Source organism: Passer domesticus, chromosome 6 (assembly GCF_036417665.1).
Source record: "Passer domesticus isolate bPasDom1 chromosome 6, bPasDom1.hap1, whole genome shotgun sequence".
In the NCBI taxonomy this organism is placed as follows: domain Eukaryota; kingdom Metazoa; phylum Chordata; class Aves; order Passeriformes; family Passeridae; genus Passer; species Passer domesticus.
Window position 1 is genome coordinate 57,563,238 of NC_087479.1, and position 144,179 is coordinate 57,707,416.

At 39.7% G+C, this 144,179-nt stretch overlaps 1 protein-coding gene and 3 long non-coding RNA genes across 12 annotated transcripts in view; 2 read left to right on the top strand and 2 right to left on the bottom strand.

Annotated features, from left to right (window-relative positions):
- Window positions 1–23,505: 23,505 nt before the first annotated feature.
- On the bottom strand, window positions 23,506–35,775 carry LOC135303851 (uncharacterized). The gene is made up of 4 exons (XR_010365243.1): window positions 34,882–35,775; window positions 30,815–30,944; window positions 24,279–24,420; window positions 23,506–23,617 (listed from the first exon to the last, which is right to left on the bottom strand). It is a non-coding gene; the product is annotated as an uncharacterized LOC135303851 (long non-coding RNA).
- On the top strand, window positions 34,906–92,299 carry LOC135303850 (uncharacterized). The gene is made up of 17 exons (XR_010365242.1): window positions 34,906–35,742; window positions 36,875–37,049; window positions 38,438–38,604; window positions 39,448–39,836; window positions 41,472–41,583; window positions 49,894–50,011; window positions 52,173–52,321; window positions 68,822–68,958; window positions 69,921–70,002; window positions 76,201–76,283; window positions 77,456–77,558; window positions 79,852–79,939; window positions 83,293–83,338; window positions 83,871–84,006; window positions 85,422–85,536; window positions 90,604–90,774; window positions 91,171–92,299. It is a non-coding gene; the product is annotated as an uncharacterized LOC135303850 (long non-coding RNA).
- LOC135303852 (uncharacterized) lies at window positions 68,451–69,286 on the bottom strand. Of its 2 annotated transcripts, none has more exons than XR_010365244.1 (3): window positions 69,146–69,286; window positions 68,742–68,882; window positions 68,451–68,615 (listed from the first exon to the last, which is right to left on the bottom strand). It is a non-coding gene; the product is annotated as an uncharacterized LOC135303852 (long non-coding RNA). The 2 variants fall into 2 exon arrangements; XR_010365245.1 differs by having other exon boundaries at window positions 68,451–68,648.
- Window positions 92,300–102,362: 10,063 nt separating the features above from the next.
- KIF18A (kinesin family member 18A) overlaps window positions 102,363–144,179 on the top strand; it is a 50,643-nt gene continuing 8,826 nt past the window's right edge. The window contains exons 1-17 of one of the 8 annotated variants that reach the window (XM_064426044.1): window positions 102,363–102,542; window positions 111,781–111,889; window positions 113,235–113,345; window positions 114,976–116,159; window positions 116,610–116,692; window positions 122,184–122,551; window positions 123,486–123,643; window positions 124,939–125,043; window positions 125,990–126,100; window positions 128,998–129,195; window positions 130,450–130,623; window positions 131,518–131,592; window positions 131,843–131,952; window positions 135,168–135,333; window positions 135,862–136,026; window positions 136,460–136,581; window positions 136,764–137,002. In XM_064426044.1, coding sequence (XP_064282114.1) covers window positions 116,610–116,692; window positions 122,184–122,551; window positions 123,486–123,643; window positions 124,939–125,043; window positions 125,990–126,100; window positions 128,998–129,195; window positions 130,450–130,623; window positions 131,518–131,592; window positions 131,843–131,952; window positions 135,168–135,333; window positions 135,862–136,026; window positions 136,460–136,581; window positions 136,764–137,002 — 2,074 coding nt within the window. In that variant the 5' untranslated portion in view covers window positions 102,363–102,542; window positions 111,781–111,889; window positions 113,235–113,345; window positions 114,976–116,159. Of the gene's footprint in view, window positions 102,543–111,780; window positions 111,890–113,234; window positions 113,346–114,975; window positions 116,160–116,364; window positions 116,693–121,327; window positions 121,448–122,183; window positions 122,552–122,968; window positions 123,240–123,485; window positions 123,644–124,938; window positions 125,044–125,989; window positions 126,101–128,997; window positions 129,196–130,449; window positions 130,624–131,517; window positions 131,593–131,842; window positions 131,953–135,167; window positions 135,334–135,861; window positions 136,027–136,459; window positions 136,582–136,763; window positions 137,003–144,179 lie in introns of those variants that run through there. The other 7 variants (XM_064426045.1, XM_064426043.1, XM_064426046.1 and 4 more) reach the window with 7 other exon arrangements.

The window sequence follows — 144,179 nt, forward strand, 5'->3', positions numbered from 1 at the left end:
AAAATCATTCTGGGATGGATTTGGAAGGTGTCTGCACTGCATTGGGCATGGGTAGATGGTACAGGGAATTCCTGACCATGATTGCATGTAGCACTGATACAGGACGTAGAGAACACCAATAACCAAGGCTGTCTTTCCACAGTAGAACACAGCCACTCTGGGAGATTTACCTCTGTGTAACACAACATAGTTGCATTTACGTTTTTAATATGATTTACTGGCAGTTCAGAATTATCAAGATGTAATTATTGTGCTAGAAAAAAATTTTTTGCCTACCTAAATATGGCTGGGTTTGCTTTTTGGTCATTTTTTTGGTTGGTTGGTTTTGTCTTAGTGGCATGTACTTTTTCAAACTAGATGAGTTGCAGACATGCGTGTCTATGCAAATATAGCATATAATACAGTGCAAAAAACCCCAGAGCACCAGAGTGAGTCTAAAATACATTGTAACTCTTGCAAAATAGATGTTGTCTTTACTTTGCAGAAGGGTTTTATCGTGCTCACAAATATATATAGCTGTGAGTATGTCAAAAGCAGCTAGCACAGGATTGCTTGGCTGAGTGGGAGGTGATGCAGGACTGTGCTATTAGTGAGCAGGAGGTGGGAGGTGACTGGGGCTGATGGGCAGGTTGGATACAGTATTTATACACATATGTTTACAGGTATATTTAGATGCCATATGAATATACAAATGTTAAATCCATGCAATAGCTTGCCTCAAGTGTAGATGGGATGATGTAATAACTCAGAGTGAGGCAGCATAGTAGAGTGGACTGAGCATGCAAAGCCACACTTTTTATCTTGGTACCTGCACAGTTGTGCCTTCTCACGTGTTCTTCCCCGTGTGTTCTATACTGGCTTTGGCTGGACATGCATAGGGGATATGTGTTATAATTCATCTTTACTTGTAGCTTAATGTGGCATGATTGAGGGAAAAACAATGATGGCATCTGTAATGGTGAGGGATCTGTAATGTAGAGATGTGGGAACAGCAGTGGAGTAAAAAACCCTTTCTATAAGGATTTCATACTCTTTGCCTCATCTTGGCTTTTTTCCCTATTCTCTTGGTCATGTTGATGGTCCAGTTATTAATTTCTGTTATTGGGTGCACTCATACAGTCTTCAGCGACTTTCTCACATACTGTTTGTTAATTAAATTAGACCTAAGGTTATTTTAATAATAATATTATTTTTATTTTCTTTTTAGAGTGTGTACAAATTTTCCTCCAAATTGACCTGCACAAACATCAATATCTCTCCAAATTATCTCTCTATTAGTCATGGTGCAATTTTGATAGGCCAGATTATGTTTCCTAATCCTGACGAAGAACAGTAATTTGAACAGCTAATTTTCCATCCCTGTCTGGGTTCCTTAATGCTTATTCCTGTCCTTTTTGTTTCTGATCCTTGCATATATTCTGTATGTCTAGGCTGGAAATACCTAATTGCCTCTTTAGCATCCATCCAATATGACTGATGCAGCTTTCTTGTCCATCTCTATTCCAGCTGCTCAGGAGAAATTCCAGTGTAACCCAGCTGGTAAACTGAGATGTCTCACTAAATTCACCTTGCCTCTATTTTCAATTTGATAAACAAAGACCAGGATAAATATGTGGGTGTCCCTGATTTTCCTGATGTTTGGTAGTGGTAACTGAGAATTTGTTTGGATTTTTTCCGGAGGAAGTATCCTGCTCCATGTTTGGCTGAAAATACAGATTCCACTGAGAAGATTGAGGCCTGTGAGAGAGATGCACTAAAACATAACTGGGTCAAAGGACCCAGAACTGTTATTGGTATGAGGGTACAGTGTCCATCCCTGAAAGGTTGTAGAGAAGGCTGGGAACCTGTAATTCACACTGTCCAGCAGTTTTGGTGTGTTTTGGTGCTTTAGGAATGGTATTCCTTGCTTCACTGGAGCACCCCAGACCTCACATCACTCGCTCAGTCCTCTCTCTGTGGTGGGATGGAGAGGAGAATTGGAGGCATAGAAAGGTCAAGCTCACAGTTTGAGATAAGAACAATTTACCAGAAACAGCAGAAAAGTAAGGAAATGCCCAGTAGGAAGAGCAGAGTGTAGAAGGGAGTGCTCACCTCACAGAACCCAGAACCACTGACCCCGTAGCCTGCAGAACCAGACAGAACTCTGGTCCCAGTCCAACCCCTGCCATGGTGGGGGGTGGTATTGTACAGCCCCTGGCTGCTGCAAAAAACAGCTCTGTCACGGCCAGAACCAGGAGAATTGTGCATTGTGGCATTATGACATATTAAAGGAAAAAATTCCAGCCATTTAAGCTCAGTTTAGGCTTCTGAGCTAGTGTAAAGTTGATACATACTGATTGTTATAATATGCACTGCATTGAGTAACTGTTGTCTTATCATAGTAACCCCTTGGCATCACTCTTGGATTTTATCTCTAAAAAACTCCAGAGAAGGAGGGAAATGCTGTTATCAATCAGTACAGATAGATTCAGGTTGTGCCCTGGACAGACCACATTTCTTGCCAAGGCTTTATGGCAGCCCAGAAATCTAGCTGAGTTTTCCCAAGTGCAATCCATCACGTCCAGACAAACACTTGATTTGGCAGATTTTAATTGACCTGTTTAATTGGCTTCTCACCAGTAACTGGAGCAGCACACTTGGTGTCTGTACTGTTACATCAGAAAGTGGAGTTTCTAGCAGCTCAGCTTCAACACTCAGAAAAGCCCTCAGAAGTAAAATATCCAAGTAAGATCTAGCCACCAGCCCAGCCTTGAGGTTGCAAGGCTGAGAAAGACTTAGATGAGGTACTCTTCTTCTTTCTAACAGTTGCACTGCCCTGACAAGGGGCTTGTCTTAATCAGACTTAATCACAGAAACTAGGTGTCTAACATCAGACTTGGCCCCAACCCTTTCCCATCCCACGAAGATGGTTTTATAGTCCTTGTGTTGGAAATGACAGAACTTTTACATTTTTTCAGTAACTTTAGTTAGTAGTAGTAGTTTCCAGTAACTTTAGTCATGGGTTTGTTTGCCTTTGTCAGGAAGGGGAGAATTAAGGTTTCTCTTCATAAGATCCTGATCACTGAGGTTTTCAGTTTCACTGAGTGAGGCCTGATGGGCTTCAATCTACAAAGAAAAGATTCTGGAAGTTTGATGTGGACAGGTTGGGAGTAGCCAGAAGGTAGGGAGGAGATAAATGGACGTGAACAGACATCACTCCCTGGTGCAGTTGGAGGTCTGGGAAAAGAGTGATAAGAGAACCAAAGAATCAGAGCCCAATCAGCATCAAAGGCAAAGGGATCAATAACCAATAAGAGCTGTGTAATTAGAACCAATGAATGAGAATTTCTCTGGTTTTCTATGTATAAATATGTGGCAAGCCTGGTGAAGAACCACACGTGACAGAATGATTTTCACTCTACAGCCTGGGCACGTGTGATGGAATGATCTCCACTGCCATGGGTGGATGAAACCATTTCCATTGCACATCCTGGCTGGAACAGCATCCTGGCCAGAATGAAGCAGTGCCTGATTCTCTCACACTTCAAGGATGGTGTTGGAGAGCTTCTTTTATTCCCACAGTTTTGGTGACACTTGTGTAATTGCGTTGCTGGGGCTTAAACCCACGCTCTTCACTCACAGAGCATGAGGGAAGAGAAGTGCACTGGAGAGACAGAGTGCAGCCACTCAGAGTAGGTAGATTTTGCCTCCTAGTCAAGATTCAGAATAGCCATGTACACGTCTAATTGTTTCAGATTTGCTCTGCACCTTTTGCCTTGTATATATTACAAAAAGTACTTTAGAATGTGTTCAAAACCTCTTTCCATCTTCTCCCCACCAGTTCCTACTAAAATCTGGATCTGTTGATTGACACTGTGTGGTGTCTCATGTGTCATCTTAGATGGGGATGCTTTTAAAAATAAATGTGGCAATTAAATCCCCAGGCCACTTCAGACTGTGCATGGCTTTTTTTAAAAGGGGCTGAGGAAGACTATGCAAAGTTTTCAATGAAGTTGCCAGTGCCTCTGCAGGGTCCTCCTTCATTTGCATGGTCTTTGGCACAGAGAGTTTGCTTGTGCCTATAGAAAGGGATTGTTTTCATGTGTTCTGTGATGACTAGGCTTTTCAGAAAACTCACTGGTGTTCCTGAATGGGAAAAACATGGTTTTCAGCTCATCCCTGGCCTCCTGTAACTGCTAGGAGTTATACTGCAAGAGCTAAGGCTTCATGCTTCCTTGGCTCAATAAGATCTACCATTTGTATGGCATGCATTTTCCTAAATTCCTCATTTGTGGTGAGAAGGGTGACAGGGTGGAGCCAGCCTGAGCTGCAGTGGGGCTGTGACCCAGCCCTCAGTAGTACCAGGACATGTTTGCTGGGAGACTGGTTGTGATCAGTGCTGTGCCAGGGAAACCAGCATGGGGAGAGTGTCTTTGGTTTTACCAGGAGCTGAGGGCCACAGGGAAACAGCTGAAGCCCATGTGTTAACAAAAGCCATGCTGACTTTGCTCTCGCTGGGGGTGGGTCAGCTGCTTCCTCTGCTGCAGGGTTCCAGAGGCCAGGCAGCACCTGCTGCCCGGGTGGCGGGTGTGTTTGACCCAAATGACACACTGGGACAGGGAATCCCACAAGCTGCATTTCAGCTTCTCTTCCAGGGACCCTGGCTCTCCTTGTAGCTTTGTGCCAGAGGGGAGCACTGAGGGTGCAGGTCTGGGTAACCAGCTGCTTTATGCTGCTGGAACACCAGAGAAAGGTTTCATTGCTGCCTTCCAGAACTGTTTTAGCAAATGGCTGGGGAGAAGTGAATTAAAATCCTTCTTGCACACCAGTTTGGGAGGAAACAGGTGGCACGTGGTCGTTACAATGCACAGAGAACAACTCTTGGCATACAGCTGGAAACCATTCAAAAGACAACAGTGAGTCCATTGTAAATAAAAAACAGGGTGTGATGTCACTGGCTTGTGACAAGCAGGGTAACCAGTGGGCAGCCACAGGCATAATGTTTTGTCCTTGTGCATTAATCACTGACTAATGGTGTGGAAGCCAATGGCAGCAGCTTGAGTGAGTGGCTCCATGTCTCTGCTGTGTTGCTCTCCACTTTTCCTTCTCTCCCTGGTTTTAAGGGGGAGCCTCCAACTGTGTTTGCTGGAAGAGATCAATGAGACTCTCACAAATATTGGGGAAGGTCACTGGCAGTCCAACACAAGAGTTTCCCTGACATTAATGAGTGGTCACTCTGTTATGGGAAAAAAATTAAAAAGTAGACATAATCCTGAAGTGACAGAAATAAACATTGGTCTTCCTGGTATTTTTAGATATTGTCAGCTGACAGGGCAGATTGTGAGGGACTGAAAAATGACGAACATAACTATGACTCTCTTCCTCCCCCCCCCCCCCCCCCCCCCCCAAAAAAAAGGGGGGTAGGGAAGAGAGAGAAGAAAGAAGGCTCTGCTGGCAGCCTCAGGATAGTTAGTTTCAAAAGCATGTGTGGGGGAAAATATGAGAAACAATCTTGTGGGATTCAGTGAGGAAACACTTCAAAAATATAATTTGATTAGGACACAGCCTGTATGATTCAACGAGGGGGAGGAGGTATTGCCTGGAATATGCATCTGACAAACTTTTACATCAAGAATTACTAAATTACTGTCATGCAGCCACGAAGTAGGGGCCAAAACTCTTTCTTTTTTTTATTTTACAAACTCATGAACTGCAACTTTTTGAGTTGTTGGCATCTATGACGTGAATCAGCACCATGAGGTTACTTTTGCTTCTGGTTCCATTGATGTATTCTACTTTGTTATTTTTATCACAGTACCATGCGCTGCCTGCCCTTCCTAAGTTCTCTGTTGGACTGGAGAGCAGGTAAAGAAAAGTAATTCTTCATTCTAGTGGCAAGAGAATGTCACATTTAATATGAGGATGATTCAGGCTTTGTGCCTGATATGGGGAACTTTGGTATCATTGTAGAACATCATTCAGTCACTGTCAATAGTTTATTATTATTATTGTTTATTATTTGTTATTTTGTTATCTGTATTGCAGCTGTGCCTATAAATGCATTGCTATGCACATGTAGTGCTGATCAATACCAAGGAAAATAACCACGTGGAATGAAAACAGATGTAGAATATAGGAAAGACACAATTATTCAGAGAAGTATTTAAGCATTCAGAGGCTGCCACCTGTAACTTGGAACTGTGAATGGAAGGTAGAGTGCTGTATTTTGCATCATAACACAAGGAGATGAGAATCACAGTGTGGGACCTGCTCCACTGGCAAAGGGAATAGAAAGGAGAGAGTAGGTTCTGAAATCTTTTTAATAACTTTTCTGTCAGGGCTCCAAGGAGGATTGTGCTGTGTACAATTGGTACAAACAGTGCAATGCCAGTCATGTTCTTTGAAAGAACTGAGCTCTTTTTTAGCTGGTGCTCCTGAGGTCCGGTTTTTGGCGCGCTCATTCACGCAGGAAGTTGTAGAGTGTCATTTTTGCCACAGATCTAATTCTGTTATTTTGCTACACACCTTGGCTCTTAGTGCTCTCCAGCACCTTGGTAACAACCTGCAGGGGAAGATCTGCTTTGTTTCGAGGGAAAATGAGAGTAAGTCAATACTCAAAAGGAAGATGATCTCCTCAGTGCAGTGTCTGGAGAACGGAACTCACTTGGAGAAAACTTGTGTGTCCCATCTCTGCTTTTATCCACTTATCCCGAGGAATTTTGGTATGGAAGCTTTAGGAATGCACCTGGGAAGGGAAAGAGAACACTTCATTTCTAGGAGTTGCTGTCAACAGAGGAAAATTTCAGAGGGGACAATAAATGCCGTGTCCTTCATGAGCATGTTAATATAATATGCTGTGATTCAGGAATAATCTTTTATCTTAGCAGTGATTTAACTCATTAAAAAGGAAAGGCATTTTTTTAATATCTGTTGGCAAGATGGTATCTTTTGTCCCCAAGATATTTAGGAAACCTAGAACTTGTGCAGAGCCAATGAAGCATTGGAAGAGATGCTTATTTGCACCTCATCAATTACAAGATTATTAGCACCAAATGAAAATAGAAAATTGACATCAGTACAACATTCTGTTCTGAGGTCTATTCTACATAACAAATTGTTTTTTATTAGGTGTTAAATAGTTATTTAGTTGAAGTACATTATTTTGACCGTTTTCCTGGAAAGTACCATCTTAGAGAGAATTGGACAGAGCTATTAATATTTGCTGTATGTTTGTGTCAGCAATATCTGGTTAATCATATTTCATTCCTTTCCTGAAAGTCCACTGTAATGTACTGAAACTCATGGGACACTAACTACAGGCATAGATTAACTGAACTAGGGAAAAACTGGTAATATTCTGTCTTGCCACTTAAAATCATTGGAGTTTTTTGGAAATGCTTAGCATTTGCCTTAGCATTCATCTGATTCCAGTGAAAACCCTGAGAGGATGCACAGTTCCTTGCAAAGCCTTTCCCTAGGGTCGTACAAAACAGTGAATTGTGACCCACTCCTTTTTCCACCACGCTGCTAAGGCAGGGCATTTTGGGGTATAATAATCCTTATGCTAAAGAATGGATGAGTATGAAGTGTTTGAGAAGTCTCCAGACTAGAAATTGAAATCAGTGTTGCCTTGGAAAAAAGGAGGGTGTAAGTTGGTGTTTTAGTTTGGTGCTGGCTCTGTAAATAGGTTGTGGATTGTTGGCTTGTTAATTTAGCATTATTAAAAAAAAAAAAAAACAAACAAAAAGACCTGTGAATGTATGTGGTAATTAGATGGTTCATTTAACTGGGCCTGGGCTTTTCAAAAGGGGTGTTTCACCTGCTGAGGAATTCATTAAAACATGTAGCAAAAATGAAAACTACCACCCTCGTAATAATTTTCAAGATCAGAATTGTTAAGTTTGGACTCAAAAGGTCAGAATAAGAAACTTGCAGGTATACCGAGAGCTCAAAGTATGAAATGGGAGGGCCACTGTATATTTTCTCATTTTGTTTCTAGAAGTTATTATTTTGACCCTCTCAAAGCAACAAACTGATTTTTGTAGATTTGATCAAATTTACTAATTTGTAAATTTTCCTTCATTCTTAAATATTAAAAAAAATTTAAAAATTATCATTCCAGATAAACTGTTGTTCAGTTCCTTGAGAAAACAAAACCCTACAAAAACCAGTGATTCTCTGCAAAAATATATGTTCATGGACTTTATACCCGGGGGAAAAAAAATGGCTTGTTTTATGATATTGCCTCTTTTACCATGTCTGGCTAAGGAAATTATTTAGTTATTTCTAACCTCTGTTTAGGAAATGTTTCTTTTGTCAAAAATATCAGGAAGTTCATATCCTATTTTAAATCTATCTGGAAATAAATTACAGTGACCAACTTTATTAGTGGAAGTTGCAAATGTAATTGTATATATTACAGGCAACTGCAGACTCTTTTAGGCGAGGATAACCTGTAGCTGCTTCTCCTTTACCAGCAGTGGGGAAAAGAACAATTCTGAATAATTCACAAACTTTCTATCAAAAAGCAGGAGAACTAGAACTGTCTAGTTAAAGACAAGAGCTCATGAGCTTACCGGGAGAAGTAGAAATTCTATTAGAGAGCCACTATGGTGTTTCTTACAAAAAATAAGCGATGCTTTTCTCTCATTTTCCAATTATCTTCTATTTTCTCCAAGTGTGACTCCTCACATCTATATATAAACCCTTAGAAGTGGTTGTATAATCTAAATAAGCTGTATAGAAAGTGACGAGGAGAATGACGTCTGCAGGATGTGGCTCATCCCACATATTTAAATCACTATTGACAAGCTCCTGACAACTTTTTAAACAGAAACGCTCCATATTTAATTTGTTCAGCCATCCCTCCTGCTCGGTTTCTCTCCTTATCAGCTGCAGATAGTCCCAGGTTGTTGCAGGGCTGGCAGGGGCACTGCAGCAAGCAGCATTTGTGGGGCAGGGAACGTGTTCACTCTGCAAGAACTATTGTATTTGCAGGGTGCCCTCGTGGCAGGAAGGAATGATGAATCTGACTCCATGTTCTCAGAATTCTAATTTATTATTTTATGATACTATATTTTATTAAAGAACACTAAACTATACTATACTAAAGAATAGAGAAAGGATACTCACAAAAAGCTAAAAAAATTATAATAAAACTCATAACTCTCTCTTCAGATTTTTAACACAGCTTAACCCTGATTAGCTAATAAGTGAAAGCAATTTACAACAAAAACCTAATGACACAACCACCTGTTAATAAACAATCCCCAACCACATTCCAAAGCAGCAAAACACAGGAGAAACAGTGAGATAATAGTTGTTTTCCTTTTCCTCTGAGGCTTCTCAGCTTCCCAAGAGAAAAATCCTAGACAAAGAGATTTTTCAGAAAATATAAATGTAACAAGGAACAGGGACAGGTTCAGCTCCTTCTCCTGGCCACAGAGCACAGCTCAGGTGTGGGGAGAGTCCCTTCCCAGCTGCACCCAAACTGTTCTCCAATTAACCTTCAAAACAAGTTCTTAATGGGTTTCATCATATTTAAAATTTTAATCTTTTTAAGCATTATTACAATTGCCTTTGGCAAAAATCAGAAGTATACCGAGCTCCACATGACTCAGACCCAAACCAGGTTTTGTGTATTCAATTCCTTGTGAATCACCACTTCTTTAGACAGGACTTTAATTTTTGGTGTGTTTTTACACCTTTAATTACATTATTGTGTATGTGATTAAAGAGAATATCTAAGAAATGTTCGTGACTCTTACAGAGTTATTCACCATCTAGTCAGGATGGAATTGAAATGTATCCTTTCTCTTTCTTTCTCTTCCTTTCTCTCTACAAGCTGACATAAAAGATGAGTGGGTTTCAGGGGCTCTTTCTTGAGGGTATCTGTCTATTCTCACTGGGTCACATAATTAGAGTTGGAGATTGTGGCTTATTATATCTCAAATAATAGCTTTTTTGAATCTCAAAGGTCTTTCCTTAGCTTCACACCTACAAATAACACGATACTTTTTGATTTTGAGATCATCTTTTGTAGATCTGCGATGGTGTATTTTATTCTCTCTTCCTTGCACATTCCTCGCATAGACCTGTGTGAAGTTTGAAAGAGATTCTGCAAACCTTAGTCATGGGGAAGAATACTGTACTGAACAATAATGCCCCTTTTAAATGCAGTTTCTCCATTCTGGAAAGCAAGCCTGCAAAAATTAATCCCTCAATCAGCGTGGCTCTAGAGCACGGCAAAGGTACAGAGAGACGAAATAATTCATAGAAAACACCATTCTTCTTTTTATAAACCTCATCAGATGTTTATTATAAGGAGCAACATTTCAGCATCAGTTGAAAGTGGATCCTGAATTAATACAAGTTTCTCTTTGTTTCTGACACATGAATTATGAATAAATCCTGAAAAAGAAGGTGTGTGAACCATAATGAATTTGCATTTTGGTTTGTTTCCCATATTTCCCCAAAACCAAAAATGTCCTTGAGAAATATGAAAGAGCTCCTGACATCTTACTGATTTTTGGTGTGAGGTAGAATAATGACAGCTTAAACAAGAAATAGTAACAATTAATAACAGCTAATTGTTTCAAGGTTCAAATTGCCAAGCAATGTGCACGTACCCATGCCGCTTCTGTTTCTTATTCCATATGGTGCCTGCATTGTTTCCAGAATGGCTGGGAGCTCCAGCTAGATCTCTGGTAGGATCTACATTGTGACACTGGGAAAACCCCTCCTGAAGAGCTATGCTTAAATCCACATCTTCCCTTGGTGCTTGCTTGCCCCTCTAAGGCCCAGCTGAATTTCAGGCAGCAGCTTAAGCCACGTTTACTGTGTTGCATTGTGCAATGTGGCATGTATGTGTCTTCACATGGAGATTTTATCTCAGCCAGTGTCCCTCATTTACCCATGGGTAAGTATCAGTTACAATTACAAGGACTGTTCAATTTAAGGGTGTTACTGCGCAGCATCAGTCTTGTAAAACCTTTAGAAATTCCTTCAGTGGGCTGTTTCTGATGATTTAGAGTGAAAAAAGATCAGATTATAATGACACTGCACTTTGCAATTTAAAATTTCAGCAGGACATGCTATAAGTTTTCAGAAGCATGCATATAAAAATCACATCAAACTAAGATGTTTGGTCCTATGACCGTGAATTTGAAACTCCTCTTTTTGGTTATTCTTTTCTGGAATTACAGATCAACTGCTCCCTTTCTCTTTTTGCATAGTTCTTTTTACATATTTCTTTTCCTTCCTGTTATAATTATGGCTACTTCTTGTAGAGTAATATAAGATAATCTAGTAATTCAAAAGTAGTGCACTTTCCACATTAAAAACACCACCACCTGCTATGAAAGTGCACATTTAACAGAAATTCATGTTAGATATGTGCAAACCCTCAGGCTAGAAAATTTTAAAAGGCAAAAGTTTTTGACTGTACAGCCAGTTTGGTTTGTATGGATATTGGTATTGGTGACCTGTAATCTCTGTTGCTTAATCATTTTACTTTACTGGAATGATGTTTTTACTGTGACTGTCTGGTAAACTGGTATGATAGCTAAAAAATTTGGCAATGTACAAGTAATGCACGATGGGAAGCAGAGTATTCTGGTTTGCCTGATATTGAGAATTGACTGTGTAACAATATCCAGACCAAAGAGAAGCTATGTCCTTACAGAAAAGATATTAGAAGCTGTAATTTCAAAATGGCACTCTGCACCTCTGAGGACTGTAATCTGCTTTCCTGAGGGCAGCCAGTATACAGGTTTGGTTCAGAAGACAGACTGGGAATTTATTCAAGTACTCTTATTTTGGTTCTTGCTTCTTCTGTGTTCCAAGAGAAGCTACTGTCTCTAGTTCTTTTCCTCCTGTTTATTTTTCATTTTCAGTAGTATTCCGAGAATTGTAATATTCATTGTAAATCTGCTGACCAGATCTCCTGACAGTGTGATATTTACATTATAAAATTGCATTCTTAATAAGATCCATCTCTGTCTAGACCACTGCTAAATCAAGACGCATTTTCAGATACCCATTGGTCACTTTCTTGCCCATGTGCAACAATTTGGACATGAAAATATCAGTATTCCTTTGTAATGCCTTGAGCTACTGTATGTATCTAAATAAACCCTTGTGAGAGATCCATAAAGCAATATCTGAAGACACTTACTGCTGTAATAAGGAAACAAGGCTCTTGGAGTGTAATCAAGTTTAAATTATGTGCAGATAAACAAATGGCATAATTATTTTATTAAATGTGTAAATCACTTTTTGATTTCTAGAACAGTTTCTTTTAGCAAGTCATGAAATATCTAACATGAAAGATAACAGACTTCCTTACACGGAAAGTTTTTCAGCCTTTCATAGATGAGAAAGGCTGTCATTATGCTCTCTAGAAAAAATGGATTCTAAACCAGTTGAGTCAGGCTTATTTGACATTGCTCACAGTGCAGACTGTTGTTGGTATTTGAAGGCAGTCCAGCTCTGAGCTGTAATTATGGTGACAGATCTATTCCTGTTTGTTGGTGCTGAGGATAGACAGCTGTTTTCACTTGCTGCCTCGCAGTTTGACAACTGCAGTCCCAACAAACGCTTTGGATGTTCGTACATGACAGAAATAAAAAGATCAGAAATCACGCAGAAAATGCCCCATCCTCCTGCTCTGTATCAGCTTTCTGAATCCACAGAACTGTAGGTCTTGCAGGGTCCTTGGGGCACGTACCAAGTCAGATCTAAGGCAGTCACAGCTGCCCAGAACCCATCAGTGGGTGTTGGTTTGTCTCTGCTCACAAAAGGTGTGGCTTTCCAGGTGAGGTCTGGATTGGTTTTTCAAGAGGTAGGTTCTTTTCCTGGATTTGCTCCAGGATTTCATTGGCCTAGGTTAGACCAGGTGCTGTATTCTCCCTTCCCAATCTGCCCTGATTGTAGGCTTCTCCCTCTTTCAAACTATTCATGTCTGCAGCAGCCTCTGTGGGGAGGGTCTGACCTCAGATGGAGAGCTTGAGATGTTGCTCAGCTCAGGCTTTCTCTCTGCTCACCTTGCTCCTCCAACATGTCTGCAGCTCTTCAGTCTTATTTTACCTTGCCCATCCTACCACCTGATTAAACCAGAACTGTTACTCTGTACAGAGCTAGGCATTAAATGGAGATGGATAAGAGCATAAGCTGTAACTTCTTGGCCTTCCACAGAGCCACCCTGTGAATTTGTTTCACTCAGCATAAGTAACAGCTGTATTTTCCTTTCATTTGTAGTCAGATATTTCACTCAGTTCCTTCTCTGTGCATTTTGTAGGCTCACAATAAAAGATATATGCCTATTTATATGGTTGGGAATCTAACCTAGTTTCTGTGAAAAATGGTTTGCTATTCTTTCATACAAATGAAATTAAGAAATCAGTATATATGATTTTCCTAGAAACGCATCTGTTGGGTATTTGCTTTGGCTAGGGCACTGCCATCAGGCTATTATTACCACATGTATTCAAATGGCATTTTATTTCCTACTCTGCATTTCTGGCAGCAGGCTGCTGTAGCTACTGCAGCGTCACATCTACAGAAAAGGGACAGACGTTCCACATTTTTCTTTGTGAAACTGCAGAACCTTTCAAATCCACTAGCTAAAATGCCACCTAAGACTCACTGCACAATAGATGACGTTGTCCTAGAGAGATGAAGAGAATTTGCTGTTGAAGTTCCCAGTGGAACTCACAGGGCACACCTGATATAATTAGCAGTGGTGTGCTCAATGGGCACACGTAGTAAAAGATACTCAGTTCCTTCCCACTATTCCACTAATGGGAGATTGCACATAGGTGTCTGCTCAAAAGAGAGGCTACAAGACTGCTGCTAGCAACTGGAAGAGAGGATGAGAAAGTTTAATTAACAAGTACTACCCAGAGAGGTATTTAGAAGAAAGAATGACTCATAGAATAATAACGCAACTTTGCCAGTGGCCAGGATAGGGAGAAAGAATACAAAGGAGCAGCTTGCTTCTAATGAAGCAGATTTAGTTGCTGTATCTTTAGGAAGTTGAAAACATACTTTTGTTGCCCACTTATTTATTTCCCTGCTGGATGTTCCAGTTTAAGTTACAAAAAAAAAAAAAAGGATGGGGGTGGGGGGAGGCTGTTTTATTTATTATTCTCCAGTAAGGTCAAAGGGTCTGAGATATATCTTTTGCAAAAGAAAGAACTCTTTGTGCCAAAAATAGTGTCAGGAAAAATAAAGAAGTCAGAATAAAATGTAACATTTTGCCAAAGATTACCTCTCAGTCCAAAGTTTTGCGTGTTTCTCTAGAGGTACAATATTCCCTGAAACTAAGAGTTTTCAGAGGTCTCTTATGGTACCTCTAATACTTCTGGAATGGACTGGATCTGTTATCACCTCACCAGGATAAGGTGGGTACTGTAGCCATTAAGAATCACTGTTTTTATTAATCCTCTCATTTCAGTAGAAAGAATTTAATTTAAATCTCAGAAGAATTTTCTTGGAGTATCCTGATATCCTGGAGTATCCAGGCACAGGCAGGAATGGATCAGAAACGTATCTGTTTCAAGTCACCGTTCACTGTGTTGACTTGGGAATTTCTCATAAAAGAGAAGTAATTTCTCAACAGAATTGTGCCAACCCATTTTCATTATGGCATCCTCAGATGCATGACAATTCCAGCTTCCTTTGGCAAAAGGAATTAGAGATGGAGTAATCTGGCACCAAATGAAGTTGTTCATTGTACTGCCTGAAGAAGGAACTGGATTTTGCCTAATGAGGCTGGGTGTAGAGCTTCATTTGGCAAACTGTGATCACATGAGGAACACTGTTTGCTCAAGATGAACAAAATTGTTTGTGGCACGTGTAAACAAATGCTATTCTGTTTCCATGGCAAAATTCCCCATTTTAGGGAGCAGGTGTCTATCCCAAGTTCTTAGTAAATACTTGTACAGTGAAATATTTCAGACACAGCTGATGGGCACTGAAAGGAGGGAGTCTTCAACGAGGATATCCTTGCAAGTGAAATCTGTGGTGCACTATTGTTCAGAACAGGATCATTTTTGCTAGACACATAAGTGCTTTCTCTGAGTTTTGGTTCTGTGACGACCCAGCACCTCAGTAACGTCTTCAATTTCTGTGTGAACCTCATGTCCAGCTTAGACCCAGACTGAAGGTGGTTCAGGAGTGAGAGGTAATGCAAGAGCACTACTGAGTGAGGGGGTCAAGTGGCTGACTGTGGTACAGAGCTGGAGCCATCAGGCTTCATGTCATCTTTTCTGTTTCACAGGAAATATTTCCATGCTCTTGTATCAGTCCTGTTCAACAGCTCCACTGTGAAGTTGTTTTAGTGGCAAAAAGCCACCATGTCTGTTGAGGTGTCAGTTTGGTGATGTGAGTCAAGCTGTCCCAGTTGATCAGTTCCTGCTGTGTCACAGCACAGCTTCTCTGATGTCACCCTGAGACGTGTCCAGTGTGTTCTTCTGGGGAAGAAAAATGTCACAGAGTCTGTTTCTTTAGAGTAGATCTCGTGATGCATTAACACAAATTTTCAGCCCTTGCAAAAATGCAAAATGTTAAAATATTCTTATAGCTATGAGAAATAATTTAAGATACTTCCTATAGCATATTATATATTGGAGTTATATGTTCATAATTTTTTTTTCTGTGCTGAATTCTATTTATATGTCTAACTGTTGCTTTTTCAATTTTCAAAACAGTTTAATGTAAGTTGTGCTAATGTGACATATGCAGATGCTCTGCTTTTTGTGCGGAAAGAGGTTTACAAAATTCCACATCTTCATTATAGAGCAATTCTCTGTCATTATTTCTGTTTTCAGCTTAGGAAACGAAAAAAACTGAAATTCATTAGTTAGTTAATCTGTATGGAGCAGACTTGGCTCATTTAATCTCAGCAACACTTAGAAGGCTGAAAGACATAACTGGGGTTGTGGGTCTGAGCTTTTATAGATCCAACATAATATCCTGAAGAGAAGGCTTTTACTCAAAGCTCTACTAGGATGTATGAATTTACAGATGGGAGTGAAGTGAATGAAGCTAGACTGGTGAAGTATGATATTTTGATGTCTTGGGACTTTGGTTTTGGTTTTAAGAAACCATGTTGTGGTCAATATGCTTCAAGAAGCAGAAGAGTGCACACCAGTCCATAGGGATGGTCTGTACTGCCCATCAAGCTGCAGTTTCTGGTGATGAACATTTCTGACTTAGAACTACTTAGGTTTTGATTTGTTAGAGTCACTTGAAGGGGCAGGCAATTTACTACTTAGCTTTGTTCGTTCAGTGTTAAGTCTGATCCACTGATGTTCTTTATATAAAACCCATAAATTTTGCCATGTGAAAACGAAGTCTTAGGGAAGCCTGTGTCCTGTGTTGTGTTCAGCTTTGTCACATCCCAGGGTCTGCAGTATTCTCAGTGTGCAAGCTCCCTGACAGCTCTCCTGTTTCTTCCAGGAGCTTTAGGAACATTTCTTAAGAATTTTTTCAAATTTAAATTTAAAAAAAAAACCTAAATTCTGTTTAAGAAATGTTAAGCAGATTTCAGAATTTCTGATAGAATTCTAATTCTGGTTTATGACCTATTTTGCAGTTTCAGCCTAATTTATCAAAAACCATGAGTACATAGTGGGCAGGTGTCTTTTCTCGGGGCCTTTTTGGTTGCATTGATTCTTACTTTAATCAAGAGATGCAGAAAGGCTTTGTCTTGCAGTCTCACCTTTGTGTTGCACAGACCCCCAGAAAGCACAGCATACAAGTGACTGAACTTAGGTTTTGGCTCCCCCACCTACCCTAGCCTTTGTAGAAACACTAAAAAATTATTTACAGCCTTCTTTGGCTGCAAGCTCAGCATTCAAGGTGTATCAGAGTGAATTTTAATTTTGCAGTTGAAATACAAAGCATGGTTCTTGTATGAACTAGTGAACCTGCTACAGGAGCACTAAAATATAAAATCAAATTGAAACAAATCCTTGAAACCACTCCAGGCAGTTGTGGGGTATCAGTACAGCCAGGATGGGAATCATTTAGTATGCCTGTAAGGTTTTAATAAGACAACCTATTACTCAGTGAAGATTGAAACAGGTAATGAAATAAAGTAACATCTGGTTTCCCTATGCATTCAATTAGCTGGGAGGAAGATTTTGGTTTAAAACTATATTAGAAGGGAGAAAATTAAACACACTAACATTTTTCTATCCTATAACTACACTGCCCATAGCTGCTCATACCTGGACTGGCCTGTGGATACACAGCCATGAAAAGCTATGTTTCATGATATAATAATTTGATTTTGCACAATATTTGAGGAGAGCATGTTAGCGACAGAATAATGAGACGTCAGCCATGTCTAATTTTTTGTATTGTAATAACAATTATTAAAAAGTTAGTGGCCTCAAATTGCTCAATTTCAAATAGGCTTTAATTTAATTAGTCAAAGAGATTGGACTTGTTGAGCTTAAATTAATTTTGAGGTTCTGTATGTAGAGATCAAGAAGGTATTAAACCCCATAATCCATTAGGATATTGGGGCCACTTATAAAAACTAACCCTAATGCAGGTAAATGTGACACATGCTCCACAGGAGGAGTTGTGTTGCTGCCACATCTTCAGCGTGGCTGCTGCAAAGTTTGAAGTAGCAGGTAAAAGTACACTTCGGCATGGGGTAAGTGAGGAGCAGGCACACAAACACAAAGGGAAAATGTGTATTTTCAGTGAAGGGAAGCATGAGCAAACAAGGCAGGGAAAGCATACAGGAAATAGCTTTGCAGGGTATGTGGAACAGCTAATCAAACTCCCCTGAAGGATGACTAAAATTTGTGTAGAAGCACCAAAACCAAATTTTGTCTTACTAGTAATGAACATCTGGTGCTGGGGCCTGTTGGTTACCCAGAATTTGTTGAACAGTCCAGCTAAAAATCTAAAGGACTTGTAGCTAGCAGGAAAGGTTATGCAGAATGAAATGTGCTTTGTATTATTGCTTTGTGCTAAAGGCTTTTCCCCATTCCCTGCAAAGGACTTTTTTTTTTTTTCCTGATCTTTGATTCCTCCCATGCACCAGGATATGGGAATACATGTATATGTAAACATATATGGATAAATGCAGGTGAATATTCACATAGGTATTTCAATTAATATAGCTGTTTAATAATACATATATGGAGCATAGAAATATGTCTGTGTGTATGGAGTATATATATATATAGGGAGAAGAATAATTGAATTTTGGTCAAAAAGCTATCCCTGCTTCCTGGAAAAAAAGATTGTCCTTGGAAGGAAATGGCTTTAGAACTGTCATGGTCAGCTGCAGAAATTAAAAGTAGAAGTGAAGCTCGAAAAAGCATCATCTGATGTTATGAAGTTTCCATCGGTCTGGCTAGCAAACATTTTCATGGGCATCCTCATTCCTGTTTCTGGAGCCTTCTCTGTCTTGGCTTCACCAGGGTTGCAGACAACATCAGTGGAATATAAAATAATAGTACATGGGCATAAAGATGCTGAACCCAAGGCAGTGTGCAAATACAGAAAACAGAGATCTGAATTAAACTGAAGGCTGTGTCTTAAAAGTGTGGAATATCTACTTGATATCCATGACTCCTGCAGTGTCTCAACACTTTCCTGTGTTCCAGAGAGACTTTAGTGTAAGCAACACTGAAACCTTGTTCTTCTGACTCCTGCAGCGACTGTTCTCTCCTTGGCTCAGCTGTAAATGAATTTTTTGGGAGCAGTGGAGGAGGTGGAGCTCAGGAGCAGGAGGGAGGGCTGGGAGGAAAGGTGTTTTTAAGATTTATTTCTCATTATCCTGCATTGGTTTTGTTACTAATAAGTTCAATTCATGTCCCCAAGTCTGCTCTGCCTGTGACAGCATTTGGAGAATGATCTGTTCTGGTCCTTAACCTGTGAACCTTTGGTTATACATTTTCTCCCACTCATGGAGGAGTGATAGAGCAGCTTTGGAGGGTGCCTGGCATCCAGCCAGAGTCAGCCCACTGCACCTTGGGAGGGAAGGATCAAATACAGGGACTTCTGAACAGAGAGGTGACCTGGTGGGATGTACTTGTGTGGTGAGGGAGGAGGTTGATGGCCAGGCCATTGTCTTGGAATGCTTGTTGCGGCTGGAAGAAAATCCTGAGTGCTGGAGAGATTTCCCAGACCAGGTGTCGACCTTAAAGATCTCTTGTTAAGTTGTTAGGAAAAAATCATGGAATCATTAAAGTTGGAAAAGACCTGCAAGATGAAGTCCAACCTATGACCATGTACCACCATGCCCACTAAATCATACTGTGGGGTGTCATGTCCACTCCTTTTCTGTGGGCTTCCTGGGACTGGCTGTACCAGGGTAACCTTTTCCAGTGCCTAATCACTCTTTCAGTGAAGAAATTTTCCCAGCTATCCAACCTGAACCTCCCCTGGCACACCTTGAGGCCATTTCCCCTTGTCCCATTGCTGGTTTCCTGGGAGAAGAGCAGACTCCCACCTCAGCACCACCTCCTTGCAGCAATAAAGTGTCCTCTGAGCCTTCTTTCCTTCAGACTGTAAGGCATAATCACTTGGAATATTAAAAAATTCTACTTTTTTTTTTGGTGAAGAAAGCTGTTTCTAAAAACCTGAACTATGTCTTGTGTTATATTTGAACTAGCACGTGAATAGGCAGTAATGTAAAGTAACAGAATAGGTCATCCTAAAGGGTAGAGGTAAGATTGTATTTATAACCTTCACATTAACATAGTCTGAGTTTCTTCAATGAGCTTGTGTCCTTAAGATTCCATCTCTAGTACTTTGCATGTAGAAGAAAAAAAATTTAATTTTTATTAGTATTTTATTAAAGAAAATCTCTCAGCTGTGATATTTTATCATAGAGGAAATACCAGTAAATACAACAACAGAAATCAGGGGTATAATTCTGGTTTTTTTCTCATTGTATTTATTGCTTTATGTCTAGTACCTGCAAAACTTTAAACACATTAACAGATGCTATTCTAATGTGACTTTTTCCTGTTTTCTTGATACAAGATTGGATGACGGAAGATCTCACGGTGATAAATGGGACAAGCTGCCTTGTTGCACATCTTAAGATGGAAAGAATTAAACAAACTTAAATAACAAATGTTCAAAATGTTCTTGCTAATTTGAACTGATGCCAGGAATTTTTTTTTTTTTTCAGTGTTGCATATGTGTTTGTTCTTAGTTTTGCTGAAATTTAGACTGTGAATAACGAGGTGCTGAATAAGTAAGCTGACCAGAAAATGACTTACAATTAAATAGCCCTGTGTGCAGTGTTCAAAGATTGTAGCATTATACAAAAAGGTATAATTGCAGTTCTGGGATTTGACTGTCCTTAAGAAATACTGTTGCCCTGAAGGGTGAATTTATTTCTGAAAAGAACATTGATTTTGTTTTTTAATGGATGACGAAAAAGAAGTACCTCTGCTTTGCAGGGTGAGGAGAATTTGCACAGTTCAGAAATGCTTAATCTGTTGTTAGTGAGATGTGAGATTGTCCAAAGGTGACTGGCTAACAGCTTTTGACACACTGCCCCTGCAGTTTGCCCAGCATCTCCGTGCACATACTGATCCTTTCAAGTGCCTAATTTTCTGTACAGCAGTGAGTTACTGCTTCTAGAGGAAAATGAAGTAATTGCAGCAAATGGGCTGGGACAGACCTGTCTGCTGGCTGGTTAATTCCATCCCAGAAATCTGGCAGGCACAGACTATACTTGCCGTGTACAGTGCTGCCAATCCTCATAATGAATCTTGTGTTTTGGGTCTTTTTCTCTTGTAGTGCTTTTGAACTTTTTCTGTTCAGGAAACTTGGTATCTCAACAATTCAGCTGCAGGAATCAGGAAATAACATTGGTGGGTTTTGTTTTCACTGTAGGAATGAAATTAATACTATCTGGGTCTAAAATTGAAATATACTTAAATAAGTGTATTTGCAAAAATGTGAAAACTTGGAAAAAAAAAACCCAACCTGACCTCAGTGTTCATTATGTTCACGAAATGTTCATAAAAGTAAATAACATGTTCATAAAAGTAAATATGTTCATAAAAGTAAAGATTTTTTAAACCATCCATGATTTTAGGATCTGGATTGGCAATTTTGCATATAATTCTGTCAGGGTATATCCAAATGTGGTTTTTCATTCCGACAATTTATTCCAGTTGTAAATGAAGCTGCTGGATTTTCTGGAGTTCTCCTGGAACTGAAGCTGTTAAACTAATTTTACTAAACTAATTCTGATTCTCAATCACAGCTCAAAAGGAAAAAGTCAATTAGCCTTCTATAAAACTCAGTCTTCTATCAGCGGTGATTGATTAGCAAATTGAGATGAATTTTATGATCTGTTTGGAAGCACCAAACCTGTGCTGCATGTGCATCTTGCACCTTAGAGAGAGTTTACGATGATTAATAAAGGGAAAAACCAAGCAAACCCAGCACCCAAATTTCACTGTCTTTCACAGTGAAGGTTTTAAAGGAGGAATAGTAATGGCTTGAGAGACAGATGTTCCAGCAAAGGCAATATACTTTTACACTGCTGTCAAGCTGTTGAACCACAGAAGGCAGGTTTAACTAAAAAGAAAATCTACAGAGGCCTCTTGTGCTGAGTTGTATTACACTGTGGGAACAGACTGAGCTTTAATTTTAGTCTGCAGACATGGGCAACCTGAAACAGCATCATTGTCAGGAAAGAGCACGTGCTTTGTGCTGTGCCTCTGCCCCTTTGTGTAGCAGAGGTTTTACATGAGAGACTAACGTTTCATTGTATTAAATATTCACCAGCAATCTATTGGCCATATGTCGTGGGGTTTGCAGTGTGACAGAGCCTGTATTCCTCACCTTTTCAGGGTGCTTCTGCTAAATCCATGGTGTTCTACAGGTTCACAAAGACATCCACGGTGTTAGCCAGCTTCACAAAGAGCTTGCAGGAGCCCAGGTGCTGCCTGTGCTGTCCTTGCTGCTGGCATCAGTATCATGTTTGTGCTCTGTTGAAATGGTTTTCAGGAAGGAGTTTTCCATGGCTTTTCTGTGGGATACCATGGAAGGCATCAGGATTTCTTTCTCAAGTACTGTTTATCTGACAGCATTGTCTTCAAGTGTTTTCTCAGTGCAGAGACACTTCCCATATGGAAACACTGTTAGTCGAAAGCTATGATATTACTTAAAAAGCTGGGGTTTTTTTCTTTTTGGTAGGATTATGTACTAATCTGGTTAATCTTATATGTTCTTGCAGAGCAATCAACTGAATTGAGCACAGGTTAGGTTTTGTAAGACTTGAATAAGGCTTGTGCTTTGAGCACAAGGGAGGAGGGGGGAGTGCCCAATCTATGTATTAAAGCTTCATATTTTTTTCTGTCCAACAGAAGTTAGTTTAAAGACCTTCACAGTATGCTTGCCATATTATTTTAAATATTTTCTCACACAGAATAATTTTTATGTAAGATGGTAAAGTTATGATAATATCAATTTCATAGGAAGTTACTAATAGCATGTAATTTCTGTAATTGCATAAGATACATTTACTGTATGAACATACGGTATGTTTACATATTGAAATGGCAAAAACTGATTAGATCTTAAGGCAAAGGTGTGTGTTATCATAATTTAGACTTCCAAAACATAATTTATGGACAGCAAGGAACAGGTAATTGAGTGAAATGCAAGAGAAGGCCTTTGATTGCCAGGAGAAAAAGGGAAGACTTCAAGGAAAGCTCACTTTCCGTGCTGTACTTGTTCAAAATAAGGCTCTCAAAATTGTTTTGACTCCAGCATCATGCACAGCCCCTGTACCCCAGTAGGCAAGGGATGTCACCTGGGGGGATCCAAGGTCCCTGCTGGGAAAGGCACTCCCCAGCTCCATTCCCAGCAGTGCCAGCTCCCTGTCTGCACCCAGGCACAGGAGGAGCTGGGGGTCTCAGTGCCTGTCAGACAGTGCTGTGTGTGTGTGCACACCCCATCCCTGACCCCTAAAGGGTTATTTGAGGATAAAGGTGCCTGGTGTCCCCTTGTCAGCCTCCGCTGCTGGTTGCAGGGGAAGCCAGGCTGACACAGGAGCTCCCATTCCCATTTCTCCAGCACCTTGGGGAGAGCTACTGGGGCATCCTGGGGAACTCAGGGAGCTGGGACACACCAAGGGGACAGATATTGTGCTGTGGCTCAGACAGAGCTGCCCAGCAGACACTTGACCTCTTCTTGTACCTTGTGCCATAAATCAACTCTATGGTTTTATTAATGCCGTGCAGGGCATGCTGGATACAAAGACATCCATGGAATGCAGTGAAATCAATTAGATAATAATTTGGGGGGTAAGCATGATTTATTTTTATATATTTCTCTCTATCCTTTTTTTTTTATGTGGATACAGAGGAAATATCTGGCAGGTAATGAGTTGTTCAGCAATGCAGCCATAATCTCAAAGGCAGCTAGAGAAGAAAGCACAGTGGCAGCAAGTTCTTTTTTTTTTCTTTTTATTGTAAGCATCTATAGAGCTTATGAATATTGAAGAAATATAAAAATTCATTAATAGCTACTGGGTGACTGAGACATGATGAACAAAACAAGTTAAAGGTATTGCTGTTACTTGGATCCTTGACAAACTTCACAAATTTAGTTTTGCTCTGTTGCATGTTAGGAGCACCTGAAAAAGTACATAATAAAAGAGTGTGAGTGAATTTCTCCCTTGTTTGTTGTGCTAGATGGCAAGGAAACATTCTTGTCAACTAGATTTCTCCCATGTTCTGGAGGGAAATGTTGTACCAGGACCTGTTTGTAAGATGATGTTCAAAATTAGGTCCTGAAAAATGGTGTCTTATTTGAATTTTTTATTTTAAAAACTCCACTCCAAACCAGAAGGAAGGCTAAATGCAAGACTTACTGCTAAATGCAAGGCTAATTAATTGAAAGAATTCAATTGTGACAGGAGAATTGACTGCACTCTGACTTCCCTATCATTAGCAACTCCATGTGAGTCATTACATAACAATTCTTCCTAGAAAGCGTTATTTACCATCATCATAGACAGAGTGATAGTACAATTCAGCAGGTGTATGCTGAAGCGTCATTTTGCTAAGCATGTTTTGATATGGTTTTCACAGACAAGGTAGGTAATGTGAGAGGAAAATGAGGATCATTTCAGACCATTCTGGGTAGTGAGTCAACCTCTGTTACAGTTCGGTGTCACCACCCTCCACAACATCTTGCTGTGGTTCCAGTTATAAAGCAGATTTGTGCCAGCCCTTTCGTGGAGGTGTTAATAGGGGATGATGTGCTTTACAAAGAGAGTGGATGAGTATTCTCACCTTAGGAACAGCATCTCTCTCCTCACAGTCTGAACAGTGCAGGGTTTTCTTCAAAAGTGGATTTTGTTCATGTTCCTCATTGGGCAGCTAAATTCATATGCAGATAAGCCTGGTTTTTAAGTCTTCTTTTACCACTTATAGTCTGTTAAGGATATTAAAAACATATAAAGGCTTATCAAAGACACTTAGCTGGCCAGTTCTAAACCATGAGGAGCAAATAGCAGCATTTAAATTAAACAGTCCATCTCTAATTAAGAAGTTATCATTACTATAAATAAATTATAAATTCATAATATATCATAAATTACATCATTACTATATCTCAATATCATTATCATATATAGTAATATAACCAAAGAAAGTAATGTCTACCAACCAGCTTCCTGCAGTAGCTACCATGACTTAAATACCATTTCTTCTATAACCTGAGAACACGCAGTTATAAATTCTGTTTGCTTGCCAAGTTTGTCTTCTATAGGGCCACAGCCCTTTTTTTAGTGTTCCAAGTTGTTCATGAATCCCCAGAGGTTTTTGTTTCTTAATCTCCAGATAGAGCTGGTGGATTTTGCCAAGGGGAATGGGAAGCATCCTCAGCTGCTGGTTTCTGTCAGGGCTGTGAGCAGGAGCCCCTGGGGTGGGCATGATGCTTGGGGAGGCTGGACAGAGCTACAGAATAAAGCAGGGATTCATTCCAAGGATCTCCTCCATGGATGCACCTTGGGCAGCACCAGAGCCCAGCCAGGGCTGCACCCAAGATGAACCCAAATGGTCCCAAAATGCACGAGCGCTGCCGGGGTCTCTCCCTGGGCTCAGCTCTGCTCCATGTGCACATTGCAGTTCAGTGTCCAGTTCCAGCTGCAGCCCCTGCAGTCCCATCCTGCTTGTTTTTCTCTCTGCAGCCCACGGGGTTTGTGCTCTTGGGGCTGAGATTGGGATCATTTGTCCTTGGTGCCCAGCTGGAGCAGGAATTGTTTTGTCTCCCTGCTCTGTGCACAGAGCTCACCATGCCCTCATGTGAAGCCCAGACCCACACACTAAAGCAGCACAGAATGTGAGAAATAGAAAAGCTGAAACCGGAGGCATCAGGTAGAGCTGTGCTCCCAAGCTGCAGAGTCCCAGGTGCTGGATGTTAGGAATGCCCCTGGGAAAGATTAAAGATATGAGCAGTGCAGGAGAGGGCTCAGCAGGGGACTGGGACCAGTCTGCAGCAGCTCTGGGGAGGAGGAGGAAGAAATTCAAGATTAAAGCAGGGTCCTTGTGAAGTATCCAGAGCAAGACAATGAACGTGCTGCTTTGTTACAGACAGAGAGGGTTGTGGTTGCTCTGAGACAGTTGAAAGTGAGGCAGTATTTATTTTAAGAGGTTTGAATATAAATAAACTGCTTCAAGAATTCTAAAGGTACCTGAAGGTTGGTATGAAGCCAGGAAGGAGTGGCCCAGCTTAGTGCTTAGAGTGCTTATCTGCTGGGAAACCAAGTATTAGAACAATCTGTCTTCCCCTGGTTCATTCATCCCTGGTGCCCAGAGCAGTCAATGGAGGACAGAAAATCCCGTGCATGCCAGGTGCACAATTCACTGATCATCCTCCCACAAAGGCAGCTCAGCCCTCTCTTTGTTGCCAAGACTGGGGGAATAGAATGTACAATGAAGCACAACAGCGAATTGTGTGTTTCTATCTCTTCCAGCCCATAAGGGTGTAGTACAACATTTCTGTGGCTGGGAGAGTGAGCAGCTTTTTCCAAACCTGCAAAAGCTGTTCCGAATCAATTCCTAAGTGTTGGAGTGATTCAGCCTTCACCTTCTCTGCCAGTGCATGAGGCGTCAGCAGCCATGGAGGCTTTGAGCTCCTGCCAAGGGCTCTTAGGATTCAGGAGAAAACAGCAAGGAAAAATGGCTTCGTGGCTGTTGCATATTAAAAGGACCTTGAGAATTTTGTATGGAAAAGATTAAGTTGTTTGCTGTGTACAGAAAAAAAAAAAACTGACTTAATTGAGATACTAGAAATGGCAGTTGTTTAAAGCTGTCATGTGCTCCAGCCTCACACTGTCTGAGGAGCTGTGTTTGTAAGGAAGTACAATAGCTCAGCAATGCAAACAATTAATGTTTGGAGCCCTTTCGGCTTTCTAATGTGAAGGAAAACACAGCTGAGTAAAAGTACTTGTAGCATTTGTTCTGTGCCCTTCCTTCAAAACTCTGCTTTTCCTGAAGAATGTGTGACAGAGCTCTGACGTGTAACAGGATAACTCCAAATGATGAACAAAAGATGAACTTCCAGAAAAGTGGAAGATGTTGCATATCCCTTCTGTGTGGCAGGACCCGAGGGAATGACCTGTGTCAGGGGAGGTTTAGGTGGAATATTAGGAAGAAATGTTCAGCCAGAGAGTGGCTGGGCACAGGGCCGTGGGGACAGCTCCAAGGCTGGCAGAGCTCAGCAAGTGCCCCGTGCAGGGCCAGGAGCTGAGCTCAGTAATCCTTGTGGGTGCCTTCCAACTCAGAATGGCCTGTGAGTCTGTGGTTCGTATGGCTCTGTTTGCTTCACTTTCCAAAAATAGCAGGCAACTTGAAATCAATGATTATTATTTCTGCCCTTTCCAGAATTCTGTAAAAATAGCGTTCGCAACATGCGACAGGAAAGCTTTGCCGTGCTCTCCCTGGTGATTTAGAATGCAAATTTACAAATGATTTGCCTTTGTCTTGAGAGAATTTTGAGTTAAGCCTTTGGGCTAGAGGGTGAATCAGCATATGTTCCTTCTCCAAACAGTGGATGTTTTGTATTATTTGACATATTGTGGGATTGTACCTGCATATATGGAAGAAAAATGTTCATTTAAGTAGCCTTTTACTCTAAAGCCAGACCTTTTTTTTTTTTAATGATCTGAAAGACAGATAAATCTTCAAAGCAAAGAATTGTATTGGCGTTTACCTCTAAATTTTATTATTACATTTTATGAAAGTGTGTTAATGTGAAGTTTTCAGTTCAAATGTCAGAGAAGCTGAAATGAGTGAAATCTAGACATGGTCTGAGGTGCTTTTAAGGTTGTTGAGAGAAGTGTGAGTGGTAAATAATGTGTAATTTTCCTCTTAGAGATATGGGAACTGTCATTACTCATTTAAAGAGAGGAATAAAAAACCCAACCCAAAACTATAAGCCAGAAAGCCATCTAGGGCAAAATTATTTTCCTGAAAAAATGTCCTGCTGTGATAATTGTAACCTCCTGAGAATGGGCCTTTATAAAGGAATTGTTGACAGATCTTTTGCAGTTGGCTACTTCAGTTCTTCATTTTGTTCTATTCCTAGACATGAAAAGTATCTGTTTCAAGAACTTAATTCACAAATTGTCTGCTCTGACATGCTAAAGTCTGGCAAAATATGCTAACACAAAAGAACTTTTATTTGTAGAATCAGATAAAGAATGTTAATAATAGAGTGGCTTCAAATTCTTTATTAAAAGCAAATCCGAAACTATAAATTCCTTTTTCCAAAACAATTTTTTTTCTCTTTGTGGTGCCTTGTTACGAAGAGGAAGTTTATGTATGTGTATATTTGGAGAACTTCATAGAAAGTATTTTCACTTAAAAATTATAAATATTTTAATGGTAGTTCTATGCATTGTGAACAGTACTTTGAAGAAAATTGTATCTTGGCAGTGAGAATAACAGTTTTTATGCAGAGAATTTCTATGAATTAACTATAATAGGAGGGCAGAAAAACATGTTTTAATTTTGCACGTGGTTCTCCCTCATTCTGTGCTGCAGCAGGTTTTAGCTGCCTGCAAACCCCAGTGCTGATCTCCAGCATACACATGTTTTCTATGAGGCACCATTGATTTTTTTGTGCCTGGTTGAAATCTCCAGTGGAAGACAGAAACTGGGAAATCGCTCAGTCTGCACGCAGTGCTGGTTTACTGCAAAGGAACAACAGCAAAATGGGGATAAGTAACTGATTACACTCCTCACTGAGAAAAGGCTGCTTTGGGTGTGATTTTACAAAACTAGGTTGTAGCACAGGGCATGGTGTACATTTTCTCTAAGTAATGCTGAGCTGCTGGAGAAGTGATTTTCTAACAAAGCTGCAATTTAGTTTAGTAGTAGTTCACCACTAGAAAGGGGAAAAAAAAAAGGAGAAAAACCCCTGAGATTTCTTAAAAAGGCTATTTAAAATGAAAGCTCTGCCGTACCAATCATTGAACTTCAGCTAAAGGGTAGAAATTGTGCCTTGCAGTAAAGGGTTAGTTGAGGCTCTGCCTCACTGAGGTTTGAAGCAGGTTTCTGAGACTGGCTCCTCTTGGTTCTTCTGTGGGAGAATTCTGGAGATCCTTTCCAAATTTTGGCCTTCAGCCAGATATTCTTCCAGACCGAAACAAAGATTTAGCAGCTCCCATTCTTGAAGTTGAATCCATTTCTTTTCTCCTTGGGATTTGTTTGCCACACAGTGGATTTTCTTAATTTGTACTTGGCGTTTGTGTAATGAGACCTGTAAATATTTCTGGTAACTCTGTACATTAGAAATGGTCTCCAGATTGTGGCTGTGTTACTGAGGGACACTATGCCAATTAATTCTAATTAATTAATTCTGAACTCAGGGAAAACTGCAGGGAAAATGAGATCCTGCTTGGGAGCAGGGGCTGGTGAGAGGTTTGTGGGCATGGGGCTGCTCCTCAGTGTGGGGAGGAAAAGGCAGAGATTTCCACAGGGAGCTGTGGAGAGAGCTCTCCTTGTGTTGCTGCATGGAGGTGCTACAAAAGGACCAAGGATGGATGAGTCCTTTGCAAGAAAGTAGTGTATTGTGGCTTTATCTGCCACTTTTGGAGTCATGCCACTCTTCAGGAAAGAATTCAATATTTAGGGTGCCAAAGAACATCAGAACAAGGTTGGGCATAACTGTGGTTACTGAGTAAGTTTTGTGTGTGACTCTATAGACCTGATCTTTGTGTGTCTGTGTGTATATATGTATACATTGTGTGTATATGCATGTATATATGTATATATATATTAGAAAAACCACATAGCTGGGAAATGTCATTTTTCAAACTTAGCTATTCGTTCTCTTAACATTTTGCTTTTTGAACAAGTATTGGTTTGGGTTTTTTCTTTGTACAGTTGATGCTTCATCTTTCTTAAAGCTTAAAAGGCTAAACATAGTTGTAGGATATTGGTTGATACCTTTTATTTTCTAAAATAAGTGTCTTCTTTTTATGTTGGTAACTTAAAATTTCCAAGTGAAAGCTTCTGGTATTGGATACATTCTTGCAAACAGATGAAAAAGAAATTTAAAAATCATATTTCTTTAATTTTGAATTTAACACAAAATGCTGAAACATATTTTTTTTGAACCAACTTCAGTCATCTCAGTTGCAGTCAATAACATTTGAGTTTACATGAACCCCTGAACACTAAGAATCATTACATAAAATACTGTATATAGTAGCTGCTTGTGAGCTCCGTGACCAGAACTGTTATCACACAAGGTACAAGAGGTAATTAAAATATACCAAGTGCTCTTTAAGGTCACCACAAACTTTGCAATAGTTGATGTGTAATTCCTTATTCAGTAGAAATTTAATTTATTTTCTATTCAGGCTCATTTTTATTGGGTGGAGTTTGAACCTATAGTTTCGTGCCTGGCATTTAGTTAGGCATTTCTCTGACAGAAAATTAGATTCTTAATTAGATGTGAAGACATAAAAAGGACTTTGGTGTCCAAAGCAGCCAGTGAGGAAGCTGAGGCAGTCTAGCTACACTGGATAAAGGCGCAGTTTATCCTCTGGCAAGGAGTTTCCAGTACCTTGTGGTTCAAAACATCTGAAAAATAGCAAGTTCAGCATTGCATGTTTGTGGATTTTATGTATGAGTTGTGGCCACGGGTGGGTTCTGGATTTAAACATTAATTAAAATTTTAAATGGTGTTGAGTAACTGTGGAGCAGGGCGTTAATTGTGGCAGCAATGAAAATTTAACAGCTAATAAACAAAGAAGGATCTCATACACACCCAGCACAGCATCCTTACCTTCCCACAGTGCTTGGAACTAGTCCTCAGGTAGGAGGATAAGAATCAGACAGATATTCCTGACCAAGAATCCCTCTTTTTTATGTAAATTCTTGGTCATTAAATCAGTGAAGTGCTAACAGGTTCTGTACATCTTAATATTTCAATGTAGAAAAAATGTCTTCTTTAAAGTATACAATTTGAATGAAATTAAATAGCCTTCAATACCTAAGCATAGCAAAAGCATAGGTATCTTCATTTGAGTAGCTTCTAAGTAATGACAATTTTAGTCTAAACACTGAATAAAATTGTGTCATTACTTACACAGTTATTAGGGAGAAAATACCAAAGGCTATTGAAGCTCCTTTAGTCCATTTAAAAAAAAAATGCTTGCCAGTAGCTTTTACAAAATTGTAAATTTTATTTATCATTTTAAGATTTTCCACTTTAAATATGTTTCAAAAAGTTCCACATCTTAAAATATTATTTCTCCCTTAGCACTGGGAGCTTTTGGAATAACTTTTTTGGCTCACTTTGTTATTTAGCTTACCATAGTCGTGTTCTTCAATGTCTCAAGCCCCAGCACTTGAAGAGTTTTTGTCACCTTTTCACAGCAGTTCATACAATTCTTGTGGTTAGTCAGCATAACACAAGGGGATGTGATCTGTGATGCTGAGTTCCTGGAAAAAAACATGACCAAGTTTCCAAAGAATTCCATTTATGAAAGAGAAAACTTCTAGCCTGTTAGCAATGAGTAAGCAGCAAGCCTGTAGTTGAAGAGCTAAGGTTAGGGACAGAATTTTTTTATTTTCTGTATGTCAGTCAGGTCACTGCTTTCCTTTGTGCTTCAACTTCTTGGAGTGCCCTTAATTAAATGTATATAGAAGGAGCTGTAAATAGAGAGTTGTGTTCTTAAGATCTATGTTTCTAAAGGCAGAGCATTTTTTAAAGGTGGGAAATTTAACTATCCTAATCACTGGGAGATTGCATCATTTTAAAGAGCCTTCCCTTCCCTTCCCTTCCCTTCCCTTCCCTTCCCTTCCCTTCCCTTCCCTTCCCTTCCCTTCCCTTCCCTTCCCTTCCCTTCCCTTCCCTTCCCTTCCCTTCCCTTCCCTTCCCTTCCCTTCCCTTCCCTTCCCTTCCCTTCCCTTCCCTTCCCTTCCCTTCCCTTCCCTTCCCTTCCCTTCCCTTCCCTTCCCTTATGGTTTTAATGATGAATTTAGTGAGAAGCACATTCTTTGTAGTCTGGCAGTTGAAAAGTACAATAGTTGATGTCCTGAAAGAGCTAAATCAGGAGTGTGCCTGAACAGGAAGAATGGAACGGGTGTAGAAGAGCAGGGAGATGAGCAGGAGTCATCCATCAGAGAAGCTGCTCCGTGGAGGAGGCACCAGGAGCTGCAGGCACTGCACCAGCAGAGTTCCTGCTCCAGGCAAACCATCATCACCTGGCCCTTCCCAGGTGTCCTGGCACAGGGAGCTCCAAGAGACTGTTGGCAGCGCCACATTAATAGTGCCTTACTGCAAACTTGCTTGTTTCAGAATAAATTATAGGGGGATGGAATGTGTTCACCCCTAATGGGTGTTTCCCCCTAAAGGCTCACGAGTGTGCGCTTTCAAATTCACTTCTGCCTGACTCCTGCAGGTTTCCAGGAGGGGCAGCAGGTTTATAGCTTCTGTATCAGAATTTCCTCAGGGTCTTTCATTTCTGAAAGCCCTGCAAGATCAGTGTCTAAAGGCTTCTTGCTTTTATGCTCTATAGTGATCCCACTAAAAATGAAATGTAATGACATGAACTGGTGGTTTCTAGTAGTGGCAGCAGGTTTGGAGCTTCTGCATCAGAATTTCCTTGACATCTTTCATTTCTTAAAACTATGGAAGGTCAGTGTCTAAAGGCTTTATGCTTTTATGCTCTATTATGATTTTCACTAAAAGTGAAATGCAATGAAATGAACTGGTGGGATTGGGGAGGGAAAACAAAAATAAAAATTTAAGTATTTGAGCTGCTAAAATCTATAAAAGACACCCTACTTTCCTTCTGTAACAAAACAAAATCTGTTGCACTGTGTCAGATGTTAATTGGGTGTTAATTGTGAAAAAGTGTTAAACTGGAAATCCTGGGAAAAATTATAGCAAAGCCTATCATTTTATTGATTATGACAATTTCATAGTTATCAAAATGGCATGGTGAATTTTGAATTGTTTTCAAAATTTTGAATTGAAAAGTTTTCAAATTGAGTGTACCAGGTAAGGAATGATTCTAGCATGTTCCTTGAAACCTGCATAGTTGTGGATAAATTGGCATTTTGTTCTTGTTGGGAAGAGATTATGAAGTCTTGAGGTCTTAAGGTCTTAAACATGTTTAATTCTGTGTTCATACCATGCTGTGATGTTCTACTTTTGTGGTACATTTGGGGTGAGATACCACAGACCCACTGGGAGTTTTCCCAGTTGGGTGGTGTTGGGACAGGCCATAGAAACATAAATTCTACCTACAGATGGGAATACCTGTGCTATAGAATGGGAAGTTACATTTACTTATCAAACTCTAATTTACCCTTTCTCTTCCTTTGCTAGAATTTTGGTTGTTGCACAACTTTGTAGTTTTATCTATAGCATAGATTAAGCAGAAACTGCTATTGCTGTATTTTGCTGAGTGCAACTTACCTCTCTGTTGTTATTTCAGTGTATTTTCTATCACTGCTCAAACAGAAATTCCAACTAGCACTAGCTTTCTTCAAATGAGCAAATTTTATATTAAAATACAGGATCTATAAATATAACCTTTATGCGTGAAATACCTGAAGGAGGACTGTTGGGAGCACAAATCCAAAATACAGCCCCATATCTGCTAGCATGAAAAAATTAACTCTATCCCACCCCAAAGAAGCACACCTGGCCACGACAGCATTGGACTCTGACAAATCAGCAATTTGTGCATTGTTTAAAAGCTGTGGTCTGACTTGTGAAATGTATCATGCTAATAGTGAGATCTGTGGATGGATGTTATTGAGAATAAAACCAGGACAGCTATGTGGCAAACAGGGTATTCTGTTTAAACAATCTTCTGCCAAATCAGGGGTTTTTGAAAACTACATTTTCAATCTGAGGGCTTCATATTGGAGCTCAAAAAGATGTAAAACCAGGTTTAAGAAGTTACTAACTCAGGGAGTTGAGAGTTTCTGGTGACCTTGTGACTTGATATAGCCAAAATTTACTCGAAACCGAGCTGATGCTTATTGTAGCAAAAGTTATATAGTAGGTGCTTTAAATGTTCTGACTTGTGAGTTTATTCCAGTTGAAAACAGAGAAATTCTTCATTTAGCCAGAAATTTCCACACACTGTTTAGCACTTTCTCATTTAAATGTACTGTTGCCATGCAGGTGTATTTCTACACTGACATGTGGAAAGTGGCCTGGTTTACTTTTCCACCAAAAAATTCACTAAGAATAAAGTTGGCTTCTGGCTAGATAAAAATAGAATTATCTTATAAAGGAAGGAGAAGAACACCAGGCCAGGATGCTAAAAATTTTGTTGCAGGGTTTAATTCTGCTCTATTGAAGAGCTGTGTGAAGGTGCATTGAATATGATATGTTCTGAGCCCTTGTTCAGGGGGCTCTAGGTACAGCACATAGGTGCTCCTTACTCCAAGTTTTAGGGAGTGGCATTGGTTCAGAACCCTGGCATTGTGGGAAAGCTCCTCCTTCTCTAGATTCCGTAGACTTTTTGCAATGGATTTTGTGTGCACCTCTTGGAGCAAGCCCCGAGGAGGCCACAAAGGTACTCGGGGTGCTCAGACACCTCTCCTGTTAAGGCAAGACTGAGAGGGCTTTTCCACCCTGGAGAGGTCTCTGGGGACACCTTTCAGCACCTTTCAGTAGCCAAAGGGGCTACAAGAGAGCTGGAGGGAGATCTTTTACCAGGGTATGTAGTGACAGAAGAGGAAATGGCTTAAACTGAAAAGACAGTAAATTTAGACTGTCTATTAGGAAGAAATGCTCTACTGTGAGGGTGGTGAGACAGTGGAACAGGTTTCCCAGAAAATCTGGGAATGCCCGATCCCTGGGAGTGTTCAGAACCAGGCTTCATGGGACTCTGAGCAGCCTGCTCTAGTGGAAGGCACCCCTGCCCATGGCAGGGGGTTGAAACGAGATGGTTTTTAATGTTGCTTTCAACCTAAACCCTTCCTATGGCAAGAATTCAGGATAACATCAGACAGTTTCAAATATTTCAGTTCTTTGCCAGTTAAAATATTCGTAATAAGTTTGCTTACATATATATATATATATATATATATATTGCTTCTGTATTTCGTGGATTTTGGAGAGAGCAAAAGAATTACAGTAATTGCTTTTGCAATTGTTCTTTACTTCAGCACAATCTACTGGTAGTGGATGTCAGGAAATAATATTTATTTGTGTTTAATGTCAGTTAAAGACAGTTAAAGGGTTAAAATACAGTGCTTTGAGCTTGTGTGTATTCTTATATTAAGAAATATGGCTTGCACTGAGAGGCTAAAAGGACCCATTAAGATCCATATCTTCTGTTTGGTTTACAAGAAAATGTTTGTATCATCTTTTTAGCAAAGGGAATTGTAATTAAAAGTGAGAAAGGCTTACCTTTAAAAGGCCACTTTCTTCCTTGAAGTGCTCACAAAAGTGCATCTGCAGTCTCACAGTGTGTATGCCGGGACATGGGAGCAGTCCCTTCCTGACCCTGCAGGAGCTCTTCCTGCCTGTGATTTGGGAGCCTGCTTCCAGGGTCTTCCTCATCAGCCTGGTGACAAACTGGACAATATCTGAGGTTGTGTCTGCATGGCAGGGCTGCAGTTTAGGAACCGTCTGCAATTACACATACATCCTATACGTATTGATGTATATTATAGCCACATAATTGATCCCTGTGATCAGGAGTCACTTCAGGATCATGGAAAAGCTGATTGACAAGTTTCCTTCATTTGAAAGAAGAGGAGGTTACGTCAGATCTACACTGTTTTGTGAGCAGATAGACACCATCTGGGTCTCTGGACTAGACTAGGCCATCAAGGTCACTAGATTAGACCACCTCGGTCTCTGGACTAGACTAGGCCATCCAGGTCTCTAGAAAAGGCTAGGCCATCTAAATTTCTAGACTAGACTATCTAGGTCTGTAGGCTAGGCTAGGCCATCCAGGTGTGTAGGCCACACTAGACCATCCAGGTCTCTAGACTAGCCTAGGACATCTAGGTCTATGGACTAGACTGGGCCATTTGCATCTGTAGACTAGGCCATCCAGGTCTCTAGACCAGACTAGGCCATCTCAGTCTCTAGACTATACTATCTAGGTCTTTAGACTAGACTAGGACATCTAGGTCTGTAGACTAGACTAGGCCATCTAAATCTCGAGACTAGACTATCTGGGACTCTAGACTACACTAGACTATCTAGATCTCTAGGCTAGACTAGGCCATCCCGGTCTGTCGACTAGACTCGGTCATCCAGGTCTGTAGACTAGATTAGACCACCTAGGTCTCTAGGCTGATAGTCTGCAGTAAATTGTAGGCTGAAAGCCAGGAATTGTCTAAGTAAAAAGAATGTGGTGGCTAAGAAGTTGGAAGTATATCACTGACCTCATTCTGCCTTTGTTGTCCAGATATTTTTGCCTGACTAGCAGAAAAAGTTTGTGGTGGTAGAAGACCTACAAAGGGAATATGTGTGTGTGTATATATATTCAAAAGTTAGGGTTTCTAGTGAACAAACTGAATGTGGTTGTGAAGGGCACCTTTGGGAAGCTGCTGCAAGAACTGACCTGGGGAAAAAGGAGGCAAACTACAGCCACTCTAAATAGAAGGAACAGGGAAGCTTATAATTTAGAGCAAGATTTCTGTGTTAATAAATTATAATTATAGGGTGATTTCATTGCTTGGCAGCAGACAGCCTACTTCTACTTCCTTTTTTGTGGGGGGGTGAAAGTTGGCCTTTTGCTGGGTTCTACAGTTTAGAGTTTGGTAATAACTGTAAGTCTGTATCATGAGTTTTCACTGTTCTATTTTAAATTTTTAAAAGCCTTGCCAGCTTTTGTGCTGTTATCCTAAAGTGAATTATAATGTCAATAGTCTGCAAAAAACCCACCCTAAAAGCAGCTGTTTGAAGCTCACAAAAGTATGTCATGCCTAGTTTGGCTCTCAGGGCAGTGGTCTGTTCTTAACACAAAGACAATAAACCTCTGGTAGTTTTGTTTTCAATTGGTATGAATAACAATATTAAAGTCAGGCATTAATTAAAAACTTGTCCTATTGCAATTTGACACTCATGGCTGCACTCTAGATCTGTATATAATCCGTATATAACATAAAGAATTCTTTACAACAAAAAGCTAAGGCACTGAGGGAAATACACTTAAATGTAACAGGCAGAACTCTCTAGGACATTGATATTGTTAGATGAGAGAAGTGAAGCAAAAATAGTACTGGGAGAGCTGACGCACACCAATGCTGAGGTCAGAATGAAAACCTGTTTGTCTGAGGATGGCATAAAGCTGAAGGAACTGAGACTTTACCTCCAGCAGTTTTTTTGAAATTGGCATCGCCTTCTTATGTTGCAGTGGCTGTGTTGGTCTTTTTTTCATTTTCAGGTTGCTGTCTGTGGTGTTATATTGAGTAAAAGAAGAGTTCAGCCCTTCCGTACGCACGTAATCCAGAGGAATTGTTCTAATGTACTTTCTTACATAAGAGTTCTGTATTTATTCTCCCTGGAGAATGAACTGTTCAGTCTCAGACTAGAGATAAATTCTGCTAGGGTTTTTTTAGGTAAATGCATTCTCTTGGACAGTATGTTTGATGTTTTATCTCCTTTCATCACAGCAGCTTTGTTAATAGTAGATTTTTCTGGAAAGTAGTAATAACAATTTCAGTGGTTGAGGAGAACCTTATGGCAATGTGATGTGGTAACCTGGAGATTCTTTTAAGCAAACACACTTTTAATTACAATTCTGGGATGACAATTTCCTTTTGAAGACTTTCTAACCTTTCCAAGCCCAGCATTTTTAGGCTGCATTTTGAGCTGCTTGAATGCATGCCAATGGGGAGACAAGGATTCAATTCTTGCTCCTGCCTGCACAGAAATACTGAGATACAGATCTTAGCATTTGCTCAGACAGATGGCACTTGTATTTAACATCTACTATCTACTGATATTAGCTATCCACAGATTGGGTCATAGAGCTTGTTTTAGGACCTTTAAAGGGTCAAGTCTTTTAATTTATTTTTTATTCCTTTTTTTTTTTTCATTAGCTGTGTTTTTATCTTTGGGGGGGATCCAGAAGTATGATGGGATGTTCTCAGCAAAAATTAAACCCCCAGTAATAAGTAATAAAAATAATAAATAATAAAAATAAGTAATAAAAACCCTCAGTAATAAGGTAGATTAGGATGAGCATGTAGTATAGTTCTTTATTTAAGTTAAAAATTTAATAAGGTCAAGAAACTGGATTCTGTATTTGACCGTGGAAAAATGTTTAATATCAACAGCTTAGAGGAATCAAGAGAGAGATCAGCAGTAATCAACAGGCACTTTTTGTGGCATCATTTGTTCAGACTTCCCAGGCCTTTTAAAATATAAAGACACTATTCTCCCTATTAAAAAAAAAAAAGCTATAAATCTGGCTTTGTTTTATTGGGAGTATAGTGAATGAGCATCTGGGATGCTATTAAACTCATAGGTACCCTCACATCTGTCTCTTTCATTCCCCAAGTAATGGATTGCTTTCATTTAAGATTAGAAGTATTGCCTCAAAGTGAAAACCTACTTTGATACCATCATGAAAAGGCACTTCTGTACCTAAAGAAAAGTTGTTTATAAATAGATAGCAGTGATATTATGCTACTGCAGTTGAGGAAACCTAATTCCATTAAAAAACATCAGTGAAGAACTAGAGTAATGCTTAATAATTAATGAACATGATTTAAGTCCATTTTACAATGATGACACTTTTTAAAGGTCCTGTAATATTTATAAGAAAACTTTACCTCCCGTAATTCTAATGAATGAATTTTTTCTGACCCTTACTGAAAGTTATACCTGTAAATTAATTTTTCAGCTTGCTACTAAAGGGTGTCTTTTTTTCCAAACCGCAGTTCTTTTACATCATTTTGGTAATATTTTCAGGCCCTGTAGATTTGCCTCTTTTGTTTGGCAGGGTGTATTTCTGGTCAGTGACTGACTCTCAGCTAACACCTGACTGCTTTAAGGAGGTTTAAAAGCCCTGTACATGGAATTATACAATAGTTTGAGTGGAGAGGAACCTTCAAGGTCATCCAGTTCCAAGCCCTCTGCCTCGGGCTACGACACATCCCACTAGATCAGGTTTGTACACAAACTACATTTTGCTAAAAAGAGTACTGTTTGGTTTTGTTTTTTTTTTTAATCAAGAAGTCTAGACTGCTGCAAAATGATATAAAAAGTTTTTAATTTTACTGTAACAACATTTTTCCACTTAAGGGGGCATAACAGTGAGGACTGTAAGGACATGGCCCAGCTGATTTCAACAAGTTAATTTCCATTCAGGAGCTCTGCCCTGGTAGAAGGTAGGAAGGTGGCAGCAGGAAGATCACACAAATAAAATTTCAGGATAGATTTTGATTCAATGCCCCACATTCTGTGAGTGCTGGCATGTGTTAAAAGACCAGGAGGAGGTGTGGATTGGGGTGATAGCTCACTCCTGCCCCTTGCCCTTGCTGCTTCACCTGCTTAATTGCAGGTTATTGGTGCTCCCTGAAAAGCCCCAGTGGAGGAACAGAGTAGAATTATTCACGTGTGGATACGTGGTGCCCATTTAGGTCTGTTCTCATCACATGGAGTTTTGAAGCATCTCAGCCTTCCTGATTTTTTCCAGGCTTGCCTCTCCTCTGACCAAATTGATTGTTTGTGTTTCTGCCAGCTTTCTCAGTTGAGGGTTTATGGCCTTTATGGATTTAGTGAAGAAAAATCCAGATGTTGAAGAAAAATGTGGATTTTTCACTATCTTTCTGAATAAGCATTTTTGTGTGGCTGTTAGGGAGTGTTCTGAACACCCAGTGCTCCCTTAAATCAGGACTGTGTGCCAGTGACTTGCAGCTATTAAAGATTCAGGTTGAATGTCTGCTTCTGAGAATGGGTAAGTGTTTAAAAAGAGTGGTTATAACTTTATACTCCTCTCATTAATTGCAGAAGAGACCAGAGTTTCTGGCCACCATCATGCTGAGACTATTCATGCCTGGATCTCATGCAGCCCAGAAATGTTCCATGCATTCCAATGATCAGACTGTGCATTAGGTTGGTGAAGAGACAGACTTGGGCCCTGCAGTTGAATTGAGATTACTGCAAAAAAATCAAGGCCAGAGGTGTGTGATGGAGTTCTGCACCAGAATCTGAGCTTCCAGTGCTGCTGATGTGTTTTAACTATTAAAACTATTTGCATAAATGCAGTTACTGTCCCTCTTTTCATTGTTGGAATCCAAAGTCACTCTTTTTGGAGGGATTGGAAGCATGGAATTTGTTCATCTTGCCTTTAATGAATATCTGGAGTCAAGTGTTTCAGAAGAAGCTTCTTTACATTGGTGAGGACAATTAATTTTAAGGTTCAGTCCATAAACTGTCCTTTTCTGCTGACCTCATACCTATGTACTTCCTCCACAGCTGAACATTTAGCAACTTGTAAAAATTTAATGAGGTTTTTAGGAAAAAGTAATTTAGGCATTTTGAAGCTTAGAATTAATCTGATGAGGTTTCTTACTAACTTATTTCTAAATTTTTGGACTAAATTATAAAAATAGCTTTAATTTCTTTCTCTTAAATGTTTCAGTGTGAAATGGAGTAGTTGCTACTGGGTGCTAATTTGTTATGAATATTGAATGGAATAGGAAATTGGTGTTAGGAAAGATGGGGCAAGGCAATGGAAAACATTAGTCAACAAGGCAGGAATTATCAAAAATGAAGTGGTGCCAAAATGTTCTCAAAATAGGAAACACCATTCTCTGGTAGGATATTGTTACAGTCTTGAAACACAGCCCAGGTTTGCTTTGAATCAATAATCAGACAAATTCAGCATATCCTTTAAATGAAAGAAAGAAGACTGGTCAACATTCACAAAAATACTCATCACTGTGTTTTTGCATGTTAGACACTCGAAGGATCTGTAAAGAAAAAAAACAGGAAGCAAAGCAACTGAAGGATCAAGTTCAGGGAGTTTAAACCATGACAGATCAAAACAGAAGCAAATGTCTGCACAAGCCCCCAGAACATGAAACTGCTTTGTTTTTAATGGCTCCACTCCTAACAGATGTTGGAGAGGAGCTGATCTTTTGCCAGGAATGTCATTATCACCTATTGCATTATCCAGCTAGAAGCAGGCTTTTGTTGTCACTTTGTTTTGCATACTTTTCAAACTGTATTTTAGATACTGCAGTGCCAAATATCTTTTCTTAATTTATGTTTTCATTCTGAGTGTGCACATAGAAATGCTGTCAACAAGTAATTGGTGAGTTGGGGATGGAGATTTCTCATAATCTTTGTGGATGATATTAAATCCAGAGTTCTGTGGTGGCCTCAAAGTCCTAGGTTAAACATCAAAATTAAAAAGTTGAATGTAGAAAATGATAGATGTTTTTGTCATTTTTCTTTAGGACAGCAAATAGGGAGGCTTAAATCTTATTTCCTTATACTTTGCAACTCATCAAGTACAGAAAATCTTTAGGAGTTGAGCCCAGCAATACTGATTGATGCCTTTTACTCCTATTTTTAGCTCTTGGAGTAAAATACAGCTTTGTATTAGGAGATAAAATGAAAGTCTGTGGTAGGAGCTGACCAAGAGAAGTCCTGAATAGTTGGTGCCTGCTTTCTGATTGTGCTGAAAGTATTCTCTTTACATAAGAAGTAGCCTAAATCTGGCAAAAGCATGCTCACACCCTACCCACCCCTAAAAACCCACCAAAACTCCCCAGCAAACAAACCAAACAAAACAGCAAAAACAAACAGAAAAGCCCCACAAAATTTCTTTCAGATTTTAAGGAAGTGTTTCATAAACTCTAGAATGATTCATGGTGTACCTTTCAAAAATTGAGATACTGTTCGCATAATGTCAGAAGTTATTCTAGAGATGAAGGATAAATTCTTTCTTTTCTTTGGAATTGATGTCTATTTATTTTGAAGAAAGTGGGCAAATGGCTATGACACTCTTCTGTTATGTGCTCTAGAAATTTCCAGAGGTGTTCAAAACCCAATGAAGAAAGAGCTGGAAAACCTGCTGCTGAACAGGGAGGTTGGACTAGAAGGTCTCAAGAGGTCCCTTCCAACATAAATGATTCTGTGAGTTCCAATTTAATTGATGATAGACTCTTAAGTTTGCTTTTAATAGGCTCTTAAGTTTGCTTTTATATTTTTTAATGCTCTTTTGGTGTGTCAGCACAAGTGAAAAAAATACGTGAAGTCATGACAAGGAAGTGTTAACAACATGTTAAGGGAAAGAATAGCTAATAAGTCCTCATTAATGTGTTATGTTAGTAACAGAGGAGCATAAAAGATGAATTAGTTCCCTTCTCTTGATGTTAATGGATACCCAATAGGGGGAGGGAATGGAGTATTAAAATTGCTATACCAGTAAATTCTACTGGGTCTTGTATTATAAATCTTCTTTTATAGATCTTCAGTACTGGCACCAATAATTCTTTCACAGGAATGCAATACAGACCGACATTAGTCATCATAACAGAGCACATTAATACTCATGTTAAGTAACTCATCTCTAACACTAAAAGAATGTACAAGAAGATCTAGATTATTTGGCTACAGATCTTGAAAACTGAATTTGGTTTTTTTGCTGCTGCTTTAAAACCCCAAAGTGTTCAGTTAGCTGAAAACACTTCAGTGAGAGAAAGGTTTCTTGTACTTTTCTTGTTCCAGCTGTAATCAGGAAGAGCAAAAGATGCTGGACACTTCTAGTGCAGATCTGGATCTTCAGTTCCTGTGGGTAGCCAGATCACCCAAAATATGATTACTTTCAAGCAAGATGCCTGTCATTCTTCAATTTCCCCACTTGGGCAGCTTATGAATTATGCATCTTGCATAGTACATTCCATTTTATTCTTAGTTCAGTGCAGGTCTGGAAATGTAAGAGTTTTGTATAAAGGGTTAGTAGGTACGTGGATCCAAAGATCCTTGAGATGTGTTTGAGGGTACTTCTGCAGCTGAAATTGAAGAGAAATTGTAGAAATTATTCAGAATCAACTGTAAGAAAGAAACAAAAAGCTCAAATAGTTGGGAGAGCGCTTAAGGGAGGAAAACTGAGGTTGGAATTTCCCCAAACTTTCTAAAATTTTATGCCATTTTTTTATTAGGTATTTCACTTTGTGTTAGTTATTATTAGAAGCATATTTAAGCCAGAAACCATTGGTAAGGTAGAAGGACATGTCAGCTATTTCTCCAACCGTTCTATTTCAGCACTCTGGACAGGGGTTGGGTTCCAGCCCCAGGGATGTGCCCTGGGAGGACACAAGCAGCTGGTTCAGGCTCCCTTGTGTGCAAGAATAACTGTGTTTGCCATGCACTGCTCCTGAGGGTAGCAGTCATTGCTTTCTGAGCACAAAGGAGATGATTTCTGTGAGCCTCAGTCAGTTATGTCAGCTTCTTCTCAGGTCTGCGTGTATCTTTGTGTACCAGCTGCTTAAGCTGTGCCAACCCTCTGCTAGAAACATAGGATCAGAGAGTATTCTGAGTTGAAGGGACCCACAGGGGTCATGGAGTCCAGCTCCTGACCCTGCACAGGACCCATCCCTAAGAGTCACACCATGTGCCCAAGAGCATTGTCCAGATACTTAGGGAGCTCTGCCAGGCTTGGTGAGCAATTCCCTGGGGAGCCTGTTCCAGTGCCCTGCCTTCCTCTGAGTGAAGGAATATCCTTTTCCTGATATCCAACCTATCCTTTTCCTGATATGCAACCTAAACCCCCCCTGGCACAGCTTCAGGCCATCCTCTTGTGTCCTGTCACCAGAAGGCAGAGATCAGTGCCTGCCCTCTGCTTGTCCTCATGAAGAAGCTGTAGACCACAGTGAGCTCCAATGTGGTGAGGACTAGCTAGGTAAGGATGGAAAGACTGTAGCTGTTAAATTGCTCCAGTGTCTAGGTCAAGTGTTTGATGGTGCTCAAGAGCACCTAGCCTTGCTGTAAACTATTTGTGCTGGCTTGAAAGTAAACCTTCAAAAGAGGGAGGAATGAACCCCACACAAATACCTTGTGAGAGATTCCAAGTCAGAGCTACAATTTAATAGGAAAATTACAATAGAGGCAATGCTACAGAAACAGGTTTGAACTGACCTAGTCACAGTGCAACCTGTCGCCCAGCTGGTCAAGGTGGTGGCAGCAGTCCAACTAAATGGTGATTACAGTCCCCTTGGAGGGATGGGTGTGCTCTTGTCCAAGTGTGATCCTGTGGAAAGGTCAGGTCCTTCTCTGGAGGTCCCGAGGTGGTGGTGAAGAGCTCTTGTCCTCTGGGAATCCAGTGTTGGCATCATGGTGTCCCAAGGCCCAGATTATCTCCAGGCAGATTGTTTGCTGCCTCCCCCAGAGCAGGGGAGGATGTGATTCTGTGAGTCGTTCTGGGGGGGCCCTTGATGGCCCATCAAGCAGAGACGGGGCCATCTCAGGGTGGCTGCTGCTCCCCCAGAGGGAGTTACCATGGTTGAGTCATACAGAAGAGAAAGAAACACTGCTCCACCCATTTTAACACCTCAGAAGGCAATGTAGATGGTGGTTACACCTTACATTGTAGCCCAAGGCACTCTTAAATCAATTCAGAGACTGAATGTTGAGGACATTGACTTCTCTCTTCCTTCTTTTTCATACAACTTCCTCCCTTAATCCTGACAAAACCTATTGTAATCTATCTAAAGGAACAAAAGCATTTACTGTGGACAAGTCCACTGCATTGGGGGTAGATTCTTAAGTTTGCTTTCATATTTTTTTAATATTCTTGTACAAAGGTGTCCAGTCTAACCTTAATCAGCCATTCAGAAAATCTCTTTCCATTCTGAAAATTAATGTTATATCAAATGAGGGTGGGGACAGTATAGGACTTCTTGTAACAGATGATAAAGTTTTTTCAAGTCTGAAATATGCAAGGATCCAAAAATATTCCTTTCTCCTTCTGGCTATAAGAATAAATCCTCTTCTTGAAATGAAATCTCCCCAGAATTATAGTGCTCTCTACTCCCTTGGTGTCTTTCATCTTGAGACAGCTTCTATTTCTGTGCCACGGAACTGGGATCTGATGTCACCAACTTGAGCTGGGGATTCGTCATACAGCTCATTGTAAAGCACTAGAATTCATCATGCTACCCTGCCAGTTGTGCACCAAGCAGGGCACAACTGGGACAGATGACCTCCTGAGGTCCCCTCCACTGAATCTATTCTATGACTCTAGTTGTTTCTTCAGCTGTCTCTACAAATGAGGGCCCTCTGGGAGACGCCAGCCTTCAGCCTTCATTCATGGCCTTTCTAAGAGCCAGAAGGGTAATGTGTCTGCTCATGCCAAATGAGTTATTAAATATGCTTTGTGGTTCTTCTTATATCCTGGTGTATTTACTGGTGCCTGTGCCTGACTTGAAGCAGGAATCTGCCTTCAACATGGCAGAGGTGAAGGATTGAGATTTGAGCAGGAGTGTGCTTTTTCTTTCTGTCTCCAAAGTAGTTGCTGGAGTTGCCAGATAGGTAGCCATGTTTTCAGATGGGCTGGGAGACAGGAAGCCCTGTTTCCATATAAAGGAGATGTAAAAAATTAGTGGTTAGAGGAAAGTTTGTGGAAAAGATGTGGTTTCATATGAAAAGAGACAATCATGATCCAACTCAGTATTGGAACGTATTTCATGGCGTGGAAGCGGTTCTTGGGTATGCTCGTGATGGAAGGGGAGGTGGAAGGGAAGGAGATGAGAATGATGTAGACTGTGAACTTTAAAGAGTCATTCAGGAAGTCTGTGCCTGCTCTTTGATAGATTTTTTTTTTTTTTTTGTCTGTAACTGACAGCCAAAAGAAAATCAAAAAGGAAAAAAAAAAGGGAGAAATTGCAAGGGAGTTATTTTGGTTGGTTTCTCCTTGTAACAAAGCTGAAAATCAGTAGGAGTTTTTCTATTAATTTCTGGGAGAAAAGAACTGTCCTAAAGGACTCCTACAAGCACGTTTTAAAACATTTGCGTTGAATGGTAAAAACAAGATCTAAAACTCCACAAATAGTAACTGTCGACTCAGAAGAAGGAATATCTCCTAGCGAGACATCTTGTGCCATGTGTGAATCTGCCTATTTCTGGCAATTTTGTCATCACACCCAGACAAATGGTGGTAATGGCCAAATGGAAGAATAATGACTAATACAAAATCCAAAGTGAGCAGCCTCTACGTTTTCCATATGGCTATAAACAGGATTAGATTACTTCCAGAAATCTCCAAACTAATTTAAATTTCCCTTGAGCTATAACAACATATAAAACATTGATTTTCACTGTACAATAAAATCTGCTGAAAGGTTATGTAAAGAAGCAAAGAATCACATTTCATTATTTATTTTTTCTTTTTTTTAAGTACTCTAATCCAAGTAATATAATCAGATTAAATTAATAAGAGTAATGCAAAGTTTTGATAAAAACACTAGCTAAAATATATGATAAATTTTAAAAAAAACATTGTTCCTGTAGGAGTACACGATATAGTAACAAAAAGCTAATTTGGTGATGGACATCTTTATAAAATTTGACTCAATTGTGCAGGAGATGGACTGTGTGAAAGGGCCCTTTTAAGGAGAGTTACTTTTTTGTTCAGAACCTCTTTTATCTTGTACTCACAGAGAGAACATGTGACCTGTGAGTCCCACGAAGGTGGCTGGGGGCTGGCAGGTCAGTGGAAAGAGCACCTCCATTCCTTGGTCTCTGGATACCTACATTTTATTGTGAACTCCTATGGCCACAGTCACCATAGACATTTCTGGTCAAAGGTATAAAGTTTGCTATAAAGTTTTTTTGGTATAAAGCCTACACTGGGCTTGGCAAGGCCAGGCAGGTCTGAAAAATATGCCTAAGCAAGAGGGAATTTATGTTTGTTTTCTTTGAATGAATGAAGCACTTCAAAGGTAATTTGTTGATCTGAAAACAATGTACAGCACCATATAATTTTACTAACTTTCTAAGTGAATTTCATGGAGGATTCATGGAGCCTTTCTGGAGGTCTGTAGAGTTATGCAAAGAGCAGCTTCCTGATGTCCATTTGCTTTATCTTTAGGGCTATGTGTTGGTAATTTTGAAAGATATAATTTTTAAGTGACATGTTGTTAAATATGTATAGTAAATCATAAGGTTTGTTAGCAGAAAACATTAAGTAGGAATTTATTTTTGAATGGCTCAGAGATGTTTTATTGTAAGAGAATGTCAGGCAAATAAAAGGAAAGTTCAAAGCCAGATCTTTCCTTTTAAGAGCTAAAGAAGAGTAAATATCTTGGTAAATCTTAATAGACTTATGGAACTCTCTGAGGCTTCTGAAGTTAAGCCATCCTAGGGAACCCCTGAGGATATATAGCATTTTCCCTGCTTCCAGCAGAACTCCTGAGCTGCTGACGGCACAGATTGCACGTTGGTTGGATCACTTGGAATGATTCTGACAACTTTTATCTGAGGTCACAGGTGTAGGAATATGTGAGTTATTTTGGGGGTGAGAGGAGACCCTGGCACCTTTCAACCCCTGGTCCTTGTGCACAAACCAGGATCTGGCTTGCTGGCTTGGCCATGGCATTGTTGAGCTGTCCTTGCTGCTGCTGTCCTGCTAGAGTACTAGGTTAGGAGAAAGGGTTATTGAATTTTTACATTTACATTTACATTTACCCCATCTGCACATCAGACAGAAGCATGAAGTGGTCACCAAAGAGGCAGAAAATCTGTGTACAGGCTGTTCTCACTGAGAAACAATGTCCCCTGAAGATTAAATAGCACAGACTTGTCAGTTTTTTGTTTCTTTCCTGCTAAGGTTAGAGCTGGGATTGAAAGCACTTGAGATGGCATTTTGTGTGTTGATTCAGATGTTCATTTTTTCTTATTTATATTACAGTCTTATAAGTTGTGAGTTCTGCAGTATTTCACTAATAACTTATTAAATGGTCTTGTATTTATCTCTACAAGGTCTCTTAATGAAGAAAACTATTCAATTAAGAAATGGCACTTATTTTTACTTTTAACTTAGGACTTATGTCTTGCAATGTAGACTTTCCTGTCCAAATACACAATACTACTTAAATTCATGAAGAAGATGAAGGACTATTTACAGCTCTAAAACTTCTATTTCAGTTTAATATCTATTACTATATTCTAAAACATTAAATTCTAAGTTTTCTACTACGTGATATTACACATTTCTATTTAAAGTACACACTTATAAGCTCAGTTCTATAATTTAATTTTGGAAGCTTTCTCTATGGCCTCAGGTCAAATGCAGTGTTTTCTTGAGGGTCTGTGCCTTTCAACACAGAAAGTCTAAAATTCTCAGTATCCAGATCCCCAACCCCAGTTTAGGAAGGAAGCACTCTGTCTGAGGCATTGTGGTGCCTATAAAAACATTGTAAATTTTTGTATAATTAGAAGGGCTATCAAGACTTCTAAGAAGGAATGTAACCTGTTTGGTACCAGCTGCTCTGTTGTTTTATTCAGTTATTTCACACAAAGCAGTCTGAAATGTAAGTATTGCCATTTTTGTGTTCATGGAAATTTCCTTAATTAAAGAATTGGGAGTAATGGGAAATGCTTGGTGTAGGTGGAGTTACAAAACTCACCTCCACTAAATGCTTCCTTCCATTTCCTGGTATCAAAGCGTTTTTACGAAGCTGTCATTGCAAATGAAAAATTTGACTTGTCCTGGTTAAGACACAGAGGAGTTGTAGGGGTCACTGTTTGTGTTTTCCCAGGAAGTAAGGTGAAGGACACATTCAGCTAAAGAATAAAAGGCAAATTAAAGTTTATGAAGGGATGTGAAAATAGCTGTTCTCAAAATAGCCTGAGGCAGGTATCATTCTCTTTACCTGGTAAGAGGCTAAGTGACATCAGTATTTATCTACAGACTTTTCTAGATGAACCTAAATACTTTGAAAAATTGCTGAGAAATTTTATTTTCAAATTTTCACTTGCATGAAGAAAAGGGTGAAATTAAAGCTTTCTATTTGGTAATTTTTTCCAGAAACAATTCATAGCTGGAAAATTGCAAGGAAAGAATGAAACCAAGTATCTTTGTATCAAGTTTTAATTATATTCATTTTGTTTAAAAGTTTATAACATTATTTTGTTTAACAGATTATAAAGGTTTCAGCATGTCTTTATTTTAAATCTGTCATGGATAATCCCAGCACTGTTAAAATCTGTATATTTGAGAGAGAGGATTTTTTTAAAATGTTGATACTGTCTGATTGTCTATAAATTTAGTTTAAAAATTATTTACATCATAGCTTTCTTTTGTTTCTCTTTTCCTGCCTATAATATATAAATAAAAGTACATCACTGTTAATCTCCTATAAAGATTATTTTATATATTTTATGAGGGATTTAAAATAATTTGAAACTCTTCCTGAAGATGTTTTCCATTTTATTTATTATTTATTTATTTATTTCCAATTTACTATTTATTTAAGATTTTTTTCAGGTATTTAGAGACAAGCATAAGCAGGGCAATACAGACATTAGAGTTCTCTTTGTAGTGGGAGACCACAAGGGCTGACTAGAGAAGGCTCAATACTTCAGTTTAGAATATTAATCACTATTTCACTGATAAAAATTAAGAAAGAGATACTACCTACTCTCCCAAGACTTTGTCCTCCTGCTTCCTTCACCTGATTTACTGGGTTTGTCATGTTTTGGCATATTGCTCATGATATGGCCACAGACCTTCTGCACATACCCCAGTTCTGTGCTGCATTCTTGAAATTTACTGCTCTGGATCTCTGCAAGTCTTTGGAGTGGTCCCTACTCCCCAGCTTGGAATTAACCTGCTTGCAAAATAGCTCTGGTGGAGCTGGGAAAGAGCTGCTCCCCTGGTCCTCATGCTCCTGCTGGATTAACCAAGGTGTGCTGGAGATGCCACAGCAGCCAGGCAGTGGCAGGGCAGGAAAGTCTCCATTAGACATCAAGAGAAATGAAAAAAAATTTTTAGACGTTTGGCTGTGTGAATGGCTGGGTTGTGCTCATCCAAATAAATGTCTGAACAGGTTGTTTCCAAGTGATGAGTTGTGAACTGATAGACTGAAGGATGATTTATGAGGAGAAAGCATTTTAATATGTGTAAGTAAATATCTACAATCTAGGCCTTTCTTAGACAGAAGGAAAGTGAATAAATATAGATAATTAATGGCATTGATTCATACACACCACCACCCTCTTTTTGTAATCAAGTCTCCCTTTTAAATCTGTTTTTATAGCATTATGGAAGAAATATATTTGGTGCATAAATGGTTATAAAGTTTACAGCTGTTTAAGTTCTGTCTTAATACTCTGAGCAAGCCAAGCAAGATCCAGTCTAAGGTATTACTGTCCCTAATTAACTAAATAAAACATGTAGAACTACATAAGTGGGATTGGAGGAAACCTTTTCCCTCCTTATTTCAGGCTCTACCCTCCTCAGGAGTGCAGAAATGTTGCTGTGCCATGTCAGTATCCTTCCAGCAGAAAGTTTTAGCATTCTGGTATATTGAAAGCAATACTTGAGACTCCAATTTGTTCTCAGGTAAGAAGATTAATTTATATGCTGATTAATTTTCTGGGTTGGTTGCTTTCCTCTGCCTTTGTCATATGTATGACTTGTTAGTAATCAATTTTTCTTTAACCTCTGTACACCAATTCTGATGGTACATGAATTCATTTGTTTGCTTTATGCCCTTCACTTGTAACTCTGATATCTATATTCTGTGAGAGAACTTGAACCTTAAAAGTACCTGAATGCTTCTAATTTTTTTTTCTGTTATGAGTGCTAAGTACTTAGCAGAACAAGGCAATTAGGAAATAATTATCCCTGTTTAAACTGTTCCACCCAATTAAGTATCATTAAGCATGGCTTATTTTTTAAACAAATCTCTACGTATTCATGGAGGTACCAGTCAATTTACTTGGAGCAGAAATTAATTTAGCAGCCCAGTAGTATGAATGCTTCTGTATAGATTCTTTTTCATTTTGCAAGAAACATACTGTTTGTTATATGGCTGGGAGATGAAAATACCAAACCACTGAGAGCATCGTGGTTCCCCTCTCTCCCATTAGTTTCCTGCAGTGAATCCAAATTAAAACAGCTAACACGGATGTTAGATTTGTTTCCTTTGCTAGTCTAGGTAGTGGAATGAGGGAAAGACCTATATGAACAGATATTGTCCATCAAAATAAATAAAATAACCCCAGATTTGTCCATCCTGCTGAGGCATGGGCTATCTGGTCACTTGGATCATGGCCCTAGATGTGGAGCTCTATGAGCAGAGGTGGGAACCCCCTTCCTGAGGGACAGAGTAAAGGAAAACCAATGGGATTACACTGGAATTCCCAAAATTGATATCTGGCTTGGTTTGCTCACTCCTGTGTGCCAGGAAGTTCTTACAGTACTTTTCTGAAGGGTAGGTTTAAGTGAACATGCCCTTACTTGTGCCTGTTCAGTGCCTCTGGGCGATATTCCATGAGGAAGCATGGAAATATTTGGACTGGTTGTGCCTTTATTTCTGGAGTGCATTTCAAATGACATGCGAATGTATCAGGATGATGCTGTGGCAGCAGTGGCATGGAAGAGATTATTCATATTTTCAATTTTTTTGTTGATTAATGGATCCAGCAGTAGTAAAAACCCCACCACTATGCAAGTAGACCACAGCAGAGTGGCACAGGCATATTGAGACTAACAGAACTGTGGCAGAGAAATTTCTGTAGCACAATTTATAACACAAAGAGCAACATATAAGGTAACCACTTGTTTTTCAGATTTGAAGGGGTATTTTGTACTTTTTTTGTGCTTCCATCTTTCCTTCTTGGTGACAGATGTTGGTGTGGAATTTTTTCAAAATGAAAAATTAATGTCTTTTTGACAAAGATGAGATACTTAACAAAGGAGAATGATACCTATGACACTGTGCAGTTTTTATCTAAGACTATTTCAAACACACAAAGAAAAATGTGATTTATTCAAATTAATATGTGGGTTTGCAAAATTACATAGAAATAAATGTAAGTGGTAAAGTAGAAGACAAAAAATATTTAAAGATTATAAATGTCCACACGTTGTGTGCGACCTGCTGGATCTAGAAATTATACAAAACCTAACAGTAATTCTAAATGTTTATCATGGTAACTATTAGTTTTGAAATCTTAGAATGTAAACTTCAGTATAATGCAATACAGCCTTGGCTCAAATGCAGGCAGATCCAATCACCAGGAAAACCATTCATGAAGAGGTGCTTAGCCCTTTCTCACAGCCGGTTGTAGATTTAGACTCAGAATGATATCTTTTATTAAGCAGGGTATGAACATTTAACCAAGAGAAGCATTGGGAATTCCTCAGATATTTTTGAATGTGTATTTCTTTGAAAAATTATATTAGATGCCTCAGTAATAGAAAATATCTCAGTTGAGTTCCACTGGCCTGTTTAAAGTTTTGCAGCTTATTTTATTCTAAATTTGTCTGCAATTGACTTCATATCACTGGTTCACAGCAGTGGGGAGGTGGGGCAGAAGAAAATCACAATGCTACCACCTCTCTCTGCATGCACAACTTTCTGTGCTGTTGTAACCATTCCATTACCTTTGGGCTCTAGAATAAATGGATTAAATTAAAATTAACTTTTAATTTTGTGCAGTTCATAATTTTCTAGACTTAAGACTCTTTTTGTAACTTCCTTCTGAACCCTTTCTAGTTTGTCAGAAACCTCTCTGAATCACGGAGGAATGAATCAGTAGAAGCCTCACTAATGCCAGATGTTGCCATTAAATCATTTCCTACTCCTACTCCATGTTTCCCAGATTGGGCACCCGAGGTCCAGGTTAACCCATGTAGAAGTCTGAGGTAAGAACATGCGTGGTTCAGTTCAATTCTTTGCATTATTCTTGAGCCTGTTATTATTTTCCCTTTTGTAATTTAGATTTCAAATAGGAGTAAGCAATTAAAATGAAATATTATGCTAAGTGACATGGGAGAGCACTCAAGTACGGGTTTGTTTTCCTACTGGCACAAGAGGGATTTCTATGTACCCTTAAACTTATTAGTTTAAAATAATAAATAATTTTAAATGGTTATATATTATTCTGAATACATAAGAACTGACAGGCTGGATTTTGAGGTTCACTGATGAGGTTTTTTTATCCTAATGCAAACATTGTGTTATGCCACTTAATTATGAATATAAAAAAATTAAATATAAATGATAGTGATTTTTTTTACCCCACACCCAAAGTGTTCATGTGATTCTTATAATACATGTTTTGAATTGTCTGCTTTTAAAATCTTATCCTTATTTAACTTTCTTACATGTTGAAAGCATTAGTTGTCTGGTAAAATTTTAATGAAGAAGCAACAAACAACATTTTTCTCTGCAGCAGACAGTATGTGACGTTTCTTCAGTTAAAATTCTCCTCGTGTGCTATGAGACAAATTCACACATCGCATTATTCACCATGACCTAGTGAAAGTTCTCTGTTTATTTCTCAGATTTGTTGTCATTTTGTGGTGTTTGCATGAGCACCTGATCAGCAGCACGTGCTGATAAACAGGCCTTTCCTTATTTTGGAAATGCATATTGCAGGGATCTCATTTTTCCATGGCCATTTCACTACTTAAGGTGCTGAAAACTGTGGGTTTAGCCCAGTGCTCAGACAAGGAGAGGAGAGGCAATTCCCTGATGCAATCTCTCCTCTGTCTGGAAATGCACTGACTGCTTGGAAAATATATATTTTTATATATGTAAATTTCTATTTTATATATATCTATAAAAATATATTTATATTTATATATTTAATTTCTAATTTATTATATATATAATGATTATTTGCTTAAAATAGTGTATTAAGTTCAATTTATTTTTTTTAATCCAAATAATGGAGGAGAATGAAGTTGTAAATAATAATTTTGGGACATTTTGGGCGTTTGTGTGCATTTTGTGCAAATAGGACGGCCAGGATTTGCTTACAAATAAAAGATTAAAAACAAAAATTAAATCCTGAAATGTAAGAAAGAAATACTGAAGTATCTCATGTCAAAAGCCATTTTATCACTATGCATATCATTTGCAAAATGGCAAAGGTTCATGACTGTATTACTTCAGAGAATTAACAAAAGCCCTCTTATGCAAATAGATATTTAGGGTGGTTCTTTTGCTTCCATTGAATCCCCTTGTCTCCCTTCTCCTTGTTTTGTTGCCTCATTTGTTGCCTTTTCCCAGTTACATATATAACTCTAAAAGCCAGCAGCCCTACTGAAAAATTTTTAGTACTTAATAACCTCTAAACAATATTTTTGTTGCATGTCCTGTCTAAATTTCTCAAGTAAGATTTGTTTTCTTTTATTTAAGGAGAGACTATGTGATGAAGGACCAGAGCTCCCTTTTGTTTTGTTCACTGGAATCCTTTCCATAGAAAAGAGGTTTTTGGTAACACTTTGAGAAAATGTATAGGGGTTTTTTTGGCAGAAAATATACATTTGATATGCTAGAGGGGTCTTTTTTGCTGTAAGCTTGCTCTTTATATATTTCCTTTTCCCTTTTTTTCCCTTTTCCTTTTCTTCCAAAGAAAGTACCAAATAGTGTTCTGGAATTAATAGTGAAGGAAGAAAAACAATAATATACTTTCTAATATAACTTAGTATGGTTAATTCAGGAACTGCATGAGTTGTGGGATGTGCTTGTTTTTTCTCACATTTTGCAAGATTCTACCCAAAAGCAGTTCAGCAGTGCATAGATTTAGCTAAAGAAAAATCCATTCTACATTTTTTCTGAGCCTGCTGATGTGTGCAAGCTTATGTGATGACTTCATTGAAGGAGGGTTCTTGGTGGCTTGGTCTTGGCAAAACCAATAGTCTCCTGCTTTTGTGGTGCAGTTCCCTGTCTGTAAATGTGACAATAATGCTGCTTTTTGGCTGGCTTTGGGCTGAACTACAGTGCAGTTAATCTGTTCAGTGACACACAGAATTGGACTTGGGTCTAATAGCTGTTGTACAAATAAGGTTTTTATGATAACTTTATTAATAATTATGGGACATTAATAATCCTTCTTTTAAAAGGATTTTTAAAGGCTAAGTAAAATAAAGTTTTAAACAATAATGTGACAATTTGGGAGTTGGTGTGCATTTTGTGCAAATGGGGAGGCCAGGATTTGTTTACAAACAGAAGGTTAAAAACAAATCCTCAAATTAAATCCTGAAATGTAAGAACGAAATACTGAGGTATCTAAATAGAACGAAGGTTTTGGTGAACAGTGCCCAGAAAGTAGTGTAAACAATATGTTAAAACAGGGATTTGGAAGCAGACTCCTTCCAAACCAGCACTTTAAAAGATCATTGTTCTCTTGGTTTCCGTAAGTGACACTCGAGATAACCTTGCTGGAACTGGGCAGACACTGGATTCAGCTAGCAGCAGATGCAAATGTACAGCAAAAAAAGAGTGCTCCAAGAGGTCAAATAGAGGGAAACTTGGGAGGCCTTGGTTATTTATCTGGGGCAATGGGGATGGAAGGAGCAGCTCACTCCTGAGCAGCTGGTTTAGGGATGCAGGAGAAGCCTCCATGCTGAGGTGTGGTGCTGGAGCAGAGGGGCTGCACGGGCACTGCAGGAATTGGGAATGAGGAGGGTGCAGACAGCTCAGCACATCCTGCCTTTGTGTGAGCCTCTCACAGCTCAGGAGAGGCTCACACTATGTGATCCTGCTGAGGTGAACATGAATGAGCAATCTTCTGTGGTGAGTGCACTCTTCAACTCCTCATGGGCTAAGAAAATTATTTCTCTTTCTTTTGGAGATGCCAAGCAAGCACCCTGAAGTTCATATATATACTCGAGTATACTCAACTTAAATGCAAATATGATTTTCTTTTCTTTTGATTAGATTGTGTTTTGCTGGAGTTTATTATTTTATAAAGCACCAATGTTGCATTTGTTTGTGACTTTGATAAAAATAGTCTTGCTGTGAGTGATTTGATAGACATGGAAAGAATATTCCATTGAGTCAATCTATTTTCTAAATATAAATTTCAGTTTTCTTAGTGGAGCTTTTTGGCTTTCCTTGATCATTTCTGCAGAATGTAGGTCTGGTGTCTACTGATTAAAATTAAATTTCTGAGGTAGACGGATGAACACTGAAGTGCTACGGGAAGGTAAACAAAGCCAAGAGGAAAGTTATAGAGTTGTGTGCAGTGGGTGCAGATCGATGAATCCTAAGGAATAATTAGTGATCGTCTCTGAGAGGGTTGTGTAAGCAGCAATAAAGCTCGATGGCAGACTCTTCTCTGTTTTCTCACAACTGGTTTAGCCCATTTTGGAATAAGCTACAGGTAGGATTTCCCAAGGATATTTCTGCTGGAATATTTTTCAGTTAGAGAGAGAGAAAGAGAGAGAGAGAGAGAAGTTTCCACGGTCCTTGGAGTTTTTCATGTTATGCTTAGTAATACTAGTAGTTAAAAATGTCAATTCTGTATTTGTCTAGGTCCATTTTGCTCTTAAAAGAGATTGAAAAACTCTCATTTACTACATTACTAATTCCTGTGTTGTCACTTAACACCTTAGATCAAATCACATCTTCGCCTTCTCATTGCTAAGATAAATAGATTTAAATTCTGGAACCTGTCTCTAAAGTCTGGTTACCAATCTTATAATTGCCATTGTGACTCTTTTCCAAGCCTCCTCCTATTCCTCAGCAGCCTTCTTTTACTGAAATACTAAGGCAGAAGATGATATTTTTAATTGCATTCCTATAGCTGTCATCAAATGTTAGCTTCCGCCCCCCCTTATTCAGAGTTCTAGTCCAGGCACCTTTGGCTTTTATATGTGTGTTTAATCACAGCTGCATATTATAGTAAATGATATTAATGAATGATTATCCAAATCTTTTTCTGCTGTTCCATCCTGTAGTTGATTTAAATTGTCCAACTGTTATCTTCTTTTCCTTCCCCTTGAACGTGATTAACCCCAGGACTGCTCTTCACTGATCCTCTTTGTTAACTGTTTCCCAAAGCTCTGATTCACCTTTGGGTTTTATTATCCTGATTTTGTTCTTTTTTCCTCCCCCCAAGTCACCAACAAAATTACTGAAGAGCACAGACACAAGAACAGACGTTTACAAATGTGTAGCCATTTAGCAGCAGTATTGCTTGAAGTTTTGAGGCCTCTCCACTTAGACAAAATGTTTAAAAGAAATGCTGTTGTCTTTTATTGTAGTAAATAATAATGATGAAATTATTGGAGAGCAGTGTCTAAGGAATATTAGTCAAGAGCCATTTCCATAAACTTCTACTAACAGGGAGTACTTATACTATTATTTAATTGTTCTCCTTTTGTCTATGATCAGTGCCATGCTTACAGCCTGACAGACATATTATTCAATCCTTCTTGTTTAGCCTTTAAATCTTCACATTTATCTTTTCCTTGACTTCTAACTCTTTTAATTCTTGGCTGTCTCATCTGGAGTGTGATGTAACCCATGTACAACCAAGACAGCTTTTTTTTTACAGGTATGCTCTGGAAATGTTAGTACAAGAACAGAAAGTAATTATTCCAAATGGTGTATGTTTTAACAGTACACACATCCTTAATACCTTTCTAAAATTTCTGAAAATAATGTTAAGTTAAAGAACTACTGAGCTTTCAGCAGTTCCTTTTACTTTTTGTAATTAGTGTTTGTCTGAGAGCAGTATTAATCCATCCCTTCCTTTCTGCCATGCCTTTCCTCCCTCCAGCTCAGTAACTTTCACTTCAGGAGTTTTTCACTTTCCTTTAAAGGTTTTGCACTGTTCATCCTAAAACAGACAGACCAACACACCTGAGTTCACAGTACTTATCTCCAGCTTTCTGGGTATTCCTAAAACAGATACATTGCCATGGATATGACAACATTTCTCCCCCCCTAGCCCTTTTGTTCTTGTGGTTATTTTTTTTAAGCATTTGCTGCATACTCTTGGGAGGAAGAACACAATGGAAGAATATGCCCACAAGACTCTTACAATTACTGTACTTTCACACAATTTTTTGCCATAGGACTACTTCAGCAGTTGATTGCTTTGGTGTTTTTTTAACAGTACAGAAATTTAGGGACTGTATTATTACTCAAAAAAAGTAACAGAAGTAATGGTTGCTTCTAAAAGGTGTGTTATGACAGCACATTACTGTGTACTGTTTGTTTTCAGTGGGGTATCCCAAATCCTGCTGAAATATGAGATGGGAGGGGGAGGAAGCTGGTATTGCCACTTCCCCTAACTCTCATTATATATCTACTTTTCATGTATATATTTATATCTATTTTTATATATTCTCTATTTTATATATCTACCTATTATATTATCTCTTGTCACACTGGTTTTAGCCCTGCTGTTGTTATTTCTAGCTCTGTTTCTGGATCTCACAAGTCTCCTTCCCACAAACTCATGTGTCTCATCTCCATTTTATTATAAGCTGTGAGAACCCACAGGATTCTCAAAAGCAGCAGCATCTACTAGGGGTGCTACAAAATTGTCTTCCATCAGTTGTCATTAAAAAAAATGACATCTCAGAGAAGTTTTAATTGTGCCAGAGACTGCAGTACTCTCTGTTTGTCCTTTACCACGAGTTGATGACCTGCCACTCGTTTGCTGCTGTTCCGTTCCATACCTCCAGCCTCAGGAAGAGGTGCAGCTGTACAGCCCAAATTTAAATCCTTGCCAAATCTGCCCATATGTGTAAAACTGGGAGGGAGTGGCCATTTTCACCTTTTGTGCTTCTCTGTTCTCGCTGCCCCCTCACTTCAGGTGATTTCTGCAGGGATAGTGGAGGAAAGTGCCCCACCACTCACACCTTACATTCTGGGAAAATATCCAATTACTTGATCATTTAAACAAACAAAAGCAATATGTAATCTGAAGATTATTCTGCAACTGCTAACAGATCAATATAAGCAGTTTTATTTGCTGCAAAATAAGTTAAATCCAATGGTTCTTGAATTGAGGATTTACCTACTTTGGACATCCTAATACACGCCCAACTCAAATTGAGCAGACTATTTTGTGGTAATATATTGCTTCCCCTCAAATGCTTTAGATAAATGGAGACAATTATTTTGTTCTTTACTGCAAAAGCAAATTAAATGCTAATTAACATTCTGCTTCTGTTTTATCTGTCAGGCTGTTTTATCCGTCAGGCAGTTGATCATAGAATATCCAAGGTTCCTTTGATTTTCAACCTGTTGACAAGTGAGAAACATGGCTTTTCATTTTGCTTACTCATTTGCTCTTAAAAAAGAGTTGTGGGGATTAATTATATTAGAAGCAGAAAAGCCTTTCCCATGGGGCTTCAATTTAATAAAGAAATAGTTATTTTATAACACATGCACGTGAATGTGTATCCCATAGTTCCTCCTTGGCTTCCTGTAACACATCTAGAATAGTTTAAAAACTGCGTTCTTGTTTTGTATGTTTACACCTTTCTTCTTCATTGTTACTTTAAAGTCTTCCTGAATAGCCCAGCCAACAGAACCTTAATATGTATTTCTTCTTCCAGTTTTATTTCCAGGTCCTAGATAAATGGTAAATTGTCTATTGTTATCTTGATTCAAGAACCTGTAGGTTTGTCTCATTGTACTTCTGAAGACTTAGCAAGCTGCTCCTGGTTTGTGTGTGAATGCCACTGGCCTGATAATATTGCCTTGGTTCTTAATATACAGCACACAGGGAGGTGTTAACTTCATGTCCATAAGACAGAGGTATAGGTAAGATGTAGAAAAAGGCATAAAGACATCCTTGTGGCTTCACATATCTCTGAAATTCAGTGATAGGCTGTATCCTTAGCACTGCTATGGCAATATAAAAAATAATTTTTTGGCTATAGAAATAATTTTTTTTTTTAGTCTGAGTACTGTGTAACAGATTTTTTTTGTAAATACAGCAGAGAATATTTTAGAGAGTTTTTTGGTGGAAGATGTGTGTTAGTCTGGGAACCTGGAACTTGTAAACCTCAGAGATTGAATTGCAGGTACCTGAAGTACCAAATATTGACAAATACTCAGGGAAAAGTCTGTAATACAAGTAAGATTTCTGGTTGTGGTTTTAAAAGTCATTAATTGTGACTGCCAAACAAGACCTTTGTAAATTGTAATACAGGCTGAAATCCCCTTCAGATGCCTGTCATTACAGAAAATGTGCCTCTCGTAGTCATGAATAATCTCATGTCATGGTTTCTTGTCAAATTAATGAATGAGAGGCTTATTTCTTTCACTGCTCTCTCAAAGTTGCATTCTGAGGTTGAAAATACATGTGCTTGTTTCAAAATGCTTTGCATGTGGAGGCCTGCAAGTCATCCAGTCTTTATACTCCCTAAGTTCTTCTTCATTACAGTTTTCCATTTTTGTTTTTTTTCAATTTCTGAAAACTATTTGCATTTTAAAAATCGCTAAATGTTAGATAATGAAAAGACCAGTAGATCCTGAAACAAAAATGTCCCCCCAAATATTTTAAGTTGCAAAGGAAGTATGGTGTGTTTTTCTTATTTTGCTTCTCTCCCCTGCACCTGGTTGAAGAGCAAGACTGCTGTTCCATTTTTTCCCACAGAATACTGCCTGAGAGGTGTGAAGTGAAAGAGTGCTTTGAAGTTATGTCTATGGGACAGTTGGGAATGTGTATCTGAATTTATAAAACTGGTGCTGTGTAGGAAATGGTTGGGGTTGTGTGTACACACACACACCTGCAGTGTTACCTGAACATGGCAAAAAGAATGAATGGGGCTAGGGAAATGCAAATTTCAAATTGCACGTACCAGGAGACTTCATATGAAATCTCAGCTAATTTCTGGGAAAGATAGGCAATGTACTCCGGACTGACTAAATGAAAGTCAATTATTTTTCTGTGTGTGTTGGCATAGCAGGGTTTAAATGAGATTTAATGACTTGGAATGTGTGTTTGTGGTTTTCTAGTTCTAGTAGGTAGCTTTTTCCTAGCACCTGGATAGCCTAGAGAAGGAGAGAAAACCTTCAGCCTATCAAATGACCTAATGAAACACAAAATCTCTTCTAACAGTACCTGGGGCTTTTTTACATTCCCAAAAAATGGATGTTCAACAAGCACCAGATGTAGATTATATCATCCAACAGAAACCTTATTGAGACTGAGTGGTTTAATGACAGTTTTTTGTTCCCTGGTCTGTTATGCATCTCCTTTTTGTAGATTGTAGGGGATACCTTTGTACCTTTTTGAAATATAATATTATAAATACATTTATAGCAACCTTAATTTTCTCTATTTTTTCTGAACATTCACCTTTTTTATCTCCTGATATTGAAAACATTTCATACTCAAGAATTTATAGAATGTATAGGTGCTTTTCATTTGGGGAGCTGTCATAAATTTCATGGCCAGAAAGTCTGCATGATATAATCAAATATATTTTGGTGATAAAATATTTTTTATATATATATATATATATATATATAATATTTTATCATCAAATATATTTTGTTTTAATGCTTAGATGCTTTAATTGTATGGAATGAAGGTCCTGCTTCAGGTATCTAAATAGATAGAATTGTTTGACAACACTACAGAAAGGGTTCCATGGCTTTTTATTTCCATTGAAACTGTGTCTGATGCTGTAGTTTTCATTTGACTTGACTTTAATTACACTGTATTTCTTTCCCTTTTCTTCCTAGTGCTCATTATGATCATGTGTAAGAGTTCAGCAACTTATTATGCAATTAATACTATAAAAGAAACATCAGCAAATAAGTGCAAATGTTCTTTATGCTGAAAGGGTTACTGGTGAGTTAACTCTGGCAGCTGTCCAGTTGCAGCAATTCAGAAAACACCAACTCTATTATTTCCTTTCCATTTAAATAAAACCTCTCTTTGGAAGTAGAGGACATGTTACTTGACCAGTTCTTGACCAAAACAACAGCAAAAAAGGGCTGGGAACACAAAAAGGAGATGTCAATAGAGTTAGAAATACAGAATTTATGAAGAAATGTCTTCTGGGATGGGAATTCCTGAGAATTTCTGAGCAGCTTGGATGTAAAGTTGTAAAAGACCAATATGGGATAAAGAGGGGAAAGTCTGATGGTTGTATTATAATAGAGAGATCCCAGTAGCTGTAGGTGAGAGCAGAGGAAACAGAGTTGGTGAGGCAGTGAAATGCTACCTACTGACCTCTGGAGCAGCCAGGTAACTACCAATGAGACTGAGCAATCATCTAGGAATTTGTTGTAATTATGAACCTAAAAAAACCAAATTCAGTACTTCAATAGGAGACTGATTTCTCTGTGAGCTCTCCAGTTAACTGAAGCTGGTGACACTGCAGATCTTGAGCTAAAACACCTTCTTGTTAAAAGCAAAGTTATTGAGGGGTTTCCCTAAGAAAAAAAAGGGAAAAAGGGAAAAAAGTTACTTGCCTCCAGGCAAAGAATCCATGGCTTAAGGAATTGTATTTTTGTTAGACTGTGCTGACCTCTTGCCCCTCAAAAGGAATTAATGTCTCATGGAGGTTAGGAATTGCTAAAGTACTAATTGCTAACTCAAGTTAGTAACTGTATCATGGAGGTTAGGAATTGCTAAAGTTACTAATTAGTAATTCAAGTTAGTAGTTGTATCATGGAGGTTAGGAATTGCTAAAGTTACTAATTAGTAATTCAAGTTAGTAGTTGTATCATGGAGGTTAGGAATTGCTAAAGTTACTAATTAGTAATTCAAGTTAGTAGTTGTATCATGGAGGTTAGGAATTGCTACAGAAGTTGGAGCAAGTTTCTAATCCTGAAGTGTTTCCAGCTAACGAATCCGAAGTTGTGTGTGTGTTTTATTAAGAATGGAGGCATGTCTAGCTCAGACATTTGAGCCAAGAACACAAACAAACCCCCTGCATTCCCAGGGCACAGTGACTAATACTGCCAGTGAGAGCTCAGCCTTCCCTTTATAGATCAGGTGTTAATGTACACTGACATCCCAGCTTGCAGCAATGGAAATTAATATCAATATGGTGGGCTAAATAAAGTCTTGCTCTAGAGCAGCAAATACTTCTGGGATAAAGGACAAGGATTTAAAAACCTTTCTGCTCATGTTGAGTCAAAGTCTTTGATGCTAAAAATAAGAGTTTAAAAGCCTTCACAAGACTGCAGATTGTTTATACCTCTATGGGTATGCTCGAGTGAAATGGATCAGCAGGCTGGGGTAGATGGATTACAACAATGGGCCCATAAAACTAGATGGTGGCAGCAAGGTTCATTATAATTTCTTCTCATATATGAGACTTTGTCTATAGTGTGTTCCTGTGTAGCGTATAACATCAATGATATTCTACATCTCTGAGTTTCTAAAGAGTAGACGATTGCATTATCTCTAATTGCATTATCACTACTGGCTTCCATCTTTCATTTGAAAACTATTCTGAAATTTTATTTTATTGCAGTAGTATAGAGACTCCCTTTCTTTTTTTCTCTTCTACCTGTTTCCCCCTCACTGTTTCCCTTGACACCTTCATATGTGTGTAAATTACATGATAAGACTAGAATTTTATATTTTCCATGAGGGTGTAGAGGAACTCTATAGTGAGGTTTTCTTTTTTCATTCATGGGGAATGGCTCCTTTATCAATTCCCAAACCAAATTCTCTTTGCAATCAGCGTCTCTTCCTCTGCCTGGAATATCACAATCTCTTGCTTTCAGGTTTCCTATTCTGTTGAACATACAAACATCTTCTCCAGATGTTGGCTTGGATTTTCATAAGTTCAATGAATATTCATATGTTCCAATATTTTTCTGTTCAGGGCTTTAACTTCTTTCAGTGTTCCTTGTTTCTTTCATTCTCTTATTTATCTGAAGTTATTGTGATTTTTCCCTCTTCATTACATCTTCAAGGCAATTGTAGTATTATTCTAAATCACTGTCACTGCAGTTATGTTTGGTGTTGTTGTCTATTTTCCTTAAACCTCTCTGAAATTTTTCACATAAAAGCTGAGCTGCAAGTGGATCAGTGATCTGTTTATTATTGGTATATTTTCTTTTAGTTCTTGATGTTCCTAAACATATTCTTCATAAATCCACATATGGTAACATTGCAAGCCCTGATATGTCTTAGATGGCTACTGTTACTTTGCATATCTAACATTAGATTATGTAAATCATGGGTGAAGGGTTTTCCCTTTACTAGGAAACTGGGATTTATGACTTCTCTAAATATAAGAGAATTAAAAATTCTGGGGCATGTGTGCTGTTTGTATATACAAGTAGTTGAGTTTGAAGCAGTTGTTTTGGATGTTTTATTTGAATTACTGCCTGTGGTGGTGCCTTTCCCCCTCCAGGCCACACTGTGATCTGAGAAATGCTTGTGAGGCCTCAGCCTTGAGGAACAGCATATGAGCTGAGCTCCTCTGGAGCTTTTTGGAAACACTCTCTGTTCCGGGACTAGCACTGTCTAACAAGATCCTGACTGGGTTTTTTATCAAACAGCTTTGGAAACTGACATTTTTGCCTGAAAAACAACCCATGTGGAATAACATTTTTGATATCCAACTTTCCTAGAGAGTCACCAACCCAAATTGTGAGAAGGGTGGAGTAATATTGTGACTAAAGCCCTATAAACAGCAGTCCTAAGAGGTCCCTTTGAGCCCCCTGGAGCAGAGCTGGCTGTGCTCAGCACCTCCCTCTCTGGCCAGAACCAGAGAACCCCAGCTTCTGCTGTACTTGGAGAACCACTGACAAATGGCAATGACAGCTCCTGGGCTGATAGCCCCAGCCCTCAAGGATCAGCCCTTCACCTGCTGAGAGGATGCAAAGGCATCTCGTGTGAGTGCTTCACTGGATTGGAGGAGAGTTTTTAACAGGTGTAAATCTTGTACATTCTCTTCAGATCTGTGTGCCTGCATCTGTGAACATAGCACAGATCTGTGTGCCTGCATTTGTGAACATAGCACAGATCTGTGTGACTGCATCTGTGAACACAGCACAGATCTGTGTGCCTGCATTTGTGAACATAGCACAGATCTGTGTGCCTGCAGCTGTGAACACAGCACAGATCTGTGTGCCTGCAGCTGTGAACACAGCACAGATCTGTGTGCCTGCATTTGTGAACATAGCACAGATCTGTGTGCCTGCAGCTGTGAACACAGCACAGATCTGTGTGCCTGCAGCTGTGAACACAGCACAGATCTGTGTGTCTGCAGCTGTGAACACAGCACAGATCTGTGTGCCTGCAGCTGTGAACACAGCACAGATCTGTGTGCCTGCATTTGTGAACATAGCACAGATCTGTGTGCCTGCAGCTGTGAACACAGCACAGATCTGTGTGCCTGCATTTGTGAACATAGCACAGATCTGTGTGACTGCATCTGTGAACACAGCACAGATCTGTGTGCCTGCAGCTGTGAACACGGCACAGATCTGTGTGCCTGCAGCTGTGAACACGGCACAGATCTGTGTGCCTGCAGCTGTGAACACGGCACAGATCTGTGTGCCTGCAGCTGTGAGTGTGCCACAGCAAAGGCACACCAATGGACTGCTCTTCATGACTGGGACACTGCCCTTGGGGACAAGGGAGCTGAGCAGAGGTGGCAGATCTTTACATTCTTCCATGGAGTGCAGTTCCCAGGAGCAAGAAATGGGACAAACGAGGCAATAAACTGTGGTGGAGTAGGGAAATGCTGGTTAGATTAAAGGGCAGGAAGCAAATGCACTAGCAGTGGAAACTAAGACAGGTGATCTGGGAGGAGTATGATTGTCTGGGGAGGGGGTGAGCAGGGCCAAGGCAAAACTGGAACTGAACCTGCAAAGGATAACAGGAGGGGCTTCTGCAGAGAAGTTTATCAGGAAGGAATGGTCAAAGGAGATGAACCTCCTCTGATACACACAGGTTACAATGGGTGTGCAGAAGGCTGTGGTACTTCACAACTTCTTTACTTCACTTTTCAAAGGCAGCCCCTCTTCCCACACCTTTGGGTGGATGGACAGCAGGATGGGGACTGGGAGAGCACAGTCCCTCCCACTGGAAGTGAAGATCAGGGTCATGGCCACCTGAGGAGCCTGAATGTGCACAGGTTTGTGGGAAACAGTGGGACGCATCCCAGGGTCCTGAAGGAATTGACTGATGTAGTTGCTAGGCCACTTTCCATAATGTTTGAGAAGTTATGGTGGTCAGGGGCAGCCTTCACACAAAAATTTTTGGGGTTGATTCTGGTTTTAGATTGATTGTTTTTAGATTTTAGTTTGCTTTTTCTGTGTGTGTTTTAACCATCCATAAGTAGTAGACCAAACCTTGCCAGCAAACTTTGTCATGCTTTCACTTTTGTGTTAAATCTGCTTTTGGTGAGATCTTTGGTGGTACTTTTTTAAGCAACCTTAAAACATTCATTTCCAACACAGCCTATGTCTGAATATCTTTGGGGGGGATTTTTTTTTTTACAATGCTTTTTTGACTACAGAACCCTAAGAATTTTAGGCAAAACGTGTAGGGAGGTGTTAAGAAATTTCATATGCAAACTAGTGTACATTTATTTTGTGTACTGTACACTACAGACACCTCCTGCTTTGTCAGGTTTCGTGGTTTCCATAAAAATGACAAATGACTGAATCATGGCAGGTGTATGGTGAGTGATGGTGGTTGGTGAGGAACAGAATTTGGCAGGTTTTGGGATTTCTCACCTGCCTGGATTTGAAGATGTGAGGGCACAGGCGACACCAATTGATCTTGAATTGCAACAGCTTTTTTCCTAAAAGGCCAGTGTTAATGCAGCTGACAAAGTTGTCAGAAGAGCACTTCTGCACCCAAATGATAGCAATTGTTTCCCAGATCTGGGAAAACTGTTGCATTTTAGTGGCTGCCAAACGTACTGTGACAATTTACACCAGTTGTTTATATTGCCTTTCTGAATGTTTTTCTTAGCACAGCCTCAAACCATGCAGACTTGGTCATTCACTTCTGGTTGCATTGCACTTATTGTTGGTTGCTATCTGTTGCCTTTGAGCCACTGAAATAGGAACTCATGTGAACAGCCTGCCTGATGTGGTAGTTAACTGACAGGTTTTTCTTTATTTTTCACTCTTCTCAACCTCTGAGCTTTTCTTCATAACCTTTTTTTTTTCTGTTTGGATCCATGCTGCATTCTGTCTCTTCACTGTTTTGTTGTTATCGTCGGTTTTTTGGGTTGTTTTTTTTTTTTTAATTTTGTTTTTTGGTTTGTTTGTTTTTTTTTTAATGAACTAAATATAAGTTGTTACGAGAACTTCAGAACTAATACCAAGGAAATGCATGTATGTATTTTGGTGCACACTCTCCTTTGAGTGCACTGCTGGGAAGGAAAGGGGTTTCTATACTGTGTTTACAGCAGCAAAGAGAAACAAAGCACGACTCATGGCCCAGTTAGTGGCTGAAATGGCCCAAGGGTGTGTCTGGGCCACCTACCTGCCCAGGAAGATTCACAGGTAACCGTTTAAAAGAATGGCTTGGAGGTGCAGACACAAGTCTCCATTTGTTAAGGAAAACTTGATTTTTTATTTTTTTCTTTCTGAAGTGTTATCTTCCTTTACTTGTACCCAGTTAGAGAAGTGTGTTTTGAGCTACCTGTTTTGGGGTTTTGTTTTTTTTCCAGAAATATTAAAAATAAATCTTGTAAGCCCATTTCTGATTTCAGTGCCAGCAGCTTAGATCAGTTTGTGCCAGGTACAGGTGGTAGACTTGTTTCTTCTCTGACTTTTGTCAATTTTAGGGAAGAAATGACTACGCCAAATGTTTGTCCCATTTTCCCCTCTTACATGGGTGTAAGTCTAGAAGAGCTGTGCTGAGGGAAATGGGATTGTTAAAAAAGCTTGAGAAAAACTAAATGTTTCCTTGCAGGTGTGCTCTTTCTTTATAAACAGGTGATAGAAGGAGAGGCTGCTGTGGTATTTAAGCCAACGTGCTGTGTTTGACTGTTCAAAACCACCATGTGCACTGGCAAATTATCTCAATCTTTAAGCAAAGTAGAAAAAAACCCCACAGTCTCTTATTAAGAAAAGCATTAGTTGTACTCAACAGAATTTGATAATTTTGGAGATGTTTTATTATGTATCTAATTCTAACAAATCGAGATGTAGCAACTTTCATTGTGGATTTGTGGCTTTACAGGTTTGTTTCTTACAAGGTGTTTTATTCAAGGGATAATTTGGCACAAAATTGTAACACAGTTTTAAATGCACTTTCCTTCCTCATAACTTTTTGTTTCAAGGAGCTGACTTGAATTTCTTGTCTTTGGAGCCAGACTATTTGTAAGTACCAGGGACTCAGTAATAAACTACAAGCAGTTTCTATTTCTCTATTTGTTTACGTATTTGCAATTTGCAAAACCTCATGCCAGGCAATAAAATCTCTCTTCTTTTTTCGAGCTGCCTGAGTTGAATGTCCTCTCATCACCTCAGCATTCACTGGCCTGTCCCAGGAAAAGGAGGAAAGACTCACGAACGTGTGCAGAGCCTGGATGCTCTTATGTTTATTCTTGAAGGAGTTCACATAATAGCAAATTCATGTCCAAGCTCTCAAGGGTGTATAAAGTGATATTTGTGCTGCTCTTTGTCACTGCAGCCTGTGCAGGGGAATGACTTGTTTGGGTTCCATCAGGACTTACATTGCTCTGGCTTCCTATGGACATTATCTTCCTTTTCCCAACAAAGATCAGCTGACCCAGCGTGGATGTTCTATGGGATGCTGGGGAGGACCATCAATTTAAGATGGGTTTTTTATTTACAATTCTGCCTTTTTCTTCTTCTTTTTTTTTTTCTTTTTTTTTTTTTTTTTTGAGTGGTTTTCCACAAGAACGAAACCATGACTATGGAGAAACTTCTGAATCTGTTTGTGGGGGGAAACCAGGTGTTCAGTTTAAGAGAATGACTGAGAGGTGAATGTGATTGAATCGGGAATTTCATGGGTATCCATTTGAAGAACAGGATTATCCAAAAAAAAAAAAAAAGTAGAAAAGATTTGGAGAATGGGAAATAAAATACTTTTTTTAAAAGGGTGTGTTTATTTAGCCAGAATAATAGTTTAGAGTAGTAGTGACTGGACTGCAGTGTCAACATAATGTTTCTTTCCTCTCATGGATATCTTGAAATTTCTTCTGCTTTTTTTAATATTAGAACTCAACTTTAATGGGAGCTCAAAGTCTCCAAATTTCCTGGGTGGAGTGCAGTCTACAAAGTCGAAAGGCCTGCTATGAGTTGAAGCTACAAAGTAATTTATACTAATAAACTTAGGAATTTCTCAGTAAGCTTGGAAATATGATAGAAACCTCAATTTTTTTTTTTCAAAACATTTACCTAAGCTTTGATGCTTGTTTTTTCTTCCTTTTTTTTCCCTCCTGCAATCGTCAGAGGTGCTTTGTTATTTTCTTCTTTAGCACTTGTGAGAAAATGCTTTGCATTTCTGTCATCATGGGAAAATGGTACCACTTTTGACAACTAGCAACAATGAAAGAGATGGGAAGAATGAGGTTTTTCCTTTGATATAATGGACCAAGCATCTCTTTAGACAGAGGTATGTAACCTCAAGTGAGGCACAGAGGTAATCTGAGCCTTCCACCCTCTGTGTTTGCCTCCTGCTCACAGTGAGAGCCCTGAGCAGCCTGGTGAGCATGTTAAAAAGTACACTTTTATAAATTATAAAAATGTCCACTTTCATAAATGTACACATTTGTATAAATTATTGGTTTAGTCAGCCTTACCTATACAGACAGAATGCAAACTTCAGCAGTGTGCAGCCATTCCAACTGGAGTCCTGGTTCTCTGCCAGCATGCAGCTGCTCCCAGGGGTTGTACAATCATGGGCCCAAGCCTCTCTGGTAATAAAGGGTCTCAATCCCTTGAATCCCTTATGCTTTGTGACAACAGAACCAACACCAACAGAGCAATCCATTTAAACAAAGGAAAACAGCCTGCAGTCCAAGCCTATTCCTCCTTTTCCCAAACCATTTAGTCACACATAAATAAGCAGCTTATTCAATATTTCTGGATTTGTTACTCTTGGCAATGGGCTATGCTTTGTGCCAGGTAATAGATCCATTTTAAATGGCATTGGTTTTTTTTCCTATAAAACAGCTCTTTCTGCCAGAATAACTTCCCCCAGCCTTACAGGCAGTGATTTGATGCCCTTAGTACAGGCAAGTTTGTGTTATGATGCTTCATCCAGCTTCCACTCATTTTTAGAGCACTATCATAATTTTTGCCTGTGTTAATAATAACGTGGCCTGCACCTTTAAAACGTGCCTGAGTCTATTTACATCAGTGAAAAGCAGTGTTTCAAGGAGTTGTAAATGTGCTGTGCTGCATGGTCTCTCCACTCCACCCTCTCATGTGGGAGGAGGCTGCGTGGACCTCTTGGTGTGCTGGACCAAAGTCAGGATGCACAGCTTCACAGTGTGAAAGCCCTGGGGATGAACACCCTGGCTGTCCCAAAGAAAGCTTACCATAGCTGCTGAACTTGAATTCTGAATTTCGTAGCAGTTCCTGCCCATTGTTGCCCAGACGAGCAAATGAGCGTCTCAAAAATCACCTGTGGACGTGGACAGAGCTGAAACTGAATGTAAGTAAATTTAGAATATATACTATGTGGAAAATTTGGAAAGCAAGTACAGTAACTGATGTAAGAACCTCATACTTGAATGGACAATAACTCTTGGAATAGGAAGTAATGCCTGGTGTATTCTTGATGCCACCTGTCCTATTTACAGCATTCAGACAATGTGGGATGTTCCACCTCAAGCATATTGCTATTGCCAGAGAGCCTATCTGCTTAAATATGAACACCTTAAAGCATTCACAGTTCAGCCAGCATCCCAGAAAGACAAGTGCCAACAAGGAACTGCAAAAATGCAGCTTTTCATTGTCCTCAAACTGTAACCCAGCTCATACCCTCGGGGTAACAACCTCTGCAGCACCTTTTCTGGATTTTTTCACTGTGCCATTTAGTGAGTCTTGCCCTGACAGGGAACAAAAACTCAGTAGATTTCCTTCCATTGCTCTTCAATCCATTCACTATTCCTCTCTTCATTATTCCCCCATTTGGAAACTTCACTGCTGTGTGTTTCTTGTGCTCCTCAGGTGCCATCTTTCTTACAAACACCTGTCCATGAGCATTTTATGTGCTTTTTAGGGCTCTAATACGAGGCAGGGATTTGTACTATTTTAAAGCTTGTTTTGGCTTTTGTCTTTGGAGAAGAGTGTGTTGGCTTTGGCTTACCTTGGTCAGACTTGCACTTGTATTTATTTCTGAAGTGCAGGGAGATGTGGTTTTGCCAGCAGGTGCTCTTTCCCCAAAAGCTAAGCAAATGCACATTTTAAACAAGCATCTCTTCCTGCAGTGTGTTTCTTCCCTCATTCAAACTGAAAAAAACCAAAATTACTTGGGTGACATGAGTGATGAGTACAAATGTCATGAATCCACACAGCACACAATAAAAAAACTTTTCCTTAAAAGTTAAGATCAGTGCCTAGAAACAGGCAATCACCAGCAGGTTCATCAGAGAGCAGAATGGCTGTCAGAAATAAGATGTTCCACATATTTGTTGTGTTCCCTTAAAAAATGTAGCTGTTATTAGATAAATAGGTAGAAGGAGCATTTACAGGGTGTAGTACTTCATGTTACTCAATAGGAAAAGGAAAAAAGTCTTTGCTGTGATATCGTGAACAACTGAATGATGATTTGGAAGTTTTCAGTTCACCTCCACATATATTGGATATTTTTTGGAATCAGAGGGTTGCAGCGAAGATCAATACTGATCATAAAAATAGATTCTAAGTTTTCTCACTAGATAGCTGGAAATCACACTGGGAAACCCAAGAGTCTTTGGACAGGCTGTTATTCATCCAGTGCTCTCTCAAAATGTTACCTGGCACTGCTGGGCTCACGTGAGCCAATGCACAAGGCAGAATGCTAACTTAATTATAGCAATATGTATTTTCTCAGAAGTCTCTACATTTCAGGGGTATTTGGGCTACTTGACATGTATTTGTAACACAGAAAATCTTTCAGTAGTTAATGGATCAGTTACTTTCTTACTAGACTGAAGTTCTAAAAAAATGGTGCCCAGTTTGTGATGATTATGGATATAAAAATATCAGATATTTTATGATGCTTCATGACAAATGCTGAAGTAAACAGATCCCTCCTTTCTTTTATGCAAGTGGCTAAAATAGAGGAGCAGATGTGCTATTCTTTAGAATGCCACTTAAGTCTAAGGAAGCTTGAAACAATAACTTAGAAATGTTCTCGTGATGCGACTTTGCTAACGAGGGACATAATCAGAGAGTTATAAATGTTCTTACATGTATAATACTTTTAGAGCTATACTGAAATTGAGCCAACTAAGAGAATTTTATAGTATTTGAATCTACTGATAACTGCACAAAAATTTACGTGGCAAATTTAGCAGCAAAGAAACCTTTTCCTAGAGATTGAACACAGCCAAGTGGCATTTCAGAGCCAACTGTGAACTGGATGTGCCTTGCTGCCAGGCTGCAGAAGTAAGACTGTTGGCCCTTGAAGTTTTCAAATGTTCATCTTATTTTTTCATGGTGAAATTTAATTGATTTTTTCGCCCCCTGCTTTAGAGGGTATGTGACTGAGGTCCCACTCCAGGTAAGAGGTCACTGCAGTACAGGCCCAGCTGGTTTAGTGGCTGCTTGTCCAATATCACTGGTGTGGATTTCTTAGAGTCTGCTCATTTAATAGGTGGAACAAAGCATTGGAGAAAAGCTTCAATAAAATAGCACATACTGTTTATCTGATCTTCATCTCTGGTCTCAGAGCTAAGGGCACCTGTACCAAAATGCCTGGGAAAAGTGACTGCTCTTCTGCTCAGCTCCAGGTTTTCCTTTCCTGCATTTAAGTACAAGGGAGCCACCTCTTGAATTGCTGTTTATTTTGCATTGCCTGCAGAGCCTGTGACAGGGACTACAGTACAAAGGACACTCACCAAGTCTTGGACCTACCCCAGAGCTTTCACCCCATAATGTGCATTGATTGCTCTGTTCTGCTAACTCTGCCCCTTTTGGGTGTGATTTTCAGGTTAGCCTCAGGATTTGATGCGGCGTAATTCCATTTTCCTGGCAGATGCTCTGTGGTGTAGTGGGAGCTGGGTGGTTCACAGGGAGTGAGCTGAGGGCTGCACTGCTTGAGTGAATCTGTCAGAGAAATCTCTCATGTATCCTGAATTCTTCCCTCAGGAACAAGTGAGGTTTTCCCATCACCCACTGTACCCTTACCAAAGCATGTGTTTGAGGACTGAAAACCCCCTTAATTTTACAGAGAGAGCCTGTCTGTTCTCCAGGGATATTTGGGTAGAATAACAGTGCTGTGAAATTTTTTTCTCACTGTGTCAACCCTGCTTCACCAGATGGACCAGCCCTTAATGTAACCTATGGTCATTGAAATAATTTTTACAATCAAGACACATTTAGTAACAAAGATGCTTATCCCATTGTGATGCAAACAGCAGATGTGTTAGTAATTTGCTAAAGAAGAGTAAAATTCATTTCTAAAGCATCCTATATTCTTTTATAAAATGCAGCCTCTGGTGAGATGACCTTAAAGCAACAATACCAGAGACAAATAGTAGGGCAGTTTAGTCTTCAGCATTATTGTCATGTTTTTATTTTTATAATTTTTGTTTCTTTTGTTTTCCTTAATTTTTTCTTACACTGTTGCCAAAAATTCTATGGTGATTATGTCACAATTATCCAGCCATCAGCAGAAGTCAGAAAGGACCTACCAGCCCATAAGAGATTCAGAAAATAGTGCTGCCAGCACTTTATTTACATTCCCTGCCCACCCTGGGAAGCCAAAGTTGTGTTGGTGACTGGTGTGAATTTCAAAGACTTCAGGTTTCTCTAGCTGAAGTCCAATTGCATATTTAAATGTGTTGAGAGCAATAAGATTGTACTGGAATTCAGTTTCACTTCCAAGACATCAGAAATTAAATCACTTATGGTTGGAGGAATATTTCTCCCTTGATCCAAAGTGCTTTATGAAAGCACATTAAGCTATGTGACAGATACATCTGAAAGACACTTTAAATAACCTGCTCAGTTGTTCTAACAGACTGGGTTTATATCCTATCTTAGTTTATGCAAATTTTTTTTAGATAAGCAGAGAGACAGTTATGTGTATTTGCTAATATTGAATGTAGCACATGTCCCACGGTGTTGAATTAAAATGAATTAATTACTATACCCAGTCACTTCTTTAATGAACTCTGCTCCTCCTATGCCTGAGTGCTGGAAGATAATGCAATAATTACTCTAATTTTCTTTCATAAATTCTCAAGTGCTTAGATTTCAAAAGCAAAGGTTGTCACCTTTGAACTTACATGCATGCAACTAAAAATAGTGAATATCAAATAGTCCATCACTGTATTAATCTTTAATTTGTCATCCTTTGAAGGCAAGGGAATAGAATTATTAGATTTTAAAGGCAAAGAAGAAAAAAGTGTGGAGCTCTTTTGGGATTATGAGTTGTTTGGGACATTTTAATTATCAATTTTTAAAAGTGGATAAATGGAAACAAAATGAGATGGGTGTCGATGTTCAGACACAAAGCTGAACAAGGGAATTTTTATCACAAACAAAAACCTAAAACCAACTGGACTCTGAGAAAGTGTCAGAGTAAGATGCTGTCCTTAGTGGTTTGAATGCCCCATAAACAGTATTAGATGGAAGGAAATTTGGGGTTGAACTTACACTAGTGCTTTGGATTGCCTGACAGCCACATTATTTCAGAGTGATCTTATGGCCATGCATTTCTTAATTAATGTTGTGTGGTAGGCCTGGAATTTGTTGTTTATGCTCAGCCTTTTATGCATTTCAATGGCATTTCCTAGGTTTAATTTGAAATAAACAAGGGAATTTAGGCTGTGAATCACTCACCTGCTGTATTTATTCTGTGTGCTTACACCTACTGTTCATGCTGAGGTTCTTATAAACTCCATTTATAAGCATAAGGTGCATTTAATGTAGCTTTAGGTTTTATTTCTATTATTGCTATGATGTTTTATTTCTCTCTGTGCCATAAATGGAATAGTTTACTGTCTATTTTCTGATCCTGCTTTTCAATTTGCAAAGTATTTCTGGCTTTGAGGAATCATTTGTAGAATTCTTACAGCGAGACATAATGAAAGAAATTTACTTTTGCAACATCAGTGTTTGCATTTTAAAATTTTACAGGAAAGCCCATGTCTAGAATTCTTTAAACATATAAAAATAATTTTCTGATTATTAATGGTCATAATATTTGCTCTTGAAAGCCTTTTAAAATTTTCTTTTTCCATGATATAGCTTTAAGAGAGGTGCTCTGTGTCCACGAGAGAGGAAAAGGGAATATCAGAGTGTCAGTGTTTCCCTATTACAAAATAACTGGAATTATTTTTATGAGGCTTTATTTAAATGGTTAAAGCTTTTTTTTTGTTTGCTCCCCGTCTTGTGGCAAAGCATATTTAAATATTAATGAGAGAAACACACAACTCAATGGTAAGAGGAAAATCTGTGAGCATGAATGGTCAGAACTGCTTTTAGTCAGAAAAACATCTGTATCATGCAGCTGGGAAATGCAGAAGCACATGTAAGAGATACATTCATGCATATCATACTGTTCAGAGTGCATAATAGTTTCAGACAGGAAGAAACAGGCTGTTGGATGTAATGGAGAGGAAGAGCTTTCTCCTTTCCTCACCTCACTTTGCATCTCCCAGAACTTGTCACGGAAGTTAGCATTGCAACACCAACACCGTAGGAGTTTTACATGAGACAAATTGAGAAACTATTGTACAAAAGGGCAAAAATTGTTGGTGAGCTATGGGTGGGGGTTGTAGGTGATGTGGTTGAGCACAAAAATGCAGCCACACAAAAAGCACAGACAAAATGCAGCAGCTTTTGGACACCTGGAAACTCTCCAGGTGAAGAAATTGTCAGCTAAGCAGGCTCATGTCCTCCTTGATATCTTGAAACATGGATGCTTGGTGTGTCTGCTGCAGTAGTCTGTGCCTTGAAGGGATTTTGTTTCCTGCCCCCTCTTGCCGCCACTATTATTATTATTATTATTATTATTATTATTATTATTATTATTATTATTTTTATTTTTATTTTTATATTATAATTATAGTAATTATAATAATCCTGTATTTAGATCACATGCCTGTGCTTAGTTCTCTTTACCAAACTAAAGAGTTATCTAATTCTTTTTCAAATAAGGAGTTCATGTTCTCCTTGATATCTTTAAAGACACTTGGTGTGTCTGGTGCAGTAGTCTGTGGATGGAAGGGATTTTGTTTCTTTCCCCCTCTTGCCATTATTATTATTATCATCATCTTCTTCTTCTTCATCATCACTGTTATCATTATTATTATCATTATTATTATTATACAGATTATAATAATGATAGTAATGGTAATAATCCTGTATTCAGGTCTCATGCCTATGCTTAGTTCTCTTTATCAAAACAGAGATATAGTATTTTCTAGTAATATGTTAATGTATGTATGTCTATATTTTTAATAAATATAAGCAAAATGTAATTCTAAAGTGCTAAATAAATGAATTCCAAATAAAATGTCTTGATTCTAAAAAGACCCCAATTTTCCAGATCTCCCTGGAAACAGTACTGGTTAGGATTTGTTTCCTTCTGAGTTCCCACAACATGCATTTCCCTTTCACCCTTCAGTTTCAGACTGATCATTACTGGGGTTAGCCAGTCACCACTGTCAACTTCATACTGGTTTCTTCCCAACAGGAATCCAGCCTGGTCTCTGGAGTGTGGGATTCCTTGGGTTGTGTTTCTGCAAGCAGAAGATGGTGACCATCCTAAAACCTGAGGTAATATTCTGCTTGCTACAAGATAAAAAACAGCAATATAAACTTTCTCTAGCTTCGGGTCTCATTCTAAATGCGCTGGAGAAAATACAAAAATATTCTTTGCATAGGATTCACAACAGTGGGTTGTGAATCAGTGTTAGGGTGGGTACCTGGACACAACTTTTTCCTCATCTGCACATCATGTTGGACAGATGGCAAGCTGACATTTTGGCGGCACGTGTTTAGTGGAAAGGAACAAAAAGGAATAGGGCAAACTTGTATGAGTAGTTCCAGTTATTTTAGGGTACTGTTTCATTTTAATCACAATAAGAAGGAATCTGCACTGTTTCCTTGGTGGCAGTGTGGAGTCTGTTGATCTTTGGGTGTATTCTGTTAGGATGAATTTCCACAGTTTCAAGAAGCCATGAATTGCACGGGGAAAGTTCTCTCCCATGATCATTTTATCAAGGTAGCTGAGCTTCCATTCATTCTGCTGGCAAAACCATGAGACAGTGCCTATTGAAACAGGATGCTAACTAAGGAAGGATCCTGAGCCATCTTAATTTTTTTTTTCACATTAAAATTACTATTGATTCTGAGTCACAGGGATGTGACTCATCCTGGAAGTTAGATATGTCCCCAAGATGTTGCTGCATCAGAGGCTCACATTGAAATCAGTATTAGGGCTGCTTGATTTTCCAGGGGGGACAGAGGGCTGGGCTGGGGAGGTGATGGGGGCAAGGCTGGTTTTGCTTTTGCTTTTTTATGGTTTTTTGTTAAGAAACAGCGAGGGGGCAAATGAAAGACCATCATTTAGGAGAGAGCATTGTTTTTCTTCGGCTATTCGAACACTTAAACTGACACTTCAGTTAATGAAGGAGATGCTCTCTGGTGTGATGCTGTGGTTACTAATGCTCACTTCCTGGTGCCACACTAGAGACTTTTGGGTAATTCCTGCTGGGAATAATTATGAATGTTTCTCTGAAAAATTGGCCCAATATTCACCACTGGTAAAATATTCACCATTGGTAAAAAAAACAACTATAATATTAGTTATTATTAGCAGAGGAATTTAAAGCATATCAGGAAATTAATTTATGATGCTGGATAAATCTATTTGTAAGGTTGCATAATTTCATACATTTAAATTTTGAATAATTTCTGCAATTTTTCTTGAATAATTTTTTTTTAAGAACCTAATAGAACTAGAAAGTCCTTGAGAAATCAAAAGCATGGAATATCTTTCATATGGATAGTGATGTGAACTGGATTACTTTTTTACAGCTAGGAAAAGAGGTAAGTGAAAAAATAGAAGGATATACATATAAACAAACTGATACACTGGACAAATTTTCAGCTTGTAAATAAATATATAGTTCATGAAAGATCGATTTTTGCATGATTTATACTTGTAGAACCCACTACCACAGGGTGTTGTAGAGAAGAAATATATACTGGGGTTAGGCAAATTTATGGACTATGTTTTCTGAATTACCTCCTAAACCTGATGGTCCAGACACAACTTCCAGCTTCCTGTGCGCTTCTGGATTCTTAAAGCATAACACAAAGGCAATTATTGTATGCATGCTGCCCTCTTCAATGCATTAGGAAAGTACTAAGGCAGGCCCAGACTTAGTAAATTTGTTCATGTATTCTGACGAGAAGATGATACAATATTTCAAATACTTTGGGTTTATAGTATCTGGCAAAGTTAATATACTTCAGAGACTTCTATGCCTGGTTCAGAAAGACTGGAAAGAGATGGAGAAAAAAGATATTTTGGGACTTATCTATTTAAGTAAATATAATTTTAGTATTGGGATGTAACTATTTTATAAATAGTTCATGTTTCTTTACATTTTTTTCCTTTCCACTTTTTTTTTTTAAGAAGGTGTTACTTTGTATCTCTGAATGTTTGCAAGTATTTAGGAAAAATGCTCCATCAACACAAAGAGAATAAACAGTGTCAACGTCTCTATTCCCATTCACACTATTCATGTTTATTTTATTAGAGACATCTATGATTTGTTGATACCACTTGAACATTTCATTTCTTAAGGGAGGCATAGTTGCAGAGCTAGAAGCCTCTAGAGCCTGTAAGCAGGCGGCGGAAGTGAGTGGGCTCATGTTGAGAAAAGCACTGCTGATTGACATGATATATTGGTTTAGAGTATATTAACTTATCTCACACTTTAAAGAGTCAAAATTAACTCAGGAACATGTTTAGAATCCTAACACCTCAACAGATGGAAAGCTCCCTTCCTTCCTCCTCCTCTGAAATCACCTGGCAAAGAGTGAGCCAAGGCTAAAAAGGTGGCTCAGAGAATTTTAGTTCATTCTGCAAATTATTTTTTTACACTTCTCAGAATAGTGCACAGCCTTCCACAAACCCGAATGAATCCTCCTAGCTTTTCTTGTTTGCTCACAGGAAGAAACGAGGACCAGGAGTAGAGTTTATTTTAATTGCAGTGCGTACAGTATGTCACGGTCTAGTGCGTCAAGCGCTGCTATTTTGTGTCTGTGCCTCATTCCAACTCGAGACGGACACAGATCAGAACTGTAAACACCTGCCTGGCGTCATTAAGGGTGGCAAAAATATCCCATTGTGGGAGGACCAGAAGCTGTGTTTGAGGCAGTTTGTGTGTGATCTCTGACAAGAACATGCCGTGCTGCATCTTCCTCGCTGCCTGTGCTCCCCTTGGGATGAGAAATACGCAATGCTGTCCCTGGCCCCGCCGCTCACATGCGTACGCGCACCGCGCTCGTAGTAATTCACAACAATTCCACAATAGCCACGCTTTTAATAGCAAACAAAAACTAAATTTAACACGCAACCAGATTAGCTCCAGGCCTTAATATATGCAGAGAGTTTGGAGGTCATTCGCGATAATTCCGTCGCTGCCATATGTTTAAGGAAGATTAATTAAAGGAAATAAAGCTAGAATAGTTCTGCTTTCTGTTAAAAAAAAAAATAAAGATGAGGTTAGTGTTTAAAAAAAGGATAGAAGTTTTCACAGAGGGATCCAAACATGAGTAAGTTGCAAGCACTCCTATCATCTGTCAAACCAACTACCACATCAGATTCATAAATAGCAGTGTGTAAAAGGGAAACCAGGAAAGCCAAACTCCACTTTGAAGCCACTGAGAAATAGCAGCTTTTTAATGAAAGCTGAGCAGTCCTAGTTGATATTATTGAAACTCTTTACATGCTTTGGGTTTAAAAATTTTTAAGTTAATTTCCAGAACAATTCCCTATGTACTGCAATAATTTGCAAACAGATAAACTCCTGACTCCTTTTGGTTTTAGGAGAATGTGAGCACATGTCATACACTGTGATGCAGGAACTTAAGTACTGGTAGGGGTTGCTTCTCACCCATGCTTTTCTCTCCTTAAAACCCAAATAAATGTGCAGTACTTGACTTTAGTGTCATTACAGTTACTCCACCAGGGAAGAGCTGTCTGTGGAGGATTAATCCAAACACTCCTTTAATTACCAAACTGTTGAACTACTGAACTTTTTAAGTTTAAAAATAAATGAGAAAATTGACCCAATATGAAATCCATTATTTTAATTTTTGTGGTTTTCAGTTGCTTGCAGCACTGATGGGCACAAATCCAGCTTGTCCTTGAGCTCCTGTTTGGAGTTGCTCATCAGCTTTTGTGTGATCTTGGTCAGGTAGGTCTTTCTTTCTAGCCCACTCCCTTTGCGACTCAGGACACCAGTCTTGCTGCTAGAAAAGTCATAGTCCCTACTGTTTCCCATAGAACAATGAAATAAAATTGAGATAAAATGTTGCTGAAAGAAGTGTATTGGCATGGCAGATGTGGTAATTGGGATTTGCAGACTCTCAGCATCTCTGTCTTCCACTTGCTCCTTTCTAGGTGGCAGCAGTATTTCTTGGGAAGGCTCACTTACAAAGTGATGGCTTCCCCACAAAACAGGGAATGCAGCAGTGGGTCATTTCATTCCCCAGGTTATCTGTCTCATGTCATCTAAATGTTACATGGCTTTGCAGTGTGGTCAGTGTCTTGCATTTACTGTGAATAGTATGGAAAATAATTTCAAAGATAGTAATCTCTCTTTTTTAACCTGCTGTACCACTGTGTTAGCATGCAGCTCTTGGAATTTTGCCTTTGGTTATATTAACTCTAGCATTGAATATATATATATATATATTTTTTTTTTTTTTTTTTTGGCAGAGATTTCTTGGTATACACCCAAGAGAAAGATGGCTCTGGCTGGAGTGTAGAGTTTTTTGGGTTTATTTTGCTTTTAAGTCTTTCTGTGTATGTGTGCATGTATGTCTAGAAGTTCTATACAAATGTTTATATATATAATGAAACCAAGTTAAAGAACTTTCACCTGAAATGGAACCCTGGCAGCTGGAACATAGGAAAGCAGGAGCCATGAGATGACTGATTCCACCACTGTGCGGGTGGGGTCATCTCTCTTGCTCCCACAAGATGCACAATGTCAGAAAGCTGATACCTGTCCTGCTGACCTGTGTGTCACTGATACCTTCACACACCCTGGTGGACGTGAGCTCCTTGCAGGTATTTCAGCTGTTCTGGGACATCTGAAGCAACTAGTATGTCTCCATAAAAACAGTATCTATTTTTCTTCAGAATTATCCCCTGGATATCAATGCTACCATCTCCAATTGCAATTACACCTACATCTAAACTGAAGGTGCTGCTTGATCCTCGCTGTGTTTATTGAGAGATGAACCAGCAGAGTGTGGTACATGAGCAAAAACTGAGACATGTTGCAAATGCACACACATTTCTGCTTTCCCTGGAAAAAAAAATGGAAGGCTTAATTGAAATCTGGAATGTGATAATCCTGGCAGTTAGATTTTGTTTTCATAAATAAAGTTCCATGAGAGAGGACAAAGGAGTTGGTCTCATAGATGGTCTCATATATATCTAGGAAGTGAACACAGACAATTGAGAGAATTTTGGTAAGAACATCTGCTAGCAATGACTGCTCTAGCTGTCTATCATGAGGTTGTACTTTTGTATCTTTAGAATTCTGATACTGGGATAGTGGTTTCATAGGTCAAATGTGAGACTTGATTGCCCTTAAATGATTCCTCCGGGGGAAGGAGGAACTCTGTAAAACATGGTAGGCCCTCTAAGTCTCAAAAACTAGAACAGAAATTCAAGTCTGATGGTCCAGTGGCCCATTGGACACAGACAGCAGTAATACTGGAGGATTTGACTTAGCTGGGAATTGAGTCAAGTGAATTTACATCAAGAAAAATCCCTGTACTTTGAAAAAGATCCTGAAGGTTTTCTGAGACCTTTCAAGTCTATTCATGAATACCCAAAGGCTTTTTTTTGGCCATTACATGTAAAGACGTCCAGAGGCTGACAAATAGCAGCAATTTGCAGTATATGCTTAATGTTAAATAGTTTTGGTAGATCTGTCTTGTAGTGTTTGTTTGGGTGTGTTTTTTTTAAACAAGACTGCTTTTGTGGAGAATGATTTTCTTGCCTTTTTTTTACTCTGTTTTACCTTTTTTATAGTGCTACTTTATTCTCTAGGTCCTAAAGACAGCTGAGGTGTTCTTCTAGGGCCTGAGCCCCCTCAGCTCTTGTTGAAGCTAACAAGAGATGAGAGCAGTTGCATTTTTATAGAACCTGGGTTTGCATCAGGTTCTTTGCTCACCCCCATTCCCTTTATGTTGTGAGTCATACTCTTAAGAGTATTCTTATAACACCTTCAGTTCCCACCCCAGCTTAAGGCATCACCCCTTCCCAGGCTATCAGTTCAAAACTGAAAGACAAATTTTGACTTCACTGTCCAGCCAGTAAATCCTTAAAGTCAAAAACACAGGAAGGCAGTTCTAGGGAAATATTCTGTATTCTAGGCATGTAATCTTATTTTCTTCCTTGAGGACTAAAATCATGGAAGTCCTATCAAAATGTGTTTCCTTTCTTGCCTTTGTACACTGTTAAAAGTCTTCTTGGGGGCATAAAGACCTGAGAAATGGAGGTGTCTGTCATGTTTGATTCAGTTTGAGATTAGTGTCTTAGAGGAGGTGAGGAGTTACAGCAGTAGGGAACATGTTTCTCAATAGCTCATTTTATGTATTTATTTTTAAATATAGATATCTATCTTTAAAAAAAAATAGGTTATAATATGTTTAAAAAAATGTATTCAATGTTTTTTAAAAACACATAGTCTAGAGAGTGAATAGGGCCTGCAAGGAAAGCTGGTGGAAGCAGGAATGCTAATAGGCTCTTCTATTTGGTCTTGCTGAAATGCACACTTTGTAAGTTATGCTTCATAATGCTTTAGCCTGGCTTAGGACAAAATAAATCTACCAAGGGCAGAAGAATTTTAAAAAAGTAATCACAGAAGAGAACTTAAAGAATCAGTTAAATTTTCAGCTCAGAGGCAGCATTTACAAAAGAGCAGAATTCAACTAAATTAGTTACCACTGGGGTTAGAAAAACAAGGGGAAAGCTGTGTGCCGTATTTGCATTAATTGAGATTTATATTAGAGGTGAGATGATGAAGGAGACTCCTCCCAAAGATAGCACACACGAGCTGCTAATCTTGTGCTCAAGTGAGGTTCATGCTCACTTGTTGCCACATTTTTGTTTCTTTCTAATTTAATATCTAGACTTGGTAATTATTCTGTGTAAGCTGGCTACCTGTAAATCCTGAGACGTTAAGCAGAACTAATAAAATATCAGCATTAAGATTCCTTTCTTAAGGCTATTAAAGTTGTGCTGCAAGTACATTGTTTTTCTATTGGATTATTTTATTTCTTGTACTACATAGCTTAGTATTTTAATACCATTTTATTGATCTAAAGTATATTGATTAAATGTTTATTTTCCAGTTCATAAAATGAAGTCAGCAATACAGAAATCCACTGTAAGAATATCATCTTGGTTCTGTTTTTTTTTTCTTTTTACATTATGGTAATTTTTTTCATCAAATAGTAGTCACTTTTTTTCTTGTTTATTTTGTTTATTTTTTATTGTCATGTTAAAGTGCTCTCTTTATGTTTATAGTCTGAAAACAAGCATTTAAAGTAGGAGGGCAAGCTTCAGCAAAGAGGTAAGAACAAGTTTATTCATATTTCATAATACTTATTATTACTAATATTGTTCTGTACTTAAAGATTTGAACACTTATGTGTATAAAAAATCTCACCAAAAAGGAACGTAGTAATCAAAAGTGTATTTTTCAATGCTAACAGGGAAGCTACAGCAGGGTGGGAAATTTCACCAGACTGAGGCTGAAGGAAAGTGTCTCCAGCCATTATTGCACTTCAGATGAGGGGAAAATTCCCCTGTTCTGTCCAGTCACAGGCTGCTTAGAGAAACAATAAGAAAGATCTTTTTCAAAGAATTTACTCTTCATATATGCCAATGTAACTGAGAAGTGTCCCTTGCTTTGGGAAGTCTTTTATATTGGTCATAAGAGTTGGAAATGTTTTGTCAGTCATTTGGTTAAAGTGGTTTACCTTGGCTTTTGGTTGCAGTAAAACACGTTTGACCCATGGGGGTTAAACAGCATCTTTTAAGAGAAAATAAGAAATTAATTAAGCCTGACTCTGACTTCTGTCTTGTGGCTCAACTCTTTCCAGGTGCCAGCACCTGTGCTGCTCCCCAGGCCATACTTTTAGGGGGATTGGGAACCTTCAGGATGCACGGGGTCTGCACCCAGTAGAAGGGCACACAGCGAGACAGAGCAATGATGCAGAGGATAAAAGTCAACAAAATGTGGGTTTTTTAAGGGTTAGGGTTAAGCAGCTCCTTCAATGCAGCAAGAAAAAAAGGCTACATGCTAAGCACAAATAATTTTTTCTTGATTCTGTCTTTCTAGTAGGGTTAGATGAGGCTTGGGGAATGTTCTGAGTTGCACAGTGCAGCAAACCTATCCTGATGACTCTGGAACAATCAAAATCTGCTGTGTGACAGTCATTCTCTCCTTAGTCACATGAAGCTTAATTTTAAGGGAATTTTTAAAATCTATTAGTAGTAGTAGTTTTTAAAACCCTACCTATAAGCAAACTTGTTTCTAGTAGATCATGTGGCCTAAAGAAATTGTTTTTGCAGAAGGGAGAAGGCAATGATGCCTTAAGTTTAACTTTCATGTTTTCCAGGTTCTGTACGTTTTAGTATGTGACTTTGAACTTCATATAAAGTGTCAGCAGCTCTCCTCACAGCTCAGCCACACAAAACAATCCTTTTTCAGCCCCAGAACCAAGGGCAGCATTGCAGCTTTGGGCCCAAAAAGTGCAAAGAGCAGGGAATGGAGGACAGCAATCTGGGAGGATGGGACTGCAGAACTTGGAGCTGGAATTGGACAGTGAACCCCAAAATGGAAATGGACCAAAACTTATAAAAGTGTGAAAACTCGTGACTCTGAGTTCATTTTGGTTCATCTTGGGTGCAGCCCTGGCTGGGCTCTTGTGCTGCCCAAGGTGGATCCATGGAGGAGATCCTTTGAATAAATCCCTGCTTTATTCTGTACCTCTGTCCAGGCTCTGCTCTAGGGCAGCCTCTCAGGGGATCAGCAGGACTGTTTTCAGGGATATAATTGCATTAATTAATTAGTGAGACTGTGAGGTTAGGAGAAATGAAAATTCCTAACTTCAGTCCAGCTCCTAAAGCTGCGTGTTGTGGAATTGTCTTTTGCAGGAAAGCCATCAAATGAAGGCCAGGAGTGTGACTAGCTCAGTGTAATTCTGTTTTCCACATGGCCTCTGCTCAGGGGCTTGGGCCCTGTCTCTGAGAGCCCCAGCTCTGTGTGCAGAGGGCTGGAAAGGGAGGCAGTGTCCAAATGGAACATTAGATTCCCGTCAACTCTCTGCTGCTGCTGAGCTACACCATCTTCTAGAAAAGTGGCCTGGGTTCTTTTCCCTCATGCCAAACCCACTGAATGCTGTGTTTGCAAAAGCACGTGGCTTCCTGTGTAGCTCCATGCCTGAGCACCTCTGGGTGTGGTTCCCAGAGGAAGAATTATTTACTGTTTTACATATTAATTAGGAACTATTACTATAATATATTGCATATTATTATATATTCATCTATTTTCTATTATTATATATTGTATATAATGTATTGTTATATCTTATATTTAATATATTAACAATTATTAATTCATTACTATATTTATTATCATTTATTCCCAGAGGAATAGTTCTTCTGCCTATTCCTGTTTCAGTCCTCAGGCTGGCAGTGGTGAGAGCCCATTTCTGCTGCCCATCTCTGCTGTTTGCTGCTGTCCCCTGGCACATCAGAATCAAGGTTGGGAGGTTTTTTTATTATTGTTATTTTCCACTAGGAATGAATGTTTTTCCATTTATCAGAGAAGTGAATCTTGGCATAATTCCTTTTAAAATTAGTTTTAAATCTTAATCTTCCAGGGGTGGTTTTTTAATACTAAGCAGAGGGCATTATAGCAGCACCTTTTTTGCTCTTACATATAATTTGATTACTATTTACAGCAGATGAGAACTTTGTTTTTTAATGAAGTGAATGACATTTATTAACTACCCCATGACCAGTTCAAAATAAATCAGCAAATTTGAACAAAACAAAAGTAATTAATCTACAGAGATGCTTGCCTTCTGTGAGCCATCTAATGCCACCTATCTCAGATTGGTGTTTCAGGAACCATTAGTGAGGATTTTTCATTTTGTGACATGGCACAGGGAGGGCAGATAAGTCCAATTAGTCCTTTTCCCAGTGGACAAGGAATTTTAATTAGTTTTTAAGATATACAAAGAGGGTGTCTGGTAAAGTATCATGGGAAAGGACTCTTAAGTTTCTCCCTCTCCTATATACATGCCTTGCTACACTTACAAATATATAGTGAGCTTTCAGAAAACAATGGAGGAAAACATACAAGAGCCTGCTTAAATTTTCTTCAGAGCATGAAAAATGTCTCTATTTTTTCTAATAGGAAAAATCTATATTAAAAGAAAAACATAAACTTTGTCTTTAAAAACCATTTCTTTTTTAGCAAAAGAATGTACAATGAGGAGATTTTTGAGGGGTATTTTATGGATCCTCTTTATGATGCTTGACTTTATTTTGTATGAAAATTAATGTTTGTTGGATATTAATATTTATAGGGCGTAGCAATATTTACTGTTTAACTATTGAAAAAATATAACTTTTTTTGTTGTTTACTGTAATTGCTTTTCTTTGAAGACAAGAGTCTCCAAGAAGTTTGTGTTCTGAATGTAGTGCCACAGTGCAAGGGGTTTGACTGAAATTTGGGGTTTTTTTTGTTTTATGTACTCCATCTATTAGCTACTTCTACTTGCATACACCCAATAATCTTCTACTTCCCCTCAGCTTGTGACAGTGGTTTAGAAAACCATTCAGGTAACAAAGATCATTGATTAAATGATTTGGTTCAAAGAGATCTTCGAATTGCTTTGGCAAGGTCATTTTGAACCAAAATACATTCACTCCTTCAGCAGCTGTGTCAGCTGAGGAGATGAACCAGCAGCTCACTGTGGTGGCTTTGCTGCCAGAGTCCAGGTGGGTGTGACTTTGGGCATAAAAAGGTGTTTAAAATTCTCTTGGGGCTGTGGCATTGCTGCTGGGCTGCACATGCAGCTGTGTGTCAAAATAAGTCCAAAATCATGAACTGGCACTTACTGCTCCAATGCAGGCTGGTTAAGGGGCTGGTTTGGTGGAATCATCCCACTAAGAAGGAGCCTGAATGGTTTAATTTTCCAAAGAAGGTGTTACACAGAACCTGTGTGCTCCTGCTGTCTCTCTGCCCCACCTGCTCTTTGCACCTGAGCTTTTACTCTCTCCCATGCCTCATTAGTTTGGGCTTGCTTTGCTGTTGATCAGCAGTTGATGAAAAGTAGTTATATATATAATATATATTAATATAAAATATCAATATATATAAGTTTATAATTGGTATATAATTAGTATATAATATATAGTGATATAAAACCTATTTTCCCTAACATTTCCATGGTTTGCAGATGGTCATAACTTTTGTTGGAATTAAATAAGCTTTATTGGTCTCCAACAAAAGATGATATGATAGGCTGTGGTTCTATTATTTTCTTTTTCTGTACCTATTTAAATATTAGTTTGAATGTTAATCTATCAGGGCTAGCTGGGGGCTGTCAATATTCTGTCAGACTCTGAATTAATGCTTTGAGTTGCACCTGTGTTCTTATTTCCTGCAATGAGGGTCTGAGCCCAAAAAAGTGGCAATAGCCAGAAGACAGAAAATCTGAGACAGGAGGAAGAAAAGGAAAGAGAGAAGAAAATTAAAAAATTTGAGAGGGGTGTGATGAAATCCAGGTATAGAGACTTCTCACCTTGGATTTCTAAGTGTCAGTTCAGGAAGAGATTTTGAAAGACTACTGCCTCACTTTTAGGAACAAAACAGTAATTTTTTTTCCACCATTCAAACGGTGCCCAGCACAGCCCTGTAACTATTGCTAAGTATCCATTTCTCCCATAGCCAATATGTGAAGTACCAGCTTAATTGAGGTCTGGATATGACTACATTCTGAGACTCTGGTTGAAGCAAGAAGTTCTCCTGACATTTAGAAATATGATTACTTGGAAAGAAAAAAAGAGGAAAACAACCAAAAAATGCTCAGTTTTGTTCTTGTAGATGGTTGTTTATTCATGCAAAAGAGTGAAAAAGGATTCACCACTGAATGATGCCAACAGCAGCATGTGGAGCAAAAGTCACACCAAGAGCACAGACATCCAGTGCTGAGTATTAAAGCTTTCCTTAAAGTCAAGGAAAGGCTTTGGTTCTTCCCTCCCTCCAGTTGCAGGTGGGAAGTGTCCTGGTCCATCCTTGCTGTCTTCCAGCTTGGGTGGTCATTGTGTGCCCATCAGTTATTCAAGGTTCAGACACTGTCCTGTGCTTTGATACTGTGCAGTCTCTAGCTGGCTGGAAGAGGTTTTTTTACTTACTTTTTTCTCTTGTTTTTTTTTTCTTTTCCTTTCCCTCTTCCCATCCTACAGTACTTTTGCATTAACCCAAAAGTAGTATTTAGGAAATAGAATCAGAAAAATAGTCCTAAAATCAATAGATTTAATGTCAGTTTCTACTGATACAGTACCAATGTTCCATGGTGACAGACTAGTGATTTTTCATCTACGTGTTTCCTAGTTTGTTCACAAAACACAAAGCCATGAAATGTCTAGACTTTTCCTTGCAAATACATTTTTTACAGGCAATTTATGCTGCTGTCTGAAGCTCTGCTGCTTGAACAGGCAGGCTGCTTTTGAGTGGGAAAGTGAAGCATGTAGACAACACTTACCACACTGTGAATGCTAATGAATGATACAGGGAAATTAAGGTTAAAGTGAGAAATGCGTGGAGACCTCGTAGCAACTCTCCAGAGTCTGAAGGGATTCTGCAGGGAGCGCTGGGAGGGATCCTCTGTCACAAACTGCAGGGGCTGGGGAAGCAGTGAGGGGTGGAAATTAAAGGGGAAATCTAGGTTAGATATTGGGAAGAAATTCTTTACCTTGAGAAATTCTTTACTTCAAGAAATTCTGAGAGTGGTGAGCCATGGCAGCAGCTTGCCCAGGGGCTGTGGATGCTCTATTCCTGGAGGAGGAGTTCAGGACCATGCCGGACAAAGCCTGGACCAGCCAGGTCTGTCAGGAGGTGTCTGTCTGTGGCAGCAGGACTAGGTGATGGCTGAGGTTCCTTCCAACCCCCCAGATCCTCACTCCCTGGTTCTGTGACTTAGGCTAGGAAGGATTTTACAGGAAATTGCTTTAAAGCCCTGGTTATACTGAGGCAAATAAAAGCCTTTGAATTGATTTGAATAAAATTCCACCTGCAAGTGAAATACTTCTGAACACGTAATGTGGTTCTGGCATGAACCCTGCTGAAGAGCTGGACTGAGTCAGGGTTGACACCTCAGAGTGAACACCCTGAGTGGCCTTCACCAAGACCTGGTAGACAAGCCTGGCCTAACCTTCATGGGGCCATGAATGGCTGCTGAGATTGTCCCCTCCCTGCTCATCAAGAGTGGTTGGAGATTGTCCCCTCCTTGCTCAAGAAGAGTGGTTAGAGATTGTCCCCTCCTTGCTCATGAAGAGTGGTTGGAGATTGTCCCCTCCTTGCTCATGAAGAGTGGTTGGAGATTGTCCCCTCCCTGCTCATCAAGAGTGGTTGCAATGAAGCTCAAGCCTGGCCAAACCACTGCTCATCAAGGAATGGCTGCAGTGGAACATAAGCCTGGCCTAACCATCCTGATGTCACGAATGGCTGCTGAGATTGTCACCTCCCTGCTCATCGAGGAGTGGCTGCAATGGAAAGCCCTTAGCTGAGCAGTACTTATACTAGATATGCAATTTCCAAGTGCAGTGATTTTGTCAACAGATAGTTGTAGGTAGTGAATTAGAAGGGCAAAAATTGTATAAATAAGCACAGATGGTTTGGTAGCTTATTGTTGTTAGACAGTTGCACTGAAACTACAGGAAAACACTACAGGAAGGTAACATAGTTTTAGGAATGTTTTGTAGTTTGCTGTTATTAGACAATTGCACAGAAAATACAGGGAAAAAAAACTGACAGAATTTAAGAAATCACCCTCAGTCCTTGTGATGATTTAAACATTGAGGTGGATGTAGCTTGAGTGTAGTTAATTTGCTTTCTAGGAGCCTGTATGGTGCTGGGGCTCAGATTAGTGACACCAAAGCAGTGTTGGTGGCACAGCAGGGTTTGTTTATTGCTGGGCAATGACAGCAGGCAGCAATATTTCCAAGGCAGCCATCACCCAGGGACTAGCTGGTCATCAGCATGTGGTCAGGGATTTCCTTCATGTCACTCTGGATGGGTTGAGGTTTTTACTCCTTTTTCACTTATTAAAGGGTCAACAGACCCACAAGCTTTTCTTTGTTTTGCTCTTCCAATTTCTTTCCCTCTTCTAGTTGAGGGAGGTGAGCAGATGTGGGTCTAACTGCTGGCTGGAGCAAACCTCCTGTAATTGTGAAGTTTGCAACTTTACTCTAATTTCAATCTTGCTGAGAGGAGAACTAAAAGTAGACCATTTAGAATAATTTTTTTGAGACTATTGAAAGCTAGGGCAGAAAAAAATTTTCTATACTTGTACTTTGTATCAAAATCTGGTTTATTTCAAGGTAAAAAGTGAATAATTAATTCTTAAGAGACGTCTGCATTCTTTATAAAACTTATTGAAGCTTTATGGTTTTGGTCTATTTAACAAAATCAAATCTCTGGAAGAGTGAATGCTGGCAGCTCCAACCAGAAAAAAAAAAACCCATGATGCAGTCACTATGTCATTCTACCATCGTATTTTGGCTTCAAGACATTTTCTATGGTTTGTTCATTTTCAGATCTTGAAATTCCTCCCACACCTCAGAAACATTTTTAGGTGATGCTGCCTGCCCAGGATTCATTTCCAGCTTAAGAGAAATGTGCAAGCAAACGCTGAAGTTTTGGCAACAGATATGGAGAGACTTACTATGGTAGAAACTTCAGTCTGATGTCAATTTCTTGGAAATGGGGTAAATTCAATATGTTTAATCACATTCTTTTTCCAGTAAGAGGGAAAGAGGCTATAATTGTTGCTGTAAAGCCTAGTAGTATGATTCAGAACTAGAAAAGGCAGCTCCAGCTCTATGTGATAATCTTATCACCAGCTCAATCAGCTCCATCAGAAGGAATGAGAAAGAACTCTAGGAGTCTCACTTTGTACTTGTTTTTGTGAGAAGGCTAGGAAAGGGGGAAGAGGAAACTCGCTGCAAAGAAAAACAACCTAAGCTTGAGATTTCTGCAGGGCTTTACAGAATTAAGGGAGCTTGGAAAAAGATAGCAGCCCACAAGGTACCTATCAGTTTTAAAGTACCCTTTTAAAATTTTTTTTATTAAATTTCCTATCTTATTTCCTATCTTACGAGCAGTGAAATCAGCAGAGGAATATTTGAAGCAATATAAGGTTTGGAGGACTGCGTTCTTCTCTTGGTTCATTCATCGCTATGAGCTGCAGTCTGATTCACACAGTCTCAGGATCTGACTCTGCCACTTCATTAAGGTCACTTGTTCTCCTGATACTCTGCACAGAAACAAAAGCAAAGGGAGAAGAATACTCTTCCCGAGTTCCTAGGACATCATAAGCCACAACATGCACCAGACAGTACCTGGGACAGTGGTTGACTCCTGTAGCTGCTTTGCTGCCCAGACCTGTTATATCTGTACTGAAAATTGGACCTGTTACATCTGTACTGAAAACTGGAGGCAGAAATATGCTAGAAAACAGCCAGGGAAGAGAGAAGACAGAGCAATTGTTTCAGGATTCTTCTCAACAAGCAGAATCTTTCTTACAGGGCAATCAGTTAAACCTTGGAGCCCCCCAGTAAGGCTGGGAGACATGATCAGAGAGCTGTGAGCTATTTTCCCCCCTCTCCTTTTGCTGCCCAGCTGCAGAGCAGCGGAATGTTGAGTCTTTCATGCCAGGTCTGCATCTGAAAGCTGCAGAGGTCTGAGTGCTGGGGGGCAAGCCTGTTGGTTTTGATCAATTCCACTTTCCCCTCCCTCATGTGTGAAGACAAGATTACAATGAAGATTCCCTGAAGTTAGAGGGCACTGTAGGCACCTCCCAAGAGGAACAGGAAAAGGAAATATGTTTTCATACCGTACTTAAGTTGCTATTAATCTCATTTATTCAGAAGGTTCAACAGACAGCAGATGCATGTTACCTAAGCAGAGGACTTGAACAATCAGAAATCTCAGTGTCTAGCTGCTGGTTTAAGCTCAGTGCACTATATTATATTATTTTGAAAGTACTCCTCAAACAACAGGAATCTGAAACTTATGGAAATCTATTTCAAGGCAGCACAAATTTGAAGCAATTAAGAATTTAACAATTAAACCTGGGACACTGTTCTCCAGTAAAGAGTGAATCATTTACAGACAAACTGCAATGAAATTGACCTAGTTTATATCATGAATCACTATAAGTATATAATTTTTTAATGAGAAATTTAGAAATTGAACAAAGTCCAAGGAAAAAATAAGGAAATGGTCAAGTACAACAGAGGCTATTCAGAAAACTTGACTAGAATATGAACATTTCTCTTCTGATTTTCTTTGGCAGAAGGGAGAAATGCACTTCCCTCTTACATGCTCTTGACATTCAGGTTTGTTCTTAAATTTACTTAACAGATTCTTCCAAAGGAGCTACATATCAGGATTGTTTTCTCTCTGGAAGAAGTGTAGGATTATATGTCCTACCACAAAAGAGCAATTTTGGTGCAATCCATTTTGGGGATATTGTTGTAGTGATGATCAAGTGGCTTGAACCCCTTGGGTTTTACCAACCCACCAGAAATCTGATATTTCTTCCTCCTCCACTATTCATTATTCCTGCTGCCACTTCTCTTGATCCTCAAAACATTTCTTCATGTACATTTCCTATATCTCAGTATAACATTGTTTCTCACAAAGGCAAAAAATGGTCTTGTTCACTTCCTAAAATTGTGCAAAAAATAGCAATGTTTGAACTGTTGTCCTGGTGGCTAAATTAATGAATTTGGAGACCTAGTGTGTAATGCAAGTGTAGAAAATACAAAATTAGTCACCAAAATACAAACTAGTCACTATTTACTGCCTGGCCAGAGAAGCTAAAGGGTGCTTTAACTTTCCACCATGAATATCACATGAGCTGCCAAAAGTTCTCATGCCAGAAAAGTTAAAATAAACTATTTCAACTGAACCAATATCACAGAATCACAGAATATTCTCAGTTGGAATGGACCACAAGGATCATCAAAGTCCAGTTCAGGACACCCCAAGAATCCCATTATGTGCCAGAGAGCACTGTCCAAACACCTGCTGAGCTGTGCCAGGCTGGTGCTGTGAGCACTGCCCTGGGGAGCTGTTCAGTGCCCAGCCGCCCTCTGGGTGAGGAACCTTTTCCTGATATCCAGGCTGAACCTGCCCTGACCCAGCTCCAGGCCACTCCCTGAGTCCTGTCCCTGTCACACAGAGCAGAGATCAGTGCCTGCCTCTCCCCTTTCCTTCAGGAGGAAATCCTAGACTGTGTTGAGGTCTGACCTCAGTTTCCCCTTCTCCAGGCTCAGCAGATCAGCTGCTCCTCATATGGCTGTCCTTCATTAGGTCCTTCATTACCCTCACAGCCCTCCTTTGGACACTCTCCAATAGTTTTACACCTTTTTTAATATTGTGGCACTCAGACCTGCCCCAGCACCTGAGGTGAGGCCACCCCAGCTCAGAGCAGAGCAGGACAATCCCTCCCTTGCCCAGCTGGCCGTGCTGTCCCTGGTGTCCCCAGGGCAGGGCTGGCCCTCCTGGCTGCAGGGCACTGCTGGCCCCAGCCAGCCAGCTTGCCATGGACCAGGGCCCCCAGGTCCCTTTCCAGGAGGCTGCACATCCAACCAGGGCTGCCCCCAGGTGCAGGATCCAGCACTTTCTCTTGCTGAATTCATACAATTGTGATTGTCCTTAGCTGCAGTGTGCTGAGGCCTCTCTGCAGGGCTGCTCTGCCTCCAGGGCAATCACCAGCTCCTCCCAGTTTGGTACCATCTGCAAACCTCATCTCCCTTCTAGGGCTGCCTGTGAGGATGCAGAAGAGCACAATGGAGAGCTCCACCAGTGACAGCTCACCAGGCTGGTGTCAGCCCAGCCTTTGTGCCCACCTGTGAGCCAGTGCTCAGCCATCTCATGGTGTGTTCATTCAGCTGAATCCACAACATCTTACCCAGAAAGAGATTGTGTAAGTACCAAACACCTTACTGAAATCCAGACTGATTGTGTTAACACTGTGCAGGCCTGTTTCTTCTTGTAGACTTATGGTTTCCTTTCCACAGAATCACATGTTTTAATTCTGCAAAGGTTTCTGAACGTATTTGATATGCACCAGAAAGCTGTGTTCAGTGTTGAGGTTTGGCTACCTTTTCTCAGAAATTCAGAAAATAATACTATCATTGTTAAGAAGGACCACTTAGCCTAAATTGAGTTTCCTCATTGCTCTGGGATAATGCATGCATGATTTTTTTTTTTTTTAACTTTCCTGCAGAGGGTTTTTGCTAGCAGGCAGCTGATTTATCCCAGTTGTGTAATTCTTCTTCATTGTGTAGACCCTGTGCTATTGCTGAACTCAGTATGAGAGTTATGGGACAGAGATGTGATGCCTCAGGTTTAGCTTTTCTATTTCTCACATTCTGTGCTGCTTTAGTGTGTAAGTCTGAGCTTCACATGAGGGCATGGTGAGCTCTGTGCACAGAGCAGGGAGACAAAACAATTCCTGCTCCAGCTGGGCACCAAGGACAAATGATCCCAATCTCAGCCCAAGAGCACAAACCCCGTGGGCTGCAGAGAGAAAAACAAGCAGGATGGGACTGCAGGGGCTGCAGCTGGAACTGGACACTGAACTGCAATGTGCACATGGAGCAGAGCTGAGCCCAGGGAGAGACCCCGGCAGCGCTCGTGCATTTTGGGGCCATTTGGGTTCATCTTGGGTGCAGCCCTGGCTGGGTCTCTTTGCTGAGATTTCCTAGCATGGCCCAGGGAGGCTCCTTGACCTTTCCCTGGAGTTCAGCTTGGACCCGAGGGAAAGCAGAGTTAAGTAAACCGAGCTGTGATTGCCTAGGTCAGAATCCACAGCCAAAAAAAGCACGTTCAGACAATTCAGGAGCTCTGGGAGTGGAGGGTTTGCCACCACCATGGGGTAATGGTGAAGAAGACAAGCAAAAGTTGTGTTTTCTAGTAAAAGAAAAATAACATTAAGTTAAAAGCGTAGTGGCGACATAATGAGAAAATTATGTGTGTAGATTCCAGATACTTTAAAACAAATGCACAAAATTCAGTGCTAGAAGGCAAATAATTAATTGGTGCTTTAAAATTACCTTCACAGTTTGTATATTTCATTAATCTTTCTTTTTGATGTTTGGACATCATTATTTACAAGATCATGAAAGTATTATATCAACTTTCATAGTAAAAGACTCTCTGGCAACTTTGTGTTTGCAATCTAAAGGTATTAAAAGTTAAAACAATGTTAGTTTCTATTAGAAATTAACCCTAAATTTGCTGCAACTGATAATTTCACAACAACATTTTCTGGTTGGCTTTAATTTTATCACTGTAATTTTCAGGAGAAAACTACATCTATTTTCCCCAAGAACCACTATCTAGATTATAGTTGGCTGGTTTGCTTTTCTTCAGTAGAGTTTTTGCTTTTGATCTTAGCTGGACTACAAATGCTTGTCTTTGCATACAAAACCACCTCCTTGTCACTCTCTACCAGAAAGAGAAGAGCATGCCTATTTTTTGGAGAGCCTCACTCTAATCTCACATGAAATCATGGTAAGTCTTTGTGATTGAATGAGCCTCTCCACTGTCATGCATAGAAAAAGAAAGTCCAGGGAGTGCCAAGACAGCCACCTGGCCAGCTGAATTGCTTTGTTTCACTCTTGACCCTGTCCTTTTCTTCTGTTCCTTTGTTTCTTTTCAAAATTTCAATTTTTTTTTTTAAGGGAAGGATCTCTCTTTCTTACTGTGTATAATACCCAGCAAATTATCTTCCTTTTCTGGCCTAGTACAGTGGCAGGAAGAATAGGAAATCATTGGTTAATAAGATTTTTAAAAATCCACACTATTAGTCATTGAATTCTTTTTAAGTTTGGTTAATGAAATCCAGGTCAAAGCAATCCCTAGTTTATTGTGTTAAAGAACTGTTTGGGTTTTTTCCTTCATAAGACACTTGTACATGCATAGAAGCAGCTGTGTGAAAAACATATTCTTTAAAATGATTGAACGTGAGCTCTGCAGAATAAGAAAATAAAATCAAGAAACACAAAATCACTTTTGCTGCTGCAAAGGTCTTTAGAAATATTGTGCACAGAGATTATTAAAGTGATGTGAATAGCAGGTAGAGCCTTGGGGGTCATTCTAATTGATCAAGAACAGCTTTCACATTGCAGGTTTCAAAACATGAAGTTGGTAAATGTTTGCCTTCAGACAGCATGGATGCTAATGTGGAAGCTCAGGGAGGATGGATGTTCTTGTCTTTGGTGACAGTCTAATGGGTTTATTTGTGTCAGTGCCCCAATAGGACAGCACACAGTCATGGTGTGGAGACTGGAACAGAGACCACATGTGACTGTTCGTTTCAGAAAAAGAGTTATGACCCAATAATTTCAAATCCTAGGGGTTTTTTAGAGATTTGATTTAGATTCAGTCATTAGATTACTCTTGTGGGTTGTAGTAATCCTCTGCCTCTGTTCAGTTTGGGGTTGATACTCAACATGCTGTGGAGGTTCTTGAAGATAAGTTAAAGCTGCAGGAGAGTTCAGCATCCAACTACCATTTTGCTGCAGGATCAGGGTGAATTGTTTGGAACACAGTAAGAAATTTGTGCATGTTCTGCTGCCAGTCATGCTCAAAACACTGTGGAGATGGTAGCAGGGTTCTGTGCTGCTGTTGGGCTGGCGGTTCACTGCTTTATTTCTTTCACCATAGTGAGAAACACTATTCTCTTATTGAGAGCACCTGTAAGAAACCATCGATCTTCTAGAGGTGGATAGATGCTGAGGATTTCAGGCAGCTCACAGTCCTGTGCATCTGCAAAGGGGGGAACCCTGTCTCTCCAGACAGTCAGGCAGGGAGCTGACCCAAAGAGATTCCAACCTCAGCACATGCTTCATTTTGTCAGAATAAAAGGGGTGCAGAGGTGTGTGAGGGCACACCTTCACTTCCTTCTGCCTTGTCACTTAGTTTATGTGCTAATGAAAAGCTCTGTGAAGTTGTTTGGATTTTGGCAGGCTGTGAGCCATAGAAATTATCTGTTGTCCAGTTCTATTGCTCCTGTGTGTGGAGAGGAGAGGTCATGTTTGCTCCTTGAAGTCTTTGGTGAAGAACAGCAGAATAGACTGGAGAAGCCAAAAAGAGTGGAAGAAGAATGGAGCATACCAGAACTATATTATTTCTGGTTTATAATGAGAACTAAATGAATCTGCCAGTGTGCAGTGGTGATATATGTTTCTAGAGGAAAAACACCACATGAAACCAGACTTTTCCTCCCCACGGAAGAACATAAGCCTGTGAAAAGTGGAGACCAGAAGCTATTCAAAGAAGTTCACGTAGCCAAAATATCTCTAAATTCTATCTCTACCTTCTGTTTGCCACTGGGGACAGTGCTGCATTTCTTTTTACTCTTTTGTGATTCAGGCAGTCCAGCTGACTCACACAGAGAGCCTCTCCGAGGAGAGGAGAGGAGAGGAGAGGAGAGGAGAGGAGAGGAGAGGAGAGGAGAGGAGAGGAGAGGAGAGGAGAGGAGAGGAGAGGAGAGGAGAGGAGAGGAGAGGAGAGGAGAGGAGAGGAGAGGAGAGGAGAGGAGAGGAGAGGAGAGGAGAGGAGAGGAGAGGAGAGGAGAGGAGAGGAGAGGAGAGGAGAGGAGAGGAGAGGAGAGGAGAGGAGAGGAGAGGAGAGGAGAGGAGAGGAGAGGAGAGGAGAGGAGAGGAGAGGAGAGGAGAGGAGAGGAGAGGAGAGGAGAGGTTCTCCTCGTGAGACTGGGGCTGGAACAACATGGCAGTGAAAAGATCAGCCTCAGCAGTTCAGCTGAGCAGGCACTGGGGGAATTCAGGTACAGCAGGCTGGTGTGTTAACACACAACATCCTGAAGTTGGGCTCCTGGTCCTGTCATGAGATCTCAGCCTCCCTGACACATGAAATGGTTAACATATTCAGTCGGATTTACTTGGGAAATTATGGAAGCTTGTCAATTCTGGCGTCTTTTCACAAGTTAAATTCTAAATAAACACATGCTGAATAAGTTAAGATGCAGCACTAAAGATATGATATGTTAATAGTAGGTTTTTTTAGTCAAAACTTATGGAATCTTAAAAAAATAAAACTCAACTAAATGACATGGCTAAAATATCATTGTATTTACTAGTATCTCAATTTTTTAAAACTCTGATAGAATCTTCTTTTTTAGAAACACTCTGGAGAAAAGTGAAAGAACAAATTAGACTAAACAAAAGTTGAGAAAAGAGAATATACATAACATTGTGTAGTGGTAAAAATAACAGGAAAAAATAATAAGAATGTTCTGAATTGGAAACTAGCTTTGAGCCTCATTAAAACCTTAACTGCTTTAGGCTTTCCCTTCTCTCACCTGCCACCCACTGATGACCTATGAGTCACCAACTATTCCAGCTTCATCAGAAACCTTTATTAAATTATTTTAAACCTTAAAGCCCCGTGTGATAAGAAAAAAACAACACATCATCTTTTATACTTTTGAATTATAAGATTATCTGTAGATAACAGAAATCTCATTTTCCATTTATGCATCTATATGTATATACATGGTAACTACTACAATGTGCATAATTGCGTAGTTCCAAAGCTCATTAGTACAGTAAATGGTGAAAACTGATGATATTTTAGCTCATTGCAGTTCACTGTTCATAAATCAACTCTTTCAGAAAATAACTAGAGGACTTTCAGATATACTCAGGGCATCAGCCTCTGGGCAGCAAACCACGCTCATCAGGAAATAAGATTCTTTTCTTTTATGCTGGTTAGTACAACTCAAAAGGGATATTGATTTTTTTTTTTAATTCAATATCAATGAATAATAGTGAAGGCACTGTTTCATCACTGTTTTTCTCTGCTAACAAGAGCTTGGCTGTAGTTACTGCCCAGATTTAAATTTCAATCTCAGCAATCACACGTGCAGGTAAGCACCTGCTGTTTGTCCCATGGAGACCCAGCAGGTGAAAGATTGCAAAGCCACTGGAACTCCAGGTCTCTCACTGACCCAGCTGCTCAGGAGGGCAGCTTTAACACCTGAGGGTGTCACACGGGGGCTGTGGCTCCCAAACACTGCTCTGCCCCAGGGGAGCTGCACTGCCAGGCTGCTGGGGCTGGGCTCCTGCAGGGGTGGGCTCTGCCGTGGGAAGGGATCACTGTCAGCCACAGCTCAGCTGGGGTCACTCCAACCCTCCCCACGTGCACTTAACAGGATTCTTCTGCTGGATCACTTAGATGCCTCCTCGTTTGTCCTTTCAGGTGTTATTTATTTTGCCTCCAGGGTACTGTTCAGCCAACCCTTCTTTGCTGCCTTCCTCCAGAGCATGGGCCCAAAGGAGTGCAAATAAAAATCATTCCCCTAAATTCACAGGACAAAGGAACACGGCCAGCAGAGGACCTGGTGGGTCACATCCAGCATTCAAAATATCAGTAGCAAAGTGGCTGGTGCTCTGCAGTGAGCACAAATAGCTGAGGTGAGGGTGAGAAATGCATAAAAAGGGGTTCAGGCTTCTCTGTGGTGAAGCACTTGTTCAGCTTCAAGCATGTGAAATTCAGAAATTACTGCATGTGCTTTAAATTACATTTAAGCATGTGAATATCTGATGTCCTAACCAGGACATGAACCCTGTCTGAACATCCTCATCAGTAGGTAAGAGGATCTTTTAGATGTGGTCATTTTTTAAGATGTTTCTAGAACTTTGAAAAAAATATATCTATGTCACTGATACAACTCAAATGGTGCAAAGAGCCGTTGAGGAGTCAGTGTCAGTACCAAAATATAACCTTTTTGCTGTGTGAACCAGACAGACTGATATACTGGCACAACTCCTTCCTCTTGCTTGCTCTGAATTCTGCCGTGGTATGCACTTGTAAATTTTTCTTTTATCTTCTTTTTCTTTTTTTGTTTTTTTTTTTCCTTTCCTTTTTTTTTTTAATATACATGTACATAATTAAGTGGAAACAAAAGTGATTCTGTTCTGCCTTTAAGATGAGCTTTACTTGTGATAAATCTCCCCTGTGGTCAGCTGTAAGACTGATATCAGTTTATTGATTAAGAGGCAATCAAGTCCACCCACTGTGATATTTTTTCTCTTTGTTTTTCTTTTCTAACTTATTTTCCTCTCTTCACAAAATTATGTACTTTCTCCTTATTTCTTAGTTCTTTTTGTTATAGCTTCCATTTATACTTTATCCTGGATTTATTTCCTATAAATGTATATAGACATTTTGCAATTTCTCTTTTTTTCTCTCACCATTTGACTGGTCTTCTCCTTGCTTTTTGGAGAAGTTTAATTGTGTCTCCTCCAGATCTAGAAACCCTCAAAGATTTCATGTTCATTTCTGGGTTTGTTGCAGAGTCTCTGCTCCAAACTTATTTTGCATCATGTCTGCCTGTTATGCTAAAAGAGAAAAAGCCCAAAATGTGTCTATCATCATAACATTCTCCAGTCTTAGAACTGGCTGGTTGGCAAAAAATCTTGATTTAAAAAAGAATATCCTAGAATTGCCTGATGTTTGAAACTGCAGACATTTGTACAAAAAAGAAGACACAGATTGCTGGTAGGTGAGAGGCTGGACCTGAGCTGGCCACGGGCACTGCCAGCCCGGAGAGCCAAAGGTGCCCTGGGCTGCAGGCAGAGCCCCGTGGGCAGCAGGGCAGGGAGGGGATCCTGCCCCTCTGCTCTGCCCGGGGATCCCAGCTGAGCTCTGCATCCAGCCCTGGGCTCCCAGCAGGGAAAGGGCTCCGAGCTGCTGGCCTGGGCCAGGGCAGGCCAGGAGGTGCTCGGGGGGCTGGAGCACTGGGAGCTGGGCTGGGAACTGGGGCTGTTCCGCCTGGAGAGGAGAAGGCTCTGGGGACCCTCCCTGTGGCCCTGCAGGACCTGGAAGGAACCCATAAGAAAGGTGGAGAGGGTCTTCTTGTAAAGGAGAATAGTGGCAGGACACAGGGGGATGGCTGCAGACTGAACAGGTTTGGGTTAGACATTAGGGAGAAATTCTGTGCTGTGAGAGTGGTGAGGGACTGGCACAGGGTGCCCAGAGAAGCTGTGGTGCCCCTGGATCACTGGAAATGTCCCAGACCAGGCTGGACGGAGATCTGAGCAACCTGATCCAGTGAAAGGCACTGCAGCCCATGGTAGGGGGTTGGAACTAAATGGTTTTAAATTCCTTTTCAGCTCAAACTATTCTATAAGCCTATACATATCTGTATCAGAAAACCCTTTTTAAAGGAAATTATTACATATCTCCTTGAACAACCTGTGTGAAAACAAAAGAGATCTAGCTGTGGATCTAGAATTAATTAGAACAGAGGGAATAATGGCTGCACCCTTCTGCTGAACCATGGACCTCTCTCTCCTTGAGGTAGATCTCTAAAACACATCACATTTTAAAACTAATTATTTGCAAAGGTTAACAAAAATAATTTGTGGGACATTTTATGCAGATCAAAGAACTTTTGGTCCTTTTCTAAACTTGTAATAATGTAGATCATCTCAACTGTTGACTTTCAAAAGACCATATCTAACATCACAGGGCTCTACTGAAATGACTGCCTGCTCATTATGTTAGTGGCACACTGATTTTTTTAATCCTCACACCTAAGCAGATTACACTGTTGTCTAGTAGATACTGTCCCTTCATTTTTATAAGCAGCTTGTAAAACACTGAGTATTACTAGGGTAGAAACATCTTTTACAGCTTTTCTGGAAGCCTTCTGTAACTTCTTGTTATGAAAGAGTACAAAATATCAAAAAAGAAAAACTCCACAGGATTTCTGGAGTAAAAACTGTAGAGGAAGGAAGGGGTGCTGCTGTTCCCATAAAACCAGGGTCCTGCATAAATTACTGCCCTGATTTCAGCTAGATTAGATACTTTTCTCCCCAGCAGCTGGTGCAGAGCTGTGGTTTGGGTTCTCTATGGGAATAACTGACAGCACCTTGATTCCACACTGATATTTGGTTGTTGCTAAGCAGGGCTTTCCCTAAATCCAGGACTTGTCAGTGTCCCAAGCCCTGCCCGTGGGCAGGTGCTCCAGGGGGTGGGAGGGAGCAGGGCTGGCACGGGTGACCCAGGGTGGCCAAAGGGATTTCCATCCATGGGAGGTCACATGCAATATGGAAAGTGGGGAACTGGCCAGGAGTCCCGGCTGCCTGCCTGGGGATGGGCTGGCATGGCTGCTGGGCAATGGAGTCCCTGGGCAGCCTTTGTTTCTCTTGGGCTTTATTCTCTCTCTCATGTCCTTGTTTCTTTTCCCGTTACAATCATTGGTATTATTAAATTAAATTCTGTTTCAGTTCTTAAACTGTCCTTATCTCAGCCCCCCGGTTTTAGGTTTTATTCCCAGGCCTCCTCCCCATCCCAGTGTGGGGCTGGGCAGGGGCCAGAGGTGAGGATGGAGATCAAGAAGCTGCATGGTGTTAGTTGCCACCTGGAGTTAAACCATGGCAATGATCACAAATGAAGAATTCTATTTTCCTGCCTTTCTCTGCTCCTGGAGGTAAGTGACCTGCCACTCCTCTCTTTTCACTGTACACTTGTTTCTGTTTGTTTGTTTGCTTGTTTTTAACAGAGTGTCTTTTTTGTCTCTGTGGATGAAAAAGTTGATGGTCTTTAATTTTGTCTCTGCTATTCTTGTGGTCTAGTGCTCCCCAATATCAGAGTAAACTTTATGTTTCTTAGTTCAAAATCCAGCTCAGTTGCCTAAGAGTGACCTTTTGGCTTCTACTGTACTCTGTAACAAATTTAAATCTCATTTTGCAAAGCTCTTTCATATAGGCTGACCTTATTCCAATTAAAATAACTTGGGTCTTAATAAACAGAACTGGAGATGGGAGGAAGTTCTGGATTAATTTTGGCCTACTATAACATGCTTTGTAAATGACACATTATCCATGTTGGAATTATCTCCACCACTACTTAGGTATAAAAATAACAAAGCAAATGGGTCTATAGTGGTAAATCTGTCTTGTGCTGTCAAAGTAGCTGTGCTTGTCTGTCTTCCAAGCAAAAAAAAAAAAAAAAAAAGAAAAAAACCTTCAAAAGCAACACGTCTTTTAAAATAACAAGGAGAAAACAGTACAGTAGTTACATCCATGCCATCTATGTGAACGCCAAGTGATACAATATTTCCTTAACTGTAGTAAAACTAAGCTAGAAACAGCCCACAGACATGGGCAGTTGGTGAGTGGGTAGCAGTACAGTCATGCCTGAGGAGTAATTGCATTGTAATTGGTATTTTTTGCTTTTGCTCTCACTCTAGGCAGCTTCCAGCAAGTGGGTTCTCTTCTGCCCCCACACACTCCTCTTATCTGCATGGACTGGGGGAGTGCAGACAACTGAGAGAATTTCTAAAAGGCTCCAAAGAAAATCAAACTTTTCCCTCGTTATGTTTAGCTATAAGCCGTATCTGTTGTGTTGTCGTAGAGCTGAGCTGTCTCAGTGGGAAGCCTTCAGGAACTTTCCAAAAACACACAGGGCTACACCAGTTGTCTCCTCCTTCAGAGCACTTTTATCCCTCAGTAACTGCCTCCTTATCTCCCAGCAGCTTTGTGCCCAAGGACAGTGAAAATAGAGGAAACGGATGGAAATAGAAAATGGGTGCAAATGGAAACAGAGGGATAAGGAAGTAGATGGCCTTGCACTGTGAGCTAGCAAAGAGCCTCGTGTCCTTCCCATCTGTTTATTGGGAGATATTGGCTCCAAAACAGATTACATTTTCTTCTGAACCATCCTACTCCCCAGCCTCAAGGTCATGTTCACAGCCCCACTGACTGTCACACAGCTGGTGAGAGGAATCCTGTGGAACACTCTTGACCTTTATGTGGAAAAGCTTGTCACAGTGGCTGGGGAACACTGCAAAATCTATAGGTTTGACTCTCTTATGAAGTCATCAGCTCCCCAGAAAAGTAATTCCTTCACCCACAGATTTCTCTGTTCTATTCTCACATCAGGGGATCTGACTGGCAGATATTTTGCAGGGGAAGATTCTGGGGGAAGCTGTGTGTTCTTCTGGCTTTATTGTTAAACTGGGTATTCTTCTGGCTGCTCTCCAAGGCTCTGAGAATAGAACTGAGATCAAATTAGTTACCCTGAAGTTGAGGAAGTCGCTGTTCTAAACTTGATTGGATTCAGTTCTGCTCACCTCTCCAAAGGTAACACTGAATCCATGTGCAAGACCAGCTAACTTTGAAATAAGTCTGATATGGCTCTTTGTGTCTGTAGCACAGCCAACTGTGCTTACTTGTAGGTGCAGACCTTGAGTTTACCAACATTTAGCTATTCACCTGTGCCTTCTGTTAGGAGGGGCACTTTGCCTGCCCCTTTGCAGGAAATGGAGGTGGCAGCCAGGGCTGTGTTGGGCACTGCTGTTCCACGGGAGCAGAGCCTGCAAGGCACACGTTAATTAAAGCTCTGCAGGAAAGTCAATGCTACCAACTGGCACTGGTCAGGGCAAATGTCACCCTCTTACTGGATGAAACAATGCAGTTAGGCTTCAGAGGTGCTACAAGCAGAGGGAAACACAGAGCCTGCTGCAGAGAAGTGCAGCCAGCCTTGCTGTGGTGCAGCAGCAAGCATTAGAGGCGTCAGGAGTGCTGCTGTCCCCAAGGCACACACCAGGTACTGCTGGGGCTTTTAGAGAAAGCTGGCCACAGTGGGAAGAGTTTTACAGAGAACAGACAGAAGTGTATTCTTGGTTTTGTCTGTGCAAAATGGAATCCTAGTGAAATATGCTTGGGACAACTAGAAATTTGGGGAAAAAATACATGCTATTTATGTTTATATGCATATATTATTTCTATTTCTATTATCTATCTATACTATTGCATGTATATTTCTCCAATTAAGCTGGCCACACAAACCTAAAACTGCAGCAAAAGTGATATAAAGTTGCATCTTGAATCTTTCTCCAAACTAGTATGACAATGATTGAAGAAATGGAAAAGACAAACCCATGGGAAAAAATGCAAATAGAGTGAAGACCTTATCAAATGTGTTGTATTTTATAAATGTCAGTTAATTTTTCTAGGAAATACCTTGGTAACAAAAATGTCCACAATCATTGTGATACAATACATGAACACAACTTTTCCTAGCACCTGAGATGTTCCTGCTCTAGATAGTGGTTAAAAATCCAGTGTCTACATATTTTTGAAGAAGATAAAAGCCCAAATATATTCTTCCCTTCCAACTTGTCAAAAGATAAATACGGAGCTGCTGGAAAACTTAGGACACAAAGACACAAAATAAATCAGGTTTTCTAAGTGGTTTTGTTTGACATCAGATAATGTTTGATGCTGGGAATATTCTTTGACAAATAATAGAAGAAAGACTGTAGGAGAAATTGATATATCTTGAAAACTGATATATTTAAAAGCTAATATTTTTTTAATATATTTATATTTAAAACTGAGATATTTAAAAGTCATCCTTTCTTTAATTAAGAAATAGAAGTAGAAGAATATTTGTGTGAAGTAGAGAAGTAAAAATATTCACAGTGTGAACAAAAACCATTATATCTGTTCCAGGCTGGGCATGATCACCAGATTATTTGATTTCTATTTTATGATTTCAGTTGTATTTCTCTGAAGCTTTTCGGTGCTGCCAAACCCCGATCTTCTTGGCTTCAGGAATCCAGGGAGGCCAGTGCTGTGATTTTTAGAAATGTACTCCTACAAATTTTATCTGTGCAAGTTTGTCGTGCTGTTAGGAGAAATCAGTGACAGCAGAAGAGTTCATAGCCATATCCTGTTACCCTGATAGCCATATCCTATCATAGTCTGTAAATATTTCTCATGAAACTCGCTGCTGCTACCAACAAAAAGCCTCCATGTGTGCTATTGTGATTTGCTCTTCTTACTTCCATCCAAATCTGAAATACTTACCCTGAATCTAATTTGGTTACATAAACTGAATTTAATAGTTTTGTTGAAGCTCTGTGTTTATTTTTTCATAATTTTGAATTCATAGCAATTATTTGCAAAATTTTGAATATGTTGATTATGGTTTCAAAGAACCAGTCATACCATGATACTCTCTGGTATACATCCAAAATGTTAAATGGCAAAGCTTTAAATGCTAATTTTTAAAATAATTGCCATCTCCTGTTACCTTGTGTGACAATAAATGAGTGTGTCTATGCCCTGTATGCCAGTTCATCCTTTCATGTCAAAGTGCTGAGCTTCTGCTGTGCTGCAATAAGCCTTCAAAGCTGCAGCAGACACAACCAGGGCTCCAGGTAAATAGCTCAGGTCTTTCAGGCTGGGAACTGAAGAAAAGGAAGAATTTTGGCTCATTGTGCAAGTAGAGGACTTAGAGAGATCAGCCTGATTGTTCCTGACAGTTTTAACAAATGGGTGATGCCTTGTGTTTCAAACAGTACTTCAGACATCCCCAAGCTTTCTGTGGATTAACTTCAGCAAAATATGTCCTGAGCAATTACAAATTATTATTCTACACGCTCATATGTTGACTAATTCTTTAGTTAATTTGTCAACTGTCTGTTCTTTAAACAGCTACCACTGTCATAGTCACTAGCTGTCACCAGGCAAGAAGGGGATTCCTTCTATAGTGCTAGACAGAAATCTGAAGGAAATGTTCACAAATGGACAGATTTTCTGGTTTGTGGAAAGAAATGAAAGGTACCATAATTAAACATTTTCCAAGCACTGCTGATAAGGAAAGCAGCTGGCTGCTATGAAGAAAGTATGTTATGTATAAATATTCTGATTTTCATTTTAATGTAATGATTTCCTGTTCTATTTAGTGGCTGAGGATCTAACTCTTGCAAGACCACAGGTCCATATTAATAGCATGCTCTGAAATAGGGATTTCTCATTTTTCTTTTTAGGTTGTTGCTCAAAAAGTTAGGAAATTAGCAAGTAAAGAGTCTGAACAGACTGAGACCACTAGCACAGTGAAGGATGTCTTGTACCAATCACTGAAATGGGCCACTGAGACAGGAACCAGAAACAGCAGCTGGGAATGGTTTTGGAAAGTATTTCATTTACAGGCAACAGTTACACAGAAAAGGGAGAAGAAAATATAGAATTCTATTTGAATAACTTAGAAAATGGTTCATGGTGATAGGGTATGGTGGCTAGGACTCAGATTTAAGCAAGATGTCTTGAAAAAAAAAACAGTAACTTTGCATGTCTGAGGTCTTAAAAATAGCTGTCATTAAGATCACTAAATAAATCATTGATCTGCTACTTCTTAAATCAGCAAAACATTATCAAAATTTTAAAAAATAAGCAAATAATTCCTGATAAATTTTCAGGTATTTCTAGCAAAAATGGCAACAACAAATGAGCAGTAAAGATGAAAAAGCACAACTACAAGTATATGGAGACGTTCAGAGACAAAAATCTAGACTAAAATAAAGGTCTCAACTTTCACTGAGAGCTGAGACCACCAGCTGTTCCCAGGGATGGTGCTATACAATATTCAATATTTGAAATAAAAGATAGTCATGTTGCAGTGGTTACCTGATGCACTGAACATGTCAGTTTTTCTGAGAATGCATTCCTCTCCTTCACTCTGGGCAGTGCGGTCAGGAGAAAAAATCAGGTTTATAGGAAGCTGCTGTGGGGGAGGAGCTGAGAGCCCTCCACATGGACATCCTGGGAGTGGGCAGCAGCTGCCTTTTGGTAGCTGCTCCACAGCCAGGGGACTCAGTTCCGTGGGAAGCCCTAAATTCACACACTTCAGAACCTGAGCTTGTTCAGTGAAGCAGTAGTTCTTGTGCTGTTCTCTTCTCTGCCCTCCCTTCTCTAGGGCTGGGAAACCTTCCTGGGTGGAAGGCAGAAGGGAAACAAAGAGCATCTCACAATCCAGGTAATGATTTCAAGGACTGGTGGCAGAAGGGGGCGCACAGGCAGCTAGGGAGTTAAAATACCCTGCAGCAGCTCCCCTATTTCATGCACAGCCACCTGCTTCTGAGAAAGAGAATCCATGAGGGAGCTTTGACTGCTCTCAAAGCTGGCTCTGCAATTTAAAGGTCAGTGGCACGCCCCTCCTCTAGCAGAAATGGAAGCTGCTTGTCCCACCTAACCTTCTGTATGGCCAAGCCCTCCTGAGTGGGTTCCCAAAACCCCAGAGCAGTGGAAGCAGGGTTCCCCAGGGTGCTAACTCTGGGCATCTCCACACCCCAGCCTGGGGAATGAAGCACCCAGCAGTGCTTATATAATTGTGCACTATTATAATAGCTGCTGTGATTTGAGAATAACCAGGGGGAAATGGGTGTGTGGAAGGCATTGCTTCAGCTGCCTGCAGCAATTATTATCAGTGCCCTCATCAGGAGGGGGGAGCACCAGCTCTGAGGCTGGATATGTGGGATAGTCTCATGTCTGTCTTTGGGCAGGAAATGCAATCATTTACAGAGGAATACCACAACCTCCAGCTCCCCAGAGCTGACACCACTCTGTCCGGTCTCATCATCACTCAAGTGTGGAACAGCTGCCCATCTCCCTCCACCTCAGGTTTTCAGCCAGAAGAATTGCTGAAATACATCTTTTAAGCTTACAAGACTTTTTAAAACATGCATGAGGTCTGAACATGGAATGTTACTCAGTAATTTTTGTAGGCACCTTCGCAGCCAAGTTCTGCTCTGATGAGACATATCAAACACCTTCTTTTAGAAAGCAGCTCAGGTCTTTGTACAGTCTTAACAATGGACTTTATTGCAGCTCTTATTTGTTAGTATGCATGTTTTACCATACAGCCGTCACTGATCTCATTTCTCTTAGCTGTATTTTGTTCTTAAAAATGAAGCTTAACAAACAAATGCTTTACATTTGCATATATAAAACAGTTTAGCAGGAAGGTTAATCGCTAGTCTTAGTTGCTTGAAAGCGGTGAAAAGGAAAAAAAAATTAATTTGGTCCAAAATAGATGGTAAAAATTGAGGGTAGAGTTTCTCAGTGGAGTAAGTAAGAGTTATTACTTAATAAAATTAGTTTCTTGAGTAGAACAGTAGGTGCTGATGATCCAGAGTTGATGGTGTACGCCTTTGAGGGTGGTGAATATGCTCCAGATGAGCTCTGTGCTGGTTTTATAGGCAGAACACCACTAGGAGCTGTGGTTTAGTGGTTTAGTTCTTTTAGTTTAGCTCTAATCTGCACACCCTAACTTGCTCTCATAGGTGAACCACATTGGTTACATGGGCACAGTAGAAATTATTCACGTCACAGGCTTCAAAGCTCCCAGGCTGCGTCTGCATCAGTGTTTCAGTTTGATGTGTGATTCTGGGTGCGATGGAATCAGTTGATTCCGTTGGAACTGCTCTGGGACAAGGTTCTTGAAATCCCCTGGGTGTAATCTTTTGTGATGAAATTCAGAAGGTAGAGGAGAAGTCCCAGCTTTGAAAGTGTTGCCACCAGGAGAGAGAACATCTTTTGTTTTACTTTGTAGGTACTGTTTTTGTGGAACAGAAATATTCCCCATCAACTGTGTATTTGTTTGGTTTTGTTTCCTTGTTTGTTGCCTCAATAAAATCTGCACCTGTTTGTTTTGGCACCAGGAACATCCAGTTATCTGGCCTGTGTAAACATTTCCCACCTGCCTTGCTTATCTCTCCTCCAGTGACAAATACTCACTGCTCTAATTGTGGGTAATTAGCAGACCAGTTAATCCAGGAGAGGCAAATCCTTTAGGGCATCTGCAAACACTTTATTTTTAACATGTGCTTTTGTATTAGAAATCACGAGAGGGGATTTTTATTTATTGAAGATACATGTGGAGGCAGAAGATGCCTTTCTGGATGGTGTGCTGTCCTGATGAGCAGCATTAATAATTGACACTGTGCTGAGGCAGAGGCAGTGCACGCTCTGAGGGAAGTGATGATATCATGGTAACCATGAGAGCAAAGCCCGAGTGCTCTGAGATGACGGCAGATGCGTGCATGGCTTTACACGAGCTGTTCCTCTGCTGGCCACTTGGCATATGATGGAAACCCCTTCATAAAACTCACACGGAAAATATCCACTCCTGGAAGCTTGCTGGGGACAGGGTGGGTCAGCTCAGTGGCACAACCACAGGGAAAAGGAGCAGCTCCTGACGAGCATCACCCCAGAAATGGAAATGGAGCAGAATTTCTGTCCTTGTGCCGCAGGGGAAGGGCTGTGCTGCAAGGGAGGAACTTGCAGATGGCTGAGCCTGTTTTCCAGAGATTTTCATCCTGTGTGCCCAGGGTGCAGCCTGCTTTATGAGACAGCTCCTGTGAATTGCTGTAGTTGCGATTTCCTTTGGTAATCTCAGTCCTGTCAGTAACCACAGAGGAGATGCATCTCCTCTGTGGTTACTGGCATGTATCTCCTTGGATTTGTGTCACTGAAAAAGAGTATGATCATACAGAGAGCTGCCTGTATTCCTCTCACACTCACAAACCAGTGTACAGCAACTCCTGAGAAAAAGATTGTTTTCTCAGATTTTTTTTATTCAATAATTAATACAGTTTTCAAAATACAAATAGATATTCTTTTCACTCTGCTCACTTAGCAAGTCAGTTAACATGGTGATAACCACCTCCAAGGGCAGCATTTTGACTCAGCTTTTCTGGAGGGTGAAAATGGGCAGCTTTGGAGCTGAGTCTGGCATAGGACAGAGGACCTCCAACCCACGTTTTGCTGAGGTGTCAGTGCCTCAGTTTGCTGCTGCCTTTTCACGAGGGAAGGATGCATGCAGGGCATCACACAAAGCTGCTGCTTGTCTCACCGTGTCTCACTGAGGCCTTTTTGTGCTTTCCCAGTTTGCACTGATGTTCAGATGTTCTGCTCAGCTGCAGGAGCTGGTAAAGAAACTGATTTTTGGCATTGGAGAATCAGCCTGGTGTGTGAATTTTGTCATTGGAAGGGGGTCTCTGCCCCCACAGGAGCAGTGTGACGCAGGACCAGCCATCACTGGGGGCTGTGGTTATCAATGTGTGTGCCTGGGTAGCATGATGCTGCAGAGCACTTGACATAAAAGGTGTTCCTGGGCTCTGCTCTGGTGTGCAGCCCTGCTGTATAAAGCTCTTTTGGGTACTGCCTGTTTGGCAGTAGTATTGCTTCAGGCTAACTAGGAGCAGGGTTGTCATACCTTGTTTGTCTTACCCTTTACATAAAGGATGACAAAATCCTGCCTTCTAAGGCATGGACTGGGCTCTCAAGTGCTGCCATTAATTGAATATTTTTGCTTATTTCTTCTTCTGCCTGAATACACTTAGGCAGTTTTAAAATTCTTTTTCTTAGCTGTAGCTTAGTTTTTTGGAAATGCATTCACATAACTTTGGAATGCATAAATCTGTAAACTCAAGTAAGTATGTACTTATATGTTTGGAGAAAAAGGAGTGTTGGTGGGCAAAAAGAAAAGCTCTTCAACATTGGAGTTTGTTATCACTGCAATGTAAGGTATGAATAATGGGAAATCTAGGTAGTTCTTTGAGTTAAGACATGATCAGCTTAGTATATGAGGAAATCTTTGATAGAATGGAAGTGGAAATAATGTGTTCTTTATAATTCCTCACTGTCCAGGGGGATGGGTAAGTATTGCTGCCCGAGTGCCTCAGTTCTTCCCCATCCAATATCTGCAGCCTAGTTCTCTGGACTCCCTCTTAGGATTTTCCTGTTATCATCTGTTTTCATATTACTTCTGCACAAGTTAAAGTATTTAACAAAAAAATTATTTAAAATGGATAAGAAAACCTAAATCTAACAGAAATGTACCTCATTTATTTTTCTCCCCCTTCCTCTGATACTCAGATGTTCTGTGTGAAGACGAAATATTTGAGTCACCTGGAGGAGACAGGAAGACAGGTTCAGTGACAGGACATTTTGAACTCCATCTTTATGATTGACAGACCCTTTTCAGGTAAGTACAAACTTTTCTGGTGTCTGTCCAGAGAACCCGTGGAGCTTATTGATCTTCTTCACTTGCACTTACTCCTCAGACATTCATTGCCACAAGGTAGGTTAAAAGACAAGTTTCTACAGAGTTTGAAAATCGACCTTTAAAGTTGAATAATTTGCATTGTATTTTCACCCTGGTTTTTCCCCCGGGTCAGAGAGCTATTATGTGTGGGGTTTACCTACCAAAATTAACATGTTTTATTTCTATTAACGTTCAGATTTAGCTCAGAAGAAAGTATTCATCCATTTCAACTTTCTGGTTTGTGCCAACACAGCTTATTACAGGCTAGAAAGGCCAGAGTCAAATACAAAAATTGGCATTTTCCCATTTAAAAAAAGCAGGAAACATACAATATTGGCACAAACCCTGTATTTCCTCTTTTAGAACACAAGGTGTAAGTAAACACCACGTTTTTAGTCCAATCAGAGATCTCTTCCAAGAAAACTAAATAAAATGGCTCTTTCTGTTTGCTTTGTGTAGAACCCGTTTGTTGAGAACTGAACCCTTGTAAAATCACCATCAACAATTATTTGCTCATTTATGACAACATTATTACATCTGTTCCTCTCAGCAGGAGTGTCAGGTCAGGCTGTTCTTGCCATGATGTCAGCAGTTCATTCCTGTCCTGTGGAGTTATTTTCCAAGGCTCGTTTTCAGGCCAAATTGATGGAGCTGACATGCTGCTGATTTCATAAGCAGCAGCTTGAGGGTAATGTGGTGGGTAACAAGAGCAGAAAGTTGGAAAAGGTGGTGCTGAACTGGGAGGAGCGTCCGTGGAACCAAGATTCCAAAGCTGTCCTTGCTAGGACAGGATTTCCTTTCCCCAGCCCAGCCTGAACACATAGCCAATTCCAGAGCTTTGTCTGGGACTCTGCCTCACACGGGCTCTGGGCTCTCTGTGTGACAGGCACTGCTCCCTTCTGCTTTCTCATCCCACCTGCTTTCCCAAGAGCTCTTAAGATTTCCTTCTCACATTTAGATAGTTGCACTGCTTTGTTTTGCTTTACATGAAAATTCTTAGACTGTGCTTTAATCCGTTTCTGTGTATTGGGGTTTTTTGTCTGATGTTTCAGGCACACCAAGAAACTTGTTTAAGTTTCCAAAAAAAGTTATTTTGTTTTCAAGAATACCACCTAAATATTTTTCTTTTAATTTCGATACTACGTTGTGACCAATTATGTATTTTTCCAAGCTGCTTGAAATAGTAATGATATACTTTTATATATGGATACTGTGGTTGTTCAAAAAGAGTTTACCCTCCAAAACCAGATATGAACACATTTTATTTTTCTGTTTCACTTTGAAGGTTAAATTAAAATCATAGAGGCACAGAACATCCTGAGTTGGAAGGGACCCCCAAGGATCATTGGTGTCCAGCTCCCGGCCCTGCACAGGACTACTCCAAGAATCACACCAGGTACATGAAAGCAGTGTGCAAAATTATTCCACTAACATTTGGGAATTATTTATGGGTAGCAGATTTACATATTTAATACTAAAAATTAAATTTTAAATGAGAATTATGAAATGAGGCTATGAATCTCTTTTTTCTATCGAGCAGGCAATATAGCAGAATTCTTAATGTGAGATATTTTCACAAATGGCACTGTAGTAGCTGAAGATGGAGTAGAAATTTGACTGATGTTGATGGACATCTCTGCATTGGTACTGAGCAGGAATGCACACCAGCTAATTATAGCATGGGATAAATCTCCCTCACTTCTCAGAGCAGTCAGTGGAGAGAGAGCAACTTTTCCAAGGGGCAGTTTAGAGCAGAAGCTTAGCACAGCTGCTCTTGTTTGTGCCCTGAAGGGTCAGGTGGTAGAGTCCTGTCAGCCTCTAATTATCTGTATAACCTCAGGTTTGTATAAGAGCCCATGTTACAGCAGCTTACCCTGCCACATGTTAATTATATAAGTATTATGATAGAAAATTACAATATTCATTTTAAATTTACATGGAGTAGAAAGTTGCAATGTTGGTAGGTTTTATAAAAATGTCTGTTACAAAATTATACAGAAGCACGTTACCATTTTCAATAAACATACACAAAGACAAAAAGATGAGCAGCTGAACATTTTAAACTTCCTTTTAGGTGGATTCCTTAAAGACAAATAAGGGGTCAGAAAAGGAAGAATGTGTCCCATTATTCAGTAGTTAATAGGTACCATGACTTGCTATCCCTGATTAGTGAAGCTGTACATCTTGGTTCGGGCACGCACACCACACACACGTCTCATTTTCTAGAATAGTCTGGAAGATTTATTGCATCTTGCCTTTGAGTTTTAAGGGAAAAGGTTAAAAAAATGTAGTAACTGTGAGTTATTTCATGTTGTAAAACACATGAAGTCTCATGAAAGTATCACAAGTCCCAGCACCATCAGGGAGAAGAGTTCTTACAGGTTTCTTCTTAAATCCCTGCAAATGTCAGTTTCCTTCAGTCAAATCATAGCACTGTGTATTCTTGTTAGGACTTTTTTTTTCCTAAGGATTATTTATTTCATTTTTCTTGGCTCATCTTACTGCATCCTGAGGCGTTCCCAGCTTTGTTCTCGGTGCAGTTATCAGTTCCATATGTCATCAAAGGAATACCCAGGCTTTGGGTGCCTGTTTAATGCGCTCCTTTTAGTTTCGCTTTCTCAATTTACCCAACAGCTGCACAGAAAAAAAAAACCTGAAAGCAACCCAGATGTGTTTCAAACATGCAGTCCTACGAATAATGTGCCTGTTTAAACATTCATATCTAAACTGTTAGTTTAAGTAAGGCAAATATAATCCTATGGCACACACCTTAACATTGTAAAAACGACAAGGTTCATTGCTGTCCACGACCTAAAAGTCATGTCAAAAGATCTGTACTGGAGTGAAGCTATCTGCTAAAAAATAAGAAAAGTAAGCTGCAGCACTGTGGTATTGTCTAACATTTAACCAACACTCAGGAGGCCTGAGGCTGATCTGGGCTGTACATATGTTTCAGGAGCAGTGTGGTTTAATTAGGCTGCATTAGACTCCACCTCCAGCCGCTAATTCCTCTCATTCCCTTTCAGTGTGCTCAGGCAGCTAGCTGTGCAGCTGAGGAGTTCAGCCAGCTCAATCCTATTACTTTCTCTGCTGGACACGTGTCAGTGAGATCAGTTCCCCACTTTGGTTCACAGTATGGATGAGTAAACACTTATGCCAGGTCAAGGTGCTTTAACTGGTCAAAGGCTGTTGGAAGTTTTACAGACAGTAGAGAAACCTTTTACACCTTCCTATGTCAGTGAGGTTCAAGTAATTCATACTTTTCCTTACATGTACATCAAGAACTCTTTCATATGTACATATATATAAAAGATTGTGAAGGAGTGGACTAAAAAAACAGTCTGTCATGGTTTAGGAGTGGTATTCTCCCTGCCTCTGTGGAATTGCCTCAGCATTTATTTTTTTCAAATATTCTGCCACTTTATCAGGGTCCTGTACTTGTTTAGGAGTGAACTTCCAAACCACTGGAGCACAACAATCCTTCAGAAGATGACCCATTTTCTCCCACACTCCATGCCAGTCATGCCTACCCACTCTTGAGGCACATCTCCCTAGAAATCTCTTTCATTACTCTAAAAGTGGTATGGGCCCCACTGAGGAGACCTGGAAGACATAGGAACAAGAATATGCTTTCCGCACAATCCAAAGGGAATTCAAGTCTCAAAAGTTGTTATAACAGGCCTGAAGGAGGAAAAGGAGGTAAAAGATTGGGAAATATCACCCTCCCCTGGATCCACACGATGGATATGATTATTAATGGACTCCCAAAAGTAGTGCCTGAGGTAAGGGCAGGAGAGCAGCACTGCACCCACATCCCAAAACACCTTCATTGCCCCTGGTGTCACCATGCCATAAACTGATACTGCACAGCACAGCCATCCTGAGCCCTCTCCTTGCCTGGACAAGGAGCACTGAGGTGGGCACAGCGTCAGGGGCCACGGCCACACCACCAGACCCAACACAGCAAATGCTGAGATCTAACTTGTTTCCAGCCTGCTCTGGGCAGGTCTGCTGGCATCTCAACCCTGTGTGACCCACACTGTGCACCAAACATGGCTGCTGGATTTTGGAATGGCACTCCGGAATTCGGTGTTCCCACTGGAACCACCCCAAAACACGCGATGCTTGTTCCACTCCCTGCCTCGCTCCACTCCCGGCGGGGCACTGAGAGGAGAGCTGGAAGCACAGAAGGCAAAGACCATGGGTTGAGGTAAGAACAATTTACAGGAAATGGCAATGGGATAGGAAAATAAAAAGTAACCAACAAATTAACAGCCAAAGTGCACAAGGGAGGCAAGGGATTCCCACGGGAATTCTCACCATGGTACTGCAGGATAAGGGACAATACCTGAGTGCCCCCACACTGCCCTGCTCTGGAAAAGACCCTCTCCCCATGCCCAGAAAATGACATGAGGTGGTGTAAAATACCCTCTGGGTTCTGGCCATGGCCCCTCCTGGCCACTGCAAAAATTAACCCTCTCCTGGCCAGAACGAGGCATAGCAGACACAGGCATAGCAAACAACAAATCATCCTTTCTGAAGAGCTGACTTAACTTTGTCAGTGTAAATTCAGCCCACAAATTCTTTTACCTACCATGCACATACATAAAGAGGTTTTTTCATTACATAGTGCATCATTTTTTCCATAAATATGTTGCAGATGTCCTTTCTCACAAAAGAAGGGGACAAGGTGAAGAAGTCTAGTATCTTTGTTCTCCGAGTGACGTTCAAGGCAAATAAAGGGTAAGGATCCAAGGCCATTCTTTCTCTTGTTTATCCAGTTCTGTGCATAAGAATGGGATTTTAAGAGCCATACTAGATATTCACTGCTAACATTATAAAGGAAGCTTTTTTTTTCTTTTATTCATGAGTATTTCTGTAACATGCCAGAGATTCTTTTTTTATATCAGTTGAGTGAGTTATGCTGGCCCACTTACAGATTGTATCAGAGTATGAGTATCATGGTGCTTTTTCAACATCTCTGTTTAATTCAGCCTTCCTACCTGCAAGCTCTGGTAGGATTCTTTCTTCTTTTAAGCCAGAAACCCAATTTTAGAGGCTTTTGTTTCTAGGCAGTTGTTCCTGACCCCATGCCACAGTTTTGGTTGTGCCAACTCCTGCATATGGAGTTGCCTGGGTTAGGAAAAAAGCTTCAGGCTTTTCCAGTTTGTTATTTAAACTGAAAAGTTTAACTGAGTGCACTACAGCATATTTCCATAAATGCTTTGTCACCACAACTCAGGTGACAATAAACTTTATCAGAAGGGCAGGAAAGTTGGTAAGGGGGAAGAGTGATGTATGAAAAGCAGGAGAGTATCTTGTGAGATAGTTTGTGATTGAAGAGGATATTTCTAATAAAGTTAAGGCATTTTTGAAGTTATGAAAATTTAGAACCGTGTTACAAAAGTCACGAAAAATTTTTTAGTTATGGCTCCTCTTTTTCAGCACCAAACCTTTAGGACATATTCTTAGTAATTTTATTCCCGCTATTTCTGTGAGGTGCAGAAGTGGAACACCTGTCCAGGTTCACTTCTTCCCTCTATCCATTTTAAAAAATCTTTTAAGAGTGTTTGTTATCTGGGAAAGTTTGTTTTTCTGCTCTTAATGGCCTGGGTCATAATTTCTATTGCACTGTTTGATGCTTGTACAGAGTCTGAATTTGGTAGCAGTGATACTAGAAATAACAAACCCCCAGCAGATAAGAAATATAAAACTGAGGATTTAATAGTCCCATCACCAAAACACTTTTTTCATATGAATAACACGTGCCTGAAACAGCTCCCTTAAATGAAATTAAATTAACCAATATTCAAATCCTCCAAGTCTTCCATACTTGTGGAATTTGGATTTGGTCCTTTGCTCTTGCTCAGTTTGGGGCTGGGCCGTTATGAGACACCTTTTTTTTTTCTTCTTGTGGATCTGCTGCTTGTTGAATTGTCTGGGCAGTAGAGCTGCACAGCTTGAGCTGTCAGATAACTGCATTTTCCACTCCCCTCTCTGCTGCTCAGGGGAGGGAGGGGGATGGACCTTCTAGGGGCAGTCACTTCATCTCCACCAATCCCTCCTCCTCTCCAGAAAGGCACTACATTTTTTCTGATTCCTTTGGCTTTCTATGAGATTGCTACTTGTACAACCTTGAAGGCAACAGCTCTTTACACTTTGAAACCAGGACAAGCTGGTTTTAATCTTTATTGCTGAAGCCACAAAAGAGCTTGCTTTAATATTTCTAGTGGTGTTTTCCCAAAATTTATTTTCACGCCAGTACACTCTCTTCACACCCTTAATAATTCCACTGCCTGTTCTCCAATACTTAAAATAAATAGTTATTTCTTTAGCTTCCAGCTCTACTTTTGGGAAAAGTAGCAGATTTTCCTGTCATTAATTTACCTTCCATTATTTAATCTCAGCCACTTTTATTTTCAGTTACATGTCTTATTAATATCCTCATGTGATAGCTTTCCTAGTCATCACTGACCATTTTTATTTCAGAGTTTGACATTTTCTCTTTAATGTCTCTTACTTTTAATTTAGCATAAACTAATTTTTAAAAAATAGTAATCAGTTTCCCGGTAACCTATTTTGCTATTTTTCAGCTTTTCCTACATAATGAAATTCAACTAATTTTATGGTTTATCTGTTCATTTTTCAACTATGAACTGTAAAGACTATGGACAGGTTTTATGAGGTATGTAATATAGAATCAGGTCTTTGGTTGTGAAAATAGACAGGAATTTAAAAACACATCAGAATTAAATGAAGTGGAAACCTAAATGCATATGCTAGGCAAAGACCCTCATTCGTTTTGCCATACACAACACAGGTTTTTCTTTAAACAGCCCTTCACCAAGAAAAATAGATATGCTGACCTCTTACCCTTAGTTCTATCAGAGGATGTGGAGAAATGTCTCACACTCCATGGTGTGTGACCATACATACTCCAAGTCAATATTATATAGAAGTAGTATTTATATATATATATATATATTAGTATAGTACTATATATATATGTAGTATATTATATAGTATATAATTCTATATATGGTATTGTATATACACTAGTATTAAATATATATAATTGTTGTGTTTGGTGCCCCATGTGTGGGGACGTGAGTTCTGACTCCATGTTTCAGAAGACTGGTTTATTACCTTATGATATACATTATATTAAAATACTACATTAAAACTGTACTAAAAGAACAGAGAGAAAAGATTTATCAGAAGGCTTGAAAGAACAGGAATAGAATGCACAACAAAATCTTGTGATTGCTCTCAGCCTCTACTCAGGTGGCTGTGATTGGTCATCAATTGAAAACAATCCACCTGGACCAATGGAAGATGCACCTGTGGCATTCCACAGCAGCAGAGAGTTATTGTTTACATTCCTTTCCTGGGGCTTCTCAGATTCCCAGGAGGGAGAAATCCTAGCAAAGGATTTTTTATAAATTATTATTACATATAATCTCATATTATATATGCTTATATTATATATATATATATATATTATATAATATATTATAAAGCTATAATTATATATAACTGTCTCTTCCTGCTTACAGTACATGTAACTGTTTCTTCCCTGCTTGGTTATATGGCATGGTTACTACCTTCTCCAGCTTGTATCTGTCTGCACAAATCAGCAGGCATGATGTTTTGCTTCAGCTATGAGAACATTTTTGAGAAACTGATGCTTTATTCCAGCACTTATTAGTTTAGAAACAGAGAATATTCAATATAAGGTTTTAATTCTGGTCTCATTTGTTGCAGTTCTGGACAAATCTCTTGGATATCAAATATTCTTATGGGAAGCATGACTTCACACATGTTAAATACTACACATTTAATTTTACTGATAAAGTCTGACATTCATGTCATCTCACAACCTTTCATCTTCTTCCAATTAAAAAATATTTTCCTTCTCTGTCTGCCCCTTTCCACACTGCTAGAAATGACCAAATCAGGCTTCTGAGATTTGCTTTTTCTCTTATTTTTCAAGTGAAATGCAAAGGTTGAAAACTCACTGGAGAAAACACGAGGCCTGTATTATTTTCATGAGTAAGAATTCTACAGATGGAGCCTGACAAGGGTGATTCAGTGGTGTGGGTTAAGGAGAAATTTCTCCAAACCTTTTTACACAACTAGGAATATCTCATCTAGTGTTTTTTCTGAGACTCGGAAAGAAAAATATCCCCTTTTTTCCTTCTATATTGTATTTTGAGTAATTATGCATTCCAGGTATTTTCTTTATGTGCGGATTTAGTGCAACAGATTTTCATTGAGCAGTGAGGTAGGTTGGTAAAATCTAATTTGTAGTCTTTGCTTCAAAGACAGGACGACTACAGGGACTTGGCTGTAATTCCCCCCTTTAAATCTGGAAGTGCACATCCCTCTGACTTTGAGAGGTGCGCTCTGCAGCACACCCGGCGCGCCTGCAGAAAGCGCGTGTATCCCCACGGTGTGCTCTGCACGGAGCTCGTTCCCTGCCCAGGGGCTGCTCTGGGCTCCGGCTGAGCACGGCAGGGAGCAGACACGGCCGGGCCGGGTGCCCCGAGGGCTGCCAGCCCAAGGACCCCGCGCTGCAGAGGGAAGGGGGCACAGCAGGGTGGGCTGCCGGCACCGCGTTCCGGGGACATCGACTGGCACCGGGCCGGGCCCTGCTCTCCCGGGGACGGCTGCCCCCGCGGGACGGCATTCCCCGTGCCCTGCTGCTGTGCCCAGCTCCCGCCTCGGCTGCCGAGCTCTCTCCCTCCAGCCGGGTCTGTGCCTTTCTCCCTTCCCCTCCTGCGCCGGCCCCGCTGCTGAGGGCGAGCAGCGGCCGAGCCCGGCCGTGCCCGGGGAACGCCCGGGGCTCTGCTCCGCACGCCCGGAGATTCCTCCTCACCAGGGCGCGCGGGTTGTGCTTTATTCCATTTTACACCGCGCTCGCCCAGAGGGGCAGCGGGCACGGCTGCAGGCCGCCGCCTCCAGCGGGGCCCGGCCCCGCGCGGAGCCGAACCGAGGGCAGCGAGGGCAGAAACGCACCCGGGGCACTTCGGGCAGCGGCGGCCGGAGGGGCCAGAGCGGGGCCAGAGCCGCCCGTCAGCCCGGGAGTGCCCCTGCCCTGCCGGCCTCCCTTCCCTCCGTGCTCCCGGCAGTGCCCCTGCCCTGCCGGCCTCCCTTCCCTCCGTGCTCCCGGCAGTGCCCCCTGCCCTGCCGGCCTCCCTTCCCTCCGTGCTCCCGGGAGTGCCCCTGCCCTGCCGGCCTCCCTTCCCTCCGTGCTCCCGGCAGTGCCCCCCGCCCTGCCGGCCTCCCTTCCCTCCCGGCTCCCCTTCCCGGCCCCTCCCCGCGGCCGGCGCTCTGCTGACGCCACGGCGCTCAGCCAATGAGGAGGCGAGGAGCGCGGCCGGCCCGCTGTTTGAATTCCGCGGCCGGTGGCTGGCAGTGGGTGCGGCAGAGAGAGCGGGAGCGGTGAGGGCACGGCCGGGGTAAGAGAAACAGCGGAACAGTGAGGGCACGGCCGGGGTAAGAGAAACAGCGGAACACTGAGGGCACGGCCGGGGGTGACACCGGGAACGGGCCCGGCCCGCAGGGTCGGCGGGCAGGCGTCTCTGCGGCCGGCACGGGGCGATTCTGCGGCCGCAGGGCCGAGGCTGGCGGCGTGCCCCGAGCAAGAGCCGGCTGCGCTGGGCGAGGAGCGGCCCGGAACGCCGGGCTGGGCTGGGCCGGGCGAGCTGGCCCCGGAGCGGCGGCGCTGCGAGCCCCGGCCGTGTCGCTGCTGGGCGAGCCCGCCGGCGCTGCTCGCGGCACAAACGGGCTGTTGGAAGGGAATTGCGCTGGGTGCCGCTTGCTGCAGCCCCGGCCGGGCCCCTTAACGCAAATCCCGCTCCGACTCGCTCTCAGTCCGGGGAGGGCAGCACGGGCAGGGCCTCTTGGTGCTGAAGAGCAAAACGCGCTCGCTCTGGTGCGCAGCAATGCGGTGTGCCGCCTGAAAGCTCGGTCTGGTGTAGAGGAAGGGCTGTAGAGGCCAGCTAGCAGTTTAAACAGTGAAATAAACTCGGGAATTCCCCGGGGCAGTGCTGGCTGGCTCTCTGGAAGCTGGGCTCAGTCGCCTTTTGAGGCCATCTCGGAGTTTGCCCAAGTCTCCTCGGGCAGCCCTTGACACGCCATGGGTGGGCCCAGCACAGGGGCCTGAGCAAGCTGTGACTGCTTGGAAGGGTGAAAGGCTCATTGCAAATAAAACCTCTCCTGTCAATTGCAGAAAGGATTCAGCCCCGCATCGGAAAGACCTGGAAGCAGGAGGGATGACTCCTGCCCAGGAAAATGTTTGCAGCCATGTCAAAGTGGTGGTCCGTGTGCGCCCTGAGAATGAGAAAGAAAGGCAGGGCAACTTCAGAAGAGTGATTCGTGTCATCGACCAGCACATGCTGGTCTTTGACCCAGAGGAGGAGGAAGTCAGCTTCTTCAACAGAAGGAGAGTGACCCAGAGGGATGTTAACAGAAGGCAAAGGAAAGATCTGAAGTTCATGTTTGACACCGTTTTTGACGGCAGCTCATCCCAGCTGGAAGTTTTTGAGCACACTACTAAAAATGTCATTGAAGGCTTCTTAAATGGGTATAACTGTACAGGTAACTTTGTTATTTATCTTTTTTAATTAAAAAACTTTAGGGAACTTCTCTCAGTTTCTACTGTTCTGTCCAGCAGCTGTAGAGGCATTAAAAAAGCCTGAGATAGAAATAAAACATTGTGGTTTAATTCATGGATATGAAAGGCTGATTTTTTAGCATGTGGAAGTTAGGATATCCCTACTGTTTTAAAAATAAGTTTGTGTTAAGGTTATAATAGACTTGTCTTGCCATCTTATTGCAAAGGTTTCATACCTTCTTGGTGATTTCTCATGGGCAGCCGCTCACAGCACTGACTCCTTCTTCTCAGCACGACCAACAAACTCCATCTAACTTCTTGACTAGCCAACCTACTCTTTTTCAATACCCACCCTAACTGGATCTAGCTGTGGCCTATTAAGGGCAGGCTTTGATAATTAGCACAGCTGTAACCCTTTAGGGCTGGGATTACCTTCTTCACTATCTCCATTTTCCCACATTCCACCCATCCACAGACTAGGGAATTTTTTCTGATATATATATGTGCTAATGATAGTCCTCCAGAGTTATTCAAGCAGAAGCATTTGTGTCACTGAGTGTGTGACTGCTTTATGAACTCTTTAAGACCTTGAGGTTTCTTAATTGGCTGCTGGAATGTGGTGAGGAACTAAAATGCCTATCAGCAGTAAGTTGTTGGCTTAAGGTTATGAGAGTAAGTAAATAATATTTTCGTGAGATGTATCAGTGAACAAATTTTGAACTGAAAATTCAAAAATGTTATTTAGAAACATCTCTCTCTAATAATACATCTGAAAGATAAAGCCTAAGAAACTTTATCCATTTATGAAACAGTTGTGCAGCATGACAGAGGTCTGTGAATGTTCATTTGCCTTTGGTGTTCTGGATTGGCTTACAAAGCTACATGTTTTTGCTTTGTTGTTTTTTGGGAAAAATTCAGTGCTTGCATATGGTGCAACAGGAGCTGGAAAGACTCATACAATGTTAGGTTCTCCTGAAGACCCTGGAGTCATGTATTTAACTATGGTGACACTTTATAAACGCATGGATCAAATCAAAGATGATAAAATATGTGACCTCGCTGTCTCTTATTTAGAGGTGAGTTCCTGCATTTGGTATGTTGCTTTTAATAAGTCATATTTTATAAATAGAAACAAGCTGGTTTTGCTTTCCTCTAGTCCCTTCTGGGGCTTGACAGAATGTGTCCTTACAGGAGTGGAACTGTGTTCTGCTCTGCAGACTTGGTGTTCCTGGGCATCTGTCACTGATTTCCAGAAGGCTGCCCAAAAACAACCACCACTGTAGTTATGATGTTTTAGGAAAAATCCTTTGCTAGGATTTTTTCCTCCTGGGACGTTAAAGAGCCTCAGGAGAGAAATGTAAACAATAACTCTCTGCTGCTGTGGAATGCCACAGGTGCATCTTCCATTGGTCCATGTGGATTGTTTTCAATTGATGACCAATCACAGCTAGCTGTGCCGAGGCTGTGAGCAGTCACAGGATTTTGTTGTGCATTCTGTTCCTGTTCTTTCAAGCCTTCTGATAAATCTTTTCTCTCTATTCTTTTAGTACAGTTTTTAATGTAGTATTTTAATATAATGTATATCATAAGATAATAAACCAGTCTTCTGAAAACATAGAGTCTAGGCTTGTGTCTCCACACGTGGGGCATCAATCACAACACACCACTTCTAATATAGTTACTGATTGTTCATGATTTGTGTCTTGCTGATCAACTACGTGCCTCTGAGCACCTGTTGATGTGTACAAGAAAATGTCATTTCAGGGTAGTATTTTGGGACTTCACAGTAACATCCTGCAATGCTGTGACAAAGCACAACAAAACGATGTTCTGTTTTTTACAAGTGAATGTTTTGGCACCTCTGCTGTATGGTACTAGTAAAATGGTTATCTTTTTAGCTCCCTCCAAGTCTTCATGGACTCTAGTTGGTATTTGGGAAGGGTAGAAGGAAATGAGAAAATTTGCCTTGCCATATGCTTTCACAAACTAAGAAATAAGAGATTTAAAACTTCTAACAGAAGTAGGTTTGAACTAAGAAACGTTGCTGGGGTATGGATTGTGATGTACAATGGAGAGAAATAACTGCTTTGCATTCATGTTTGTTGCAAAACTGGTTTTTGTAAAAACAATAGTTTTTTTTCAGTAAAGATTGAAGATTATTTACTAAAAAGAATTTCTTCTAAAATCTAAAAAGAAATAATCTGAATTGAATATTTTAAGCTTGGTATAGGAAAAATGTTTAAAAAATTATAGCATTAATTTAATACTTTGTCTTAAAGGAGTATGAAAAAAGACTACTGATTTCGGCTTGTTTAATTCTGTCAGCTGTGGGAGGATGTTTTAACAAAATCGTGTCAATTCCCTTTCAAAGGTTTACAATGAACAGATTCGTGATCTGCTGGTCAACTCTGGACCTCTGGCTGTTCGTGAGGATGGCCAGCAAGGGGTGGTAGTTCAAGGTCTGACATTGCATCAGGTATGTAAATAGCTCTAGAAACTTAAAATGAGCTTGAGATATTTGAGAAACATTCCCATTGTTCTGTGGGAGAGTTGTATTGAATTTGGTAATTTCCTAGTGGGTTTTTTCCTGGCCATAAGCACAAGTAACTTGAAAATCTAATTAATTAGTTAAAAGCACATTGTGGAAAAATCTGCTAGTCTCATTGAATGCAAATGTAGAAGCATTCAGTCCTTGTTATGAAAAGGGTGCAACTGGCTTGCTGCTTATCCAGCAAATTTTGGAAGATTTCTTTTTAGGCTAAAATATCTTGGCATTGCCTTCACTACCAGCTCTACACAGGTGTGAAATCTAAAGGTTGTTTTTGTTTGTAAATAACCATGTTTGAAGATTTCCATGGTAAATTACTTTTCCAGCACAGCAATTCTTTGGTAAGGTCAGTGATAGAACTTAGTTTTCCAATGTGAACATCAATTCCTGTGGACCTGTTTTCTTGTATATGTTACATGCTGTGACAGGAAACAATATTCTAAGTTTAGCTAGCTCTGTGAACATCCTTCTTCCCAAACCTTGAGTCCTGTGAGGAAAAAACTTATCTTGTACTTATGCATTGAATAGTGATATACTAATTTAAGTCCAGACATTCTTAAAAGAGGCTGATTCTAACTATGGGCAATCTTTTAGATTTGTTTGAATTTTAAACTAAAAATATTTTCTGATTTAAGATGCTGCACTTAAGTGCTTGCTCCTCATACCTTACTGCTTTTTAGCTGAGAATATTTGTTTGAAGTGCCTTAGTTCCAAAACAGGAAATTTCTCTTACTTCTAGGTAGGTAAAATTTTAAGCTTTTTTTTTTTTTTTGGAAGGTTAATGTTAAAATAAATGTATTTTAGAATCAGTGTATTCATATAGTTGATGGCAAAGAAAGGAAAGCTGTATTTGTCATGTGCTCTACTCTTAAAGCCTAAATCAGCAGAGGAAATCCTTCAGATGCTGGATCATGGAAACAGAAATAGGACCCAGCATCCCACAGATATGAACGCCTCCTCTTCCCGGTCCCACGCTGTCTTTCAGGTAAGGTGATAGAGCCCATAAACAGTGGTCATTACTGGCAGCTGCAGCTTTTGGTTCAAGATGGATACAGTGGAAGCTTTTACTTTTAAACTCTGTTGAACCTCAGTTTGGGGAAGAGGGGATTGAAGGTTTTCAGTTTACTCTTGTTGTTACTCCTCATTCCTTGGAAGGATGTAATGGTTCTTAGTGTTGATGTTGGAAAAAAGGAATTCAGTGAAAATATCTCTAATTCCAGTTTGAACTTCTATACATAAAATATGTACTTATACCTTCTTAACTTCTATTCCTTTGAAGAAATAACTTAGGTTAAATGGTAATTTAAAGTTTTAATAGACTTCCATATTGTAATCTTATAAGCTGAAAGTTACTGGTGTTTTTTTTCAATGCTTTCTGCTATCATGATGTTGTTTAGGATTTCTTTGGGAAAAATCATTTACAGAATGGAGTTAAGTCTGACTATAAACTTAAGAATCTCAATAAGTACTTTCTTGTTTTACTTTCTTGGTTAATGTTAATTTTTACAATAAAGTGATTTCCTAATATCCTGCTATGGATCAAGTTTTAGAAAACTGAAATGATGATTCTTAGTTTTCAGAAATCAGTTTTGAATGAGTTGTACAAATATGCTAAAACTTAAGACTTCTCCAAAGTTTTTTGGCGTTGGCTACACTGCCTTATTCTTCTGACTTCTTTTTAAATACAAACTGTGGTATTTAAAAACAATTATATTTGTCAACAATGTTTTGGGGTTTTTTTTTTTTTCTGTTTGCTGTTACATACTGCAAAGCAGTATCTTGAATGATTATTTGTTCCACACGCCAAAATATTGAAATACATTTGATTCTGGTCCTTGCATGAGAGCACTAAACTGTTGGGAAGTTTTTAACAGTATCTACAGACTTAGACAATGCTAAATAACTATAACAAAGTTTAAAAAACAGCTTCTAAGTATGGAACAGAGCAAAAGCCATTGCCATTCTAAAAGCTTCTGTTTTCCTATATACCTTAAACTTATGTTTGCAATTGCCCTTCCTGTTTTGAATTCCCCTGAGGCCTGCCCTTGTTGTGCATTGTACAGGGTTGCACAAAGAGTTCTTTTGAAGTGGTTTGGGTTGAGAGCTGCATTGTCATGGCTGTGTGCTGCCTTCAGAAAGGCTGCAGGTACAGCACTGCAGACAGAGTAGAGGGAACTGCTGCTCTCTGTTTGTTTACTTGCTGCTGGCATCTCTTATCTCCCTCACCTGCTCTTAGGACAAACCTCTGCATTTTATTATCTGGAAGGTTTTTTCTCAGTGCATTTCTACAAGTGGCAGGCAATTAAATAAAACACTTCAGTTTCTCAAGTATTTTCATAAATCTGTGACATTCTGCATAACGGAATTGTGTCTTTGTTTCCAGAGATGTAAGCGATGAGAAATCCCTGGTGCTGTTGTGACTGCTCTTTATTTTTAATGTTTCTATTATTTTAAGAGTTGCTTTTTTGTAGAGATAGGTTATTTTTGGCTTTTCTTGTTAACTTTATGAGATCAGGATATTGTGTGAATCTGACTCAGAAAGTGGCAAGCCTTGGCCCAGGACATTCTGAGCTGATTTTAGAGATGCAAGTTTTGCTTTACTGTACCACATGTCTTAGGTTTGAAATATCTATCTGGGTCAGGCAATTACTGCATCTGAGAGGAAAATCTGAATTGCTACACTGTTCTATTGAGAGTGTTCTGCTTTGGGGCATTTCCTGTATCTTTTGAATTTTTACAAAAGCTTGAGTCATACAACACAGTTTGGCTGTCACTCTGCCTTTTCCCTCCTTCATTAATGATAGCTACTGTGTTGTTCTGGCAACATGTTCCCAGCCTGAGGTTCTTTTTTTTTGTCTGTTATACTGGAAACAGTACAACTGAACTTAGTTGTATTGTTTGCTAGAAACATATCTGTTTGAAATAGATTTACATTTTGTGGCAAGTCATAGGAATTTTATTTTATTCTTTCACAATACTTGTCAATCTGTTTTCTGTTACAAGGTGAAGACCTCATTTCTCATGTACAAAGCTTAAAGCTACAGAAGTAGTGAGATACTGTCTTTACTGGTCAGTCACCTTGTGTTCATGGCAGCCCTTTGCTAATTCACTATCCAGAAGAGCATTCATGAATATGTCACTAACCATTAGCCATGTTAACAAATGGCAGGGCACTCAACACAAAATAAGTATAAAGCCATCAAAGGATAACTTTGCTTCTTCTTTCTGACTGTATATTTGTGCTTTGCCTGCTTCCTTATAAACCTGAAGAAAGAATACTTTCACCAGCAGAAGGAAGCAGAAGCGTTTAGTTCTTTGTACATCTTTGTATTGTGAAAATTTCAAGAAAGATGGGATGAATTGGAACAAGTGGCTTCAGGAGGCATCACATTTGAAATTATCCTGGAGTGTATTTTCACAGCAGTAAATGAGTATTGTTTCCTATTAATAGATACAATTAAATCTAAATCACTGAAAGGTCAGCCTTTTCCTGGTTTATCCCTATAGATCTCTTTAAGGTGTACTTCTAAACGTGTATTTGAAAAAGGAACACCTCTTTCAATTTTAAGTTCAGGAGTGTGATGTGCATTTTTGGTGCAGAAGAATCAAGAGCTGTGAAATTCATTTCTCCTGTAAAAAAACTCACTTCTCTTTGCTGCTTTGTGAGCCTGGGCCAGTTGCTTGCTCAATCCTCTGCAAGGAGAGAGAATCAGAAGCAAGAGAAGGAGGTGCCTTGTGGTTCACTTAAGTGAAGGCCAAGTGGCAGGACCAATACAAATGTCTTCAAACAATTGTTACACTATGAAATTGATTTACTGCTTAGATTGGTTAGTGGTTACTTTTTCATTGTTTTCTTCTTTTTTTTTTGTTTTTTAATTGTAGATTTACCTACGGCAGCAAGATAAAACAGCTAGTATTAATCAAAATGTTCGTATTGCCAAAATGTCTCTGATTGACCTGGCAGGGTCTGAACGTGCCAAAGCAACCAGTGCCAGGGGGGCTCGCTTTGTGGAAGGAACAAATATTAACAGGTCCCTGCTTGCTCTTGGAAATGTCATTAATGCCCTGGCAGATCCTAAGGTATGTGCTGCTTTGCCATGCAGTCTTTGCCTCCTGGTGTTCTGAAAACATTTTAAAAAGTGCTCAGCTGACTGAATAATGTGGTTTACATTGTTGATGCTACTACATCATCATTCTCATATAAGATTGTCTTAAGGGTTTCCACCATCTTATCTGTGATAGCTGAAAGACAGTCCCAGTGAGAGAAAATGCTCTAAAATCTTGTGCAGCTGCCTAAGGATAGTGTCAAAAATGAATGGTGCCTGCTTTTCTTATCTAGCTTCTTCAAAATCAAGCATATACCGAGAAGCTCGCATGAGTACATGAATAACCTTACAATTAACCTTTAATCTCAGAGGGGAGCAGCTTTTATAGGATAAAACAGCATCTCTTCCAAGTTGTTCTTTTGGGATCTCACATACATCCATATGCACACACATCCCTGCTCAAAGCAGTGAGTCAGTCTCCTGACCTGGCTCACCAGCTCCAGGCAAGGAATAGGTACAATTGTGTAGGAGAAAGGCAGAGGTTCAGGAGGTTTTATCAAAGTGAAGTCCATTGTCTGCCATAACACTCTTTTTGTCCTGCTGCTCAACTAGCTAATTCCTCCTTCAAATATGCCAGGAGAAAATCAGATTTAATTTCCTTTCCTGATGCTGTATGTCCCCATCACCATCTTGTTGGGGAGGAAGGTGGAGTTTAACATCTGTGCCACAGACATATGGAAGAATCACATTGATTTACTTGATATGGGATTGGGTTCCTAGTGACCAAACTTGGTATAATGAGACGAAAATTCTGTAGCTTCACAAAGCAGAGTTTGTGTTGCCTGGAAAGGTGTGAAATCTCCATCCTTGGAGGTAATCAAAACCCTGCTGGGCATAGTCGTTGCCATCTTACTCTAGCTGACCCTGCTTTGAGCAGAGGGATTGAACTAGAGGGATTTTAGAGGTCCTTCCCAATCTGGATGATTTTGTAAACTGAATGTAATTATTGTAGTTTACTTTGTCTGTTAGTTACCCCATCACAGAAATAGGAGTTACATATCCAGACATCAGAAAGTAACTTAGTTATATGTGTGTTGGAAGGGTGTTGGACAGTTCCAAGAGACTTAAACTGTTTAAGATGTACAGGTACTTCAAAGAAAAATTACTTTTGTCAAAGAAAAGTTTAATGGCTGTTTGTCATGGTTTGTTGTTACTGTTGAAATTCTAAGCAGACTTTTGTTTAAAGTACAGTTACCTAAACCATGCAAATGTCTATCACTCTTTTTAGAGCAAGGTGCACATTCCTTATCGGAACAGCAAGCTTACTCGTTTATTGAAGGATTCTCTTGGAGGAAATTGCAGAACAATAATGATAGCTGCTATTAGCCCATCTTCCTTGTTCTATGACGATACCTATAACACTCTGAAGTATGCAAACCGAGCAAAGGATATCAAGTCTTCTGTGAGTATATTGCCCTTACTGATATCTTGTCAAAGTACAATAATCTAATATTAAAAGAAAAATTATTTATTTTGGGCTATTATGTTTTGCTTCATTTCTGACTCAAAAATTTGTTCCGTTACATCTTCTTTCTTTATTGTCAACTCTTCCTTATGTGACTGATAGGTGTAGTAGATACTAAGTAGATCCCCAATCTGGCCTAAAAGCAGCATAGCTTTGTTAATGAGATGATGCTGCCAGTTTGAAACAGTTTGTTTTGTGGGCATGAGATTTAGAAATAATCCTCAGCTGGTAGATTTCACATCCTTTTTTACTATTTTGCTATTGCTTTCTCAGAGAACTTTAATAAGCATATTAAAGAAATTTCTGACCAGTTGTACCAGAGTCAGTCCAGATGTGTACAGGTAGAGTTCAGCTGGAGTCAAGAAGCTCAGCGAGATTGTCCCGATAAATGAAAAGCTGGAATGTCGTTTTCTGCTCTCTGTTGTTTGGTTTTGTTTTTCATTACTGTTTTTATTGCAGCTCCTATTTCTCTTCATGTAATGCAGAGTTCACTGTAGTTTCCATTTGTTGTATACTTAAAGGTAGCTTTTATAATAAAATGCACACGACAGACATTTAAATAGTAAAACTAATCCAAATAAATGCAAAATGTGCTTGCATATGTAAATGTAATTATTCTTGGTTTGTTGAGGGAAATGTCCTGGCCACGAGTGTGCAACAGATGACAGCAAAAGCTGACAGTCATATTCTCATTGTGCAAGTCAGAATTTTATTAATGTCTTTCCTCACAGTATAGTGTATGTGTAACTGTGTAGTACATACACACAGTGTGCTGATTGTGCATGAAAACATGAAGGAGCTGCCTTTAAATTCTAACTTGTTTCTTTACAGTTGAAGAGCAACGTTGTTAGTTTGAGCAGTCACATAAGCCACTATGCTGAAATTTGCAATGAACAACAGAAAGAGGTATGTAAAAAAACCTTTCACCCTCTTGACAACAGATAACTGTTAACTTTGAATATAAAAAAATAGTTAATGGGATTAAATCTGTAAGGTAATATGGGTCTAGTGTATTTTGAAGTAAGAAAATTTTTTTCTTCTGAGAGGAATATCACCTGCTGCCATTTGTAAAGCTGTTCAATATCAGCCCAGAATGATAATTTTGGGAAATAAACAAAAAACGTATTTCAATTAAAGGGTGCTTCTTTTGGTTTAGATCCTAATGTTGAAGGAGAAACTGAGAGAATATGAAGAAAAGCAAGCAAGCATTCCTGAAATTCGTAATACAGCAGAACTTTCAAAGAACCAGCAAGTGGAAATAGAAAGGTAAATGAATCACATTTGCTTCCAAGCTGGAGTTTGTCTAACTTGTAAAAGCATTTGTAAAACAAACCTACTCTTTCCAGTATTGGTTTTCTCATTTTAACATTGCTTTACTTAGATCTAGGTATGGCTTTGCCTAACATATTGTTTCTTTTTAGAACAACTTGATGGTGGTTTTAAAACGAAAGTGGAGGACGTAGGAAATTACATGTGACAGGAAGGAGCATCTGAGTGCTGGCTTCCAGCAAAGCTCCTGAACAGGTTGTGTTTGTGGGTAGGCAGAATGTCGTTTGCATAAATGACAGCAGCTCTGCCACTCTTGGCAGGCACTAGCTCAAGTGGGATCTTTCCTGCAAGGCTTGAGAGAGACAAAACCTGGAAGTTTTTCTACAAAGGGTTCACTTTATGTTTGTTGATTCGTTATTTTCTATTGCTTTAATACTTCTTGGCCTCTTTCTCTCCTTGGTAGTGTTCCTGTCTATCTTTTCTCATGTGATAGTTTCATCAGAGAACACTCTAACAAACCAAAATGTGAAGTATCAGTTTGTTGCAGAAGCCATTGTGTTCCATGAAGAGGGTAGGTTTTGGGGAGAGAGACTTTCTGGATGTGTCTCTGCGTATCTCATCTCGTCTTTCTGACAATTACTCGCCTAAGTTGATTCAGCTAACTTTTTTTTTTATTTGGCCCTTTGAATGTGCTATTTTTTAACCTGGAAAACTGTAAGGTATAGTAAGAAACCATGCAAAGCAAGATATTCTCTAACTGCTTTATTTTAGTGGCATTCCAGACATTTCAATAAACGCTTTCATTCAGGTTATTTAAATTAAATTTTCAAAAGAAGTGTGGGCTTCTAAGTCATGTTGATAGTTCTGACAGTTTTCCTGCATATTTTTGCACTGTATGTCTTGAAGATTGATTTTATTTCCTGTGATTTGCCCTTTATTTCATTTTTTGTGTGTGGGAAGAGTCAGTCAAGGGCAAGGTCTCTAAAATATCTTTCAAAAGGCTGGACATATTTTATGCCAAAGTTTGCTGGTCAGAGAATGTTTGTTATGGAAAATCCAAAGGACCACATGTAACCTATCCCAGTCCCTCTGGATGTCAGAAATGATGTATGTGTCTCATTCTCTTCTTTCTCCTGAGTATCCTACCAGGTTCAGATTACTGATGTGGTGTGGGTGATGAGTGGTTTTCTCCCATTCATTTACAGGTTTTGAAGATCTTGTGCTATTCCCTTTTAGCTGGGACAGGGAAGAGAGCCTTGTCCATGATCTTGTATTTCAGTCCAACCACCCATGGTTTTTGCATCACTGAAGAAGCATCACTTGCTTCTTCAAGCATTAAAATCATCCTCCTTCTGCTGAAACTTTGAGATGGGTTGTGTGCCACCCCTTCAAGTCTTGAGCCTGTTAGGGTAGACAGTGGGCACTGGCTCCAGAAATAGAACCAGCAGGTCCTTGAGCTCTTGGACACCAGGTCGTGTAGGGAGTTCATACCCTGGGTGTGCCTACAGGGTAACTTTGTAGTTTTGACAGTGCAGACCAGAGGCTCAAGGTAACTCCATGGGAACAGAAATGTGCTAATTGAAAGGCTGAATCCACAAAGGCTTCTGTAGCTGATGCTGTATTTGGAACACTGGTGAATATAAAAGGTTGCTTTACCAGCAATGGCTCCTCATAAGGAGGGTACAAAGAATCAGAATCTCCACCTTCACCTGAATTATGCCCAGCTTTTTACTGTGATGGAAACTGAGAGGATTCACTTTGATTCCTTGATGCTGTTTCCCAAGCAGCTGGGAGGAACCATGTTTCTGTGGATGCTAAGGAGGACAAAAATCTTCCAAGCAGTGCAATCAGTAGTATAGTTGTATAGATAGGAACAGTGTGGGGTAAGAGCTCTGTTACTCTGCTGCTGACTGTTGCATTATTATAGAATCTTTTAGGTTGGAAAAGACCTCCAAGAGCATAGACTCCAACCATTAACCTATTAGTGTTCCTTAAAGAAATAACTCTTATGAATTCTGTGAGTGTTTTAGTACACTTTTTTACCTAGATACAATAGCATCCTCTAGACAGTGAAAAGCTCTTGTATTACTAAATCTGCAGAGAAGAATTATTTTCTTAATTCTGTTTCTTTTTAAAAGGCGAGTGATAAAACACTCAGAATAGAATAAAAGACTCAGTTATTTAGATTGTGAAATAGAATTGCTACTTTTGAAACACTGGCAAGAAGTCAATTACATGATAAGAATGTCTCTTCAACTTGTTTTGGAGTTGATCCTGGGGTTTTTTAGCATTTTTACAGTTTTTAATTGTGTGGGCTTTTTTGATACTAAAAACTGTATAACCTCAAATTTTGCATGTCTTTAGAACACTTGAATGTTAAACTTTTATTTTTATGTCAAGTTCTAACAATGTAGGATGTAATTAAATACTTTGTGTATGAGGTTGGCTTTTATTGAGATATACAGTATCTTTTTGGCCATTCTGTACTGTACGTTTTCAGTATTCAGGAGTGGAGTGAAGACGTACCCACAGTGAAAGTTATATTGCAGTATGGCAATGCTTCCAGGTCTTGTCCTTGTTAATTCTGACTTGTGTTGCAGACTAGGGGTACCCAGATAACTGGTTACTCAATACCTCCTCGAGTACTACCTACCACAGTTTGGTTTTCCCCCCATTAGCCTAGTATGTGTTAAAATATGGTGAATGTTCTGATTTTTGTCCTCCATGAGTGATGGAAATTGTACAGCTCCTTCAGGGAAAGTGAGCATCCAAAGACCTTTGTGCTTCTCCTTTTTTTTGAGGATAGCTAGCAGGGTTTTGAGCACCTTGTGTGTCTATGGCAACAGTAGTCTGATGTGCTTAATAAAGAGATATAAGAAGTAGAGAACGTAGGTATTTAGTATCTTCTGGAATTCGAGAAAGTCATCTGAAGCTTCTGCACATAAACCTTTTAAATCCCAGTGTTGTCTTCATAGTTATAACAAGGTTTATTTTTAGTGACTCCTTCAAAATTTCCATGCCATTTTCAGTTCAAATACATAAAATTCTTGCTGATGTACTGACATTTTATTTAGTACCTATGTATATTAGGCTTTACTCATTTCCTTTTCATTTCTTTATATTTATTTTATTAATTTGGATTTGAAAATTCCCCTACCAAAGAGATGGTCATAAAAAGTCTTCAGTAAATAATTATTATCCTTTGGTTTTAGGTACAAGGAAATACTTAAAAATATTTTTGCAAAACGTGTGGAAATCAGAAAAGAGTACCTCAAAGTGGAAAAGAAACTGAAAGAAAATACACTAAAGAAATATTATCAGAATCAATGTCATGAACAAATTCAACTGATATGCTGCTCTGAAGAAAAAGTAGTAAAGGTGAGTTTTATGTAATGTAGTGCCAGGGTATCCTCTCTTCATTTTGGTGTAATTGTGTTAATTTTTCTTACATAATTGTGTAATGAATTAATACATAAATATTTCATTAAAATGGGACACACAGATTATCACTCCTCTGTGGCTGTTGATGTAGTGATCTAATTTTTGAGATCAAGGGCAGAGTATGGTTGTCCTCTAAATAGAAAAGGGTACCCTCTGCCTTGTTAGGACACTACCTTCCTTATATCCAACTTGCTGTTGCTGGGTTTGTGCCTTCTGGTTGTCATATTTCAGAAACAGTACAAACGTCAGTAGAGTTTGATGTTTGAAGATTGAGTAAAAATGAAAATCCTCTATGCTTTATACTTTAGCACGCTTTTTGTAGGACATACTTGAGTTACTAGGAATTATTTGATTATGTTATATAAAAGTAAGGAAAAATCTTAATATATAAAGAGAATTTGGTGAACATAATTTGAAAGTTTCCACCTCAAATGCTGATTATTTGGGGGGGGATTCTTTTTTCAGGCCACTTGCAAACGGGATCTAAGGCTGTCAGAACTTAACTGCCACTATGTACGCATGCAAAAGAAAAGAGAAGAGCAGAGCAAACTTTTTGAGGAAAACACCAAGTGGCTGCACCGTGTTGAAAATGAAATGCGCCTCCTGGGTCCAGATGGGTGCATCCCAAAAGTAAAACACCTTTCACTTGGTCATGGCTGGGGATGGGGGAGAAGTGGAACAAGGGAAAAACCTCTGAGTTAGGAACGGCTTAATAATTGAAATAAAGTGAAATATATGGAGGGAGTATACAGAAAGAGGCAAAGATGTTTGGACATGCAGAGATAAGCATCCATGTGTGTCTGCTTGCATCATCCATCTGCTGATTGCAGCACACATACTATTGGTCAAAGGAATCTACAAAATTATATTTATGCATGTAAATAAAAATAAAATAATTCATACTTTTCTACTGTAAAACTTGATTATAATAATATAGCTCCTCTATATCTTTACTTTTCAATATAGGCTGATCTAATAATATTTTTAGTTGAAGTTTTAGTTTCTTCCTACTGGTTTGATGTACAGCTGTTTGATTTTTATTTTTATTCCTAATTTCCTAAAGGAACTTTGTCAAGATCTGCAGTATTACCATCTAAACCTGGAAGCTGAGGCACTTAAAGCCCAGATTGGACACATGCTGACCCTGGTGTCCCTTCAAGATCGGTATAATAAGCAAACAGAAAAGTAAGTATGGTTTCATGGCAGGTGGGATAAGACTTACATTCTGACACTTGTAACTTGAGAAGACCTATTTAGAGAATTTATTTTTAATTGAAACAGAAGCAAGGTTCTTCTCAAACTTCTTGTTTTCTGGGTTAAGATTGTGTTTTCTTAAGGGAACTTGTGTGCCTCTTGCTGTTTTACAGAGTACTAAATACTGCACTTCCAGTGCTTCACAAGCAACACCTGATGTTAAAAGAAGCTGGGTTGACAAATGGCTTAAGTGAGACTGAATATGTAGAGGTTGAGCAGCTGATTCAAAGACAAAAATCAGTAGCTTGGGCTGACCAGATTGAAGAAAAGAATCAAAATCAAAACCGTGAAGTAGAAATGTCAGCTATCTTTACATTCTCACAGCTTGTGAGCAGACCGAATACCCCATGCAGTAAGTATATCATTAATTTTTTCTCTCTTGGAAATAGTTTTAAATATCTCCTGCAACAGTCAGATATCATCCATAAACACAGATGTGCACTTCTGCAGACACTGAAGCCAAATGTGAAATTGATTCTCAGACCCACTTTCTATAAAGTGCCATTCCTAATTGGATATGGGAAAGAAATTTACTTTTTCAATGGCTAGACACACACTGCAACAGATTAATTCATCCTCCTCTTGTTATAATGTAGCCCATGTATCAATGTTCATAGATCCTGAGTGCTATTAAAAATTCCATTTGAATCTTTCATGTGACATTGATGGGAAGGGAATCGTAGCGTTGGTTGGTTATAATTCTGTTAAAGTGACTTGAAACATTAAGCAGGTATAGTTTTGTGTAGTTTCTAATAGCCTTGAGGGAGATGAGATTTACTATTAATTACAGGTTCACTTGGAATCAATTTACTACAATATTTCAGGAGTTTGTTTCCAAGAATCAAAGGATTCGCCCTATCTACCATGGAACTGACTTTTGCTATATCCTGATGGTTCAATTTTTTTCCCCATAATTCTGTGTAGCTGGCTTTTCTTCTTAGCTGTGAAGGGAGTTGCCCTGGAGCATAGTCTGGGTAAAAACGGATTGAGGAATCCTCATAGACAGTGCTGTTCTGATGGATTTGCCAGATTGCATCCTGATAGTGCAACTGCTGTGGGGCCCTGCTTGTGTTTTGTGCTGTGGACAGGGAGCACTCAACACCCTGAGGCTTTCTCATTACTGCCAATGATCCATAACTGACAGACATCCGTAGGTAACAAGGGAAAAAGACATAAATACTGCTTCAAAAATACTTCAACTTCTCCAAAGCTGGTAGTTCCAAGAAGACCATTGACCCCTGGTGAAGTGTGAAATGTGTTCCCTCCTTTTGACAGCTTTCTTCTTCTTTACAGCTTGAGAATTATTGTACCAAAACCACATATTGCCCCTCTTCTAAAGAGTACCTGTGATTTTTGGCATGTGTTTGTGTTGCTGTTGATGGTACCAAGTAGTTGATACACAGTGTTTCACTCACTGTCTGCAGCGTGAAGTTCAGACTGTGCTGGCAGTGGGCTGGAGTTGTTTGGCTTGGTTTGTGTGTTTTGCTTAGTTTGAGGGGTTTTTTCATGAGTAACATTGGTTTGATTTTAGTTTGGGATGGTTTTTCTTTTTAATGTGTGTTTGCTTTTGTTTCTGCAGAGAGGAGGAAAAGAAAGTTAGCAGATTTGCACGCTTACACTTCTTAATCTGCCCATGTCAGTCAGGGATTCATTCAGCAAGGCTGAAAGCTGGTATTTGTTTTAAGTCGTAGGCATATGGTTTTAGATACTGTGGTTTTTGGGTAGAGGTACTCTTTTTTTCTGACAGAATAGATAGGGATACTGATCCAGAAGCTCTGTAATATCCTTTGTAACAAAATACTGATTTTAATGATTCTGTCTTGTCATATGTAGGTTATTGTTGTTGTGAAATTTAGTTTCTGATGCTAGTAAGTTTTGTTGGAGTTGTTGATTAATCTGCTTCTTTTCTACCTTTCTTGAAGTGTTGTGTTGGAAGAGGCCTCATTGGTTCTTAGTGAAAATAATACTGAAACAACTATTATTTAAATTGCACATGAACTATTAAAACCTAAGCATTTCATTTTATTAAAACCATTAGACATTATTTAGGGGGTTTTCTTGAAAACCTTATGTGTAGGTTTTCCAATTATTCTATTATCCTAAAGTTCTTGAAATTTAAGTTCAAGTAGGTAAATGATTTTCAGTTTTCAGCTAAGACTTTTTTCAGTTGTAAATGGTGGCTTTGGATAAAGATTAGCACAAAAATCTTCTGTGGTATTTTTATGATTTTTATTTGCTTTGTGCTCTTTGGAAGAGGAAATAGGAGGCGTTACTGTCACTCCTCTCCTCCTCTCATTAGATGTAGGATACAACATGGCAGGAACAACTGTGCTCCAAATTTTGCAACCTTTATGTCAGAACCCAGGACGTCCCTCTGGATGGCTCACGATCCTGGCAGGGGCTCAGAGACCCTGGCAGGAAGCCAAAGACACTCGGGAATTCCATCCTAACCTATGGAGCAAATGACCAATGTTATATGAAGAATTACAAGTCACACAAGTTTAGATAGCATAACAGTAGTTGTCACAGGGCGAAAGGTGAAATTTTGAAGAATTTTACTATGGGGGTCTAGGGGGACAAGGTGGAGGAATTTGGGCATTGTCCTGTCCTTCTTCCTAGCCTCCATCTTCTTGGTGATGGTGGCATTTTGGAATTGGTTTAAAGTAGACATTCACAGTCTAACACAGGTGATGGGTATTGGAACATAACTGTAAATATCAAATATGTAGTTTGTAGTACAAAAGACAACACCAGCCCCGTGGGCAGGCAGCGTGCCTCAGACCGACCTGCAGAACAGACTTTGGCAGGCCAGACAGAGAATGTTTTAGATAAGAAATAATAAACAACCTTGAGAACAACAGCTGAAGACTTCTGATCTCTTCTCGGACAGCTGGGTTGAGGAAAAGAGACTTTTTAACACTCCTCGGGATCATCTCAACAAGAGGGACCCCGAGACCTTTAGGGAAATGTTACCTCATACAAGTGGGGAGGAAAAAAGTAATCCACTTACTAGTGCTTGATTTTTTTTTTTCTGCTCAGCACAAACACAACTAAATAGCTCCTCTTCAATTGTTTGTTTGATGGCAATGGAATGATTCCTTTCTATGAAATAAAAGTCTGGAGCATTTAGATTGAGGAAGAGAGTGTACTAGGTTTGCTAGTAACAAATCTCAGGTGTTGCTTTGAACCTGTGTTGGCACATTTGAAAGACAATTTTTGAGGTAATATCCCCCTGCAAAGATGAGATAGCACTCATGTATAAAACACAAAGCATTATGAGAAAAATGTTCATTTCTCTTTAGTGTAGGCTTACAAAATAAATACTTGTATGTCTTTTGTTGAACTCAGAACTATCTAGGGATGTGTGCAGTATGCATCCCTTATCCAACTGGGAAGTTTCAATCATGAACAAACTACAGGTCCCTCTTTAGTTACCGTGTGTTGAAGGTGGGAGGGATGCAGGAAACCATCTGTATTTAAAGACACTGCTGAATTCTGTGTGTTGCAGAACATGAGGCAGTAATCATTGCAGAAACTTTTTTAATGCCACAAACTTTGTCACATTTCTCTCAAAGAGCTGCAGGCAAATGTTCAAATGCAAATTAATTGTTATTGGGTGTTTTCACATAAAAATTAAGGTCTTTTACGTCAAATAAAATGGTTGTAATCAGAAAAGTTGAGTTTCCAAAGGGTCAAAGCAGCTATGTAATTTCTGCAGAATAGGTAAAACTATGAAAGCAGGACCTTAAGGTCTTGTGTGTTTCTTTGGAATTCACTACATTTGTTTAACTGGTCCTGAAGAACAAAGTGAAACTAGTAATTGATGTGGGGAAAAAATCTGAAAATTGCAAAGAGAAGGATGACAAAGGTGACAGGGTAGGGGTATTTATTCTGGTTTTGTTGAAAGTCTTCTACAGAAATAAGTTCTTGGGATACAATTCCAAATATTTTTACTTTATTATATTAATTGATTTTGACATGGTCTTGTTGTAAGGTCCTTCTTCCAATCAGGAGTTTCAAAATATCAAAGAATTTCAGCTGATTTGCAGTTAATGCGTAAGTCTTTTGTTTGTAATGAAGATTGCTTCCTTGGAAAGGGTCTCTCATATATTAAATAGTGTTACAGTCATAGTATGGGAGGAAAACATAAAGATGTTTTCTGGCCATTCATTCAATGTCAGTTTCTATGGTCAAATTATCAAGGTGGTCAATTCTTGTGAATCAGCTCTTGATTTCTAGTGACAGCTAATTAAAGTTCATGTGCTTTGCCAGAGCACATGGAGGGCTTCACCACAGGAGCTGACCTCCTTCTATCTTCTTTTTCCTTTAGCCTTTGGAATCTTTAAACACCTTTTGTAAAATTCTGGCCTTAATTAGAAGTTAAATTTGTTGTTTTTTACAGAAAATGCTGGCTTTCCAAGATCTTCTCCTTTTTTTGACACATACATTAAAAATTTAGATGAAGCTTGCGTATGCTTAATGTAATCATAAACGTGCAATGTCATGAACAATTTAACTGCTTGTCTCAAACAAAGCACAAACTGTGGAAGCAAGTTCATTTAAGAATCTATTTGGGCACCCATTCTTAAGTGTTCATTAATGGGGAGCCATAGAGTATTCAGAGTTCAGACTGATGGGTGGAGAGCTCTGACTGGTACTTGCAAGTATTTCTTTGAATGGGGAAGTTCTTGGCATTGTTTCAAGCATCCCATTTCCAGAAGCCTTACTGTACATTACCACTGAGAGGATGGAATTGATTTATAGGGAAGAAAAAAAAAGAAAGGAATCCGTTGCCTCCGCTTGTCACAAACATTCTGATCTGAAAAGTCAATTTTTTATTCTGTATGGCAGGAAACATTGAGCTATAGTTACACGTCTTTTATAGTAAAAGATGTGATTAAAAGTAGAAAAAGCATGTGCCTTGAATAGGGAAGATTTGTCTTATTGAGTAGCTCTTCCATACTGTCTTGGGTGACTTCTAAGTGTTTTTTCTCATGCTGTGTAAAGCAGTACACCTGATCACTGGGACTTGCAAAATGCAGCCTGGATTTGAGCCTTTTTCAGTTCACAGCTGTTGTTTGTGAACCTGTTGTGAAACTTGCCACCACAGTGATGATGCCTTTGGGTCACAGGAATATTAAATCATTGAAATGCATTGACTAGACCTCATTTGCAGTTTGGAATTCCATGAGTCAGTTGTTAAAGGAATGAAAACGTATGATTAGAATTGTAATTTGATCAATCAGTGGTAGCCCAGAAATGTTTATTGAAATGAATACATTAATACTTAATTTCACTTTAGCAGAGCAACCTGCTAGACTTAATTTAGCACAGTTTCCAGAAATAATCCCTTTATGCATGTATTAGCATGAGTTCCAGAAGAAGACAAGTCTTGGGCATTATTTTGTCCCCAATGTCAATTAGAATTAACTCAATTCATCAGAGTTGTTTTGCTATGAGCTCTGCTCACTTTTCCTGTGACTCATGTTTCACACATAGTGCATTCTGCTTCTGGTATTAGTGCACAGGGCTGTAAATATCTGCTATTGCTCTGTCTCTTGTCAGATAAATCAGTACTTCTGAGTAGTCTTTTGGGACAAATGATACAGCAGACTTAGGACCAAAACCACCTCAAGTCACTGGTTGGGGTGGTTGATCGGGGGTGATGGCTTTTATGTTTAGTTTCTGAGTGAATCTCTTAAATAGTATCTTAAAGAATTTTGACAATTGTCCTTTACAAACATCAGCTTGAAATTGAGCATCAGCAAATAGGTGATCTCTTCTCTAAAATATATTTGGAATAATGTTTATTTTTAAAGAGATGCATTTTAGCTGTGAAAGTACTAGTTAAGGAAATAAAACTTCCAGATTTTTCTTTTAAGCTACTCATCAAGTTAACTGTGGCTGTTCTGTAAAGCATATAAGTGATTCATTTTTGTACATGAAATAAAGAAAGATAACTGAATTATGATGATGACAATATTGATGCAAAAGATTGAAGTAGCTGTAAAACATTAAGCAAATACAGACTATAAACATAATATCCCTACTTTATTATGGAGCACATTTGAATTTTTTTTTTTTTATAGTTGCAGCATGTTGTTTATCTTTCAACAGGAAAATAATGGCAATACTTACTGATTACCATTAGCCATCCATTCAGGAACTAGTTGGATTTGTTCTTTAAGGAAATTGCATCTTCAGTACCATATATTTAGAAATGTATGGAAGTAGTAGAGTTTCTGTAGCAACTTCTGTTGTCTGAGTCCCTTTTACATAAACTTCTCAATATTAAAAGCACTTGCAAGAAAGTTAGCAATTAGCTTCAGTATCTTGCTTCCTTAGTGAGGTGGAAATAGCAACACTGGCAATTCTTTATTTTGTGGGTCCTAATGTTTTTTCTTGCTCCATGTTAACTTACCTGAGGTCACAACTGTTTGGAGCTATATACAGTAGAACAGGAAGCTGAAGTGGAATTAGGATTTTGGGGTTGTTTTTGTCACATCGTGTTTAGTTTGTTATTTAGAAGCCAAGTATTGCTGGTTTGTTTACCTGTTTACTGTGTTAGGAGCAACCTAATATTCTCACAAAAAGCTATGGGAAGGGGCACTTACTTAAGTATCTTGTATTATTTCCAACACTTTAATGACAAGAAAAGCTTGCTGTGTTTTAACTTAGTTTTACAGTGAGCTTTATTCCAGAAATAAATGCATTTTAAAAATAGGTCTTTGTTTTTACTAACAGCTTATATTTGCCTTATATAGAATTCCTGCAACTGTTGTTATTGGTTTACTTGTATTACCGTACAAAATGCTCTCCAGTATGATGGAATTCATCAAATTATTTATGTTGGCAGTACTTTTGTGTTCTTTACGTATTTAGTTAATGATTCAAATGCTGGTATTTACAGTTAATTTTAAAATGCTTCCAATATTGAGGCCTGTAGAAGCTTCTAAAACTTGGCACTCCCACCGAAATGTTTCTCCATCAGATTTCCTTCTAGTAACTTTAGGACATTAGCAAAACCTCAGTGTCTTACAGTAAGCAAACTTTGTGAAACTGAAACCTCCCTGTCCTAATGTAACAATGGACTAATAGAATTGTAACCATTGTTTTTCCTGAAACAGACATTCAGATGCATATAAATAGGAATAAAAACTAATAAATTAATATTTTAAATGTGTCCTGAGTCATTTAATGGACAGTTATTTCAAACACTAGATTATATAAACCTTATTCTTGTATTTAAGAATATAAGATATCAAAAGTCTTTGAAAAAAGGTTTGCATTCAATTTTTGGTCGTGATGACTAGAATTTTTTTAAAAGATTTTAAAATTACACTGAGGTATATATTGTACTTATTAAAACAAAATTAAAGAGCAAGTACATAATGAAGCATAGCATTGTTGATAGTGATAGAGAGTAGATGTTTTAAATTGTTCATAAATAAGTTTCTTGTTGATTACTAAATCCAGCCAGGTCTTGGAGGATGTCTTTATGACAGTAGGTCTTTTTTATTTTGGGTGAA